Genomic DNA, 144,179 nt, shown 5'->3' with positions numbered 1-144,179 from the left:
CTTGAAGTTAACTAGCAAAGTACAGTCTGTAATTTCAATTCCACTGCAAAAATAAAGTTTATTTATAACACAGATAATATAGAGTATAATTGTTAAAGGGCCATGCAATGTTTGTATGTTCTTTATAAAATCATTTTTGTAAAAGCTTATAAAGACATCAGATGTAGTAGAGTGCTTAAAGTGCAGGTTCTGGTTCTTAAATGCTTTTGTTCATATATATATTTTTTATTGATGAAGATATCAATAAAGAATTTAAACAACAGCATCATAAAATCTAAGGGATAACAGTTAGTGTCTTTTTTTCTGATCTTCACGTCATACTTTAAGCTCCTTTTTATGACATTGTGAAACCTTTTTGATGTTGCTCTTTCTTGTTGAGGGCTAATACAGTATATTACAATAAACCCACAACCTTTGGAGATGGATTAAATACTCATTAGCATAATACTATTTGGCTTGTCTGCACTTTGTGATATTTAATCGTACTAAATGAATAGAGAGAGCATGACCGATGCAGTGATAGAACACAAGTTTAAACAGTGGCTTAGGGCTAGGTTTTGATACTCCTAACACAGAAGTCACTACATCAGGCAGAGTTAATTAAAACACAGGATATAAACTTCAAACGCAGAGTGCTATGAATGGTATGCGAAGAGAGAAAGACCTGGCCTTCTTATAGTTTGTTCTTATTTCAAGACAGCAGAAAGCTGGGAAAATGCACAACTGCCCAATCAAGGTTTTTCTGAAGGACTTTCTTAGGTCCACAGGATTTCTGGGTGCAGACATACACTGTACATTATTCCATAATGACTGGATATGTGCCTGCTTCATACAGTACACCCAATCTAATGCAATTATATTTTGTTTAATCTTTCATTTATTTAGTCACTGGCATTCACCACATGGAACTTTGAATACACTGTAGCAATAGAAAAGGAGATGGGACTATTAGAGTTTAGAATTAGAACTATTCTTCGGCATCTTTCCAACTGTACCAGACTTTACTCTTATACCTTTTAATGAACTGACAGCAAAGGTCATATAATTGCCCTGTTAAAAGTCTGTTCTGTTCTTGCCAATTCTCACACTGCTTAAAATAAATAAAGTAATATTTTATTTTAGCATGCTTAAATGAATATTGTGTATGAAATTCTCTTTAGTCATGAATGGATTTTTTTATTTATTGTTTCTAACAAAGTTTGTGCTGTATACTGTATGCCAATCTGAGGTTCACACACTCATTCTTTATGTGGGAATAAAATCTTTAGTCTTTTCTGTCTTGTGAAGACAGTTTAAGGTTTGTAAAATCATATCATCCAAATCATCCAAGTTGAAAGCCTTATTAGACCTTCAGACCTTGTTTGGGTAACTTTCGAATTCAAATTCAATACATTGTAGTTACAAATGTTATATCAAATTGACGCAAAACTGTAAGCAGTAAGCAATTGAACAGTGTACAGTAAATACCCATACAACACAAAATTATATTGCTATCAGCTGATCGAGTATAGGAAACAGCTTTTTCTTTTTTAAGCCCTGTTATACTGCAGGATTCAAATGCCATTTTTATGCTACCAGTGGTAATTTCACTAAACTTGCTGGGAACACTTTGTTTAGTTTCTCAATTCAACTCACTTTCTAGCAAAAGACAAAAAACTGGTCATTTACACCACAAAATTGAAGAAGTTATTAAAACTGGGCTGCATACACAATATAAGGGTTACAACCTTTCACAGAAATGTCCTCCTGCAGAGTGTCATAAGACTGGCCACATTATGTTTACTTTGCTTTCATTTCACCTCCTATGAAAGCTCTTTATGCCCCATTGGGCACAGAGACATGACGTAAGATAATTAGAGCAATGCTTCAATACACATTTAAACGTGTGCTTAGAGAACAACGGTTAGCAGAGAATAAAAACTGTTGCAAATACCTATGTTCTCTATACCTATGTGGAATTATTATATAATTTTAAATATTTCAGTTTATTTTAATTTAATGTTCACATTATAAATAAAAGGTAGGATGGTGGCCTTAGAACTTAACTTACAGTATGATAAGGACAAAAACAAAGACTAAGAGAACACAAATGTGAAAAGAAAACACAGGAAGAGGAACAGGAACATTTGAAGTAACCATTTTGTTTTTACATGAAAAGTTAGTATATTGATCAAAATGTTAATATCATCAATAAGCCGTATATTATTATTGAAAGTTGTGTTTAGTATTTGTGGGAAATACAGTAACACCCTCAACTTTACAGCATCATTACCCCTGTCAAATTAAAGTGAATACTTGCCGATATTTCTTAGATGAGAAAGCCTTTACATATAATGCAAACTGTATACAGTACAATATTTTATTATTCCACTTGACCTACGGTTATACAAACTTTCTATGGCAGATTAAGCTTTATACATCTTCAGTGCAAATCTTGCCAGCGTGACACCTTCCTCAGACAATGTAATGATTTGAAAGCAAGCCTGCACCCCCTGTGAGTAATTAAATACCTGATTTGCTTCATGCAAATACAAAGATCTAAATTTCATAAAGAAAAAGCTGACACACATTTTTCTCAGATCAAGCAAGTAGTGACATGTCTCTGTAGGAAAACCCTAACAGATGTTATAATCGCAGATATCATTCTTGGGAGGAAAAACGGAGATTCTGAACAAAAATAAATCATTGTTGGCTGCCAAAAATAAATCAGGCATTAATTCAGGGTGCAATTCCACCATGCTGAGGTTGGCAGACGTAGAGATAGCACATTTCAAGCAGCAGACTGGAACTAAATTCAAAGATGTAGACGGAGTGCCAGTGCATTTCATTATCAGGGCTGCCTTCACACGACTTTTCTATTAATTCTTTGTATGTCTACAAAGTATGGGTTTCATATTATATAAGGATTTTTGCATGGTAAGATTTCTGTTGTGTATGAAATGTTTATCCCAGAGATTTAAAAACTAGTTGGAAGTACTTTTCAAAAGCCACCCTGTAAACATGTGTGAATGGCATCGGTATCTTAAAGGAATATCATTTCAGCAAGTTACAGAAGCATTTTTTTACATTTTTTGTGTACATGCCAGTGATATTTTTCCTTGCCAAATCAGATTTCACAGCAATAAATACAGTATATACAAGTGGTCCTCAGAGAGAATATAATGTATTGCGCATAACAAAGCAGGTAAGGAAACAGGCAAGGCTGGAATACTCTTTTTCTGGATGTTTCTTTTTTTATGAAGGCATTTATGCATTCTAATATTAAAATAAAAACGTATAATCAGAAAGATATGCAAATTCCTCAGAAGGCATCATGAATAAGAAGGCAAATCTATTATGCTACTACACAAGCAGAGCAGTTAAGTGTTTAAACGCATTTGAAGTGGATGTTAACAATGATGCTGAATTGTTGCCTTATATTAACGTGGTTTGTAATTATATTCTTTGATAGCTGTCATACTGAGTGCATTGGTGTTGTATTTTCCTTATATAAGCCCATTCTTTTTCATAAGAAACACAGACAGAATTAAAAAACAAAATTAAAAGTATAGCCTCTTCATCACAGAAGTTTACCTTCTCTATATACTGTATCAAAGTTCTTCAAAATTAATTTCAAACTATATCAGTAGTCACCTTTTAAAACTGTTTTTTTTTTTAGATTTAGATGCATATATGTCTTAAAATATCCTATGCAAGCCAAATGTGTCAAATATTTCTCAATTTAGTTATCATTAGGCAGAATGTTCATTTTAAAATGACTTTTTAAAATAAAATGTCATACTTTTTATTTATCCCCTTTCATTTTAGGAATATTGAGTCAGAACACAGTAGCTGCAAAACATACAAGTGGTTGCATGCAAACAGGGATACAAAAGATGTTATTCCCCAATATGCTGTCAGTTTCCATCTGTCTCTTTCATGTTATGAGGAGATCTCAATTCAAAGAAGAATTATATGGCTGAGGTCAGTCCGCCTCTGGTGGCTGGATGCCACAAAGAAGTCTGTCCGATCTGAAATTCTCAGACAGCTAATTAAACTGGACCACTGACTGAAAACCATCCAGATTATTACACAGAGACTTAATTGTGCCTGGATTTTAAGGCTGCCAGGTTTAACCCTATAACTATGTGGAAGAACATGAAATGACATTGTGTTTAATTCAGAAAGTGATACAATTTTGAAATTCTTAGTATTTTAAAGGTATTCCATGGTACTATTTTCTATTAAAGTTATTACTCTTCTATTATTTTTTATTAAGATTTTTTTTCTAATAACAATGATTCTCGGTTATTTTGTTTCACCCTTTTTTTAAATGTAGCAAATATTACGTTAAGTTTATATATAAAATAGCAGATGAATTGTATGAATTGTAATTGTTTGGATTGGTCATAATATGTTTAGGGGTGCATACAGCCAAGTACTGTATAAATGAAAATCGTTTTTAGAAAACTACCCAACAACTGCCAAATAAAAAACACTACCTGATAGCAGCTTTTTGACAAACAGAAGTCTTGTTTTTTCTACCTATGGAAACCTACCATTGAGTCTTGGGCTTGTAATTTCCAGTTGACATTCTGATTTAATCCAGACCTCAGTCTTGTGAAATTATAGGTTGTAATAGCAGTATGGTAGCACTTAACACCATTTGGGAAGCTAAACATTTCCTTTAAAAGTAGATATATAATTCAATAATTTGAAAAAAATGATCAGTGCTATTAAAATTACTAACTGGCTTTCATCATCTTAAGAAACTGCATCATTAAAATATATAGTTAAATTAACAACTCTCTGTACAAATAACTCAAATACAATCATGAATACAAAACATTTTATACATAAAATTAAGTATAACAATAACATAAATGTTTAATAGATCAAAAAAGCTATGACAGATCAAAATACTTTTTTTTAAAAGGGAGTAGTTTTAGTCATTTTTTAAAAGCTGTCACATACATGTAGTATATTATGAAAGACAGATGTTTTGAGAAATGGTGCTTCACACCTAAAGCCAGAAAACGGCATTTTAACTGCAAAACACAAAATAATTTTGGCAAGACAATGCCAAATGCAATAAAATGTTTAAGTATTATTTTCTTTAAAATTATGTCACATTCCGCAAAACTTCAAAGAAAAAGTCTGGCATCTTAAAATACATATAACCTTTTTTATTAGTTTTAGCAGGGGTATGACATTTGATGCAGTATATACCTTTTAAAACTTCCATATTTAAAATCTTAGCACTAAAATGATACATCAAATATTAACAAATTAATCCTTTTTTATGCCTTGGTCTGGACTAATTAAGTATTAATTTAATTTAGTAATTGATGATTATTTAACAAACAAAAACAATAGGTATACTGTATATCAGGCCATTCCATTGTGAGTTTTGCAAGGTGATTATCTTTCTGAATGGATTCCTTGTGAGTTTATTGACCATCTTGAGTCCAAGACCCACAGACTTGAGGCCCACCTGCAATACAGGGTCAGCAGAGTTGCAGGAACTTGTTGAGCTTTCACAATAGGGAGACTGTGTGCATGCAAAGAGCAGGAGGGCATGAGGCCTTAGACCAGAGATGCTGAAATAATTGGGTGATTATAGGTCTCACAGGTGCAGAAGCAAAAAAAGGGCTGACACACTTCACAGGGATGGTATCCCCATAGATTTCTGTGTCCATTGACATCAAGGCTTCAGAGGAGATGAATCTGAGTATCACAGAGAAAACTATTAGGACTGACTAAGGAACCCAGGAACTCACATCCCCAGGTAGCGATAGTGTAGGACTCAATTATTAGAGGTATAGATTGTATGCTATGAAGAAAAGAGAGGGAGTGCATATGGAGTGTTTCCCATCTGGTGCCCTAGCATCAGACTTTCCTAAGTGAGTGGACAGGCTCCTGGCCAGTTGTCATGTTCACTGCAAGAGAAAATGATATTGGAAAGGGCTGTAAGACAAATTTAATGTTGTTTTGTTTGTTTTTAAAAAGATAAGAGCAGAGCATCTATGGTGATCTTATCAGGAATTCTATCAGTGACACAAGCAAACCCAGAGTATCAATCGAAATATGGAGACCTAACACACGGCTCAATCATTGGTGGTGAGAAGAGGGGAAAGATTGGGCACAAGGCAGGATATAGCCTAGATGGGATGCCGGTCACAAACAGACACAAACACGCACACACTCACACTGGGGCCAATTTTACAGAAGCCAATTAACCTAGTAGTGTATTTTGGGACTGTGAGAGGAAAATGGAGCATGCAGAGGAAACCCACCCAGACATGGGCAGAACATGCAAACTCCATATGAGTAACACCCCAGGAATTGAACCCAGAGCCCCAGTACTGTGAGGCAACAATGTCAAACCCTGTGCCGCTGAGCCCTCCAAAATGTGTTGAATGAGGAATATTTAAACTGGGAGGTATTGAGCTCACAACAGCCCAACTTTAGGTTGTTGTAAAGCCAGTGGTAAAAAGAAACTATTAAATATAAATAACACATCCAATGTTAAATGCTTGTACATTAATACTTTAAATATAAGGAATAAAATCCCTACTGGGGAGCTCCATCGGAATGTAATCTGTAAAGGGTTAAGCAGAGATTAATTATACAATTGAAAGTAAAAATAATAAGAAAATGGAATGGAATAGATGGAGATGTGGGACTATAGGTATTCTATATATAAAAAATAATCTGTAATTTAGTGAAGCAAGAGGGTACAGGTAGTTTAGGATCTACTTGGGTTAAAATATAAGACAGAAATTCTAAGAGGCTTTCATTAGATGTATTCTGTAGACCCCTTCACACAAACATGGGTGCAGCACGTAGCTCACTTTAAGATGAGAGCAGGAAGTTATGCATATAGAAGAGGTAAAAGGTTACTGGCTAGATTTCAACTTGCAGCACATAAATCTGGATATTGTAAAGGCAATTTGTAAAGGCAATAACTAAGGAAGGTATTCTTCTTGACCTAATATTTTCAAACATCAGAATATTATTCAAGAAACAGACTTGACAGAACCACTGGGAAAGTGTGACCATAATATGCTATATTTGACATTTGTTTTAAATAACTAAATATTGAGTCAAAAGAAGGGTTTGTCATTTTATAAAAGCAGACTATGAAGTAATGAGGCAGAGCTTTTGAGTGATGAACTGGGGACAGATGAATACAGAAGCAATAGAAAAAGGATGGTCATATTTCAAAACCAATGTTAAAGTCTCAACTTGAGTTAATTCCTAAAACAATTAATTCCAAATGTAAGAAAATATGGCAAAGATGGCTTAATGGAGAAACTGAGAAAAAAATTCTAAATAAGAAAGCACCCTACCGACTATGTAAAAGGGCCCATGATTCAAATGAAAAGAGCATAAACTGGACAACAGGTGCAGATGAAAAAGGGCATTAGTATTGCCAGAGCGAGTCAGAAAGTAATATTTCAAATAATAAAGATAATAAAAAAGCTCCATTTAACAACTATTAAAGAACTGCAAAGGACAGAGTAAACATAAAGGATTAAATGGGATTAATAATAAAACATGATAAATACATTTTAAACATGCTAAATAAATATTCCACTCACGTTTTTACAGTAGAAAAACTCATAATATTCCCCATTTAATAAAACAAGCTCCAGAAGTGCTGGATAAATTCAGCATAACTAAAATGGACAGGATGGTGAAAAAGAAAGAAATCATCAATGTCTGATGGTATTTTATCTGTCTCACTTAAGTATATTATTATACTACGAGATTGTAATGCTCACTTAAAATGGGACCTATATCTACAAATTAGAAAACTACAAATTTAACACCAATTCTCAAGAGACACAATTCAAAGTATAGTTAAGGGGAGTATACAGTAGTTACTTACTAATTCATTTGACACTAATTAATGGACTAATTAATTTTGTCCCTTTTAACAGGTGGGCATTTTACTGGAGTAATCGTGGTGAAGAGTTTTACCCGAGGTTATAACAGTATCGTACTGTACCTGAGATTTGAATTCAAAAGCTTCTAGACATGACTCTAAAACCCTAACAACTACTCCACAGAGCTCTAATCAGTCTTACTTCTGTTACTACTATAGTGATTTAAACCAATGTTAAAGCTAAAGTAGAGCAATGTTAACAAAACACTGGGTCTTCAAAGAAACTCCCAACATACTGTAGATTAAGAAAAGGAAGATCCTGTTAAATTTGCTTCTTACGAAACTCCTCCAACGTCAATAAGGACAGTACTGTGACTTAAGTGTATGACATGATAGATTTACATTTTAAGAAAAAATGTAATGTCTCTTTACATTAGGGTCCTTTAATCTAAAAATCTGATTCTCAAACCCAAAGCCATAGTAGTACAAGATAATGTAGGCACATAGATTGAGAACTGGTTAAAAAACAGTGCATTATTTTAAGGAGTATAAATTTCTATTGGGTTGATTTAAGTAGAGATCGTTCTGAAACCAATTGCTCTTCCAGATCTATATTATAGATTTAGAATTCTGATTGAGATTCTGTGCACTACAGTTTAATTTGTAGGTGATACAAAACAGTAGCAAGGGAATTACAAAACAAGATAGATAAAATAATGAATTGGTCAGACCCTTTCTTAACAATGTTAGGTACAAAGCAATCCACACAGGTAGTAGGAACATACTGTATACTATACATACTGTATGTGATTAAAATACAGTATATTAATGTCGGGGGTGATTGTGAGCTACTAGAAGCTACACACAAAGGAGTTCTTTGTTTATATAGATTCATCTATGTCCTCATCAAGACAATGCAGGGAAATAAACATAACATGCAGCATATATTAAATTAGGACAGTGTTAAATTTAAATAACAGAGAGAATCACAATGGGAAACTAATATGAAATTAATTTAGGATGAAGAACAGGAAATGACAAAAACTGGTCTGGTAAAGGTTTCCCAGCCAGATGGTGGAGCACCAGAGTTTGGGACTGTTTTAAGAAATGCCCAGATTTTAGTTTTGCTTTGCTACTTCACTGCCAAAAAAGCAAGCTGAACAAATGGCCTCCTCTTGTTTCTATCTTGTCTATGTTCTCCTTTTGTTCTTAGATATTTAGGTCGCAGTAACCTGCATACCTTATGTGTTTACATATTATTTTCTTTTGAGATACAACATGTATTTCTCAAACTGATCAAATGTATATACTGTACAGTATATACATCCTGAAGAACCTTTCTCAGTCAAAGCCTTCTTCAATGTATTGCTTTCAAATACTCAGCATGTGGACTCCAGAGGCTGGCGTGGAAGTTTCATTACTGTCTACAACTGGTTAAAATTGACAAGCTATGTTTCCCGATTATAGTGTAGGACAATTGGTGAATAACATATCCTAATGTTTTGTTTTACACTTCTCCCATGGAACACTAAGGATGACCAATCTTTACTCACCACCTAAGCTATATGGACTGCCAAACTGCTTTTTTCTTATGGACTCCCTTCTCATTCCTGGAGGAAGAGACAAGCAATGTGATGAAGAGTCATTGCACCCCCCGTCCTCCATCAAATGAGCTCATGTATTCATTATTTACTTTCCATTTTCATCTTTGTCATTCTAAGAAATGTAAAAAAAGACATTACATGTTTTATTTATATTTTACTTATTAAACAATTGTTGTAAATGCACTTATGTGTATTAGTTGTTGTTTGTATTTTTCTAATCTGATGTTGATCCAAAGAGTTCTCCTTGTCTCCTCTCTGTTCCACCATTATGTGTCGGGTTACAGACCCTGACTCACCTCTGGTTGTAAAGAAGGCTTATCTGCCCATCAAGAGGATCTGGAGGTAGGGCGTAGGGTATTTAACCTTTAACCCGGCACTCATGGTCTAGCAGTGAATCTTCTCTTAGTGTGTTCTTGTCTCTTATAGCAGGCCAGTTACATTACAAACTGTTAATGGAAAATTCCCTGGAGAAACTGCAGTTTATTATCTTTGTTGAGTGTTTTGGCTTTTCTCTTTTGTAAATATTTTTCTCTTGAACTTAAGCACTATGTAAACAGGCACATTATGCACTTTATTTTTGTGTCTGGACGAAATTTTCATGACTTCCGTGACCTCCCCTAGATTTATGGACACGTGGTTTAGTCATAATGAAAAACTAACAAAACGTTTTACCAAGAAAATGACTAGCATTAGTTGTTTGTCATTTCCTGAGATTAGCCACAGTTTGTGTTTAAATGTTAAATGCTGAAAAATAAGCTAACATGTTATAGTTAAGCATAGAAGTGCTAAAACAGGCTTTTAGATAAAGGATGTTGTTAGGAGGTGTGAAGAAGGTTCCGGGCTGTACCTTCAGGAAGGACAATAACAATTTAAACAATGTTGACTTACAAACACAACAGGAAGGTACATGGTTTTCACTACACTTTGACATTAATACCACTGAAATTTTATATTATGAGATTGATATAACAGCAAAAATATGTTCTTGGAGATTATGAAATTGAATGGACAGCTCCAGGTGCAATGGTAAATTTAAGGCACCAAACCTCAAGTGGGTACAGTCGTGAACATGAATGGGTACTGTATATATAACTGGAAATGTTTTCTGTGAAAATGACATCAAAAACATAACCTGCCCAAATGGCGGCAGTAGTAGATGGTAGAAAAGAAGAACACAAGTGCTAGCAATACTGTTGAAAATAAGCAGATTGAACAGTGATATCTGGTCTTGAGGTAGAGGCTGTTTTTAAAGTATCTGCCTCTGACTACCAAACAGCAGATCTAAGCACACTGGCAGATACAGGATCACACAATCATGTCAGGGGTCCAGTACCCCGCTGTTGAAAATCTACCCATTCAAGGGATACTAGGCACAGAATACACCAATCTGAAGCAGAATACGAAACAATTAGCAACTATCTTCTTCCTGAAAGCACCTACCATTTTTCAAAATGTGTCTTGAAAAGTCTGGTCTGGAAAAGGACAGGGCATTGTAATCACTAACAGACAGTTCTTCATCTTATTTGTTCTCATTTTCAATCCATCCATTTTCTAATTCTTTGTTCCTATTCAGAGTCACGGGAGATATGAAGCCTATCCTGGCAAAGAAAGCGTACAAGGCAGGATACACACTGAATTGGACACCAGTCCATTGCAGGGTACACACACATACAGTACATGCAAGCTCACGCCTAGGGCCAATTTCCCCAGAAACAAACTGACCTAAAGTACCAGCACGTTTTTTTTTGGTGAAAATGAGAAAACCTGGAGGAAACCCATCTGAGCATGGGCAGAACATACAAACTGCACACAGATAGCACCCAGAAGGTGTATTATCTTTGTGGTAGGTCTTGAATTGAACCCAGGGCCCCAGTGCTGCGAGGCTGCAATACTAAATACTGCTCCACCGTGCCATGCTCGTTCTTATTTTGTCAACTCATATTGTCACTGATAATTGTATGTTAAGGTGGAATTGCGACAAACCTAGAGAGAATGTTGGTTATTTCCATGGGTAATGACACTATTCAGCAGTATAGCACTACTAATAATGGACTGTTTTTAGACTACTTTGAGTCGAGTATGCACATACTGTACTGTAGGTACTGTAATTGAGGGTTTTTAGTTGCATAGGTTTTGTTTTGAAAATTCTAAGAAATAATTATGGTACATGTCATGCGCATTCTAATTTTTTTTTCTAAGAATTTGTTTGTTTACCTTGCTGTTGCATACAAAAGGCCCTTGAAAAACAGTAAGGAGCAATGTGGAATATATTGAAAAATATTTTACGGGATGGGTCAACAGCCCATAGAATTCTCTAATGTCATTCTACAGCCTTTAACAGCAATACGACTGAAGTGTAAGTGAAGCAGCATTACACATTCCTACCATGGAATAACTGACATATTTTGCTTTGAAGCATTTGGCAATAATGATTTGAATGTCAGAAGTCCACAGTGTTAGCTTGACTGAATCACACATATTCTGAAGCTCTGAAGTATTTTCATAAGTTACAGTATGCCAAGCTGGAAAATAGTGACAACATAGAGTACATTTTTTACAAATGTAGAAACTGCAATGAAGCATGACATAATTGTATATTTTCAGGGAAAAGTTTTTGAAAGACATTTGGAATTTTAAATGTCAATAATTATTGCCATGTTTCTGAATGACTTATTGGTACATCCAGTATTTATAATGATATTATGCATCACTTTAAGGCTCAACACTTCTACATTTGTTTTATTTTTGATGTAGGTGTGGTTGTCAGCTCTTGTCAAGGAATTAACAAATAGAGAGTACATCTCATATTATGCTTAAAAAATAGTCAAATGGAAACATGGCAATAGACTGCAAAAGAAAAACATTAATTAACCGTTCACTACTATTTTCAGCAGGTGAGTTAACTGGAAACAATTAAATTAATGAGGTTCCATTTATAACTGATAGAGCTTGTAAATAGAATATGAAAAAGAAAAGAGTTATATATGAAAAGAGTGTGAGACATAATTAGCCGTGATTGTGTAAATGTCGCATGGCTGAAATTAATTTCCATCAATAACTTTCTATTTTTTCATTAAATTTATGTATGGCATTTAACTGGGACTATCCAGATTAGAGCCAGAGCTATGAATTATGTTTTAAGAATATACATCTAAATTAAGAGGGAGGGTTTTAATTCAAGGGTGTTAAAAGTCCCAGTATAAAAGCAGGCATACCTTGACTGCAGGAGCTGAGAAGAGTGTTAAACTGTGAGGACAGTGAATTACTGGGTGTATGGCAACAAGCACTGTGGAGATGACCAAGATTAAAAACTGTCAGTGTACAGTAAGTACTGACACTGACTACTATTCCTCCTGCCTTTAATTAAAATTTCATTGACCGTTGACTTGAGAAGAAAATCTAATTAGCTGTAACAGGTGGGCAAAAGGAGAATTATTTCACTTTCACATGTGCTCTAAAGTGGAACTATATAAACATCTCCATCTAACAAATCCCTAACAACCCTGAAAAATGACTGGCTGTATGTCTGCTTTTCAGGTATGACATAAAACCAACAGCTAATATTCAAAAATGCATTCCTAATTCTTTTAACAAACGTACTGTAATATATTTTTAAAAGAAACATCCGTCAAATGTCAATCCAAAACCACCTAATAGTTTAAAGTCAGAATGTATACATCATATCACCAATGGAACTTCTGCAGACCAAGGTTATTGTTGAATATCTTTTTATGCTTGTGAGAGGGGCAAAATTAGTGTGCAAAAATAAGCCAAAAGCACTTATTTCTGTAAACCAAACAGGTTAATTTCCCTTAAGACATTACTTTCAACCGTGATAGAATCTCTCTCCAGACAGAAAACTACAAAGGATTTTTTATATGAAATATTTTGTTTCAGGAGGTTTTATTCAAAAGACCTAATAGAGATATTTAGAAAGCTATGTACAGTTTCACAGTGCAGTAAACTCGTTGTTGTGTGGGACATCTGTGGATGACATCCTCTTGATGTTAGAATAGAACGTTGACCCCAAGATGTTCCAGAGACGCAAGTTTGAAGATCAGTTCTCAATTCTTTTGTTTAAAGGACGTTTGGCCCATAACTCTAACTCATTCCACTTAAGGTGCGGTGTCATTACTGTTACTAAATGTCTGGCATCTAGAAATGAAGCAGCGCCAATTAACATTCTTCATATATGTTCCACAAAGCTGTCAGCTAATTGTTTTCTTGTTTCTCCAATGCACACTAGCTATGGAGGTTTGGTGTATGCAAACAGGAGGCAGGGATGCACAATCCCAGTCCTGCAGGGGCAGAAGTTTGTGGGGTTTTTCCAAGTGTTCATGATGACATCGCTTTTCGATCCTTTGATGTCGGCTCTTCCTATCATTGTGAAGTAGAATTGTACCAAGCGTCGAATTGTTCACCCACTTATAAGGAACGTGAGCTGGGTTTTACCCTACCGATGATGTGTTGTTGCAATAGTTACGCTGAACGCTTAATTACATAATTGAACTAACTACAGTATTTTGCTTAAATTGACAAAATAAAGCCTTTCCCGGTTCTTAAGAAGCTGGAGATTTAAAGAGATCTATAAAACTTGCTGGACAGCAGCCCTTGAGGACTGGAGTTGGGCACCCCTGATTTAGGGCCTCTGATCTCTCTGCTGGGAATGATGTATATGCAGGTAGTAAATCTTGATCCAAAGCATGGAAATGTGCCTTTTAAAGTCAAATAGCGATTAATCTCTCTGTGCAAAGCATATACATTTAAGTATATATCTTCTACATTAAAGTAGTGGTGGTATTTTAGAAATTGGTGCTAGATCGATGGACAGAAAGGCAGTCAGGAAGGTAGCTAAAAAAGAGCAAAGATTATATATATTCATTTATTTTTTAATTAAATTGTATTATACAGAAAACATTTAAACTACAGCGACTGATCCTTTAGAGAAATCACAAAATGAACATGAATCTTTGTGAAGTGTACATGTCAGTTTATGGTTGAAAGGTTTGTAAAGAGTTTTGTGATCCTTCTCAGCAACAGGTAATAATGGGCCTCCTTCTGTGACAGACTGCTGCAGTGGTTTCAGTTACTGCTATTCATTGTGTGACTAAGGATCCTTCTCTCCTTCAGTCTTGCAGAACCTAACATAAACACAGACAAAACAGTCCTCCAGAGGAGAGTCTTTATGCTGCATAGAGAAGCAGGAGATCGCCAGGTCAAAGGGAACATACTTTATCTGGTCAGCAAACTTCACAGTACAAGATTGTGAAAGGGATACCTAAAAAAATCTACAGTATATTACTGAATGTAATCAAAACATTACAACAAATAGATCGCACTGCACTTTATCTAACATCATTGTAAAGTGCTTTAGAATTAAAAAAACAAAGAAAGGAGACAGGTATGTCTAATTCAATACAGCAAATTAAATGCAATTAAAAGGTTGAGTATAAAATTGAGTTTTAAGACCATAATTGAAAGTGCTGATGTATTTGCAAATACTTCCATAGCCTTGGAGCAACAGAACAAAAGCACAGTCTTTCTGTTTTCAGAGGCCCACAGTGGGAACTGAAAAAAGGCTAGAGTAAGAATTATGCATAGGTGCATAGAGAGTTAACAGTCACTGATGTAGTCAGGAGCCAATCCACTAAAGCCCTTAAAGGTGATCAGCAGTTGTTGTTTTTTTAAATATTCTAAACTCCACAAGGAGCCAGTGAAGGGAAGCTGAAACAGCTGATAAAAGCTCATGCATTTTAGTTTTGGTTAAGTTGAGAGGACGTGAGTTCTGAAGAAGCTTAGAACTGTTAAAAACATGTTTGGATATACTAGCAAGCTTAGTATTGCAATAGCCAAGCCTTGAAAAACAGTTATAAACAAAGGGATATGACTGCAAAAACATAGGCAACTCATAGGACTATTAGTGTTAATTAGTAAGGGCTGTGGTATGCTGTTTTGTCTTCCCTTTGTCTTTTCTTAGTGTCTCTCTGCTCCAGATCCGGTCCTCACCCCAAGTGTATAATGTAAGCCTGTTTTCCCTTCATTTGGGCTGTTTGTTTTAATCTGGTTTGATTGTGTCTTAGTTCTCCATGATGCATGTTGCTATAGATGTTTGCACACCTGTAATTTTATTTTAATGTTATTGGAATTCTTTGGAAGCACTTTCTTATTGTTTGAAATTAACCATATGTGTTTGAACGTTTTGTGCCTTATCTGTCATTGGCACCTCAGTTGCGCAACCAATTTAAGAATCTTGTGCTTTGGGGAAACCACAGACCACAGATAGAATGGAGAGGTCCTAGTCACCTTTGATACTAGGTTATATACAGATGCAGCCATTCAAAATGCGCGGGCGATACCGCATTATTTTCCGGTACGCTGTACGCAGTCTACCGCAAGCTACCGGTAAATACCGCGAGTTACCAGTAAATACCGCTAGCAAAATAATAGTATCCGGAATTTCCGCAAGGTGGAGCTAATAAAGCTCAACCTCTCATGTTTGAGCTGTAGCCATCAAAGTCTTTAACGAAGATATTAATAATAGTATTAATAATAAATGACCTTGGACAAGCTGTAAACTCAAAGTATTGCCCTGGTCCACATTCTTTTTTTCATTGACCGTCTTTGTAAAAGTAACGCCACAGCATTTCGCAATCACGCATTTTTTTCCAATCATGCAAAGTACAGTGATTCACCATGCCTTTCACATGCTCATAAAAGAGATTGATTTAGGGACATAAACATATTACCGTATGCAAACTGTACTGTATACAGTATGTATATGTATATTTAATGTCTTAACTGTGCCCGTTTAAGTATTGAATATTCATATCTAATTTTACCACTGAAGGGAAATCTTAGTAGCTGAGCATAAAAACAATAGGAGCATACTGCAACGCGTGTGAAGGCCATAAACGATATTAATTTTGGAACATAAACATACAGTATATGGCTGGTCTCGGTACTTTAAAGAAAACATACACGAAACATGGTTTCATTATGACCAGAATCTTGAGATATTTTTAACTTGATTTACAGTATTTGAGAGGTATGTCTTAACACCGATACTACAGTGCTTAAGTACTACTCACGTATATGTTTCTAGGTTTATATTATGCATTTCATACGGTCAAATTACTTTTGAGCAACTAATAAGAAGCGCGAAACGGTATGCGTTTTACTTTCGTTTCGTGCTGGGACCCGTGGATTGATTAGAGATATCAAGTACATACAAGTCATTTTTTAAATGTTGTAGTTCGTCTTGAAAAAATGTTACGAGTACATCATCTATCAACAATTACACAGGTTCTGTTTCCATATTGCGGATTTTGGTTACGTAATATTATTTTCTAGATTTCACGTTGTGAATATATGATTTGGGCAAACAGAGCCGCAAAGAAGTACATTATGGGTTGTTGTTTTTTTTTGCAGTTTTATCTAGAACAAGCGATGCTTAAACCTTTGTCTGATTCTTGTGAAACTATCCACACGACAGTTACAGTACCTAGGAGTTGACTTCAGTGATGTCACTGATGGGATGTTTCTAAAAATCCATCCTCTGTAAAACGTCTTCTCTAGTTGTCCTGCATATGTATTCGCTAATGAAGCTGTGTGTTCTGAGCCTGGATCTCTACATTTCTGTATGAACCACCTTAGAGGGCTAAAGACAGCTTGTGTTTAAATTGAGTGTAAGGCAATTTATGCTTCTAAAGTCATGGTCAGCATTTTTGTACTGTGCTGTAAACTTGTTCTGTGCCTAGTCACATTATTTTATAGCGTTTTCATAGCGTTATCAAATCTGGTGGCGCTGTGTTAGTTTCCTGACTCCCATGTCACATGGTCTGTGATTGTAACCTGTAATACCGGTTTAATTCGTCACAGCCAGCACTCCGGTTGTAAAGTAGAAGCAGGCGAGATTTCCAGCGAAAAACACCTCCCCCTTCTTCAGGTGTGAGGGTCTTCTGCTCAGAATGAAACGCTAAAATGTAATGTAGGCTCTGAATGGGTTCTGACTTGCTTTAACAAAATATGTTTACAAATCCTTTCACCTGGCATTTTCGTAGTTAGAAATTATGGAACGCTCTGTTAAAAGCAAGGGAGTTTTTATGTCCGTTGCAGTTCTTTTGCAACATGAATATAATTATATCGTTATTAATTTCTTGAGATACGCGATTCCATATTATATTCCCTTTTAATCAAATTCTAAAAGTATGCTTGTTGACTCCGGTATCGCGTTAGTTAAAGACTTCGATGCTTAAAATGTTTAGGAGAAATGGAATACTGGTGTGTATGTTTTCTTTAAAGTACCGAGACCAGCCATATACTGTATGTTTAAGTTCCAAAATTAATATCGTTTATGGACTTCACACGCGTTGCAGTATGCTCCTATTCTTTTTATGCTCAGGCACTAAGTAAAAGGAGATGCTTCATATTGCTTGACTAATTTTAAAAACTAAGTTAGAAATGCAGACGCTCCCTCGGTGCGCTGCTCTGGTGCGCCGGCTCTTACACAGTGCCTGTCTGCCGTAAGCGTTACAATATACATACCCAACACTGCTTGTACCCATCTGTCATGCAAATAAAACACCTTGAATTGAATTGAATTGAGGGGAGAGGGGGGAATACTAAAGGCAATACTGGCTCAATACCCTCGATGGGCTTTGACGTGCTAATGCGTTGGTTTAACAGTCCGGGTGTGGCAGGCTTCCAATGTCAACTCGACTCGATTGGAAGACAATGAACGTATTTTGTGATATTTAGAAATATACATTTGTTTGGTGCGAGTGAGGTTTTATTTAATCTCTGACCAAGGGAAACGTTTCATTTTTTCAAAGAAATGTTTGTTAAAAAATAAAGTCATAGTTCTATGGGATTCAATCACAGACCATGTGACAAGGGAGTCAGGAAACTACTCTAACACACAGCGCCACCGGATTTAATAACGCAATAAAAACGCTATAAAATAATGTGACTAGGCACAGAAAAAGTTTACAGCACAGTACAATAATAAATGCTGACCATGACTTTAGAAGCATAAATTACCTTACACTCAATTTAAACACAAGCTGTCTTTCTGTATGAACCTCTAAGCTGGTTCATACAGAAAATGTAGAAATGCATTAGCCTGATTATGATTAAAAAACACATAATTAAACACGCGTTTGCGATTTAAATCAGAACACGATTTAAATCAATATAAATGTTTATATTGTAACGCATACTGTCCAGCCTCCATTTCTCTATAAAAATTTACTCTGTTGCACACACACACACAATAGAAGGAGGAACCGCTGTCAGAAGGGAAGATATGTTCAAAATATCGCAAATATCGTTCATGTTGCGATATTTTGAAATATAAAAGTCAATTTATTGTCCATAATATCGCTATTCTATTTTTTCGAAGAAATGTTTGTTAAAAGAAAAGTCCGGCACCAGCTGGATTCGATCACACAACCTCCCAGTTGCTAGTCACGCACCTAGACCAGTCGGCTAGAAGACAGCTCGCATGAACAGGCAGGCGAAAAAGCCCTACACAGCCCTGTCGCAGCACACGAATACCGTTATTAAATTCTTTAGATACGCGATTCCATATTATATTCCCTTTTAATCAAATTCTAAAAGTATGCTTGTTGACTCCGGTATCATGTTAGTTAAAGACTTCAAAGCTTAAAATGTTTAGGGAGAAATGGAATACTGGTGTGTATTTTTTTCTTTAAAGTACCAAGACCAGCTACAGTATATACTGTATGTTTATGTTCCAAAATTAATATCGTTTATGGCCTTCACACGCGTTACAGTATGCTCCTATTCTTTTTATGCTCAGCTACTAAGATTTCCCTTCAGTGGTAAAATTCAATATCTACAACGGGCACAGCAAAGACGTTTTTACTGTAAGTCTTTCTACGACAGACCAACGGACCACGAGTGCCCCTGTCGGTCAACCAATCACGTACTGCGGTGCCACGCGTCATCTTGCGTCATACTGAGCGACGTCACCTGCGGTACGTGTCTGTGACGCGCACTTTGAATGGCTGCATCTGTAGTAGGAATACATTTTCCCTTTATATTATGTATAAGCTATACCATAACCATTATGCTGTATATGCATTAGATAGGAACAAGTAATAGGTTTATTCCATGCTGAAAAAAAAGAAGAAAGAGAACCTCTCTCTCTCTTTCTTCTCTTTTTTTTTTCCTTCTTTTTCTTCTTCTTCTTTTTTTCAGCATGGAATAAACCTCTCTTCTTTTTTTTCAGCATGGAATAAACCTATTCCTGTTCCTTTGCAGCCTACAAATTCTGACGCAGCTACCCACCTGAACTACTACATGCATTAGATATTCTGCATTATATTGGGATAGATACAGTATGTATGGATACATGCAATGTTATGAAGATTAAAAAAATACACCTTCACAACATTGCAAACGAACTTTAGGTCAAAAATGACATGGTTCCTTGTACTGATTCTAGCACCACCAATGGTCAAACTGTGACACACTTGTGGAGCTAATAATAATAACTGACATAATTTCAGCCTTGTCAGTGTTCAGATGATAAACTTTTGCTGTATAAGTTTTTTAAAATATATTCTAAGCTAAGCACTGTAACATGGAAGATGTTTGCTTTATTAAAATCATTTTTTATGCCATTGACATAAAAAAGAAAGATGGTGCTATGCCTACAAATAGGTTGTCTATTGCAGGCCTTGCACGGAACCACATTTGTAGACGAAGAGCAATGTTTGATTTGAACAAGTCGTTTTCTGTTGATTACACATGATTTAATCCACAACAAAATAATTCAGGTAAAACCTCTCAAATCTATTCAGCAGAATGTTATGATCAAGGCAAAAATGAATAAAATTGCCAATCAATAACTAATACTAATAATTAGTCACCTACTAATTAAAACATTAGTAACCCTAACAAGAGTTATTTCTGTAATAGATATTTTACAGAAATGGGTTGAGATGATATGCACTGCGATCTAAAGCTAGCCTCAAAAAAGCTAATACATCTTCAATACATCAAGCTAATACAGCAGATAAGTGAGCTTGCAACTGAATAACAGCAACCCATTCAAGAATCTTTGCCAAAAATGCTAAGTAAGAAAATGAACAATAATTGCTGATCAGGCTGGAGTCTAAATTCTGCTTTTTCAACACAAGGATCATAACAGATAGTTTAAGGACCAGAGGAAATATTCCCCTGTTTAATGATTCATCATGGATAAGTGTGACAATGAGAAAGAGAATTGCAACATTTGAACACAGCTGGGCAGTGAGAATAATCACAGATCTAAGAAATATGTGGTGTTTTCATTTTAGTGATCATTGCAAATAAACACAGAGGAGAAACTACATAACTTCCGAAAAGTGACAGATGAAATAATCTTAAGAGTATGTAAATTATTCTCAGATGTTAATTCCAACTGATGTTGTCAGTTTGTGATAGAAAAATTAAACCTGAGAAAAATAATTGCATTGGATTGTATACTCTTCTAGAATATTGTTCTTACCTGGATTTAAGAATAAAGAAAATAACACAGAATAGTACAGTATGTGTCTTTTGTAATGAGTGGGCATATTCATATGCTGAGTAAATACAAAGCAAAACAACTTCCTAAAAAGAACAGTATTTGAGAGTTAATATGAGTAATGGCATTTTCTAAAATTACAGTTCTTACTTTTTTGAAATCCGGCACCAGGAATGACAAAAAAAACCCAAAGCTCTTAACACAGATTTTTTTCTTGGGTGGTTTGTATAAAAACAAATTGCAAGAGACGAATTAGAGGCAAGCCTTACTGCCAAGCATTCCAAACTTTTAAAAACTGATACAGGTAATGGTCTTGGAGCTTGTACAGATATAAATCAACGTATAGCTTCCAGCTCATCCCCTGGTAGAAATCTAATAGAATTGGTACTTGATATATTTTCAGACTGATTTAGAGGGGAGGAATGTCATACACAGATTGTCTTACTTTGCAATGCTACAGCCACATTTTGTCTGTTAACATAATTATAATATAGTGAAATTGTAAAACTCCATAACAAAGGAATAATTTATTCTTAAATCTATTCTCATAAAAGAGATAACTATTAATTCCCTTAACATACACAATTTTCATAAAAAATGAAATGAAAGTTTGACTTTCATGGAACAAAACTGGAACAGCAAGCATACTCTTAAACAAAATAAATAAATAAATGAGGCAAAAATAGTACATTCTGTCAATGGTACAGTCTGTAGAGCTTGTGTTCATTCATATAGCCAAAAGACCTTGGCATGGCTATTGTTAAGAGGTTAAGAAATATGGCAGCTGAAGTTTAAAAGTGAAATGGTTGGGGAATCCCTTGATTACAGGCAGATGTCAGGAGCTCTCTTAATCAAGTTCATCAATGGATAAATCCAAAACTGGCAGTGAAAGCCAGGAAGCTGGAATAGCACCAAGTGTCTGAAAGGGCTGTCTGCACCAAAGACTGAACATCCCACAGGTGTTCAACATTCCACATACTAAAGCAAGACAGAATCTCTACTGGATCTTTGCAAGTGTGCCAGCTATGTAAAGAAAATCAATTTCCAAAAATGTCAGTTTACAATGGAGTGTACAAGGTTCAACATCTCTTGTGAATTTTCAAGTATTACAAAAAGTAATGTTTTCATTCTCCTGAGCAGAGCTTTATTTTAATTGTTAGAATATTTTTCATTTCAAATGACAGGATTCCACTTGACCATCAGATCACAGACTTCACACGCTATACATTCCTATGGACATAGGTGTATTTACCTCCTAAAGTGTAAATATGCATCACAAACGTCTTCACTTGGTATTTTTAAATCTGAATTATTGTACTTACTTAGTAACTGTATGGTCAATCCCATGCATAATTAGTGGTATATGCAGATAGATTAAAGTCATATTTTAAAATACATTATATTTGCTCTTTCCCATAAAAGCAGAATAGAACTTTAAAAAGAGATGCATTACAGTTGGACACTTTAAAGTGCTTGACTGCCTAAATGAATGTATTTGGTCCAAAGTTCTATCACTATACCGTATACTGTAACTCATCATCACGCCATGATGCTATTTTATCTCACATAGTAAAACACCAGCACTGACGGCCTCCTCTGTAAGAATCATCTGGATTGATTTTTAGTGATAAAATGGTCACTTATATAAATTGAGCAATCTTATACTGAATTTGAGAAATTATTAATGGCTATAAAAGTGACAAAGCAACTTAAAAGGCTTAAAGATAAATACAGATGGAAAAATAATAAATCCCCAGATTTTACAAGGCATAATGTTACCCTGAGTATTCAAAATAATCTAAAAGGAGTTAAGACATTTGATTTTGGCTCGAATGCTAACAATTTTAGTATTTGTATTTTATAGATAATGTAAGGTTGATAAGATGTTTATTTTCTAAATGAATCTTGACTTCAGATAAATTTATTAAGTAACAGTTATCATATGGGAGACATCAATAAAGCCATTATATTAAAATGTTACACTTGGGTGACTTGATGGTTCTTAAGTGATATTTACTATATATTGCTAGTTTTACTGGCAGTGTTACTTCATAGTACATTATAGACTGCCATGCGATTTGTACATCTTAGAAATGGTTATAACATACTGTACATGTCATGGGCATTAAGGATTCACTCAAACTCTCCTTTAATGATTTATGCATAGAGTATAACAACTCTGACTGATATTAATACAGCTTAGTTTGAGAAACCCAACTTTTGCAACTTTTGCGATTTTTAATTCACATTCATTTGAATTTTGGGAAACATAGTTAAACCTCAAGGTAACCAATACCTGTACAGTATATGAGCAGCTAGTATGATGTGTTGTCAATGATTATGCATCACTTTTACCAATGCAATCAAAAAAAAGATTATTTCTTTTGGCACTACGAAATACACACCGTTATAAACTATTCACTTAAAATTGTTAAATTCAGTAAAATAATATCATTTATGTATGTTTGTGTACAAAAAAAGGAAAAAACAGAATGAAAAGAGCAGAAAAATACAGAATGTCTAAAACTTTTGCACAGCAGCATAGTTGTTTTTTTATATATATTTTTAAGTCTACCACATTGCATTATTGTAACACATTTCACTGTTTTCTTCACTTCTACTTTATCATTTGGCTTCTACAAGACTCCTGCAGCTAGAAGTACTGTGTTAGCCATTGTCATTATCATTTAGCATTGCATGACAAACTCCCAGTGAATGAAGAATAAAAAGGATGAAAAAACCCTGAACATACAGTATGAAGCTTTGCAATGTATGTCTTAATGTCAGTACAGCAAATAGGCTTAGTGTTACATTGTCAAGTTATACTTTTTGAATGCATAATGTTTTAATGGACTTTATATGTAATAACTGTCTTTCAAATGTGAGTACATTTTTTTTATATTGCAGTTGCAAAATTGTATTTCAGAAAACTATTATGTGTAGACATCATTGTGTGAGGGAGGACTCTTATAGCAGATATCACAGTAGCTAACATTATTAAAAATCTTAAACTTTAAATTTCAAGAGTGACATAGTGTCTATTTGTCAGATGTGATGGAAAAGTACACCTCCTTATGATGAAAGTGAAAGACTGATCAACTCACCTGGGAGGAATTTGGGCCCACTCTTCTTGACAATACTGCTTCTGAGATGTTGGAGGGCTTTCTTGTATGCTTACAGTAGTTCTTTTTAGTTCCTACCACAGCATTTCTATGGGGTTTAGGTCTGGACTTTGATTTGGCCATTCCAAAATATCCAAATTTCTTTGTTTTTAAGCCATTCTGTCATAGATTTGATTGTGTGTTTTGGATCATTGTCCTGCTGCATGATCCACTTTCAATGCAGGTTTAGCTGTCAGACAGATGGCGCTTAATGGTTGGTATAAGGTTCTTCTGGTCAAAGGCAGTGTTTGATTTCTGCCAAACATGATGTTTCGCATTATGCCCAAACAGCTTCACTTTTGACTCATCTGTTCAGAGCAGATTTATTCAAGTCTTGTTTTTCATTCTCATATGCTGCTTTGCAAGCAAAAGCCATGCAGCAATGTTCGTCTTGGAGAACAGGAGTTTCCTCCTGTTTATCCTTCCATGAAAGCCACTCTTATTCAATCTTTTCCTGATGGTGGACTCCTGCACTCTGACATATACTACAGAGGAAGAGGCCTGTAGATCCCTGGACATAACCTTGGGCTGCTTTGAGACTTCTAGCTGCTCCTAGCTAGATTGGCCCTGGTCTTGAATTTTCTCCATTTACAGTATATATGATCTTTCTTAATGTGGAATGATGGACGTCATAATATTTGGAAATGGTTTTGTAACCTTTCCCAGACTGATAAGCAACAATTCTGTCTCAGATTTCTTTTGATCTGGGCATAATCTGTTACCACAAACCTGAGTGCTTAAGACCAAACTTACCAAACGTACAAAGTTTCTGATTTTATATAGATGGAAACCACTTCCTGATGATCAACTAATCACTGGCACATGTTTAGGTTCCCCTGATTTTACTTATCCTCTTAACTGAGATGGTAAAACTAAGGGTGAACTTACTTTTTCCAAACAAAGATATTGAATACGGGCTAATTAAAAAAATATATAATAACAAAGTAACATTTGTGTGTATTATATGTCAAATTAGTTTAATTTTATCTACTTTTAGGACAAGGTGAGGACTAGCTGAAGGTCAAATATATCTAAATATGTCATCTAAGAAATCTAAAATGCCATCAAGGGTGGAACTCTAAAGGGCAGTGTAGAAGACTGATGGTCACTAGCAGGAGAATTAATCCAAGGTCGGGAAAACAAATCGGAATTAATAGATCTAATGCTGTAAACCAGTATAGTATTCTTATGTGAGTATATACCAGAACCTCAAAATCAAAATAAATGGCCAAATGATCCAAAATATCCAATACAAGGACATGTGGGTTACTAACAGCTAGACTAAAGATCATAACAAGGAAAAGTATGTATCAAAACCAATACATCTTAAGAAATGTACTTGGTAGTTCACCACACTATACCGTACATTGCATACCTGCACATCTTTTTTTATTTCAAACCATTGTTGAATCATCTGCAATCTATTTATTGCAAGTGGTTTTATACATCGGCGTTTTAAAAAATTATGTAAGCATGCTGTGGACCTGATACAGTGACATTTCATAATAAGGACCTTGAGTAATGGAGCAAAAAGTTTCTAGCAGAAGAGCAGATGGCCTCTTTTTTGTTTATCCCTTTCTTATGCTCCTATATTTCAATTCTAGGTGTGATTAGCACACGACTATTTTTTTTTTATTTTCTGTATTTAATCATTTTAGTCACAGCTGCATTATAATACATACAGTAGTCTGTGGATGGATTAGTAACCACGAGAGGGAGCCAACAGGTGCTTAATCTGCAGACCCGATCTCATTTTCCCATGTTGAAAAAGGGAACGTCCATAGCAGGAAAGCATTATTAGATTCACTTAATAAAAAAATGTGATGTCATGCTCATTTAGATAAACTGCTATAATACCCAAGCTAAAGAATTTAGAAAACATGGATTTATGATGTGCCGGTAGACCATTTTACAAGCCGCTGTTACTGTACATGCAATATAGACAACGCTTTTCGTATTTCATGAAATGTTTTATCCAGTAATTTAGATTCACAATTTACAGTAATCAAGCTTATTGCAAAACATTTGAGTCTTGAACATAACTGTAGAAAAGACACCGTACTCGAAAGGGTTACTGGAAAGGAATACACTTCTGAATAGCCTGTGAAGTCAACTATAGCTTCACATGTTAACGCCTCCCAGATAGCTCTGATACAGGTGATGCAGCTGTTGATTGGTTGAGTGGAGTAGTCCTACTTCGAAAGCCTGCAGGACGCGAGATTAGACAGTGCGGTAAACTCCAGAAGAGAAATACAAGTTTGCATGGGCCAGAAGTAAACGGCGCAATCAGATATTAATAATTAACAGTCCACACCAGAGGATTAATCAATGTTTACGTTCTATTATACGGTGTTAGAAGCATGTGCGGTAATAGAAATGATTGGGAAGTTAAAGGGTTAGGAAAATTATAAACCTAAGGAGAAAAAAATGAAGTAAGAAAATCCGATTCTGGGATATAAAAAAAACATTTCTGGAAACAACGAAAATTACCTGGAAAAGACTGTCAGGCTCTCTTGACTCACTCACAGAAAGGCGCTTCTGTTATAACCGAAACTAGAAACAGTAAAACTGTTTGCTCCAATGATGCCAGACTGGAAGTGACATTACATGCTTTGAAAGAGTACCGTACCTGAAACATTAACTCCTGATGTTTCCTTTTCCCCTGCCAAGCTTGCATTTGGGTATGTTTCCTTAGATTGCCGTGGCAAAACTACCGTGATTGCTTGAACAGAATTTGAATGAAACGGACTGCTCAAGAGAAATGGCTCTCTTGCAAATTCTGGCAAAGGCAACGAGTCTGAGAGCATCATTTCTTATAGTTCAGATTATTTTTATTTTAAAACTTCATACGGTAAGTTCTGCCTGGCTATACATTTTCAAATCCCGTTATATTGTATACGCAGCAAAAGCGCAACCACTCCGTTTAGATGAATATTTTACATGCTGGATTTTTTTCCCTAGAGCATACAACAGGGTGCTGATAGTAAATCGGAGTTATCTGCAAATGGAAATAATAAAGATACCCCAAGGATATCTGCTCTTCTAGAATCGTTGGAGCTGCTGCAGACCACAGGTGAGTAGTGATCATCGCGTCAGGGATGTTCCTGATGATGACGAGATGTATTACATTTACATTATTGTACAGTTACATCATTATTACCTTGAAGTTACCGATGTGCTTTTTAAAACTAACAGCCCGGTATCATATAGTTCTATCTAGTGAGAACTGGCACGCATTTAGCACTTGGCAAAAGTACAGACGAGCTTGTTAATTCCGGGCCGAAATAGATCAGGTTATCTCAAATTATTACATGGGGTTAAAAGCAATTACGAATAAGTACATGTTTAAGTGCGTAATAAATTTTACTACACTTATTTAAGTTCAGTTCCTTTCATAATTGTCTTTTTGCTTAAATAACGGCGATTTTTAATAAAACCTGCCGTAAGAGCTTTATATGGGTACTGCATTTGTAACGAAAAGTTTTCCCCTTTGAATCAACCATGTACTGTAAATTAGTCATGCGCTAGGGGGTGCCCTTTTACCGGATTAATGGACGAGTGGACAAACCATAAAATAATTAAATCCTGATAATTTTTAAATATTTTTTAATTTTTAAATATTTTTAAATATATATAAGCTAGAGTCTGTTTATTACAGTACATAAAAAATGGTTTTGCACAAGCATTATTTAAAGTATTTTATGCAATAAAAGGTGAAAAGGACAGAGAAGCTAATTTGATCATAATCTGACATTCATGTTTTTTCTTTCTTTCCTGCATGAACATCACATATCATATGCATTTGTTACATCGTCGTTTACTGCTTTTTTTCTCCTAATACTTCTCCTCTCTATCTGACATGTTCATATTGTAATGAAGAGTTATTGAATCTGTCAAATTGATTTGTATTAAACTAGAAAGCAACTAAGAGGCAATTCCAAATTATTTACAGTACTTTACAGTAATTTTTCTTCCTGCTGCAAGAACACCATCGTATGAGCTAATGGACTGTTAAGTACCATGCTGAGATATTCAAAGAGCCATTGCCATGTACAGGTGGCACTGTGGCACAGTGGTTAGCATTGCTGCTCTGGTTAGCACGGCTCTGGGTTCACTTCCGGACCTGGGGTACTATCTGTGTGGAGTTTGTATGTTCTCCCAAGTTCCCATGGAATTCCTTCAAGTGATCCTCTTTCCGCCTACAGTCCAAAGACCGGTGGGTTAAAACTGGCCCTACTGTAGGTGTGATTGTGTGTGGGTCTATGTTTGTGTCTGCCCTGCAATAGACTGGCATCCCATTCGATGTACCTGCCCTGCTTTGCACCTCTTGCTTCCTGGGATAGGCTCCAGCTCCCACATAACCTAAAAATGGAAGAATCTGTTAGAAAATCGATGTGTGGATAGCTACTGTTTGTAGTACAGTATGTGCAACCAAAATGGCAAAGGGGCATTTATGCGTAGGTGGGGTAGCTGTTTTCCCATTCAGTACATACATTTTCTTGTTATAATTGTGGTAACAAATGTAAATGGACAAGTAAAAATGTATAATGCTGGATCATGACGTTCTTTTAGAACCATTTCATACAGTATATTATAAATTTAACTTTTGCTGTTGTATTCCATAATCTTCTTGAATGGTTTATCTTTGAAAACAGGAAAATACAAAATTAATACCACCTGTTTCCAGGTGCCTTTGTATCACACTGTTCATAGCTTTCTAGGATTGAATGAGTGTGCTTATTGTAAACATATAAAGTGGAATATTAAGTTGCAATAACAATATCTGTTTAAGCTAAGAATACATATGCATTTTTATTTTTGTCAAAGAAACATTTGAAAGGTTCAACCTTTTGCTAATGTGACAGTGTTATCAATGCTCATCTTTTTATGATTCCTTAAGGACATGCCATCACTCTTAAGTCTTAGAACTAACCTCTTTTTCGGTAGAAACCCCATTCACATGAGGTGAATCCTTAAAATGATGAATCCCATGAGTTTGTAAGCCATTAGCTGGTTACCTGTTGAGAGTTATTAAAGGCAGCTTATGGAATGTATAGCTATTTAACAAGTTTGAAGTTTGAGACTAATTCCATAAGATTCTTCTATCTATGGTGCTTAAACAAACAATTGTATTTTTTTCCATTTTTCTTCCAAGCTAGATGTGGTATTCTTACTGATTACTTACTGGCTTACTGTGGTTAAATTGAAGGCATGGTGTGTGCAATCATATGGTCATACATAGTTATTGGTTGATAATTGTGACATTTAATACTCCTATAATACAGAGGATATATAACTTCAAAGTACAAATTCAGTGTGAATCAGAAAATGAAAACTACTCAACATTATTGCCAGGTATTTTAATGTTCTTATACCTGTAATTACACGTGTTTCTCTAATTGAATGAATTTAGTTTATTGATACGCTTACAGTATTAAGAGCTGGCTGTATTGTTCAATATTAGATGCATAACTGTGAATAGACAACAACATTTCTTGTTTTGTTCATTTGTTTTGTTGTAACTCAAAAGTGAGGTTGATGAGAGTCTGTTTTTGCTTGACAGTCTTTATTATTTTAAGTAACTGGTAGTGTTTTACATTTATATACAGAACAGATTCTAATTTTTAAAAATATAGTCATGAACATATTTTTTGACTATTCACTTAACATGTGCTGCTGCAAGACCAAATGAACCTTTGATGAAACCAGTACACCACATTAATTACTGTACTGTATGTATAAATGTGACAGAATCCAGACCGATTCCTAAATAGCTGTGTGTAATATTGGTTTGCAGTGCATGGGCTGAGTGTCTGTAGCTTTTCACAAATGTCTTCAGTAGAATGACTTCACTTGCCTGTCCATCTTATGAATTGAGTAGCATCCTGATCATAAAACCATTGATTTTTCTTATTCAGGTATTGTCTTCAATCACTTTCTGGACAGAAGGACAGCGTTTATAGTTAATAGTTTTTAAGCTTTTTTCCTGGATGATATGGAACTCCATCTTCCCCTATACATGAAAGATTTCCCCACATGTCTATCACATTTGTCTACCATATGTCATGTCCATCATGACATTTTACATGTTACATCTGGGCCTTGAGTAAGGTACTGTAGTCTTCTTTAGTTACTGAAGAGGAGGGACATCTAGGCATTAAGGATTCATCTGACACGATCCTTAGTCCAATATTTTGAATACTTATTCTTAATATTTTGGGATATTGTAGGTACTGCCACCTAAGTTCCTGTTACTTTTTGAAGACTGTTTCATTTTAGTAGCATTCATAAAAGGTTACTGACATGACATAATTTGAATATGCAGTGCATACCTATAGGGACCATGACACCGTGTCGTTTGACATTGCCAAGTAGCAGACTCCACTTTGTTCATTAGCTGAGCAATATGAAGTTGAATTTTCCCATTTTCAAGTTTCTCAAAGCATGTTTCATGTCTTTTTTTTATTTAACAATTGACTCATTTATTTTTTGTTATTATATAAAAAGCTAAGACAGTACTGAGTCATGCTCTCTCACATGCACAAAATGTGTGTGGATCTGCCACTCAGCTTTTAAAACTTAAATCAGGGGTTAAGCTACTAACTGTAAAAACACAAAGTGTATAATTTAGGGCTGACTAGTGAAAATATTAGTCGATTGTATTAGTCACAGAGAGGTTTTAATTAAGATTGCAATAGTGCTACTTATAAAATATTGGTCAACCTGTTAGAACCTTTCAAGATAATATGGAACCCAAAGTGCTTTACAACAAAGTGCCAGCTGAACAAACATGTTAAAGATAAGAGTGTAGGGCATTAAACAGACTTTAACCTGGATTATGAGTTTCTTTTCCACCTTTTGAGACTTGAATATGGGACGGAGGTTAACACCTTTACTTTTCTGTGCAGTGCTAAATAATCTTTAAGTCTCCCATACAGACAGTATATTTAGTGTCTCCCATCAAATATACTGTAGCTAAAAACCATAGTATTTAGTATTTGAGATCTCTTAAGGTCAGGTTTTAGGGCTGTTTAGTTGGTTGAGTTTCCTTTAGAAATTATTAAGTACATATATACAGTTGTATACATAATGTATACAGTATATACCCACACCTCCAACCTCATCTCATTGATTGGAACACCTGACTCCAATTAGCTTTTGGAGAATTCATTAGCCTACAGGTTCACATACTTTTTCCAACCTGGACTGTGAATGTTTAAATGATGTGTTCAATATTGACAAGAAGAAGTACAATTGTTTTTGTGTTAGTAGTTTAAGCAGATTGTGTTTGTCTATTATTGTGACTTAGTTGAAGATCAGACCACATTTTTATGAGTAATTAATGCAGAAATCCAGGTAATTCCAAAGGGTTCACAAACTTTTTCTTGCAACTGTATATACCTACAGTATATACAGTATTACTTCCCCTGTATGTCACGTATGAGTATTTTGTCATCATAATTAGGTTTTGTGAAGATAAACTTTTCGAACTATAGAGTTGCCTCAGTGGCATGGTGATTATACCATGTGACAACTGTGGTCAGGATGTTCACCTCCGTTAGATAAAGTGCTGTTGTGGTTGGTGAAGTCACTTGAGGGCTTCTCATCTTCTTCCACCCATCAACCTCTGTTGGTAACTCTGCATCTTGTGCTCCCTGCTTCCTCTTTAAAAAGAAAATGCACTGTTGTAAGAGGTGACATTTTATCTTTGTCACTCCTGTGAAGATGTTGGGGTTTTAAAAGCTGGTTTGGGTCACAATTGGCAGTTCCAGACTATTACAAATCAGTTGGTATACTGTATAAAGGGAAACAAAGTGCTTTAAATGGACATTTTAAATGTGAAAACTGTAAATGAAATTAGATTTGGAACTAAAGACATACCTCTTAAATATATGTGATAGAATTGGATTCTGAATTAGATACCCCTTCTTTAAAAAATGAGTTGTACAGAATCTTAGCAAATTGAGACTGGCATTTGTCCTCATTTATGAGAAATTGTGGCATGTCACAATTAGTGTATGCTAAAGGTGTGTAAATCAGTTGTTGTCACTGACCTAAAACACTACATGCCCAGTTGTGTTTTTAACACTGTTTAACACAAATTGTATATGTAATCTAATTGAATGTTCCTCACTATCCACAGAATATGAAATTGTATCTCCATATGAAGTAGATCACAATGGGAAGTATATTTCACATGAAGTTTCCCACCACCACAGAAGGAAGCGATCGGCTGGGAGCTGGGTGGAAGAAACTGTTCACTTCAGACTCCATGGCTTCGGGCAAGACTTTCATTTGGAACTCCAGTCTTCAGGTGGCCTGTTAGCACCTGGTTTTATAATACAAACCCTGGGGAAAAATGGCACTACAGTTCTGGAGACATATCAGCAAGGGGACCTTTGCTTTTATCAGGGGTCATTAAGATCAAATACCAACTCTTCAGTAGCACTTTCTACATGTAACGGCATGGTGAGTAAATCTGGTAAAAGCACCTTAAATATCATTGAGAATACACATTCACAATACTTTGGTAAGTTCAAACATTTAATTTTGAGGATCCCAAAAACTGTAGGCGTGCTGCGTGCTGACATTTTACCTACTGAGCAAAAGATACTAAAGTTTATCCATTTGTTAAAGAAATAGGGTTTGTAAACATTTCTAAGTGCTTGGTATCAATAAAAGCTTTGGTATTTTTTAGGTTCCTAGTTCTGATAATTAAAATGGTATAACTTGTTTATTTACTGTAGGCAAGGCTGTAGTTAAAAAATAGTATCATATAAAAAAGTAGTTTAATAAAAAATAATATGGCCGTACATTAATATCTACAAGAGCGATAAGATCTCCCTATGTTTTAGTACCCCAAAATTAAATATCTTTATAGCACATTTTTCACATGAAGCACGTACTCTAGTTGCCTGACCAAGACTTCAGCAGTATTAGTCATACTGTACATAACAACTGCAATAGTCATTGAAAAACAACATTATGAATGCATATCATTTGTTTCAATCTAATACTTTTTATTTGTGTTCAACTTAAAAAATGTTTCGTTGGTTTGTAGCCATCTGATCTGCTTAAAATGAAGCAAATAACTATTGATTTAACATAGAATTCCAATTAATGGGGAGTTGCTACACTTTTGGACAGATTGTTTTTGTACTTTCATATTTCTGTGGTGTGATATTTCGTTTTTCTTATGTTGTTGTATAAAATGAGAATTTAGACTCTTAAACATAGTATCTCTAGGGATGTTTTGTGGCCTGTCTAAAAAAAACAGTTGTCTCTCAGAGCAAGTCATTACCCATGGGGTTGGGGAGTTCACAGAGACAGGAAACTAAATTCACATGAGTATGTGTCTGCAATGGGCTGTTTGCTGTAGTTCTAAGCATTTTATTTCCAGACTAATAAATTCAATGCCTGTAAAAAGTGGTCACTTAAATTAGTTCAAGCCAAAGAACTAATAGTCTTGCAAGGACTTATTCCTGCATTAATTTAAAAAATGAAGGTGTCTTTTCTATTACAAATTGCAATACAGTATGTATATGTTTTCATATCCATTTTACTGTTTTATTATACTTTAAGCAACATATAACTGAAAACAAACTTGTTTTGTACATTAGCATATTAATGTTCCCTATAAATCAGGAATCCTCCATCATGGTCCTGCCATGTCGGTGTGTCTACAGGTTTTCATTCCACTTGGGGCTCATAAAGTCCTCAATCAGCTCATTATTAGCTTAATAGTACCAGCTTCACAGCTTCTTCCAGCTCTACAAATGCTGCTGCTATTAAGAGACTTAGAAAACCTGCAAATACACTGGCCCCCCAGGACCAGGGTTGGATACTCTTACTATAAATAGTTTCTTATAAAAGATCTATTGAGTTGATGGTTACTTCTTTCATTTTGGCTGTGACATAATTTTATCATTTGTAAAAATCTTTCCAACAAAGTTCAAAAGTCACATGTGGTATGTGTTTCATGGGGCTTTCAAGTCAAGTGCTATTACATCAGTCATTAGTACCCAATGTGTGCATGATGTGTGCTCATACTGTATACAACCATGCAAACACTATAGCTTAGACTTGCAAACATATTTTACATGGATCTCAGGGCTGTCCCTTCATTTAGGCCAGAAAGGGAGTGACAGATCAGAAAAATGATTTGGTAGTGGTTGATATTGACATGCAGTATGAGTTGATCCAACCACAGGCGCTCGATTGGGTTAAGATCTGACAATACAGCAGTCCTTTGTGTGATATTGAAGCTACAGTGTAACTCTTGTTCTGTGGGAGCAGCATTATCATGTGGAAGCTTTAAGGAATTACCAGTGAATGTTGGCATTGTTACCATGTATAGTTGGAAAACAGGACTGAAGATTTCGTGAGCATAACACTAAGTAGTGAGATTACCATTAACAACAAAAATCTGACTACTGAAGCTGGCATTTATGGCCTCGTAACAAACTTTATGCTGCTGCCAGATGGATAGACATACTGTGATAGACTTACAGTCTACATGATCAACCAGATCCATCATTTTCATGTACAATGTATTTGTCAATACCAGAGCATTTAGAATTTGTCCCATTTGTAATATGGCATCTGAATAAGTGTGTTTACATAAGTGTAGGAATAGTAATTGTGTTCTGTATCTGTATGATGTTTTTGGTTTTCATACTGGAATTATTAACGCGTTACTTACTGCACGTATGTAACATAACAGTTACACTTTATTATAACAGTAAAGACTACATGTTTAATTCATTTTGACTGGTGATGCTGGGTCATGATGCCAGCATTGTAGTGGTTCTTTTCTGTTAATAGTGCTGCAGTGGTGGATGAATAGAGCTTCACGTTACGCCTGCTATTCTGTTGCCAGAACTTCTCCCTTTTTCTAATCTGTGACATTGCTACAGTGTGATTAAAAACAACTAAGTCTGCAAGTGTAACCTGTGCATTACAAGCTCCAAAGCATTCATTTTGTACCACATTTGTCATTTCACACTGTACATCGGAGAAAACGAGGAATGTCAGCAGCAAACCTGAAATCTTGCATCTCACAAGAGTCATATTACCGCATTTCAGAATATCATACTAAAACAAGTTGAACTGAATTTGGTATAATTTGTGGTGAAAATCCATGCTGAATTTAAGAATGCATTATACATTGGTGGCAGAACAGTGGCAGGATGGATAGTTGCTGCCCCACAGCTCTTGGCTCCTGCATTCATGTTCCCATGTGATTTCTACAGGTGCTCCACTTTCCTCTCAACTTCAAAAGCCATGCTGACTAAATTAAGTGGTGTCTCTACATTTTGGGCCTATGAGTGTGTGCCCTTCAATATTTGCTGCAACCCTTCCCAGGAAATAAGTGGCTTTCTGCTAATGAATGGATTTAATGCATTTGAGTGATTAACCTAAACATTATCATCTTGCAAATATTTAAACATCTACTAAGTCTATTTAATATTTCCTTCATTTGCTGAATATTAAGCAGAAATAAATGTTATTGATGCATTACAGAATGTCAAACAGTATGTAAAGCATTCAAATATTTTTAGTGACCTCAGATATTCTCATATTGTGGGGGTGTATGCTGTTAAGACATTAGCCAAATAGCCTTTAGTTCCAACTGCTTCTCAATTGAAAACTATTATCATCCACTGCTGTATAGTGTCTTAGTCTTTGTTTTCCCTTCTCCACTGTAATTTTGTCATAATCTCTTATTTTTGCATAATTGTAATTTGCTGGATCACAAGTACTGCTTATGCCTCAGTGTACAGTATTAAATCAATTAAAGTTAATGAACCCAATGTCAATTAACAATGTACTGTAGTACTCACCCCAATTTGTCAGGTTAACCAGTTTTCCAACTGTTTAGATTACTGCAACTCTCCGTTTGAAATGAAATCTTAATTTTTTTACTGAAAACGTGAATATTACTCCTTGGATTTCCATTGCTGCTGTTACTCAAAGAAATGTGATCTAAAGATCTGAAGATTTAAAGATCTGTCTTATCTACACTATATTCATTCAAGGTATCAATACTAGGACTATATCATTCTTATACTGTCTATACATAATCTTCAAGTTTAACACTTAATGTTTCAAAGTAATAATAATAACTGACATTTAGTTTATAATATACCTGGGTATTCAATTTCAAATACAATTTCAAATTTGGCTTTACTCATTAGTAAAATACCCCAAAGTAAAGGAATTTTGGACACTAGATATATTTTTTTATTATATCACAGCAAGAATAAAGAGGCTGGCTAGTATCCTGAAATGTATATTTACCAGTGAGACAGAAACCTAGATCTATACTGTATTGAGACTTCTATGTCATTATGTCAATTTGAGTATTTGAAAACTGTCTTTAACAAAGTACAGGCATGAATCCTTAAACAAAACTTCCAAGGTCTGCCAACTGATGACTAAGGCCCACCCTTGTAACACTGAACTTTAAATGTTTAATGTTTACAGAATGACTTCTTCTGGTGTGGAATTTTCTTAAAAATTTAAGTAAATAATTTTCTGAAAGCTCAATGCAGGTGCACATATTTTTTTGAAAAGTAAAAAATCATCGTACTTACTCAGAACCACACTTTACTTATGGCAAGAAATAGCTCCTTCATTCAACAGAAACCAGACACATTAAGATCAAAGGTTTTTTTATTTGTATATTTTAACATGATTGTGTGCATATGATACAAGGTTGATGATTACTAAAGGCATTTATATGTTGTTTATCTCTGGGCATTTGTTACTTGTTAACTTGAGCAGGGAGTTTATTCAACCTTTTTAAAAAAATTTCAGGCACTTAAATAATTGGACAGCTGAATTTACATATATTTGCCTATATTCTTTCTAGTTCATGCATTGCTTAGAGCTCAACTTATATCTGTTCTTTATTTGTAAAAGACAAGACTAGAAGAGTCAGCGTGGCTGACCAGCTAAAGAAAATTGTAGGTACACTAATTCTATGCAGCAGTTTACTGTCAAATTCTGACTATGAATAATGACATGCTGTGCTAAAATGTTGTTATACCTTTATCATTTGCAAGCAAATTCATACATATTTTAATTCAATTGACATGTCATCCTTGTTTGACAATTTCCTGACACAACAAAGTCAGGTTAAGAAGTGTTGCAACCCTTACAGAAATGTTTAATCAAATCCTCATTGATCTAATTGGATTTTAAATATGAACTTGGAGTATGACACTCCATGGCCCGATGAGCCTCTGCTCAAGCAAAGTCATCAATAACAGCTCAGAGGTGGTTAAATCCCTTGATGTGTTTGAGGAAAGCCCATTAACCACACGAATCTTGGAACATGACACAGTTGTTCAGGAGGTTGTATGGATTTGTGGTTTGTGTGCATCTTGGATCAGAACTTCTGCTAATCCTGCAATGTATAGGAATGGTTTAAGAATATTTAAACAATGCTTTGAGGACTGTGGTTGAGAGAACTGATTGAAAACCGATTGAGGTGAAAGTACATATAATTAGTCTGTAATGTTAAAAAATTGTGCATGTTGCCTGACCATTTCTTCTAAGTTCCCACTTAGATGAGCTCATGAACTACCTTATTTGAAAGATGTTTTTAATTGCTTTTGAGCTTAAAAAACATCTCTCTGTGGGTTCTTATGATGCTTTAATTGTTTCCCATAAGTGATTAAATGTTTTGCTTTATCTGTATCCTAGTTATTCTTTTTATATTAATCCATAAACAATCTGTTAATCAGAGCCAATAGTACAGATGTGTAGCAACAGACATTTTAAGACTTATGTTGATCGGGGAAAAAGTATACTTCTCAATTTTTGTTAGAAGGCAAATGTTTTGACATGGAACTTTCATAGTGTGAAACGTATTGAATGTCCGATTCACTTATTTTAACAATTAAAAATGGATGATAATCAATATATTGTCAAATTTAGCACAGTCGTTGAATACATTATGGTCTATTAATGTTGTCTTTCTTGAAAACCTGAATTACCAGAGTAATATACTTTATGAAACAAATCATTTTTTAAACAGAAAGGAATACTGAAGTGATTTGTTAGCTAGTCATATCATTAATTCTCTTCATGTCAATTTTACCATTGAGATGAAACACAACATGGTACTCATTTTGAGTTTCACATCATCGCATGCTTTTTAAGTTCAAGCTACAATATGCTTGGCTTCTCACTAAGAGGGGTTTAACCATTCCAGCTGGCATTCCAAGTTATCACAGGTAGTATTTCACTCTGTGAACTAAGTTTTTATGACTGCTATTTGCACTTCATTGCATACAGTATGTAATTTGATGACATTAGGGATGTAAAAGATCAGTTGGATTATCTTTCCATTTAAATTTTGCTTAAGAAAACAAAATTATAAAGGCAAGTACTACAAGCTAGACATAAAACGTTTTTGGTGTTGTTTTCTGGGATGTGCAAGACCTTTATATTGAAATGAACCGTTTTAAATGCTCTTAGTGGATCCTCAACATGACAACATCCACAATCTTATTCCTAAGGTAATAAGATTCAATTCTCAGCCACACTGAGCATTTTATTTTAATCATTTATTTGTTATCTACATTTTATGGTCATATATTTCCTGTGTACTTGATATATTTTAGGTACACAGAACAATACTAAGATATTTTTTGATTAATGACATACAGTATTGTGCAAACTGTGCTTAATACAAAACTACTCATGTTCAGCAATTGAATATTGACAGCAGAGTTATTTTCTTGTAGATCTCAGAACTTAAATATTTCATATGACAAACAGGAAACCCAAAAATTAGAAGCCTTGTAAACCCACTTTGCTACTTCTGGAATGGAACTGCATAAATCCTCAGCTGGCTAAATTGGGCAGTTTTCTCTGAAATATTGTTGTTCCTCCATAACACCTGGTGTGAACACTAAAAGCTCAACAGCAAATGTAATTCCTTCATCTAAAACGAAAAACCTGGTTTTTGTTGGTGGCAAAATTTCTTCCAAGCTGTTGTCCTTTATTCTAATGACTACCAAGAGTCAGCATCAAAAGAAGAAGAAACAGATGTGAACATTATCAAAACCCCCTGTTAGCCCACTGTAATGCACCACACTAAAGCATACTGTATGCATATTGGAAGACAGTGTAACAGAGGAAATCGTGGCATATGTCAGTGGAGTGCATGTGCTTTTAATCACTAAAAAAAGTTCCAAACTCAGGTCACCCTGAAAGAGAAAGTCTAGGCCTGGCATTGTCACAGGATTTAGCTTCCAGGGATCTTTTCATGTGGTAATTGACTGTCTGTTTTCTGTGCCTATTGAAAATCCCAAGCCAAACACTGAAGTTTATAACATTGTTTGAGTGCTAAGCTGTGAGAGTGAAGATTTAAATTCAAAATTATTCTTACATGTTTATTATTAACATTAACAATTTTACATAGTCTTCGGATTAAATAAAGAATTGTTGTTCGGGTAATTCAAAAGTAATTCAAACCCCTGTTCAAGCAGAGTTTCTTTAGTTATGAGAATGTACAATTTACAAACAAGAGGAGGTCATTCAGTCCATCTGGCTCATATAATCACCCATCTATCTTGTTTGGTGTGTTACAAAGAATACGTTAATGTCTTTATTCTAGCATAATAAGAGCCAAGGGAATGTTTGCATCTCTCAGTCAGAAATCGACTTGATTTTAGGTTTAATTGGAAAGAATGTGCAGCCATTCAACATGTGTGAAAACTAGACTTCTATATCACTCATAGTCGAATAACCCGATTGTGTACAAAAGTGTAGCAATGCTGCTGACATGACAAAATCCAATTGTTGTGCATAAGGTTCTTATGTGACATTTTTAAACAGCAGATCAGAGTTTCCTTCAAGAAAAAAGCTTAGGCCATGTAGTAATCTCCAACCTATCCACCTATCTATCTGGATTACTATGCAAGCTTGTGAACTAACTAGCTATCTTATTATTATAACTAAACAGTATTATTCTGAATAACTCATTTTTGACAACAACAAACTAGTTGGATTATATAGGATTCATCAAAGATGTAGTCTACCAATGATGCTGCCCATGGAAGAGGTTTCTGCTTGAAACATGTTATTTGGTGCTTTCTGCATGCATCAAGCCATCATTGTGTTCTTTTTGTTATTGAGGTTTTGTTTATTATTTTGTGCTCACTGAGGCAATAATTGTTTTTCAAAGTAGAAAATTAAGAGACTTCCACATTATTCATTGGAAGTGATGTTTCTCACCAAATTTAACATGCGAACAAAGGGACACAGTTTGTGTCTGTGATCCAATGAGCTGGGATGAAACCTGTGTTTTTGTTTCTACGTCTTACTAACATACTGTAGCTCTCAAGGGTCCAAAACTCAAATGAGAAAACTGTGATTGTCGGATCCCACTGCCACGGTGGCGAAGGCAGCGGTTGTTTTCATAAGGTGAACCAAAGTGATGGGAGAGAAAATAAAAGCACAAGAGGAGCTCTGGCAGGCTCAGAGTGTGGAAAAGGCAAAACACAGTCCAACATAATGTTGCAGGGTATGTAGCCAGGTATCAGGTAAACAAGCAAATGTACAGGGAAACACAGTCTAGAGAATTAAACCCGAAATGTAGAAGGGTTCGAAACCAGGGAATTCAGTACAAAGCACTAAGGGTAATCCAAGAGATGATGTTGAGACAAAGCTGGGTCGAGGATCCACGGCACCCTAGGGAACTAGGGTCTGCGAGAACTTGGAACTTAAACAGAGCTTGACTCTATGCTGATGCAATGTCAGAGCAGTCCTTAAATCTCCTGCACTACCTGAAACGGTTGTGGATGAAAATTGCTTGCAGGTAAGGCAGATTTCCTGTCAAAACACATTTCCACAGTAACCAGCACCAAGTGACATGTGAGTGACCGACTACCATGAAAAATGCTAGCTTGCTCGCTCCGCAGCTGTGCCAAAGGGGCGACCCTGATAGCCATTGCGTGCTACAGTATTTGTATCGATAGTTTCTTTTAGTCGTGTACAAAAAATACATATAGTTTGTTAAGTAACTGAATCCTGAGTCTGTACAACAATTTTAGAATTTTACATTGATTACTTCATTTTTTTTAATCAACATAGACTTGATGCAAATACATAAGATCTTCAGACCAAGATGTGAGATTGTGAGATTTGGTCACCATGTGCGATATGTCGGAGCTATGCGATTTTGTATCATCTAGGCTGCCAGCTGGTAAATAATCTTGTGGTGTATTACTATGAAATTGTATTTCAAAATGAAATTTTGTTAGTGTTCACGTGTTTCTTTGGCAGGACGGTGCCAATTTTTGGTCAGGCAACCCGCCTGGCCTGTATACAGCTGTGGGAAACCACAGATAACGAGAACTTTCAGAGCTTAAACATGTTTGCACATAGAAATCTTTATTTAAGATGCACAAGTTATGCCCATATTTAATTAATATGATTAAACGCATAAGACTAATGTTAAAATTAAGTTAAAACTTTATTTAATTTTTAGCCAACTAAAAAAACTTTGCTGAAATAATGGTTAGCACATGATGCAGGAGAAAAGTGCAGTTTGGTTAATGTATAAGCTTCACACCTTGAAAAAAATCTATTAAAAATATTTTTCCTTAAAGGATGTGAAGAAGTAACCACTATGTGCCTCCAGGCCTATGGCACAGCAGATCAAAATGATCAAAAGCACCCCATTGTAGGTGGGAAGGATAACACTGGGGCAGATCCTATCATATACTACAACATATTATAGATTACATGTCTTAATATCCAAAGCTAATTATGGCAATCTGCAACTTTTTTTTTTTCCAGCCATGGAATGTGGATCAGAACTGATAATAGCTAGGTGCCATATTGCATGCTTAACCATCCATAAGATTGCAAAGACTATACAGGTCACTGTGGGGATTGTCATATTGAAGTGAAAGACTGCACTGGAGCAAGCAAAAATTTAAACCATAGAAGCATCTGATGGAACTGTGGGTTTAGTTTGGAGGTGGCTGTGTGACAGTCTGAGCATGTTTCTTGTGGCTTAACTACTGAAGTTATAATGTCATTAATAATCCACTTTACTTACTGTATAAACATGTACTCATGTAAATCCTGTCAAATGTGAAGAGTTGATAAAATAGTCGAAGATAGGTATTGCTTTTCACTGCTAAGGATGATTACTGCTAAGGATGTTTTTGCAGCTTAGGATTCCTCTTTGATTCCCTATTAATAGATCTCATAATAAGCCTTATGGGATTTTTGCAGCTGTTTTTAAACTGTTCTTATAAAACTAACCAGACAATATAAGGAAACAGCACATCAGAAATTGGAAATGAGATGTTCACATTTCATTCTAGTGATAACTTTTCATTTCCATAGGTTGATGTATTTACATTATTTATTAATGAGCTTTATTAGCAGGTTTCTATTTAACTTCCTTTCTGAATGCTAATTTTTGTGCCCGTGTAGTCACACCTATATGTAGTGCCTTGCAAAAGAATTCAGGCTCCCCCTATGGTGTCCCATTTTGTGGAATTACAAAACGATGTATACACAAGTTTTTCAACTTTAAATTTAATTTAAAAGCTGACTGACTGATCCATGTTAGGTTTGCATGAGATGTAACACTTTGTATTTAGACCAGCAATTTCCAATTTTGTATTGTCTGACCACAAAACCTTTGGCCACATGTTCACAGTATACTGTTGTGCTTTGTTGCTAACTCCATGCGGAATTTGAGATGTGTTTTCCACTTTGCTATACAGGCCAGCTTTGTGGAGTGACTAGGAGATTGTTGACTCATGCACATTTTCTCTCATCTCAGCAACTGAACTCTTTAACTCTTTCACATTTACAGTCATTGGGTTCACAGTTGCATCCCTAACTTTTCATGCCCGGAAGTTCAGTTTGGAGGGACAGCCTGGTCTAGGCAGTCCCTGGGTACCTTGCACTTCTTAATGAACAAATTCACCTTGCACAAAGGGATAATAAGGGAGATTTAAATCATTTTATATCCTTCTCGTGATCTGTGCCTTTTCACAACTTAATCAGAGTTGTTTTGAAATCTCCTTGGCCTTCATGGCTGAAGTTTTGCTTGAATTTCTCTACCTCACCAAATGACCTTACACACATAGTAGCATTTATTCTGAAATCATGTGAGCTACTATTATTGCACAAAGACAGAAGCCACTCAGCTAATTGTGCAGCCTGTTAAGGTAGTTTTGTGTTCCAAAGTTAATTTAGATTTGCCACAGAAAATGTTTGAATACTTATGCAGTTAGGACATTTCCATTTCTCTTTCATATTATCTATTTAAGTCTTTCATTTTGGTTTTTGCATTGAATGTGTGAAGCAGTTAGTGTAAGAACTTAATTTACATTTGTGTATATACCAAATATGAATTGCTATTTCAAAGTGTCAGTGTTAAGTGTTTTAAAACAACAGAATGTGAAAACTAAGAGTCTACTTTTGCAAAGTAGTGTATATAACTTTAAATTACAAGTCCACAAAGCAGCATGGAAAATAAGCAGGATTGATGCAATCCAAGTTTCAAGTCTAGAAACGTGTATAACTATTGATAGCCTAATACCCACTATGTGTTACATTTACGCAATATACTGTAGCTAAAAATATAGCAAAGAGAAGTTTTTGGCTTGTACTTGTTTAGAGATGTTGAGTTATGTTTGTGTGTACTTTACATTAACCCTATTTGTATGCAGGTTTAAAAAAAAACCTAATACAGTATATGTCTTATGTATTCATTATTAACTAACAATATTGAACTTTTATTTAAAAATTATACATGCACATATGCAAAATGCAACATAAAATGTACAATTTGCCAATTTAATAACTTAAAAATGCATTTCTGCATGATCTGTCTGAATCTCCAACAGCTGAAGGACTATAGATTTAGCTGTTTGTAATATAAGATAGATGCCAAGCATCTTTGCCAGAACTTACTGTTAAGGATTCGAACATATCCTAATTCAGTTCAAATCCAAGTCAGAAAGTATTTTGGAAAATTGATTTGACCAAAAGAATTTTATTATTTTTATGGTTGTGAAAATTAAATGAAATTTTGAAATCATATTTCTCAGAATTTAAGAAGCAGGTTTCTTGGTCTCTGAAATCCTATATTATTGTTTTACTTATGAGATAAAAATAATTACAAATGCATTCAAACTCATTTGCTGCTCACTTAATGATACACCTTCTTTTTGTTGACAGAATAAAAATAATCAGAAAAGGAGATCAGAAGTATTGTTTGTGTGTTCATAATCACACTTTATAAGGAAAAGTATCTGGTGATAGAAATGAAAAGAAATGTTAATACTTTTTGAAATTTAAAACTAAGATAAAAGACTTTTAAAATACAGTTAATTCACAGTAACATGTTGCTTAAACAAAAATGTAACTCACTACTTTTACTTTTAACAAGCTGAGCAATTCTATGTTCTATTCTGTACTATATCCAATAAAAATGTGTTTGTAGCATAGAAATGTGTAAAACAGTTAACTTTCAATGTTCACACACAAGTAAAACAAAACTGACATTGTATATAGATGTTTCAGCTGTTGCTGTGGAATAGCACTTTAGTTTAGTCCAAAATTTAAGACATTTATAATGGCACATATTCTTTTATGTAATGACACATTATTCAATTCTAATTCCACTACAGTTGTACTTTTTGTGAGTTTGTTTTGAGTAAAATATTTTATTATAATCTTGTATCTTTTATCTTGAAATATGCACTCTGCAAATAAATAGTAAGTATAATATATGGATGTTTTATCTTTCCTAAGGTACATCACAGTTGACATTAGTGCAAAAGAGTTTAGTAAGATACTACACATACAATACAACTGAAATCTGCTAAAGAAAAATGTCATATTTTGGATTCTAACCTCAAGAAATATTGATTAGATAATGGTAAATTGTACTTCTATGATATCAGCATTTTATTACATTTGGCAAATGGAATTAAAATACTTCACTCAAGGGTCAGTGTCAGCAACAGGGAGTTGAGCCCACAACCTGTCAATTAGAAGCTCCAAGACTTAGCCATTATACTACCCTGCCCCCTGGGGCTAATGGAGGGTTTTACTAATGCATTTCAAATTGTTCTTAAAAGGTGAAGTTGTATACAAGCTCAAAACTACAGAATACCTTCAGTGAAAACTGAAACAAATGTGTGTCTGTTAAAACCTGCCATTAACATTGATAACACTGTTGAAAAGAAACTACTTTCCTGCAGGCTTTTTTTCAGAAATTTTTGCTCTGGTAGCGACAGATTAAATTTAATGGAGATTATTTTCTTTTTGTCTTGTCCAGGTCACCCATGGTTGAAAATTATGTTGTAAGTCCTGATATTAATTAGACCCTTTTTGCAAGATGGTATTTTCACCCAACACATAATACATAGATTGTGTGCACCTCAGGTGACATTTTTGTAATGTACATGCATAGTTTGAATGCTGATTGATTTAAACTGATCATATCAATACATGGAAAAATAACTAATGTTATTACAGCACTTTATCTATCTAAAAAAGACAGGTAACTGTTACTAAAAAAAAGGCATTACTAAAACATGTAAACATGTAACACTAAGCTGATTGCTTAGTTACATGTAACATATAGTCCTCAACTGCAGGAACGACAATAAAATTATAAACTAAGTTATGAAATTAAGTTTTGAAGGCAGAGAAAAATATCACATTTACAGCAGAAGACTTTTTCATAAGAACACAAGAAACCTTACAAACAAGATGAGGCCTTTCTGTCCGTCTGTCTCATTGGGTAGCTAATTGATCTGAAGATTTTCTTCAGCCATTTCGTGTAGGAACCAATGGCTTCAGCTTCCATTCCAGTTTTGTAACCAGCAATTACAGTGACAACTAAAATAGGCACCAAATCATAACTTAAAAATCACTAAAAACACAAAAGAGGAATAGCCAAGTGCTGTAGATCAATTTCAAAGTTACAAATCCCAAGGGAAATGATATGATAGATTTGCAGATTGCGTTACTGTACATGGTCTACAGAAGAAGATGATGGTGGAAAAATAAAACTAATAAAAAGAATAGTTCCACTGCATTCTTTGTCAGTTGATATCCACAAGAGTAGTAACTTGTGGCTGAAATTATTCTTCAATACAATAATAACATTAAGCACACCCAGGCTGAATCTAAACTCTTTGCATCAAAAAGAACAACAGGTTTTTAAAACAGGCTTCATAAGTTGCCTATCATTCGTAGCTTTTAAAAAATGTGATAGAAATTGCCTGAAACTAACACGGATGCTATCTGAAAGATAATTGCTGTGAATGAACTAAACATAAACATATTATGATACTCGCTAAATTTCAGTGACAAAAGGCCAGGGGTATGTGCATCTGCATGTACTGAAGATTAGTTATTTTGATCAAAACCATTTGCATGAAGATGCTAAAAAAACATAGCTTCTGATACTCTTTCATTTCTGCATGATATTAATTTCATTTCCAATTGTTTCTGCAGTCTAAGTTCATGTACATGTTTTGTATTCAACAATGTATTCAACAATCATAATAAATTAGAATGTATTCGAATACAGACAATAGTCAATAAATATTACTTATATATAGATATTTTTTAACATATTTACTGACTGTTCAGTGCATCATTCCTTAGTCTCTTTATTAAATACTGGTTCAGGCTGACAGGTCTATGTATACCATCTCTAGTGTTGAAATGTGGAAAATAAATACAGTAACTCATTAACATCACATCAAAAGCTGCCACTTTGGCTTTCTGTCTGTGCTCTGTGACAAAGCAGCACACAAATTAAATTGGAACTTGATAGATGTTTTTTAATTAAGAACATATCACCATCAGAAGATTGTTACTTCAATGGCCTAGTTTTCCAACAGTCTTAAGTCTTACAAAACATGCCATGCCGCAAACATGGATGTTGATAGTTATCCACCATTGGGCGTACTTTTTGCCAATTATTCACCATTTTCAGCTTTGTACATTCATTTTTCACATGTTTTCGTTTTGCTTTATTTTTCGCCAAATTCCCCTCAGGATATAAGTATAGATATCTTTTACAGGTATCTCCTATAAGAACTATTAAAAATACAGGGACACTTGTAACAATTTAATTTTCAGAGCTTATCTTCTGTTACTTTGAATATAGTTTGGTTTTACAGCATAAAGTAATGTTGATTGGTACTGTAGTTATTGCTGCTGCCTCATAGTCCTTGAGTTCTGGGTTTAATTCCATACTTCCATGCCTTCTCTGCAGAGTTTGCCTGTTCTTCTAGTGTATACATGGGTTTTTGCCAGATACTCTGGTTTCTTCCCATCTCCCAAAGAAATGGTGGTTTAAAAGGTTAATTGGTGTCTCGAAATTGTCTCTGTGTCCTTGGAAGAACCAGTGGAAAGCTGTATTTAGCATAAACAAAATGTAAGAAAGCAAACAACATACATTCAAAAGAATGAATAACGTACATCTTATCGACTCCTACAGTTTCTTCATTCTGTTGTCGAATAATTTTACAATATCTGATGGCATTGTGACACAATGCTTTTGAAAGATTTAAAAATACATATATATATATTTCTTATTGTAATAGTAGGCCTGATTCTTTTTTAAGTAGATCAGGTATGTATCCATATTTAAGTAGAAAACTACTTCAAATTTTCATTTTGGGGGGGATTTAAAAGATAAAATCCCAAATATCTACTCAACCAAATACAAAATTGTGCTTAAACAAAACTTTAGTTCAAAAGATGACCTTACTTGATACTTGGCTTACTTTCTTTTAAGCTTTGAGAACTCCAGATTCCATGGGAGGAGGTTTTATTTGTTACCAATTGTTTCCAAAAAGGAAAATAATTGGCACTTTGTTTCTAAAGATGAATGTCATGCATGCAGAACATGGTATAAAGAGCCTCTCTGCAGGATTTCAGTCTCTCAAAATCCCTAGTATTTTTCACTGAAGGATTAAACTTTGTTCCTCTGTTCACATTGTTGGGATTGTAAAACAAATACACTGAAACTCATCAGAGATCATGCTTTCATATTGTTTTCTATCCTCCCTTCTTTCCATCCACGATCATTCCAAATTCTATGCTGTCTGTTTAAGCTAAGATTTCTTCAAGCAACTGAAAGTTTAAATCCACCATGTGTCTTGCATTTTATCTGGTTTGTGCTGAATACAGATTGTATAATTTCTTATAAGACATAACTTTTATACTCCTTTTCTTACATCAATTCAAAGGAGATAGCATTTTTAAATTGCACTCTTGGGAAATGGTGTTGTCTCCTAACACTTGTAATTTGCCTATGATTAATTATTTCAATTATTAAGTTATCATGCAACCAAAATAATACAATTATTGATGGACAATTACAAATAATTTGGCTTTCTCTGAATTAAAACCAGGCTGAGACACAACAGACACACAATAAACTATATGTGAAAGTTAGAAGCATACCTTTCATTGAAATTAAAGAAATTCAGTCAAGAAACTGACTTAAAGAAAACTATGTGGAAATTGTTATTTAGCACAGTCCTAGTTTTTTAGCAAGCTGGAAGAAATAATGTTATTGTTAATTGCTGTGTTTTATGGTCCACATTCTAGAACTAATAATTGAAAAATCTTTTAAGATAACAGCCAGCTCAGCATAACACTTTTTCAGCTCATTAAGTTACTTTCCAAAAAATTAAATGCTTAATAACTTTCCGAGTTCTTGATGTTACTTATGTAAAATCTTTTGTCTAACAGATTTTTATACATTTGACTGTGTTAACAGATATTATCTATTTCTGGAAATAAAGGCCTTCAGTTAAATATCTTTGTGGGATAAAACTGGAATTAAACTTTCCATGCATGAGCAGCAGATGCCAGCAGGAATTTCCCATGACTTTTTGTTTTGTTTAATTTGTGTTGTTTTTGTTTTGCCAATTACATGATAGCGATTCGTATTTGTATGCATATATCTCTGCTCACAGAACTATTAAAGAGAAGTCATTTTATAGTAATTTTTATAATTTAGTTTTAAAGTTGTAATCACTAGTGTCTAGTCTAAAAATGTTAAATGTGTGTGTTAAAGCCTCCAGTGGTGTATGCAGTATTTGTATTGTAATGCATGGACCTCCATCATATTTTCAGTCTGAATTTTCCATATACTGTTTACAGTAGGAGCATTCTGGGGTGAATTGCTTTTTTCAATCAGTAAATATTATCAGAAAAGAAAAGAGATAAAAACATCAACCAAAATTCTTATAGTCCCACAAATGCACTGATTTAGGATAAGAGACAAGTACTGCATTTAGGAGGAAAAATGGTACGTAAATGAACTCTTAGTACAATAATAATTCACCAGCATATGAGTCATCTTTCTGTAATATGCAAAATTGTGTCAATTACTACTGGTGAATTGCTTAAACTGGGTCAAATATTAAATTGTAGAATATAAAATGGACAGCATGGCGCTGCAGTAGTTAACATTGCTGCCTTGCAGCACTGGGCCCCCTCTGGTGCTAACTGCGTGGAGTTTGTACTGTATGTTCGCCCTTTGTTCTCATGGGTTTCCTCTGGGTGTTCTAGTTTCCTCTCACAGTCCAAAGACATACTGTTTGGTGAACTGGCTTCTGGGAAAATTAGACCTGGTGTGAGTGAGTGCATGCCTGTGTCTGTGTGTGTTCTACGATGGACTGGCGTCCTATCCAGGATGTATCCTACTTTGCAACTGTTGCTTGCTGGGATAGGCTGTGGCTTCCCCGCAACTCTGTGTTGGATAACTCAGTTAGATGATGGGTAGATGGGTGGAATAATAACATGAAAGTAAGTGAGATACTGTACTTAAGAACATAGAATTTGCAATAGTGTAGAGGGCATTTGGCCCTCAGGCTCATTTCATAAAACAATACTATCATTGCCAATACTGGAAAAAAGTACTCAAGAACAATTACTTTTGCCATATGGAGTTAATACACATTTTTTTTTCTAGTCAGGTTTGATCAGGACACAGAATACGGACTATTTCTTGAAGCCTCTACCTCAACATCTTGCCTTGAATGAAAACTACACTGCCTCTGCCAGCCATCAGCCTCATATCCTTTACAAGAGGTCTGTAGAGACCAACAAGCATTCAGCAGACAATGAAGTCATAATGGTTGATAGACCTCAAGGCCACAGCAGAGAACACCACCATCACCATCTTCATAATGACTACAAGCATGGGAGAAGGCAAAAACAGCATTACTGTGGAAGGCGCAAGAAATGTATGTAAGGGCCTTCTTCTTATTCCCAAGACGCCTCTTTATTTGCTCGCATTGCTTGTCAGTAGTGTTAATGAATGAACTTTGTTTTATGACACACAGATTCATGCAGATGACAGCGGCCAGGTTTGGTTTGAATTACACATTTTCTCTCATCTTTAATGTATAAAGAGCATCAAAATAAACCTATAACAGTAAAAAATTTGCAAACTGGTTCAAAAATCATCAGGAAAATTTGAATTGATTGAATGTGACAGGTAAATTCATCATGCTGATTAACATTTGTCACCAACAAGTCTAATCAACAGGTCTTCTAGTCTTAAAGTCACAGACAATTGTGTGATTGCTATTGGAAGCAATACAATGCATACGGTATATCTGTAACTCATGCTTAGCATCATGTTGCAGATGTTGTCTTGTGGAATTTTGTACCATCCTTTTCCTGAATCCTGGAAAAGCCCATGTCTCTTCATACACCACTTGGTGGTCTCTGGGCCCTAGATACCAAAACATCGCAGATAATCCATGTTCACAAGTGGATCATCAAAGGCAAAATAGTTACATTCCTATCTCACAAAATTCCAGGAATCCCATTAAGAAGTCGTGGGAAGTCTACCTGAAGTGTGGCTCTAACATACCAGTTGCACAAAGGCATTGGTTCTCTTGATAAGCAGCACATATTGATTAATTTCTATATCTGTATCTATAGGTTTGACATAACCTGTTTCAAGGTTTGACTCCTCTAAACTGGTTAGGATTTTACTTTAAAACATTTTCAAAAATGACAATAAACAATGAACTCTTGAAGTAGTGCGTTAAGTATACAAAATAATTTTGTGCGTAGGTGGACGTGATTTCCATTTCCATTCAGTTTTGTTTCTAAATGAGAAATGTAATTTCTTCCAACTGTTCTGTTTTTATTAAAGATGTATTATATATTTTCATTACATTTTAATTTGAAACAATAATACAAATCTAATAAGTCTGGAATATCATAATGTTTATACCATGCCAACCCCCACATGTATTGTTATTTGTTTTTTTATTTTATATTCTATAAACTGCTAAACTTTTTACATGCCTCCTCTTGTGTTTTGAGGGATTTGGTCAAGGCATTGTTTTGTCTGGGAAACTAAACTGATTGGGCTAAATTCCAGTTAAACTCTCTTCTTATCGTGAAAATCAATGAAGCAGGGTCACAAAAAAGAGAACTCTTTGAAGGGAGGAATTAAGCTAACAAAGGCTGATCCGGAGAGCTGTCTATACTGCAGTGCTGTAATCCATCTAAAGGAAAATAAGCAATGCTCATTTTTAATTTTATGTTTTAGTCAAATATATTCAACTACCTAAGTTTTATTATTCAAAAAGTATTCCCTCACTGGGTTTCCAAATTTTTTGCTACATATTTTATTTGTTTACTTGCCTAGAATTTCTTAGACAGATATTGGTATTTGTGATAGATACTGTATGAAATTGTGCTTTCTTATTTTCCCTGTGCTTCTTAACAGGTTGAATTATTTGTTTCTATTAAACAGACATGCCCAAGCCTCCAGAGCAGGACATATACATCTTGCCAGATGAATATAAATATATAACTAGGCACAAACGGGCTGTTATGTTCAAGTCTCAGGGATCTCAGAAGATGAATGTTGAGACCCTGGTGGTAGTGGACAAAAAGATGATGGAAAATCATGGAAGGGAAAATATCACTACTTATGTACTGACGATACTGAATATGGTAAGATAATTGTTTTTTTATTATTTCAAATTATGCCTTGGTTTCATACTGTATGTATCTCGCATGTTTAACGTACATTTCCATGGGCATCAAGTTTATGTGTGGACACTATTTGATACAGACTGTAGTTGTTATATTAACTAACATAAGCATATGTCAATCTCATCAATTTAGTTACTAAATGTGTAAAACTACTAGACTCCCTTTAAACATCATTCTGAATATTACACAGTTCAAATCAAAAGAAGCATATTCACAGCATTAACAATTGTGTGGGATTACAAGGTTAGACATGTAGTTGGAAAGTGGTCCTCTTAAAAAATTCTGAAATACCCTGAGGAATCTCTAAGGAAGTGCGCCATTTTAATATGTCAGAGTAACTTTGCTGAGTTACTGGTGCAAATAATAGTGAAGGATTATGAAGTACTATATGTACTCATTTCACACCACAGTATTTTACAGACATTTGGGCAAATGAGTGACAAGTTATTTTACTTTGATTCAAATCAGGTCATTAGGTGTACAAACAGAAATGAAAACCAGAAGACATGGTGGCCCTCCAGGACCAGCAGTGCTTATCTGTGCTCTAAACTATGGACGTCAGGGAGTTCCAAGAGGAATTAATATCTGGGGTATTTGAGTATAACCTAGTATAACAATATACTTATACTTATACTTATACCAATATACCATTCAACCCAAAACCTAAGTTAGGCAATGATTTATTTTCAATGAAGGCATACAAAATAATGGGGCTCAAAATACAAAAATAAAAATTAATTTAATCATGCAATCCTAATATATGTTTGCCCAGGTGGTGTTTTATCAAACTGAAAATGAAAGGTCTCAAATTGCACAAATTCACATGTATTTTTACACTTTGTGTTTTTTTATAATTCACAAAAAACATATTTGTATTGAACACTGCTTGTCAGAGCATAGTTTGAATCCATTTTGTTAAAAAAAAATGATGTGGCTGTTTCTGTGTAGCTGTGCCTTTCGGAGACCACTGTGGACTTTCTGCTCATAAAGACGTTGGGGTTAATGCTGGTTAAAAGTCCATCGTATGCTAATTTTGAAAGCATTCCATGCACTGATCTTGTTCCTCACTGTACAGTATATGCACATACGCATGTAGGGGTTCACTTCAAGTGAAACACATTAGTGAAGGGACATGCTCATTTGGTCTAATTCACAATGATAGACTTCTCTCTAACTTCTCTCTATTTGAGGTCTATTTTAATATTTTTCTATGTTAGGCAAAAACTTTTTTACTTTTTTACTTTCTTGTGTCTCCAAGGTGTCTGCCCTGTTCAAAGATGGCACAATAGGAGGAAACATTAACATTGTAATAGTAGGCCTAATTATTCTTGAAGAGGATCAGGTATGTACTGTATCTGTATTTTGACAGAAAAGTACTTCAAATTTTCATTTTATTACATTTATCTTTGTGCCCAAGGCAAACACATTCTAATAAATAGGCTTATATACCCCATCTGTCCAATTATTTGTCAGACTTATTTTAAATTCATGTATATTAAGATATGTACAGTATATATTGAAACATATATGTATATAATCAAATACCAAACTGATGTGGTAGGCTTCTATTCATGTAAAGGTATACCTTAAGAAGTCCCATGGTAAATAAAAACAAACATGACATCAAGAGCTGGTTTTGTAATTTTCAGTTATGCTTGTATGGACGTTTTTTAATCTGATCTCTGTTTAAAATAATAATGACTGTTTTTCAAATGCTTATATATTGTATTCTCTTATTTAATATTGTGTTTCAAAGTTGTCATACGAGGTATACATTTTGTGTTTGAAACACTTTGATACTGGTTTTTTAAAGGTTTTATTACAGTAATTACAAACAAGACTTTAATAGTTAATGTATCGCTACTGTGAGTCATACACATCTAAATTATTTGTGTTTGCTGCCAATTCATGCCAAATTTAATTAAACAGGATGTTGTAGTGTATAAGCACTTGATCTTTATATATTAAATCATTTAAAAATATGTTTGCCATTTTTTAATTATTTAATGAAGTTTGGTTATAAGGGATAGTTTCTTTTGAAACCATATGTGCTAGACTCTTAGTTCTGAGGTGCTAGCTGAATATCTCCATGTACTTCAAGTGACACTTCAAATCACTCAGTATGGAACCTTGTTTAATCACTGGTGTATAGTTGGCTGGAATCCATCCAGGCAATTTAGAGTTCAGGAATAATTGAATGGGAGTTGGTAGTGGGTGAGGAGAAAATTGTTTTTTGTACACCTGGCCTAATTTTAATTTAATTTTCTAAGAGAACCATTGAGTGTGGAATGTGAAAAATGTACTGCTTTATTTTTGTCCCAGTTGGTTGGTTCTTGGTTTTAATTATATTTAGTGCAAATGAATGCTTAATGTTCCATGCCCTCACTTATCTTTATGATTATGCTACGTACCACTTGATGTCCTTAGGCAAAACGTGCCGTGGATCACAACCTGCCGTATTTGTTTCTGCATCTCTTATAAGGTCAAATAAGGATAAGTCTTTGAAATGTCTCCAATCTCTTCCTTTTCTTGTTTCTGGTTTCCTGCTCCTGGCGGTCGGGGATATGTTAGACTGGACTGGTCATCAATCACCATGCCGACCACACTTTGAACAGCTTCTGTCAGTGGCAGTCTGGTCTCAGTGGGAAGGAAGGCAAACGCCACGATCATGCCATCTTACTGACTGGACTTGACATCTGCTCTTGGAAGAATGAGCCTTGTGACACTCTAGGTAAACCTACAGGATTTGAGAAGTCTCACTATGTATTTTACCGAAGTCTACACCACATTCAACCCAATTTTCTTATATTTTAGGAATATTTTAAGAGAGTCTGAAATTTGGCGCTTCTTTTTTGTTCAAAACATCTGTTAAGACTGAAAAAGAGGATAACTAAAAACCATTTGCTTCAGGATATTTGCATACAACAATTCTTCAGATGTGTAGAAAATGAACAAATTTGTTGTTCATAAACTCTTCCCATCTCTTTTCTAGTCTTCAATTTTGTACACTAAATTTACACCATCTCTAAAACCTGAAATTTAAATTACAGGGTTCCAGCCTTTACTGTACATGTGCATATTCAGAGACATCAGAATACATTTACAGTACAGTATGTATAGTGTCTTGCAAAAGTATTCATACTCTTCCTATCCCATTTTGTGCAATTACAAAATGATGCACCCACATTTAATGTTTAAAACACTCAAACTGAAGACTTTTAAGGGTAAGATAAGTAATATTAAATGTCAGCAAAGACTATAGAGAAAAAATGAATAAGTATTCAAACCGTCAAAGTCAATATTTGGTGGAAGCACCTTTGGCAGCAGTTACAGCCACAGGTCCTTTTGGTTAGATCTGTACCACTTTGTACATTGACTTGATGCAGTCTTTGCCCATTCTTATTTGCAGATTTGCTCAAGCTCACTCAGGTTGCCTGGGAATCACTCATGGACAGCAGTTTTCAAGTCTTTCCGCAAACTGTCAATGTGATTCAAGTCATGACTTTGACTGCTCACACAGAGACATTTACCTCTCAAGTCTCTCAAGTGCTGTTTTAGAGCATTATTCTATTGAATAGCAGTTTAGCAGAGTAAAACAGATTTTCCCCTAGCCTTTGCCTGCACATTCTTCAATCCAGTTTTCCTTCAAATTGGCACTCTTGTCCCTAGTGAGGAGTAACATCCCCTTAGCATGGTGCTGCTAACACTGTGTTTGAGTGCAGGGATGGTGTTGACTGAGAGATGTGCTGTGTTGGGCCAGTATCAAATGTAATGTACACATTTAATCTCAAGTGATCATAACACTGTTTCCCACAGTTTTGCAGGGTAACAAAGCTTGAAGGCTCCATGAGGGCTTTGAGATGACGTATTTTGTAGTGATGGGTAGCTTTGTGCACTCTGCCATACAGGCTAGTTTTGTTAAGTGTTCTGAATATTGTTGACTGATTCTATCTCCACTGATCCAAACAACTCTTTTAAAGTTGTTGTTGGCCTCACAGTGGTATCCCTCACCAGTTTCCTCCTTTCCTGACTGTTCAGTTTGGAGAGTTGGGTTTGATATGATTTACAGTATCTTCTATTTCTTGATAGTTAACTAGACTGTACTCACACAACATTCAAAGACATCAGTATTTTTGTACCCTTCTCCTGATCCACGCTTTATTTATCCCTTACTTGCTTTGAAAGATCTCCTCATTCTTCATAGTTAAGTCTGTGCTTGAAATAAGGACATGAAAAGGTACTTGCTTTATTCTTTATTGAAAATCAGTGATAGTTGCAAAGAAACTTATCAATTCTAGAAGAGAGCATCTCCTGGAATACTATGTGGAGTAATGTGAATTTTGCATGAAACCCTGGACCAGTTAATCTCATTGAACTTAATTCAGAGAACCTATTTTACCCCTCAGAAATAACTTTTAATTAATTTTACTGACTCCCTGAAGTAAAGGCTGTGTTCCCAGGACCTACAGGAGCATTTTTCCATATGGTCTAGGAATGCACAGATGTTCTGGTGGAAGAAGGACATGTGTGATATTTTGTATAGTATTGAAGTGGAGTATTCCTTTCTACCCTTTAGTACTGCTGCTGAATAATGACGCCTATATGGATTTTTCTTTTTCATAGAAAGATGTGTGGTTGGCTGGCATTACTGCCACCAAAAGAGTGATTGTATACCCTTGGCAGCCACCACACTTTTTTCCCTTGTGCCAGTGGGCCCTGACCTTGTCTAATGTTGCTCAAATGGAACCGTCTGCTGCTCAGGTCCTTGACACCACAGAAGGAATCCTATGGCTCTGGGGGACATCTATAGAACAATAAGAACATCGATGATCCTTCTGCAATCTTCTAATTACTGAGTTAGTTTTGACAAATCCCTGTAACTAGCCTTCTGTGACAAAGGTGGATCCCAAAAGAATTATCTTAAATTATCACAAAGCAACATACAGTAGTTGAGTTGCTTTTCACATGACTGTTGAAGCTGATCCCCTGGCTTCTTTCAAGAAACAGCTGGATAAGACTTTGGGTCAAGTAACTTCTCATGACCTAACAGGCTAGATGGTCCACATGGCCGCCTCTCATTTGTAATCTTTTTTACATTCTTCGTCATCTCTTTGTGATCACTTATGATCATTATTTGGGCTCCACCCTTGTCACAGAAGGCCAGTGACAAGGATTCTGGCTCATTAAGGTAATTTTGTGCAATTCACTGTACATTTACCATAGGTTTGAAACTTCTGCAATCATGGCTTTTCCATTTTTCATTCATATTAATTACCTACTTATTTCTTTTTCATTTTTTTTTGCTTTGAATGGGTAGAGTAAAGTTTGTATACAATGAATATTAATTTCTTCGTGGATGCAAGTGTTAAAGCAGAACAATGTGAAAATTGTGCAAGGGTCTGAATACTTATGCAAGGTACTGTATATGAAGCCATAGATGTAAACATTAGTACTTCACAAAAACATTTTAAATACCACTTAGTAGTCTGAATGAATGTTTAATAAATATGTACAAACATCACTTGGTTTACAAAGGTAATTCGTTCCTGACAAACTTACATATAAAAGCTTTCAACTCAAGCCCAAAGTCTAGAAAATATCCCAATATTTCTCATTATTTCTTTAATCATACTGAATTGTCAAAATCAGAACAGTATTGAATGTTTTTGATAATTATCTCATTTAGCAACGGTACATTAGTTGACACCATAATTTGTAAAAACTATAAACAGTAGAACAACTAAGTTCAAGGCAATGCAAATTTCTTTTGACTCCCTCCCTTTTTTGGTTCTTGCTATCACTTCAAGTTTAATAGCCAAGGGAAATAGTTTCTTTATTTTCTTTGCTTTTGTAATGACTGGAGCAGTGCAACATATTGTGCTGATACGGTGTTAAAAATAATGATCATATCCCATAATAAAAATTAATAAGCAACATCACAATGGAAGAACTAGTGAAAATGGCTTTGTACAGTGAAAAACAGGTAGTGAAATAAGCACTTTGTAATAGCAAAAATCTATCTAGTGTATAAGTGCCTTATTAAAAATCTTTGGAAAAGAACAAAGGATTGTCTCAATTGCACTTATACGAAGTCCTGAGCCAAATTTAGGATTTACAGTTTTAATGATTTGCCAGAACTTCATAAATAATACATATTCACAATTTACAGTTTAATGTTTCAGGCTCTGCTATGGTATAAAAACTAGGAAATATGTCACCTATTGAGACCCCAGTAAGGCATGTGTTGTGTAAGCTGCAGATGTGTTAAGGATGGGGAGTAATAGGGATTTCACCAGTGGAGGTCCTGTCCTTCAGATAAGATTAAAGACTAATGTTCATCTGCTCTGAGAATACTTAAGCTATCTGAGCACTTGTTAGAAAACAGAAGTGCTGTTCAGTTCTTTACCCAGGCCAAGTTCTCAGGCGGCTTTTCTGTCCCAGTCTGAGCATGTGTTCTTGAAAGGTTTTGCTGTTTTAAAGTCTTTAATCCATTAACATTGGGTTCTGCAGCTGACAAAAAGTACAGGTGTTCTGAATTGCTGCTGTTTTGTCCATCTAATGAAAACAAGCTGTGGGAGTTTCAGAAATGGGTATAGTCAGAAAAAAGCATCTTTTGGCACTATTATCCTTTATAGACAAATTTTATACAATACAAAGAAAAGCCTCATATGATGTACTGTATTCAAGAAACTGGAACAATACCAGTAAAATATATTAATTTTAAAGAAAGATTTCAAGGGTTAAATAAAAGCTAAAGATTTTTTACCAAGACCTTGTATTGAATCTTTAGTAAGTGCAAAAAGTGAAACAATGTTCTTTATTCTTGTCTAGAATCTAGTCTAACATCTACTCAGCATATGTACAGCATAGTATGTGGGAATTTTTGTGTATCCCATAGACTGAAGTCTGTAACAGGTTTACAGGGAAACATTTGTACTGTTCAGGTTAGTTTGTACAGGCATTTCAATGTTAATATTACATTTTTAAGCCCTTAAGATACTGTATGTATGACTACAAATAGCATAATACATTGTATAGATGTTGGAAGCATCTGGTGTCCCCAAATGATGTTCACATTATGTGATGTCTTGCACAGTTTAGCTAGAGTTTATTTATAGTTGTGTCCCTATCTGTCATATTATTATTTTATGAACAAATACATTTAAAACATAAAGGATAGAATCTAGAACTGATGCACAATATACTCTGGAATTAAAACAGACATCTTTTAGATATTTATGCTACATATAAATTTATCAAAACCCATCAAAGTGAATTCTTTTATCTCATGTTTTTCAGGATTTGCACCTATCAGTGGGATGTGTAGTAAATACCGCAGCTGTACCATCAATGAGGATACTGGACTTGGGCTGGCCTTCACTATTGCACATGAATCAGGACATAAGTAATTCAGATTTGAATTTCCCTAATAATATTTGCAGAAAAGGAAACACAAATCATTCAATACTTCATAGAAGCTTGAAGGAAAAACTGTATATTTTTTACAGTTACACTGTATGTTCACTTTTAAAGCGTCTCACAAAGGCTATTTGTTGGCAGAGACTCTGTGGTGATAAGGGTTTAGTATTTTGTGAACAAGTTGTTGAATCCCCTTGAAGAAAGATTCCATTTAGTGGATAGTAGTTTATACCATCTGGGATTTTCCTCTAATTTTATCTTTATAAAATTGATGAATTTTCTTTAGCACAGTTCACTGCACTGTTGTGACTTTGAAGCTAGTTAGTCCCCTTTTTAACTAGAATAAAGATAGCTAAAAATTAAGAAAATGATTGCTAGTAAGCATAGTTGTAGAACTTTAGACAGGATATACTGTATTACACATGTAGCTGTGTTCATTCTTAAATCATGTGAACCACTATTTTTGCACATAGACAGAGGCCACTCAGCTAATTGTGTGATGTAATGTTGTGCACTCAAACTAATTTAGTTTTGTGGTAGCAAAAGGGTGAATGCTTATGAAATCAACATACAGTACATGGGGTTTTGCTTTTTCTTTACAGTTATTGTTATGTTATTTGATTAAACAAATTCACTTAAAAATGTTTAGATATCATTTGCATTTCAACAAAATGTACCAACAAAATGGTACATCATTGGAAGGGAGCGAATAATTTCTCAAGGCACCGTGTGTATCTGTGCTGTGGTTGAATCTACAGTATGTACTTATATCATGATCTCTTTAGACCTCAATAGCTCCTTCCTACGGATGCCATTGCTCTTACAATCCCTCTGCCTTTCTCCTGCATTTTGCACGTTTAAATACAATATACAGTATACTGTATTGAAAACATTTGGATTTCCACTTGTGAAATGTGTAATTGTTCCACTGCAGTTCATTTTACACTCTGTTCAATATAGTCACCTCCAAGATCAAATTTTCCCTGTTTAGAAAGATACAGTCCTAAAAAACAGCAGATCAATCATGAACAAGCCTGTGTTATGTCACAGGATTTCCTTTTAAATCCCATTTTAGAGAGAAGCAATAATAGCCAATGTAATAGGATATGAGTAAGAAATTAAAAACAAGCAAAATCTATGCACCTCAGTATGTAACATCATAATACCTTGTATTTTACAGTTTTGGGATGATTCATGATGGTGAAGGAAATGTTTGCAAGAAATCTGAAGGTAACATCATGTCCCCAACATTGGCTGGGCACAATGGAATCTTCTCATGGTCTGCCTGCAGTCGACAATATCTCAATAGATTTCTAAGGTACTTCACTTATTTCTGTTTTTCCAACTCTGTACCAGTTTTGTGAATACCCATTGTTGACCATGTTTTAAAACATACAGTATTATTGGTCATTTATCCAAGAAACATTCTCTTGCACAAGTGTGTAAACAACTAAATTATTCAGGCAAAGTACCAAGTGTTGTTTAAAATTGGTGATTGCATTTTTTTGCATTCTCCCTTGCTGATGGAGTTTGTAATGACCACAATGCAGTAAAGTATTTTCTTTTGTTTCTTCCAAGTACTCAAAGGCTGTCATATGTATCATGCTTAACTCCTCCAATAGATAACAGTGGCACTCTGTATTGCTGACTTACAGGAAAACTATAGAAAAAAATCTTTAATTTAAGGAAACTGAGAGTGCCTTCTGTAGATAAATTATTTACAGCATGTAGACGTAGCAGAAGCCAAGCACAAATATTATTTGGTCATAAACCCGTCCCTTTGGTTAACTCAGTAAAGGTCCAGACATTAGACTCATCTTTAAAAGCAGATAATATGCAGTACAGTTTTATATAGGTGGCACTGGGGAACATTCAGCTGTCATGCTTTCTATACTTCTCCAGTTTGTCTTGTATTACAGCCAGTGTCTGAATGACTGTCTATGTAATAAGATAGGCTTCCTAAACCACTAAATTTACCAATGTGTTATATTAACTGTGAAGTATCCTATCGCTAGTTTGTGGCGACACATTAATTCCTCAAGTAAGTTATTAATGGGCCATGACTTCATAGTAATTACCCTTCCCAGATTCTTCTTATTTACTATTTTATGTTATGATACCATATTTGTGGTTTTAAGTAGGGTCCCGTTTACCAAGTTTTTTGCTTTATCTGTCTTATTGCCTATATTAATGTATATACTGTATTATTTATTAAATATACCTTTATATGATAATAAATATATGATCGTAGAGTAGAGGTTAGGATGAATATTGTAATGAGGCTGCACAAAAATAAAAATCATAATCATGTCAATGTTTTTTTACTTCTCCTGATTAAGGTGGAAAACATGGGTTAAGATGATTTATCCATAAACTACAGTACTTCAAAAGTATTTTGTTTCATACTTCTTGTTGTATATACTACTTTTTAAGTTATTTTAGATACGTACTGTATATGCTGTGTAACTACTTTTGAAAATCATTCACAAAGCTCAAAGACAGCAGTGTCATGTTTAATAATATTTAGTACAACATAAAACGATTGTTCAACACACTTGTAGCTGTTGTAATGTTACCCTGTTCACTGAGCTTTTTTCAGAATATAAAAGTTATTAAGGAAAACAAAAATTAAAGTTAAAACAACAGTGTATTACTCATAACTAATATAGTAGTAAAAGAAATAAGTAAAATAAATAACACTGAACTACATTCTCAAGTAATTATTTCTTGGAGTTAACTAATCTAAAGCAGTAAAAGTAATGGAGCAGTTGATTTTCAATTATTATCATTATTTTTCTACTTCTGTAATGTGAATTAGGCTATTATAATCGTTTGCAACAATAATGGAATCCTGTATTAATCAAAAGGACTTTTAAATTCCTCAAAAAAAAATCCTGTGGAAACTGTGTGTCTCCAGGCATGAATAATAAAAGTTCTATGGAGTGGGGTAGCTTGGAAATTAATAGAATACACAATAGATTAAAGCCCAATTGTATTCATTTAGCTTTTGCACTTTAAACAGAATGCAAACTCTAATATTGGATTTTTTTGCCTTAGGATAGCCAACAATGGTGTCTCAATTACAAATACTGTGTAGAATATGTTTATTTCCAATATTCATTTGGAAGTTGCAACATATGCACTTTCCAGATTGCAATGGGTTGTTATCCCTAATCATATTCAGTGCAGGTTAATTATTTTTTTCTGGTGGTTCTGTCAAACTAAATCAATTTTAAGTCAATTCCATCATTTAATGTGGCTTTTATGGAACGTGTTTATGATGTTAAATCACTTTGCCTTTAATTAAAATGTTGTGCACAGTATTTCAGCATAAAATGAAATTGCACAGCCCAGAATAAGCAATTAGTCTTTCTTTTCAAAAATCCAAATTATTTGCAGACAGCAGAGCAAACTTTATAATACTGCAAGCAGGATTCAAAATGTGGTTGTCTAATGACTAGGCAGACATGCTGTCTGTGTAACTAAGGCTCCATTAAAAGACATAATTTGCTTAATAGACCTTTTTATCCAGGACAAACACAGTGTTTTCAAACGTATTGGAATATCATGTGGGATATCATATTAGAATAAAATCATAACTTCAACCCATTGATTTCAAGTGACTGTAAGTATTTGGTCACGTTCACTTTCATTGTTAATTTCAATGAATAAAAATATCATAGAAGTATTTTCTTCTACGAATGCAGACAAAATGTTTCTGTAAACTTCATAATTCATTCTGCTGCCATCATTACTTATAAAATCTGTACAGACAAGAAAGTCAGTTCCACAGGTAGCTTCCACCATGTTATACAGATAAAGAAGTATTGTTTAGAGTACTGTATCTGTAGTTCCTTTTCTTCACTTTACATTAACCCTTTACTCACTTTGTTAAAGGTTTATCTCAGGTTTATCTGTCCATAAAACTTTTGTGTTATATTTGTACTTCCAAGCAAATCCTGAAGCATGTTAATGGTAATGTCATGTAGAAGAAAAATAGTTCCATATTTATTGGGCAGCACTTCACCGTGCAGCATGACAATGACCCAATGCATATGACCAATTCAAAACCAAGATGTTCATCAGGAGAAAAAGTGTAATCTTAGACTGGCCAAGTCAATTTTTAGATTTAAATCCTGAGCATGCATTTTACATACCGAAGAAGTTGGAACACCCCAAGAATAGGCAAGAACTCAAAGTGGCTGAAGCAAAGGCTTGGCAAAGTGTCTCGAATGATTACACAGAGAGTTTGATGAGCTCAGTGGGTTGTAGACTTCATGCAGTTATTACCTCAAATGGGATATGCAGCCAAATACTGACTTTTACACTCTGAAATGTCCTTAAAGTGAATGTGCCCCAATACATATGGTCACTTGAAATCACTGGGTTGAACTCTCAGATTGTTTTTCTTGTACTATGACTTACAAGAGTTTACAACATAAGCTTATGTATGGAATTAATCAAAAATAAAACAACATGTATTGTTATATTGTGTCTGTATTAATTTGTCATTTGTATTAATCTAATGCTTAGAAATTCAAATTGCTTGATTGTAAAGCAAAAATAACAATTTTATTTTGCTTTCCCAATAATTAGTGAACACAGTATTTGGTCTGTCACTTGTACTACATATTACTTAGCTGTTAGGGAATTCATTACAAAGTGCATTCAAGCAACAATAATTTAAATTCATTTGAAAAGATGTATACTTGTCTACCTGTTGAATCTCCCCAACCTGCATTTCATTATTGTTTATTTCCCTTTTATCTTTAAATATCTTTAAACTATACATTTCAATCCAGAATTCAGTTCAACCCTTAATGTTAAATTTGAGACTCAATTCCGAGACAAATGGCTTAGAAGCAGATTTGGCAATTTCTTCCATATTGTTTTATAAGAGATTTTTAACACTGATTAAAAGCAACACTGATTAAAAGTAAAACTTTTAGATTATTGTTTTATGCAAACATTTTCTACTCTGAATATTTCTAAAAGAGACCTCAATAAAGGACTACATAAGAACATGCTGTAGTCTGTAGTCTCAGACCTTGGATACTATTCCTCAGTAACTGATTTCTACAAGTGGTTACCAGATGCGCTTTCATATTGTGAACGTAGATGTATTTTCAGGATAATTGAAACCAGACTGGATGTATGAAACTATAAATCATTACAGTCTTCCTGTAGTATGTAGCAAAATTAATACTGCCAGGGCATCACATAAATAAACTTAACAAAAAAGAAGGCGATGCACAGAAAAATTATGGTACAATCAACTTTGTGATTGCTTAAATTGCTATTATACATGAATAAGGAAAAAGTCTAAATTAATCATTAATGGATTTTTTTAAATTAATTTGGATTCTACACTTTTTATGTACTTTTCTCCACTTAGAGTTAAAGTTGTTTACTGGTCAGTTAAGTAAATAAGAGTTTACACTGCCGTTACAAACCAGTAGTAGTGGAAGAACATCCAATAGCATCCAATATTCCTCCTTTCTAAATACACGAGGAGTCTGCATAGGAGCTGAATTGCATTTTAAATCCAAATGGCTCAATGGTTAGTAATGACATACAGTATAATATGTATGCAGAAACCATCACTTTATTTAAGATACTATGAAAAAATAATTTAAAGATCAGGAGTCACTGTGAGGAACATTTTTCCTGTTGTTTCAGCTCTGCCCAGGCCACCTGTCTAGCAGATGAGCCAAAATCGGTGAAGGAGTATAAGTATCCAGAGAAGCTGCCAGGAGAGCTGTATGATGCTGACACACAGTGCAAGTGGCAGTTTGGAGAGAAAGCCAAGCTCTGCAAATTGGAGTTCAAAAAGGCAAGTAGACAACCATGAGTCTAACAAATCTGTTAGAGGTGCTAGGAGGCCTTGTGATTTGAACAAATTATTGACGGTTCTAATTGAATGCCAGGGGAGCACAAGGAATAAGTTCAAATATGAAAGATGTCTTTCAATGCCAACTAAATGAAAATGATCATTCTCAGGGAATTATTTGTTGATTGGCTGTAATTTAGCCACAGTAATTTCTGAAATTGTATTGTATTAAGGTCTGATGAATCGACTTCTTTTTGGTTTCCTTTCTTGGCTGAATTTCCCACTTGCAACCTGTCTCCTCTCTTTTGTGTGAGGGCTTTTGTACCTACAGTAGTTTCTTAGGAGAGCAGAATTCAAATCAGAGTTCAGTTGGACCCCCAAAATGGTTTGATTTGACAGGTATAAAACCAAAAAGGTTGTCTCAGCTCAATTGAGAGGGAGCTGATGGTGCTGAACTCCCTCGGAGTCAAGCAGTTTGAAAGCAATTGCACTAGAGTTCTTGAGCAAAAAAAAACACCTGTCTACCTGTTGAATTTCTGCTTATGTCTTTTTCACCTTTAAATACTGTAGCTAGTATGCGCTGACAACAAAAATCAAAAGTTTTAATCTCTTAAATTTAACAAAAATACAAACAGATCTAAAAAGTACAAATAAATCATTAGGTTGAAGTGTACAATAAGGATAGAAATAGAAAATAAAAACAGATTTCAAGCCAAAAATTATGGATGAACATTTTGTACCCAAACAGCTAGTGGTTCTTGCATATGAATAATCCAGGATGTGTAATCAATCTTTCTTTTATGCACTTTTGCTGCAACTTTTTTTAGAGACAAAAGAGGCATTTTCTAGGCATATTTTTTTTTTACAAAATAGTCATCCTAAGAGATGGAAGAACTGCTATTAAAGGAGCTGCTAACAACTTCAACTTTAAAAAGGATAGTCCCACAAAAAAAGTAGTTTCAAAAACTAATATCATATTTTGTTCAGTTACATGTTTGTGCTTGTAGTATTTTATTTCTCCTGAGATGGCTGATAATGTAGAGAATGTTTGCTATTTATGCTATTCTATAAGTACTGTCATAAACACTGGAAAATTACTATAGAATTGCAGAAGGCCTTTGGGGTAACTATACCAAATAGAAATTGAATACTTGCCAATGGGAAACTCAGCTGGAACAGTTTCCATTGCCCAAATCTAAGTTGTTTTAAACACTGGAGAATTACTGTATCTTTATTACATAATAAAAAAGAAGAAGGCTCGTGTTTCTTAATTCTTGATTCTTAGTGTCTTAATTCTTGATTCTTAGTGCAACTGAGAAAAAAAATGATTTTGTACAATCACATTCAATAAATAATTAATTATAAATTAAAAATGTCTCTAGTTCTTTAGTTGCTTTATTGCTCTTTAAAATCAATTCATGTTGAGTGGATTTTTTCCCCTTTTCTTTCTTGTTGCACCCTGGGTTATCTCATCCCATCAGCTCACTCAAGAATGTTACATCTTTGCTCAAACTCTATAGGTATTTAGCAGGACTGTTAGTTAAAAGGAGAAAATTAGGAGCAGTGTATTATTTTTTTTCTCTTCATGACTTAGCATTTAGTAAGTTCCATTAAATTCTGAGCCAGTGTGGTTACATGCTTGAGTTGACAGGTAATAACCCTTATGTGTGTTCTGTGTGTTTCACTACTTCTGATTATATTATGATTGCTTAAGATTTTTTCTTTAAACAAATTACATTGGGAATTTTGTTTTGGAAGAGCTTAAGAAGCAACCCACAACACTTTGAAGCGTATTTGTGATTGCATGTGTAATGCTTATTTATGTCCCTAATTCAGTTCCTCGTTTAAGAAAATGTCATGTTGAAGAGTCAGTTTTGCAGGAATAATCAGTGAGCATGACAAAAACATAAAGTCATGATCAAGTAGGTTAAAAGAGATTAAAGAGAATTATATTAACTCATCTTTGTAAAGCTTAATGTGATTATTAAACCAGTCCTTCTCCTCAATTTTTTAGTAACAGATATGTGATACTAGGTTTTAGACAGACTCATAATCTTTAGTACAGTTGGGTCGTCTAGGTGTCTGACTGCTAATTTTAACCTTGATTTCCTCTCACACTCATAAGTTTAGACCTTTAAGTATAACTATGACTAAACTTAGAACTCTTCATAGACTTCAGTTTGTACTTGTCTTGTTCAGTTTACAGGATTATATCTTGTTACATTAGAACAAGTAGAGGTTGATTGTACAGTAAGTTGAAGAGCAGAAAAAAATTTAAAAAGCCTCTAGTACTTAAAAAAAGCTCCATAGCTGAAACATTGTTTTTTTCTTTCCATTTAGCAGTGTAGAATTGACCTGTACATATTCCTTTGAAGCCTACATGCTGAAACAGCTCTCAACTCAAAACTCACATTACATTGCCCAATGTATCTAGTTGTGCTCAAATGTTACTTGTACATAACCAAATCTACACATTCCTTTTTATCTGTCCTGAATAAACAGCATATTCCTTTCCTCCACCTTCAAGAAAAAAAGCATACATACTGTATGAAAGAGAAGACTGTAAGGAGCCACCGGTGTGTTACTCAACATGCTTAACTTAATTTTAGTGACAGTAAATGGTAATCGAGCCAAGACTGTCCAGTGACAAGATGGGCATGCTGTCAATGTAGCTATAAATACTGGAGCTCAATCAGCTGCCAATGCAGAAATGGCCTTCAGAACTAAAAATTAATTAAGGCAGCTCACAGTGAAGACAGTCACTGAACTGTAAAATTTGCAATGTATTAATTCCAGTTTGCGCTGAATAGTGTAAGAATTCTTATATTTCAGCACAATACACTATCTGTACATCTAACCACATTTTACCATATTGTAATTTAATAAAGACAAACATTTATATCAAACTAAGCTTAGTGCATTTTACTCACAATTTGTTAACTATGATTACAGAAAATCATTATGTGTAATCACATAGACACAATTCCACAAGATGTGTGAGGTCAATGTAGTTGTAAGTGTCTTGCCATTCAAGATTTACCAGAAGAAGTCAAGGACTCTGTTCAAAGCACATATACAGAATGAATCTAGCTGTGTATTTCATTGTAAAAGTCAGAGACAATCTTTTATAACAATTAAATTTAAGAAAAAAAATTGTTGTCACTACTATGGCCCAGAAACTGATTCAATTAGTTTATGTCTTTACAAGGTTGGCCTTAAAGAAAAGCAGTTTTTATTGCCACTTAGTTTTAGGCCTGCAGCGGTACTGTAAGTGCCTGATGGTCTGTATGACCAGCACATTTATAAGCTTCAGCACAAATACTTTTTGGTGCCATTTCAGACATTTGCTCACAGTAAGACAAAAGTATAACTGGTAGTTAAATTGCTGTTTAAACCATCCATTCGTGCAACCAGTACTGAAATCAAAGAGCCATGTGAGCACAGGGGAAACAGGCAAACACACAAACAGGTACACCAAAAGGCAGAATCAACACCAGGACACTGAAGCTGCAAGGCAACAGCACTAAAGACCATGTTCTGCCACGCTGTTTAATAATTCTATAATGACGTGTTTTAATATACATCAACAGAAGAAAAGTAACAATGTTTGTTTGTTTGTTTGTTTGTTTGTTTGTTTGTTTGTTTGTTTGTTTTAATTGTGCAGGATATTTGTAAAGCTTTGTGGTGCCATCGGATTGGCAGGAAATGCGAGACCAAGTTCATGCCTGCAGCTGAAGGCACAGCCTGTGGGCCTGAGCTGGTGAGAGGAAATCTTTGGACATCCTGAAGATAAACTTAATTTCAAGCTCTTGTTTGTTCTTATAGTCATTTATTTTGCTTTTGGTTAAAGGAATGATTAAAAGCTATAATTATACTGATTGTACTATAGTGTACTTCTCAGTACAATGGAGAGGATCATGTACTGTACATCATAAAGATCACTGAGGTCTATATTTCTGTATTATTATTACTGCTATAATATATATTACTATTACTGCCTTTTCATTACACTAGACAGAATGTTTTATATACAATAGATAGCAAAATCTGTTTGTAATATACTGCATTCTATGTGTTCTGTCTGTGGTGTTTTGCTGTTTGCATTTTTATTACCATAACTAGAACTAGTAGGAAAACAGCTACTAGTAGGAAAACAGCTACTGAAAATGCTTCTTAATTTTAAATGAGAGGAAAGAACAAAGTATAGTAAAGTATACCATTGTTACACCTGGTTAAGTTTTCAGAAATCAGCTTTCTTTCCACGTTTGGGTCTCAAAATGCAAAATGACTGTTTGACGCAATGTTTGATATCTGACTCCTAGCTTAATCCTTCCTGACCCCTGTTCAACCCAAAGTGCTTAAGTAATGACATACCCTTGCAGAAATTACCAACAACCTGTTTTCAGGCAAAGTAAATTAAGTACAGTAGTACAACATGCACTTAATTATATTATAACATGTTCTGCTATAACATGATATTTGCTTTTTAAGGAAATTTCACAATACAGAAATGTTTTTATAAAAAACTGTTTAGAGTGCTAATAACATTCATTAAGTGAATAAACAACGAAAAATAAAAACAATGCCTTAACATGATGTAACCATATGTGTTTGTCTTGTTAAGAAAGAGAACATATACTGTATGGCAGTTGAGGATTAAGAAGTGGAAAATAAAATTCTGTTTATTATGTGTAAAGGTCACAACAAAAGTATTTTAACCATCTCATTATCTGATTGTTTACATCTGTATAACAGTATGTTAAAGAAAATTCTTTGCCAAAAATTGATCATTTTTTATCAATTACTGTACATACTAGAAAAATAGAATTTTATAGAACGTGAAAGGGTGGAGAGGATAATCAGAAAGACACTTAAACCCACTTTCAGCATTTCCAGAAATATTATAAATAATAATAAAATACAATAGTTTTGCCTCAAATGAAAAAGACTTTAAAGTATTAATTATATTCTGTTTACTTCCTTGTAGTTTTCCTTGTGTAGTCAGCCCAGTTAGTAGAACATTAATGTATACTGTGCTGAATTTTTCAGTGTTATGATGCTTTATTTATAAGAGTACAGTTTAAATCAGTTTGTATGTAACATAGTATTTTATTTTTAGTGGTGTCGCCGTGGCCAGTGTGTGAAGTATGGAGATGAAGGCCCCCAGCCTGTGCATGGTCTTTGGTCAGACTGGTCACCTTGGTCTGGGTGCTCTAGAAGCTGTGGAATAGGAGTCACCTATCGGGAGAGACAGTGCACGAATCCAAGGTAACACCTTTCTTCCAAGATCAAAATCAAATATTAAGTGATAAGCTGTAATTTCATGAAAAACAATGCATTAAAGTATTTACTTTTTGAATAATGAAGGCTCTTCTCATGACATCCATGTTACAGTTAGTGCTTCATCCAGGAGCAGGAGCCTATCCCAGCAAGCAATGGGCACAGGCAAGGCGCACACTGGACAGGAGGCCAGGGCACACATGACACAAACATGCACACACCCACACCAGGGCCACTTTTCCAAGAAACTAATACTGGTATGGCTCTAGACTGTGGGAGGAAGCCCATGAAACCCATATAAACTCCATGTACATACTGTAGCAGCCCAGGTCTGGAATTAAACCCAGGGTCCCAGTGCTTCAAGGCACCAATGCTAACCACTGCACCGCCACTCCATCCTGTCTTATGGCGTTACATGCAAGTTTACTTTTATAATGGCAAACCTTTTTAATGTTGTTCATATGCTATTTAAAGTACAAAACATTAAACTAAATGTGATGGCTAAATGTGACTGACTGACATTGTTGTTTTTTTTACCATGGACTTCGAGGCAGCTAAGATGCTTTCTTATGCATAAAATTCAAAACAGAATTGTTACCATTTTACAATATTTTGGTTTTGCTGTTGTTCATTGTATTCCTGGCCTATGATGCCAAGATCTTGTCAAACATCACATTAAATGAGTTACAAATGGAACCCAGCAGGAGGTTAATTTGTGTCTTATTAGAGGGATTGAAATTGGCCTTGCAAGGGATTTAGAGCTCAAGTGCCTCAGGATACACACCTGCAGAAGTTTCTTCCTACCCAACAATTAACTGTGAGAGCACAATAGCCATTTGGATGTCAAAAACCTGGGAAACAAGCATTTCCTTTATGTCAGGTGTACCATAGATGGTCACTAAATGCCTAGTGATAATAAATAAAGATTGAGCAATGAGTTAAGATATTGATATTTTTTTCTGAATGCTAAATTAAGCCTAATTCCTGCAAGCAAAAACATTTACTTCAGGTTATCCATACCCTTTGCATAAATTATATTTGTTAACTGTTGACTGTAATTTCTGTGGTACTTCCTTTCCTTCACTTTTACGGTAGTCCTTACAGAACCTCCAACAGGAAATCTCAAATCCAAGACAAAATGGTTGTTTTACATTGGATAGGCAGTGAACACAAGAGGCCCCTGGCAAATAGGAAGCAAATAATAAAATAATTGACACAACTAGAATCTGTGACCGATGAATAGAAGCCTTAATTTTCATCTCTGCCTTGTCGTCGGAAGAATCACTATTTCAGACAATTATGAGAGGGCAAGTGTACTTTTTGGATTACAGAGTAAGCATTGTGATGTTTAATGGGTGACCTGACTCACAACTGATCTTGCAGCATGAGGATCAATATCCTTAAATGGTGAGGACCAACCTGGAACACCACTTCGACATGATTTCGAAAAAACCTTCAGAGCAGTGTTTTTGATTGTTGTTACTCTTTCAACCAGGCCAATGTATGGAGGAAAGTTCTGTGAAGGTTCTTCTCGTGCATACAAGCTTTGCAATACTCACCCCTGCCCTCCAGGTAGTGTTGACTTCCGAGCCCAACAGTGTGCCGAGTACAACAGCCAGCAGTTCAGAGGCTGGTACTACAAGTGGAAACCATATGCTCGTGTTGAAGGTAGGTCTTCTTTCCTAATGGTGAAATGAAACAAAAGCAAACTGTCACCATAATTAAAAAAACAACTTTAATGTAAGAGCTTTATTTATGTACAAATCACTTTATTTTATATGTACTGTATCTTGTTATGTTTTTCAAATGGATTAAGGGTTTTTGCTTGAAATGTTTTATTCTAGGAGCATCATCACAGCATAAGGCAATACATTGTTTCAAGCAATGTTTTGTTAACATTTTATTCTTCTAGGAACCTTTGTTACTTTGTATGATATACTAAACAGCATGCTTATTGTTTATTTCTTTTGTTAACCACAGAACATGATATATGCAAACTGTACTGCTATGCAGAGGGCTTTGACTTCTTCTTTGCCCTCTCCAGTAAAGTTAAAGATGGAACTTTGTGCTCACAGGACAGTTCCAATGTGTGCATTGATGGAATTTGTGAGGTAACCATGTATATTAAGATATCATATTGTATATAATTGTCAGTCTTGGTTGTTCAATGAGAGAAATTCAATATTATCCACACTCCATTTGTATTTCATTAGCATCTGTGGAAACTCCCATGTTGTAAAAGATAAGATTTGGGTGTTGGGATGTAATTTTGTTTAGCAATAATTTTTAAGATGTTTTGGGGTGGAATATATAGTTTATACCTAAACTATGTAATAAATTAATGCTGTGAATGGTAATGAAAAGTAAGAATCTATAAGTACTTGTAAAGAACCACATGGTATAGTGCTCTAAAAAGCTCATATACAGTAATCTATAACTACAGAACTTTACATTTCAGACACAAAATATATAAAAAGGTGTCAGTAAACACTGTATTGAAGTATACACTCTGTTTTATGACTAGGGGAAATATTAGCAAACAATGGTAAATACATTTCTTCATCTGCTTCTTAACTGTTTTAATTGACTCCAGTTATTTCTCTAAATTTCTAACTTCACTGTAATTTTTTTGGACTAAGCCATATAATAAGGCAGTTTATGTTAACTTTATTTGTAAGTGACAATTTCTGCTGAAATGAAGTGTAGACTCATTCCATAGCATGACCGCAGGAGGGAATATATCTGTTTCTGATCTCCAAAAGATGTTCTTTTAAAGAAAAGTGATTTTTTGTCATAATATGCTGAATACTGTATATGGCTAATTTTATTTTCCTTTTAGCGAGTTGGATGTGACCAGGTATTGGGTTCTACTGCAGTTGCAGATGCTTGTGGGATTTGTAAAGGGAATAACTCAACTTGCAAAATCTACAAAGGCCAATACAACAAACAGCACTATACGAATCGTATGTATCCAGGGTTAGATTGTGTCTCTTTCTTTGTATTATTCTGCCAATAAGATGTGAATTTGAACTTGGAATTTCAGAACTTTATATAATAAATCTATTTTATGTTTTTGTTACCTTACCTTTATTATTAAAAAGATTTTTTTTAATTTTAGCAACTTAGTCAGATTTTCAATATCTACATGGAGAATGTTCTCTGTATCATGTCAGTCAAGAAAAGCAACCTGCAATATTACTCAGTGGTTTTAATATGTATCTTGCTAAGTTCTAGGTTTAAAATGAAAGGAGTACTTTACTAATTGAACTGTGCTGTTCAGTCTTTAAATACCACACATCTTCGGAATGATAAATTAATGAAGGACTGATTTCTTGACAATTACTTTGCAATATCTAATATTATTATGTTATGACAAATAGAACATTAGATAAACTGATGAATTTGCTAACATTTTATAATGTTCTGTACTTGCTTCAACAGAGTATTACAGTGTTGTAGTAATTCCAGCTGGTGCCCGGAGCATTCGTGTGCATGAGTTAAACAGCTCCAATTCCTACCTATCAGTTAGAAACTCTAATCGGAAATACTACCTCAATGGACACTGGACTGTTGACTGGCCTGGCAGACACACATTTGCCGGTACGATGTTTGATTACAAAAGGCCCTATAATCGCCCGGAGAGCCTCACTGCTACAGGACCCACAAATGAGACATTAGTAATTGAGGTAACTTTTATTTAAATCTAAAAATTTACTGACAATCAAGACAAAACAGAAATATGCCTTTAATTTTTTTTTTAACAAGGACTTTAAATGAGAACATAATGTTTGGTTGTATTAGATATCTCAGAAATGTAACTACAAATTGATTCTCCTTTTCAAAAATAATCAATAACAAACTCCATGCAATCATAGTTTTCCAAAGTAGAAATCATTGAAAAGCTGGAAAATGTCAAGTGACCGTTTCCTTTTATGCTTCATCATTTTGAATTTTCTTCAGTTTCTAATGTAATACATTTCACTCTTTTAATGGTAACCATTTGTAGAAGCAAGATCTGCTTAGTATCGAGGTAATCTTTTATGCAGCTTGTGTAATATTAAAATATTACTCAGTCCTTATCACATAACTTGGCTACCTCCAAAAATAATAATAATGGAAACATTTGTAAAAGACACGAGACTCTGCAGAGCTAGCTCAGTAATCAGGAATTTATCAAAAACAGCCCTCTGCTTAACACACACAAAGTTTGCCCTATGTGAAATTTGAATTGCATGAGCTTTGTTCATTTCTCTGAGAAGTCTCTTGATATTAATTAAGGTGATTGAAACTCAAACTTTCATCATCTCCAAATTTAAAGCTACAACCTAATAAAATTTAGGAAGATTGTTGCTTTTTTACATTTTTTCCCCCAAAGCATGTTTAATATCTGTGTTACACCAACATTTACATGTTGTCTGTAATTTCCTTAAAATGTAGCAAAAAAGATCATGGACATTTAGTAGAGAATATCCTTTTTCTCATTTATTCCTTTAGGTTAATACATTTTCTGTTTTTTTCTTTGTTTGATTTTTTTAAATTTGCATAATACTAAATTCTTCTTGCGTTGCAAACTGCTGTTGATTGTACACAGCTTATGGTGTGTGATCAGCATTTTAACTTGCACTGTCATCACAGTAGAAACCAATATATTCTTAACTGAGGATTTTAGGACAACAGTATCCAACCAAAGAAATATTTAACTAAAGTTATTCTATTTCCATTGTCTGTTTTATTGTAATTTACATTCTATCCTCTGTAGTGCAATCATATTATCTGATACAGATGTTAACAGTAAGTAACTTTATGTATATGAAACTGTCAGTTTTTCAGGATACTTTTGATTGCACTTTAGTGATGAAAAAGGTTCCCCCAAAAAAACAAGATGAGATTTTTTAATCTCTATGATGTTTTGTTTCACATATCCTGTTTTTTAGTAATCTATTAAAGTAAGTAATGAGAGATACTCTAGAGACTACAGTATTTTAAATATTGTGAGTTAAAATAATCAACTTTCAAGTACTTGGTTAACTCGGCTAATATTTCTTGCTATAACATTTGAACCTATTATCTGTTTCGTCGCTCACCAATGTCTACATGAGGAGGAATGCTTGTTTTTGTGAGCTTACACTTCAGAATTACGAAATACAGTATCTGATTTATAGCCTTGAAACATGCTTGAAGACATGTGTTGTGTTTCATTCTTTTCCTGACTAGAAAAATGTCGCCAACACCATTGTGATCACTGATGATATTTAGCAGATCAAGATTCAGGAGGTCTGTACGCAATACATAATAGTGATTAAAAGCTAAGTATGTTTTGGAATTTTGCCAAAATCATTAAATGATGTAATTGATGTATTCATACAAACTAATAACATACTGTAAAAGAACTTAAAACAAAGTCTTACATTGCCAAGCTGAAGGAACTGAACCATTTTAATCCTGCATAGAGAAGACAAGAAGTTGACCTGAAACAAGTTTTCAAAATTCCCAAAGGCATTGACACAGCCAACGCAGTGGACATCTTCAGAATCAACAGTGAAACACAAAGCACACTGTATTTAGGACACAAGTGGAAACTACATTAACACGCATTTAAAAATTAAAACAGGAGTATGGAAAGCAAAAGGTTGAGGGTGTGTACAACAAGCTACCCAAACATGTTGTTGAAATACTGCCTTCAAGTTCTTTAAGTTTCACAAAAATGAAACATATTTATGTGACACCTGCAAAAAAGCAAATGTGTTGGTGGTAAATTCTGATGTTAGAGTGATATCATTTTGTTTACAAAGCTGCTGGCAGTTTGAAAATGTCACTTTACTTTTTCAGTGTAACAGAGGTTTATCTAGTATCAGTATCATATCCCCAAGGGTTGATTTAATTAATAATTCAGCTTTTGTATCATGTAAAGAAATACTGTAATTGATGCTGAAAGTACATTTTAAAGAACCTCTTTAATTGAAAAACTGAATCTGAAAAAGTGCCTTTTTTTCCAGATCCTCCTTCAAGGTAGAAACCCTGGTGTACACTGGGAATACACACTTAGAAAACCAGATCTTGACAAGAAGATGGCTGCGAAACACAACTACACCTGGGCCATCATCCGTTCCCAGTGCACAGTATCCTGTGGAGGAGGTAGCCTATTTGACTTAAACATGAAAATACATTTGCAGTTGCTGTTGTAGTTCTGCTGATCAAAGATTACAGTGATAAAAAATAGTTTTTCTCTGAAAATTGACTATAGTGGGTTTAATCTACCTGCACATCTCATCTGAAAGAAACTCTGCAGATCATCTTCAGAAATAAGACTAAAGCTGAAATGTCATTACAACTTAACAGGCTGAAATTATAGCTTAAATTCAAGATTTATGGAATGTGTGCTCTCTTTTGAACCCTTTGTCATACCTAAAGAGGCAGGGAGTTGCAAAAAATTGTAAATGGAAATGATCTGTAATTAGTGTAGTATTCTGTTGTTCATAAGTGTAAAGTGCAAAAGTTCCCATCGTTACCTGTTAAAATAGACTTTGACCTCCTTTTCTTTCTACACAGAAGGCTATAATTAGGGTTCCTTAGGAATATTTTAAGTTGCCTGAGGTAAAACAGCACATGTTGAACAAAGCTGATTTTGTCGAATGCTTTTGGCCTGCAGGTCATAGACTTCCAGACAACCCAGCTTGTAGACTACACTTTGTAGACCAAACTTTTGCTTAGATAAAGTATTTATTGTTTTTAAAATAATGAAGAAAAGTGTGCTGTTTCCATCATGAGCTTAGGCACCTTAGGCACATCCAGAATATTTGACCTACTGTATAAATATGGAGTGTATAATATACTGTATAAATGGAGTGTTTTAGAGAGACAGCACAAAAATATGGCATAAAACATCAGTCTATAATATTCTGAACCCATTTTTTCTTCTCAACCCGCAGAGGAATCCTTATCCTTATGAATCTGATAGTAGAAGACTTATTCTAACATTCAGAGAAACTTATAACATTATATTATTGTACCTTACAAGGTACAGTATATTTGATCAAACTAGGAATGATAGATTAAGGGACTGGAAGTAAATACTGTACTTACAATCTGGTTTTGGTCACAGGTCTGATGGCCTAATATGTTATATATATATTAACTAATAGCTGGTTAGCAAGCTGATAATGTCATGAAGGAAAATTTCCTGCTTCATCTGATCGATGTGTTAGAAAATAGACTCTATTTTGTTAATTTATTCTACCATTTTACATGTTTCTTTTGGGGAACTTTCCTGTAGTCGAATTGTAAACATAAATTTTGTAGCTCAGATGAACTGCTCGAAATTCATTTGAAGGTAAAACTATAATCTAGTATGACATATATTTATTAACTACTCTTCCATGTGGAGCCTGCATTGATGTTTTTTCTTCATGTTGTCTTTTGTTGTTCTTTGCAGGTCAAATGACCACAAAATCAGCATGTTACAGGGATCTACATATCCAAGTGAACAGCTCCTTCTGCAATTCCAGGTCTCGACCCTTCACAGGACTCGTTTCCTGTAATATTCAAGCCTGTCCCCCCAGGTAAGGAGGTAGTATGTTAAACCATGTCTGCCTATTGAAAAGTGGAACTCTTTGTATTGGACCCTTGGAAGCAGATATAAATTTCTTTCATGTATTTTAATTGGGGTCCAAGGCATAGCAACATTTCTTGGTTATGGTTTGTACTGTATGCATTAAATATTTTATGTTTACCTCTAAAAATAGCAAAATAAATACAAAATAATAGTTGAACCCTCCTCTAAATCCTAAGCCATGCAATACAATTATTATTTTATTATATTGCTGTTTGTTTTAGTCAAAATTTGAGTCATTGAATAATCTCAGTTAACATCTGTGCTCTGTCTCTTTAATTTCTCTTGAGCATGGACTTGGAAAAATCAGACAGCATGCATTTCTGAATATGGAATGTATGATGGAGTGGGTAGTCTGTTACTGAAGACAGATAAAATACTACTTTTGTAGTATTTCAAAACCACATTAAAGAGCTAATGAATGCCTCCACAAAGTTATAAAAGAAATAAGAAAATGAATGTCATAAAAAATCTAATTTCTGTTTGTAATTTTAAAAACCTAAATACCATAAGTCTGTAGCATTTTTTTTCTGAACTGAGATTTTAAAGCTACTTGGACTCAGCAGACATAAGCACTCTAGAGTCTCTCCCATTACCTGTCTGTTTTGAATAGATCTCAATTTTCCTGGCACAAATAATAATTGTATTCATATTATGGGTATTTACACATTGCTAGGTAGACTGGAAACAATGAAAAAGATACAAGTTAACCATGGAAATTAGACTTGTGACTTTTAATGCAATCAAGGATATTGAATAAGAAAAAGCAAGAAGATTAATAAACCTATAGGTTTCTGACTGGCTGAAGACCTCATAAATGTTCACAATAGGTTTTGTTTTAGGCCAATTTCCACGTGGTGGTTAAAAAGATGGTTTTGGCATTCAGTGCTGTGTTCTTGGTTCCGCTGTGACATGAGCTAGGGCAGTCCATCAACAGTTCAAGTGTATGAGATAACATTTCTGTAAATTTATAGAACACTGTAGGTGTTGAATTACTGTTTGAAATTAAGGTCATCAGACTAACCAAATCCCTCCAGGCACCAAATCTCAGCAGGGCATCAGAATGGACTGGAGTTTTGGTGTCTCCCAAAGCCAGTTATTAAAAAATAATCTCTCTCTATCCCAGTCACCCTGTTTTATAGATTTCCCTCTGTGCAGTAATAAAAGGTGACATGGGGAGATACTAAAGCAAAGTCAGAGCCTTGATTTCTACAGATAAGCACCTCCAACACCATCTCCTACATGTTAGTGCCTATATCACCTGCCCAGCCCTAGTATCCTTGTGTCCCACGCATCCTGGATTGGGCACACAATTAATACAGTACATGTTTTGGTAACAAAGGCTTTATCAGGGGTTCTGCCAGGGTTGCTTTTATTGTCTTCACATCCTGCAACACTTCTTCCAGACTGGATCAGTGATGTGATAGTTACGTGACCAACATACAGTACATTAGTTTTAGCTCTCTGAAGAAGGATGCAAGAGCCATCTCCCCCTTGATTGCCCTGACAGAGCTGGGTGACTTCTTTTGATCAGACAGTGGAAGACAGAGTCAGAATCTGACAGAGAAGTCAGATTGTCTTTTTCTAACCACCTTCTGTTTGCAAGCTTTTGTTCTTGGCAGATAGGGAGTTCTGCATTGCCAAAGTGAAACGAGGTGGTGCTACACAAGACCTTGAATAACGCTGTTTCATTGTTTATATCCAGCAGCATGTGCAGTGCCAGGCCTCACATTGACTCTGCCAGCCAGATACCTTTCTTCCTGTTACTCCACTATCACTCCAGCCATTCATTCCCACCACCATCTGGACCAGATACACTCCCCACAGTGGAGTTCCATTCCATTTGGTGGTGAGCTGGATCTCTGCTGTTGGGTTCTGGTGGCACAGGGTGGGATACTGAGGGAAGCGGACTGCATCCGTGTTGCAGAGGCTAGGAATGTGTTGCTAGGAAGTCGAGAGGCCACTCTTCTTTGGTCTTAACTTTACCACAAAGGTATTTGCCTCACTGCTTAAGGGCAGGGTCTCATACTGCTGAATTGGTTATATGTACCTAATGCCACAACTGGGAACAGTACAGTAACATCTCACTAGGGCATTCAGGTCTCATAAATCTACCATAGACCAGATTCCAGCAGTACTACCCGTATTACCCAGTACTACACATTCTATCCAGTACTACCTGACGAATTACTTGTGCACAACCGACGCTATGGAGCTAAATTCAAAATGGTATCATGAAGAACCCATAAACACAATAGCACTTGTCAAGGGTTGCTTTAGTTGTTATAGTTGGCTGCATACTTGTGCATCTACACTATGTGAATCCCTGCAAATATTTATAAAGGATGATCAATTTCTTATAAATGCATTTGTTGATGACAAAGCAAGGTAAACTATAAAAGGTTTAATGAGATCTGTATAAGGAAACATTATTGTTTTGGGTAGCAGCAACATAGTCAGCTTTTGTATGATCGCTAATACAGTATGATAACATTTGTATAACAATGGGGTCTTGGAAACATTCCAGATATCAGCACAACAGTATTTATCTCTGATTAAAACAATTATTGTTTGTATAGAAAGAAAAATGCTTATCTTTTCGAGGTAATTTTTTAAATACACTTTTGGCAGTTTATCAAACATGCAACATGAATTAAAAAATGATATTACTTAGTTTTAAGGCAAGGCTTAACTACAATTAAATGAAAGTTTAATTGATTTAGTAAAGCTTAATTTTTGTATAGCCTAGTATCTGAGACAGCATAGGAATGGGACCCTGAAGGACACAGCAGGAGGCCTGATACTATTTCAGTTAATAGGTTCCCTGGGCAATACAGGCTGGCTTCTCAGTCACATGATATAAAAAATAAAATATGTTATGACTAATATCACTTCAACAACAAAAATATTAAGTATTACACTGTTTGTATTTTTAAAGCAATACTTTATCAGATTTTTTAATATTTATTTTTATTGTTATTAAATCAGCATTCTCTCATTTCTTATCTTTCTTTATCGAAACTTTTGAGACTGATTCTGGATAGCTTTAAGGATAATCCCCATGTCCAGAGATTCAGGAATGTAACAAGAATGTACTAATCACAGTTGTGTCCACAAGTGCTTTATTTGGTAATTTGATGTCTGTTAGGAACAACTATAAACAAACTTCATAATGTTTGTACCCTCTGGGTGAAGTGAAACAGAGGTTAAATCTCATCTCTCATGGACTCTGGCGGTGGTAAGATGCTTTTATTCGTGACTGTATTTGCAAATTCTTTAATGTATTTTTAAGCAATAAGACAAAACAGTGCGACAACAGGTTATCATACTGGTGACAAATCTAAATGCATCTTACCTCTAGACCAACTTAGGTTTATCTTATTTTTCTTGTCTAACTTTCAGAAACTGCCTTTTGAAACTATAAACCTAGCTTTTGAAACTATAAACTTTCCACCATCACAGTGCATAGTGCAAAACATGGGCAGAAGGATTTTGGGGTTTTGGTGCATTTAGTTGAATTAATCTAATGGAAATATAACCTGTACAATCATGACTAAATACAGCATGTTCTTTAGTTCTAGCAAAGATACTGTTGCGGGGGTGCAGAAGGGTCATGCTGAGTGTGAGAACATTCCACAAACTCAATCACATGAGTCCAAAAGGCCAAAGTACAATATCTTTAACAGTGATGTTGTATATTGAACAAGATGTAAAGTATCTTGAAGATTTATTTGTAGCTGCTGCTTTTACATAAAACACAGAAATACATAATTATTCGCCATGTTCAGCACAAATGAATTACAAGTTAGTGTTTTATGTTATTTGAATAAAAAACATGAATTTAACACTGGCAAATAAAAGCACACAGAACGTATATTTTGCAAAGCTGTTTGAAAAATCATCTTGACTCACCCGCATAGGGATCCTTTAAGAAATGCATAGATCCAGTGGTTAGATATGGGACACAACTAATTTCTGATAGTGTAGGCTGAAAGGCCAATGCATTTCCTTACTTCTGTTTTGTTTCCAAGCTGTAGCAGAACTGGCACAACAAAACTGTGGTCAATACGACTCAAAATGTTATTTTCTTCAGCATTTACTTTTATGGAGCTCAAAGGTTTGCACATGTTTAGAGGTTTATGTTTCATTTCTTTGTGTAGTGTAATGTGTCTATTTTTTCTAAGTTGAATGTTTTAAGAGCAGTATTAAATTAACATACAGGTGGTGGAATGTAATTGCAATTATGACATTATTAACTTAGAAACTTTCCTTACATATCATTTCTCATGCAAATGTTATATTTAACAAAAGATAAATGTATATTCATTTTGGTGCAGTATCTACAGGCATCAAGCATTGAAAAATCATTACATCATGGAAATAGGTACTACCTCATACTGTATATAGATCCTTAAATCATTCATTTGCCAGTTTGTATGATCAGAGAAAGACATTAAAGTACTACCCTAACCATCCAGACGGCAACTGGGCCATAAGCTGTATTTGATACGCTTGGTGGCGTTCCAGCATACTCTGTGATGTTTGGCAGCTCCTAAACATTAAATCAGTTAAAGGGTATAAGGTGTCCTTCCTTCCTTTCACATTTATATAGGTTCTATATTTACTGTAATGAGTAACTTACATATTTTGTTTTATTATCATGTCCAGACCAAATAGGCTAATTATTTTTTTTCATATTAAAGGTTTGCTGTAGTGTTTGTTTCCTTGTAGCACGTTGTTTCCTGCTGCACACTTGACAAAGTTATTATTATGGTCACTACAATAATGCCATTGGTATTGGTCTAGGTGACTTTGCGTTACGTCAGCAGTTGTCTTGACTCTATTTGATTAAATTCAATTTAGGTTTACCCTTTTTTATGTATTCTAGATCTGTGTGAATGACCATACCTTTCTTTCATTAACAAATGCTGTTTTGAGTTTGTATTGTCATTTATATTGTTTGTATGTACAATTTTAAATGAGTGAGTTTCTTGTGTTTTAATACAATTAGATCTAAAACTGTAAATAACACGTGATACAGCCAGATTTCCAGCAGTCTGGTCAGCTCATACTTTCTACTGTATGGTACAAAAAGGACTTGGTAATTAAGTAGTTAAAGCATTTTGGCTAAATGAGTAAATAATTTAAAGTCATAGACACAATTTTTGCATGTGCTACAATCCTACACTGATTAAACACATATGGAAAGTACTATAACATTTGGGAAAGTTTGTGGAACAAATAAATAATGGGCCAGCAGCAGCAAAAAGATTGATTTTCCTATTAAATATACTTTTTCTAGCATCTATGTCCATATTTCATATCCAGAGCTTTTTCATTTATTGCAGTAAATCTTAGATAGATTTAGAGAGCCTAAATATTTTTCTCTGGGTTCCCTGGGAAATTGGTTCATTTTCTGACCGTCTTCTATCTCAAAGAGGCAATGATAAAGTGATTGTTCATCGTTAAGTAGACTGGAAAAGATCTGCTTATGATTTAGAGGCTTGTTCATTATTTAACTATGATTACTAACCCATAAAGCTAACCTTCAATGCTAAAACTGGCATTCAAAATATTTTATAGCTCACTATCTACATTATCTCAATATTAATACAGACACCAGTAATAATAATGGGTGAACAAATATGTTGTCTTTGAAGAAAATCCTGTTCTTCATTTAGGGTAATCATTGGAATTAAATATTTTTAATGGCTGTACTATAAATTATTACATAGTGATACCCATAACATCTAGAATTTGTCATTGATAAATACTGGTTAGTTAAACTGTACTTAATAAGAACATAGGAATTATTACAAATGACAAATAAGAAGAGCCCATTTGTCCCATTTAGCTTACTAGCCCATTTAGGTAGTGGCTAATTGATTCAAGAATTTCATCCAGCAGTTTCTTGGAAGAGGCATTAGACATTAGCTTTAACAGCTTGGCTGGGTTGCTGGTTATGCTTTTTTGTGAACCTTTTTTTTTGCTAATTTTAAATATTTCAAAAACAGAACACAATATATCCACATCTCTCTAAACCCCTCACTTACTCCTCACTGCATTCATCCCTGTCTATGAATTCCTACCAAAGGGATCCTAAACTGAAGTTAGACATAGAAGTAAGGAACAAAAAGGATTGGAGATCCTTATACTGTTCATAAGCTCTAGATAGGACAGAATCCTGTGAAACAAAGGGAGGTAATAAAGAGTCTCCTAGCACAGTGCCAATGTTTATTTTGCTATGGGGAGCCAACCAGCCAGCCAACCAGATATATTTCTCCTGCTGCAAGAGATCAAGACTGGACTTACCATTTAACAAAGGATACTAGGTGAGAGTACTGAATAAAAATAAAAATAGTGGGCTAATAAGAGGAAACCTGTTTTTAAAACATAACTACTCTACCAAAATATTCAAGAAGGTGCATATATTGCCCCATGAACAGAGCATACACAGATTAGGGACAAGTATCATATGAAGGTCATATGAGTGATCAAGTACACGGTGAAGAAAATATAAGACATTTGATTATTTGGATTTTTGAAAGCTTAATGTATTTGATCCCAAACACTGTTTCAATTTGTAACATTCAAATACATTTTACAATAATGAATTCCTTGAATTTATATGCTGTACCACTTCCCATTCATCACCAAAGGGCAGCTCTGAGCTGGGTGATATGCGGCAGCCATTACATACCAGAATCTGTGCCATAGGACCCATAATGAGTGAGTAGTCAGGTCCTTTGTTTAACCTGTCATCTGAAGGACAGCATCTTCATACTGGTCTCCATACTCGGTTGTTGGTTTGGGACTTCCAATCCATATGGGAAGAAGTAGTAAGTAAGTCGAACCCTCCTGCCCTTAGCTACAGAAAATGTTGATATGATATTATCCATGTCCAAAGATTGGTAGACTTGGTTCTCAGTGGAAGTCTGCACCAGTCCTGTCAATGCCTCTGTGACATTATTGATCTAAGAAGAATTTTTATGGGCTTTAAGTGGGAAAAACTCTTTCAACTGAGGCAATAAAGATGTGGAGGAGGAGTCACAGGGCAATAGTCAAGTTGGCATAAAGGTTCAGCACATTCCCTCTATTTTATTTTAGTGGTATATACACAATGATTTTGGATTTTTTTCCCCAAATAAGCTCACTCATGACCAGATCATACTTGGTCATAACTTGGTCATAAGTTTGACATGCTCAAGGAAGTTTTCACTATGCAATTCTTTGAGTTTTTCTGAATGCCCAGAGAAGAGAGGAGACTTGATTGCATTCAACCAATTAGCAACAAAACAGACTTCCGGTATCTTTGTTCATGTGACAACATTTCCTAGCCTTATATTATCAATTGCTGTGCCTGTAGTTAGGTAATCAATCTAACCTGTAGCTGGCGTCAGCTATCCATGTTTGTTATGTGCACTCTGTAACCTTTGTGGTCATTTAAGAAATGATAAAGGTGTTTCCACGTACAAAAGTCTTCCCTGGACAAACTGTTCTCTTTTTCCCCAAATCTCTACAGCAAAAACAAAATACTTAATCAGTAGACTAAGAATAAACTAGCCATGTCCAAGCGATTTTCTCGCCCTTTTTCATTGTCATTTTATAATGGTCTCTGGTGAATCTCAGTAGACACTCAAAGTAGTAGTAGGATCATTATTTTGAGGGAAATCCATGTCTGTTATCTGGACTGGCCCTCGTCTTACAATGTCACGATCTGCGTTGCCTATGTCTTGAAGCCAAAGTGCCAGGTTGCCTGAGAATACTCGAACTCAATGTGATTGAGTAGATCCAGATATGCTCATTGTTGCACCAGTGCCACCCACATCGGGAGGTACAAGGCCATCTAAAAAGCTTGTTTGCGTCACAGGCAGTTGCTTTCTCTGTAGCAATAGTTTTGTTGCTGGTAGGTTCAGACAATGCTTCTGCTGCAGGATCATACTCAATAGGAACAGTGAAGCAGTATGGCGATGTTTTTTTATTCTCCCTCTATGGCTGCAATAGGCCTAACGTTACTGCTGCTCCTTCCAGTGGTTTCAACCACTTGCTGTACACCTGCCAGCGCTGCTGCTTCATTCTTGTAATAACAGTAATCATAATAATAATAACTCTTAAAACCTCTGAATATGGTATTGTATGAGCAAATACTGAAGGAGAATGTCAGAACATTCATTTGTCAGCTTAAGCTGAGCCGCAGGTAGGCCATGAGGCAAACAGTTCTACAATAGCTGAAGAAAATTAATTTTCACATTTTGGATTGGCCAAGTCAAAGTCCGGATCTAAACCCTATTGAAATGGTGTGGCAGGACCTGAAATGAGTTGTTTATACACTGAAATGTCACCGATAATCAGTTGCAGGAATTCAAACATATTTCATGTGTTATGAGGTTATTAAATTTTCCTTTATTAATCATGTTATCTCCATCTTTTACGAAGACTTTCCTGATGATCTAATTACATTTTAGGTCTAAAATATGCAAGAATGTGAACCAAGCTTTTTCTTGGCACATACTTGTGTCTAGCACAGCGGTCTCGGCAGGAGAAAGACAATGTAACTGAAGGTATTGGAAAAACCTCACACAGTCTTCTCTATTAGTTTAGATATCTGAACTGTACAATGTAGAATAAAAAGGGAAATTTGGAGTTTATCTGCACAGAATACGACATTAAATCCTGTGCTGTTTTAATAGAAAGAACATCGGCAAGATGTTTAGCAACGTTGTTAAAGAGGCTCGGAGCACGAAGGAGGTTATGTGAGCTGCCATTAAGCTATAAATTCTGACGTAAAGAATTAGCATTAGAAAAACGGTCTTGTTGAGCTTGTACTGAAAAAGTCAACATGATTTCTGATTCAGTCATTTTCTTAAGATTAGGCTCATTTATTTGTTACACAATAAGACTATGAGGCAAATACTGTGAACTCTTGACTGAATCCCTTGGAAATGTGAGGTTCATTGTCTAACTCATGGTTAAACTCAGAAACCTCTCCAATTTAGCCTGAAAGTTTTTTTCACAACATTTAAGTTTGTGATTCTGTTGTATTAAAACATCAGAAGGTGGCAGGAAGATACAGTATGTCAGTATGTCAGTACATACTGTATCTGCAGACACTGAAAGCCACATAGTATTGTCTTCAATAAAAGAGGACAAGGAGACAAAATATACAAAATTGCATTATGGTTTATACTGTAGGTAGGTGGGTCCCTTTTCAGGCCATAAATGCCCATGGGAAATGGGGGGCAAGAGCCACCATTTTTCTTAACCATCTGACACTGGAAGTGGAAGTGATGTGGTCAGCATCATGCTCCAGCCAGCCTATTACCCCCAGAAGGATTAATCCCCAGTACTCATTTGGAAAGCAGGCTGAGTGGACCTGGGAGCCATCTGGAAGGAATTAGAGCAAACTACATCGTTTGCCCCTACCTGGGATTGAACCCAAGACCTTTGGGTCAGGAGCTAGACACCCTTGCCTTCTGTGCTACCACAGCTCCATTTATTATGGTTTATGCCTACCCAAAAAATGTTAGTTGGTCAGGTAAGTAAAAACGTGCTATTGAACTATCATACCACATAAAGTATACAGTTTCCCACTGGACAGAGATTGGTCTTTCCTCTCCTTTGATTTCAATTTGTCAAGTTTATATTATGAGAGTCTTCATGTCCTCACCCAGAAACACATCAGGGTGATCTCACTGAGTTTCACCGCCAATTTGGTTAAGAAATTAAATAAATATTTGTTTTTAAATATGATAGTCTCCCAAGTTTGTTACCTACCTTACCTGAGTATAGAAATTTGGAACTCCGTTTTGAATACAATTAAAGCCTCTTTTGTTTTGTTCTTTGCAGAAGGAAAGGCTACTGCAAACTGTAGTAATACTTACGAGCAAATCAACAAATATATGTTGTTAAGGTTGAGACTCTGGTATCATGGCAACATCTATTTTTTTCTTAGGAAATCTAAACAGCTAGCACACTAGGTATGTGAATTCTGCAAGCATGCATTCCAGGACAAAATAGAAATATTAGTCATGGATATCAGAAACCAAACTGAGTGTCAAAAGGGAATAAATAATGTCTTGAGTGAATAAAGAACACATAGCAGCTGCTAAATGAAAATGGAGTGACACTATAACAGATTCAGAAATGACATCCTTAACCTTGGACTTTCACATGCATGGTGGTTAGTAGAAGGTATTGGGGTACCACACAACCACTTTCAAAACTCAAAAATGTACTCAGCTAAATACTATTGTTAAGTAGGTTTCCAAACAGTGCAGGATTTAGCTAAGAATGTAAACATGCATAAATGTTTTTTGTTGTGTCAGTAATATAACTATTCTGCTCCTCCAGCTATTGCTGCTACTGCAACAACAAGTTGAATAATATAATGAAGTACCATCTATAGTGCCTCTGTGCCTCTTGAACATGTGAAACTCTTTAACAATCTGGCAACTGAATGATAAACCACTTGTCCGTGTTGTCAGTGGAGCACCTGTACTGACACCCTAGCCAAGTAAACAATTAGCATTGAACTGCTATTTGCCTTAGTCAATAGCCATCAGAAAAAACAAAACAATCAAAAGCATGGCATGTTAAAACTGCATTTCTAAACAATTTAAGAAGAAATACAAGAGAGTCAAGTGTCACTTTGTTAGAAACAACAAATTTTGAAGAGTATTAAAATAGATAAGATCTTACTTCACGATGATAACTACCATACTACAAAACCTCTGAGCTGACACCATTCTGAAAGTTATTCATAATAGGGAAATGCTGCAAAAAAGAAAAAAAAGAGGAAAAAATACAGGACGTGTGGTCTTGCTTATAAACACAGTTATAACAAGGAAATGCGGTGGAGAACATTAATGTTTTTAATCAATATAATGAACTTCCCGTTTTTCTTCACTGAGGTAAACAGCAAACACTACTCCCCAGGAAGGACCAAGAACCATGGGGTTCAACAAAAATGCCAGCCTCTCTCCATAATTTCCTTGTTCATAAAAATACATGTCTCATTCAGGAAATCACTGGGATGTAATCTGGGTAAAACTGCAGCACATGACCCTCACTCTTTCTTTCTAAAGTAGTTGTTTGTCAGTGTGTCAGAGAAAAGTGAAAATAAACACTTCAGGTTTGTCAGCAATTCCAGAGAAGTCCTCATCATAGACACTGTGTGAATTCCCCAATGACCAGTACTGTTGCAGCAAAGCTGAAGACCACACAAGCATTGTTTTTCACAAGGATCCCACTCCACCATCTTCCTCAGGTCTCTCTAGTAGACAGTAGTGAGTGTTGTGTTGATGGGTGTGGTCTTGCAGCTTAGTAAACTTGCATTCCAAACTGTATGGACTGTGTGAGTATTCAGTGTCTTTTTCTGGTCTCAAAAACAAAGTCCATTTTCAGGATCAACTGCTGAACAGTTGATGTGTGAGAGTTTTCACAAGGAGAGCTCTCAAGTGTGTGAGCAAAATGGCCTTTTTAGCTAATTCATGAGTCAAATTAGAATTCTTTCAAATTAATGATGCCTTACTAGTGCATTGTACAATTTTATACATGCATTGAAATTGTTAACATAAAGACCTTAGTCTTTTTCACAGGTCATTGTGTTCCATCTTTGTATAATGGACATACACCATTATTGAACTGTTATTAAACCTGGCAAGTAATAATTAGAATTTCTAGCAAATTAACTTATTCAAAATACCTATTTCTGTGACTCTTGTCTATATTGTACAAAATTCCCTTGCCAACAATTATAAACTGTTGTGCTATGATGAGTAGCAGCCAGATTACAACAGTGATGCTTAATGTATGTCCTATTCTGCTAAATAAAAAATGAATACCTTGCAAAAAGAAATTAGAGGAGGATGAGACTAGATGTAATACCACCAACTCTGCATTTAGACCAATGAAGAGCCTTGAGAACAGACAGAATATATTTTTTCTAGTTTTAGCGTTCCAGACGATTGATGCCCTACTGTAAATAACTGTGAAGTTTATGTTCTGTAAAAGTGCTGATAGGCATGCTTTGGTTGTCAGAGTGGGAGAAGAAACAGGGGAAGGTTGGATTTACAGTATGAGGATCCTTTATTTTAACTATTTTCAGTAGTACAAGCCAGCTAGCTGTCATCAACGTGCTCAAGCTCTGATCTCCAGCGCTAGACCTAGAGTCAGCCTCCATGCCTGTTGATTGCCAACAGTATCAGGAACCTGGGGCCAGAAGTCTGTACTAAAAGCATTCATCAGACAGCAAAGAAACGTGATCATTAGGTCAGCATCCCTTTAGTTAGTCTGTTTACAAGTTTTCTAATAATACATCATGCATTTCCTATCCTGGAATACAGTGACATGATTAAATAATGGTTAGGTAACAGATATGCTTACTTACTATTTATTAGTGCCAGTGTACTATTATAGTACTGATTTAGGTAAATGTGGCTCTGGAAAGACACATGCAGTGCCTCATGTTTATTTTGGTCTACTACTGTACATACATGTCTTTACTTTCATCCTGTTACTTTCATGTTAAAGAATAGGAATATATCGGTTGAGTTTATCTAGATACACAAAAAGGTGTTCAATTAAGCACTGTAATGTTTCAAACATAATGCACACACTGGGTGAAATGATTCAGCCACAAACAGGTACAGGCATTTCTCTTGGATTATTTTCATCCAATGCACATCCATCCCCTGAATTCGGCATTTTACAGTTCTAATAAATGTAACTGAATATGGATTTCTAAACTAAATCCGTAATTCCATTTTATAACTGCTTCTTCAGTTAATTCAGGGTTACAAGGCAAGGCAGGGTAAACCCTGGATGGGACACCAGTCCATATCAGGGCAGACACACACACTCACAACTATAGCCAATTTTCCCAGTACCCAATTAACCTACTGTACCAGTACGTTTTTGGACCGTGGGAGGTAACCCACATAAACAGAATGAGAACATACAAACTCCACACAGACAGCACCCCACATCCAGGATTGAACCCAGGGCCCCAGCAGTGCTAATCACTGTGCCAATGTGCTCCCCTTCTAAACTAAATTCCATATTAAGTAGAGTTGTACAGAAATTATGTTGATATTCAAGTAGTATTTGTACAGTAGCAGCTGTTTGAAATGTATTTCAGCATCTTATTGTAACACACAGGAGTATTGCTGAATTTATAGTGTCAGGTGGGAAAGCATGTTGTCTTGCACAAAAAGTGCAGTTGTGTGTTAGAGTACAAAGAAATTAATTTGTTAACCCAATACATATTTTCACAGGTTACAAAACAAAATGAGATGATCATACATTGTCGTAGTTCTATTTTATAGTGTTGTATTCTATATGTTCAAGAACAAAAGGCACGAATAACTCACATTTTTAGTCAGAGACATTGAAATCTTGGATACATTGCAAAGCTTGGATAACTTCATATTTTTAGAATGAAATACTAAAGACCTAGCAGTTGAAAAAATATTCAGTAAGTATATCAACATTTACTGAAGAAGTTTTTTTTTAATCAAACAGATAAGTAGAACTTAATTAAATTTCATACCAATGCTATTTCTAAGGTTTGCTTTAGGCTTTTCTCATGGTTTATATTATTCTGGTGATTTTTTTTAACTTAGTTTAACTTGGTTGTTTTAGGTAGATAACATAGGGAAATATCTTTGCTGGACTAAAACTGACCACCATCCCAGTTTCTGTTTTGTTAACCCTCTTTTTATCAGTCAGACATTTGGTAAATGATTTAAATAAATAAAATTAGAATTATTTAAGAAAATAATTTATCTGATTCGTCTTCTAAATAGAAATTCAGCAGTACACTTCATCTGTAACTACACATATCTTTGTTTTGCAATCTCTATTTCCAGTATTTCTTTTGCCTTTCAAAAGCAAATATTTGAAACGAAATCTAGCCAACATTTCAGGGTCCCAGGAGCTGTTAGAAATGTGTAGAAAAGGTTCTTTATCCTATACTCCATACAAGTACTGAACACAAGTTGTTAATGATATTTTGTTTGTACCCTGTATTTGCATTATGATCCTTTTGAATGTCTGCTTTTGTGTCTGATGTGTTGTTTGTCTTTAAAGTTTGTTGTTGAATTGAATGTTGTGTATTTCAATTAATTGTATTGTTAATAATGGGGCAAACCTAAGACAAACTTCCACTTTTAGTGGACAATAAAGTTAATCTAATCTAATGTGTTTTATGAGATGATTCATTTAAAGATGATGAACTGGAGAGTCTCCACTTATACAATAGGGAACAATTAAAGACAAATTCCTTGATCAAGAGTTATAACAGTACATTGACAGATCCACCTGGGATTTAAACCTACAACTCATCAGTCAGGAGTCAAGAGTCCCAACCACTACTCCACACTCCCATTTAATGCTAATACATTTTTATAGCACTGGAGCTTGCAGCATGTCAAATGCCTAATGACTATGGCTGGCTGGTGTATTGAAGGTGCATGTCTGCAAGCTATGTTTCTCCTATTTCATAGAACTTGTACTGTAGCTGCTAATGAAAATCACAAATTTGATGTTACAACAATGAAAAGAATTGTCCATTTTAAATTTGAAAAATATTGCTCATGTCAGATTGCTATGCTCTCTCTGAGTAAAATAGGAATAATTCCTTAGTAAATCTTCTTTGCAAGATATACTGTTTATTGTCATTACTAGTTTATTTTTTATGTGACCACTTTAAAATCTATGAAATATGCATCAATAGTTCCTTCATGAAAAAATCCAACAGATTTGGTCTGTTTATTGGAAAACGTGTTTTCTTTTCGTATAAGTAATGCTTAAATGAGTTTCTTTTACCTCTTCCCACAGCTGGAGTATTGGAGAATGGGGTGCTTGCAATCGCAGCTGTGGAATTGGTGAGCAAATTCGTCAGGTGCGCTGCCTACAGAGGATTACTAGCAAGCAAATGGAGGCTGTAGCGGATTCCAAGTGTCCCCTTCCAGTTCCAGTACGCAGACAAACCTGTAATATCCACACTTGTCCTCCTGCCTGGAGCACAGGTCCATGGTCTGAGGTAAACATGTCATTTTATGTTTTGGTTTCATTTCTCATCACAGGCTGAAAATGACAGTTAATGAAGGGTGAGGGATGTACAGTAGGTGGGCTTAGCAGGCTCCACAGGAAAGGGCTATGTGAAATGTTTGTTTTTTTCTTTGGTATAAAACAATTATTGTTGGAATACAAATACTAACTCAAAGAATACAAGGCAAACTGAGGGAAAGACAAAATGATTTGAAAAAAAGGGTCAAATACGACATGCTTGTGTCCATTTTTTTCTATAAAGGAATTGGTTTAGTTTGGCTGTATCACAGAACTGGAGAAGACTATACAAAGTCTTGGAAAATGCATACTGTAACATTGCTTTGTAATTACACAGAATTAAGTAAAATCCTTCACACAGATTTAAAGGCTTTCTTCAAAAGTAAACTGTGAACCCAGTATACAGTATACAGTATAAGTGGTATTTCTAAACAAAAACTGTACCTGTTTTGGAAATGCAGCAAATGTAAAATTGATTACCAAAATTAGGTCAATATAAATATAGAGATATTAACAGAATTTTAGATTTTTTTTCTTAAAAATATGCATTAAAAAATACCTAATTTCTTTATTTCAGTTTTGGAAACATTTTCTATAAACAGTTCCATTTATTGAACAGATTTTCATTCTTTGCAATGAAGTTCAAGAAAATAATCTCTAAAAATATTAGCTTTAAGTTTTAAATGTCAAACTGCTTTTAGCTCAATGTACATTTGTCATCTGGATTTAACATTGTGAAGTATAATGTTGGGAATTTTCTACCAAAGGTGTCTGCAAAAAACTAGAGCAAGGTTATTTACATGATTTCTTTTATTTTTAGACATACATGGAATTGGAGGGGAATGTATAAGAAACTAAAAATGTTCAACTCTATTACCTTTAGTTGTACATAAATGAATATGAAGTGGTATGATGTAACCATTAACCTCATGCAGAGCTATAACATTTTCCAGCTTTCCCTAAAAGGTCCCTGTGGCCAGTGTACAATAGCACTTTCACACACAATAAAGTGAAGTAGTCTTGCTGTGGTTCTTTTAACTTGAACGAAGGTGTTATGATGAATAATAGGTTCACTAGTATTTCCACTGTTTGGACAGAAGACTTAATTATCCCTAAGGGACACTTTAAGGAGGTTCACTCTAAAAAATCAGAATCTGAGGTCAAAAAGTGGTAGTTTATTACAGATGTTAATTTAATCTAGTGCTGAAAATGTGTTAGCTACATTATGGCTACACTAGTCTAAAAATAGACATTTATTTCAACAGTGAAATTCCATTAAAAAAACTAAGGGGATACCAGAAAACTGTTAATATTAATGTTTTAGTCAGGTTACATTTTCACGTTTAGTATTTTCCATTTTAGAGTATAATACCATTAGTCTACAGTTCAGTTTTCAAAGTCAGCTTTATTTTTTTATTTATAATTTACATTATTAAGACTATGCACATGTCCCATTTAATTTTCTAGCAAAAGCAGACAATCTAAAATGTGTTATTAAATCAGTAGTAAGGTGATATTTGCCATTTTTCAGTGTTCACGCAAATGTGGAAAAGGAACAAAGAAGAGGACAGTGGTGTGTAAGAGCACTAACCCAACCACAAGGTCTCAGATCCTTCCAGACGGCTCTTGCATGGCTGTTCCCAAACCCAAGACTCAAGAAACCTGTTTTCTTAAACGCTGCCAGAAACACCGTAATTCTCAATGGTTTGTCTCCACATGGCAGGAGGTATGTAAAATAGAAATAAAAATTATGCAACATGTACAGTACATTACTGATATTTAATGCTAATAATGAAGAGATGTTAAAATTCTATATAGCAAGAAGAGTTAAAGATTGATTTTCAAAAAGACAAGTAATGGGGACCAACAAAGTGGTTTGCTGTAACTACACATTCAAATAAGGTGGTCTTCTTTCACACTGGGAATGATGGCACCCAGGGGTGATGCAAGCATAAGAGTAGGCTGTGGACTTGCATCAGCCCCATAAACATTGTAGAGTTTGACGCAGCACTCGACTACAGAGAGTCTGGGACGTGTGACCCTGTTGATGACCCACAAGTAATGGTAGCATCAGGTATGTCCACAGGTGTTATGTCCTTAGATGAAGATGTTCCTGGCAGAAAATGATCGATACTGTATGTTGTCGTGTCAAGGTGTGGTCTTTTGCAGTCTTAACGGTATACAAAACGGGTCTTGTCTGTGCAGTTACTATAGTTGGAACTCACTCAACTCATTCAACGCTTTGAGCACTCTTCAGCTGTCTTGACCTTGTTGTTTTTGTTGTACTATTTGTCATGGTTTGCTTGGTTTTAATAGCTTAAAACATGTAAGCAGTTGATGCAGCAACATTAAAAAATGTGAAGCCATTGTAATAATAGTATGAGATATAATGTTCAAAGAATGGATGAATGCTGGTAAGTGGCTCTTAAAATCTGTTTCATTGTCATTGTCAAGTTTCAAACCTTTTCTATTAACCAATTAGCAGAAGGGTGGTAACGTGTTGATGCAACAAACTGTAAGCTGTTCAACTGCAGGAAAGTCCTGAAAGGTGAATTCACAAATAAAAGATGAATTGTGGCCCATTATCATCCAATCATTAATTAATCATCTACACATACCATGAACATGTTCCTACCAAATGGTCTTGTAAAATACACATAAATGCACTGCATTGGATTTTCAGAACAATCCAAAGGATATAAAGGTGTCAGCTGGGAACATTTCTCATGCTTTGAAAGTTTCTGTGATCCTTTGAATATCAACATCTAATTCAAGAATCGGAATTAGCTCTGTGCAATTTCCTTCATACGCACCATCGGATGTTACCCACATCGTCAAGAAGATGTATGATTTGTCAACATGGAAAAATAAGAATTAAATTTTTAGATGTAGCCTGCTCTATCTCAGTGTTTCCCATTCATACTTCATTTTTGCTACCTACATGTAATATTGTGCACTAGTCTACATTAAACATCATCTACCAAGTGTTTGCCCGGGCTGTAATTTTATGTAAATCTTTCTGAATTTAATTTGCTGTTTCTACAGTGCTTAACATTCCTGATAACATAGTATGAGCTAAAGACTTACCTAGTTTATTAACATACCAAAATCTAGATCACTGTCAATTAACGGTAGCAGTGGTCCTAGTACAGATCCCTACTACATTTCTCCTTTTCTTGTTTTGTGTAACGTCCAAATTTTTAACAACTGTTGAGGTGCTTAATTTTGCCCGACTGCAAATGACTGTGAAACAGTAATGTTGTTTTAATGTAATTATGAGAAAAAAATAATAGCTTAGGAATTACTGTGCCACACAGTCTTTATTCATTAGCTAGGCTTTTAGCTTGTTGAAAAGTGGGAAATTCATTTTTAATTCTCTTAATTGTCAAATAATGCATTGAAGGTGGCATGGGCTGCATAGTCATTTGTTTTCCTGATGGATTATCTTTTTCATTTAAATGATTTCTTGTCTTTGCGTGGGGGATTCCTTAAGGCATTTTATTAATTTACATAACTTGATTATGCATTGGTTATTTCCTCAGCAGCTTTAACATTTCTTAATAGATTGCTCTCTATATTTCATGTGTCTTATGCATGGAAGAAATTTAATTAACTGCTAGGTTAGGCATAAAAAGATCCCATAATCCATTTGCATTCTTTAAAACCCTCTTACATTATTCATTAGTAATGCTCTGTGAATCTCTTTTATTTCCTCGCCTGATTTGTTTTAAGTTCATGTACTTATCTATATGCACATTATTCTTTGAATAACAGCTAACATATACATCATAGATTCCTTTAAGCATTTTACTATTTTGATACCAGTATCTGTTTGATGATGCATATGGGACATCTTTCATTTTCAATGGAAATGAACAGTGAAAAGTGTGGCGTTTTTTTCAACAAATTAATTCTACATACATTATGCTATTTAAAAGATTTCACATGTACTGTATCTTTAAGAAGAATACAGATTGAAAAATCCATCTCAGATAAACACTTGATTTAAAAAAAACTGTTACACAGAATTTTTAAATTATTTTTTATACAGGTAAAAGAAAGTTTATGATATTTTCATTACAAATGTTAACTTTAGTATGTGAACATACGTTCAAAAAAGGTTTTATGAATTTCTAACCAAATCTGAAACAGAATTAAGATCATTTATAGTAACACACCCTTCTACAGTAATAGTGCTACTGTATTGTATACAGTAGCTATTACAATATTTTGTAAATAAAAAATATTTACACTATGTTTTACATTTAAAGAAATACATCATGTAGTGTCCAAAACTACATGTGGCTTTAACTAAAAGTCCCATCAACCATATCTGCATTTGATTGTAGTGTACATAAAAAGTGTTTCTTCTGCATTTAACTGCAGAGTATATTTTTGTCCATTCATCTCCAGTGTTCAGTAACTTGTGGCGGAGGGATTCAGAGGCGATTTATAAAGTGTGCAGAGAAGGATACTGCAGGAAAATACAAAGAGCTGGTGGCAAAGAAGTGTCACCACCTGCCCAAGCCTGCAGTTGAGTTGCAGAGGGAGTGCACTCTGGCTGCCTGCCCCAGTACTGTCACTCGCACTCAGTCTACTGCTGGCAGGGCTGTCTGGTACTCCTCTCCCTGGTCTCAGGTACACGCTTCAATTCTTGTGAGATTGGACCCACTTGTGTTTTTAAACTTGGCTCTTTCAAAGCTCATTCAAGTATTAGTGCAATGATTATGTGTGTATAGTTATAGTGAGAATGAAGCAGTTATTTATGTTATATAGTTATTTATAATTACATGAAATTATAACTAATCATTTCTGTGTTGCAGTGCAGATAGCTTTAAACAAAATTAAACCCTTTGTATGCCTTTCTCAGAAAGCAAAGGTGTGTTACTTTTGAGAATACACATCAAGAAAAAATTTTCAATGCAATGCAGCTACAGCTAGTTCTAGATCATTTGATGCTTTGAGTATGTCTATGTCATTTTAGACGGATGTCAGTTTCAGCATCTGCTATTAAAATGTGACTCTCAATGTAATACATTTGGTAAAGTTATGTCTTCATTTGCAGTGCACTGTGACGTGTGGAGGAGGGGTTCAGGGACGCTTAGTGCAATGCTTAGCACAAGGAAAGCCTTCCTCTGGGTGTTCCCTTCATTTAAAACCAGTCATGACTCAGGCCTGTAACACTAATTTTTGCCCTGAACCTAAAAAGAAAGGTAAGTGTTTGTGTTTTTCCCTTCATTTTGTGAAAACCTTTTTTTTATTATTGTTCTCCTAGTTCATGTTCAAATGGAGAATATAAATTTATTTTCTTTTGAGATTCTTTTTTAATATAACTTACTTTTCATCTCCAGCAAATATGTTTCATTGCACAATTACAATTATTTCTTTATTTTACTTAATAAACAAGCATATCCTTCTCTTGTTTTTTCTCAGATGTGTCATGCAAGGATTACTACAGTTGGTGTTACATGGTGCCCCAGCATGGAGTGTGTAACAGCAAGTTCTATGGCAAACAATGCTGCAAATCTTGCTCTCATTCAAATTTATGAATTTGTGGAAGAAATGCACAATTATGAAACCGGAATGACAGATTAACCAAAAAGGCATCTGTACATGTAGGTGTAGGTTATACCAAACAAAGGAATGAATCAAATGATATTTTCTAGAGCATGAGCATGGACTGAAACAAAAAAGACATTTTGATATGCCTGGAAAAAGTGTGCCTTATTAAACTTCTAAAAGTACTGCCAACAAAGGAGGTCTGAAAATAGGCATGGAGGATAATAGAAGTCTTAATAAAATGGCACTGCCCAAGGCTCATGAAAACTTTTTTCACTATGGGAAAATGGCATGACATCAATAACATCATTGCTTACAGCACTCTGAAAGAATAACTTTTAAGTTCTCCAAGAAGATGTAGTAGCTTTTACTGACCTAACCAACACTGGATAATGGATTTTACCCACCACTGAAATTGAAACCTGAATTCCACTCTTATGGGAATCTTGTTCCCATGTGTTCTGAAGCAGCCATAGAAAAAAAGTTTTTTTTCCCTTAAGAACACAAATCAAGTATTCACACTGTGTTTATTTTAAGTGTTACGTTTGATATGGACTTTTCTGTGGGAGAAAGAGCCAAGAGGTCACTGACCAGTAAGTACACAGCTGTGTGAAAGGAACCATGAAGCGGCTTTCAAAGACAATGGAAATGACAAATCTCTGTCTACAAAGAGACACAAAAAATCCAATTTAAGCATTTCTTTCTCTTCTATCATACAGCATTCACCGCTGAAAAGAACAAGCATTACTTAGCAGAGACTATTTTTTCACAGGGGGTTTCTGAACATGACCTGGATAATACTTTTTTAAGGTGCTATTATCTTAACTACAAATAGTTAAATGAGTGAAAATTACAGCCTTTCGCACAAATTTCAAAGAACCACTGAAAAGCATGTTATTGCTCTAAATCAAAGGTACTTTTATTTATTAACATTACTTCAGTAGCTTAAAAGTTTGGAAACAAGTTTGTGTCTACTCAATGCTACTGCTTCATGTATAGTACAGTACACCAAGTTTCATTGTGACATGCAGAGCAGTCATAATATAACAATAGAGAAGCTTTTTGATATTTTTACTTGTTGCTCACCTATTCATACACACAAGCTCCTACCATATATGATAACATTCTTAGAAGTATTCTTCGTAACAAATATCTTCTTGTGGTCAAAGCACTGACACACTAGAAGTAGTAAAACAAACTGAACACATTAAAACATTTTTTTCAAGCTTCATGGATGGTGCTTTAGTCTTTTAAGGGACATTGTGGTATTAAACATTTCTCAAATATTTATGTTTTCTCAAATTTTATAATAAATTTTTATTGAAATTGCAAAATTAGTTGTAATATGTGCATTTTGTTAAAACACTGCATACCGCAAAATGGAAATGAAATGAAAATGTATATTTTACCTCAACTTGGTAATGTAAAAAGTAGTATTCACTCATGTGTACTCTAATTTTGCTGAGAGACCCCTTGGACATTTTCATTCTTTGGATACCCTGTGACACTATGAAAATTGTATTTAAACTAATGTACAAAACATTTCTTTCAGCCACCACCATCTCAGTTTAATTTCCTAGGCTTTATTGGAATTGAAAATAGCAGCCACGTCATCATACCAATGTCCTGTGAATGCTGACTCACAAGTTTTACTCATAAGCTCCTTAGACACTATTGTTTCCAGATGGTGTCTGACTACTGGATAAAGTTCAACATGGATATACTGTATCTATATATATTTATGATTTTCTTTGATTATAGTTTAATATCCCACATGTTCTTTTTCGGTTTAATAAAACACATACAATTTACAAACAAATTCTATTTGTTGGGTTGTATGTAGATGTGAGGAAAAAAAAAACAATTTTAAATGAAAAAATATTATGAGGTTTTCATATATATGTTTAATTACATTGTGTGTATTAAGTGTAACACACCAAATTTCACCACATTTGCAATTGGTCACATAGGGTGAAAGTCTGATAAGTGTTTGCACTAAAATGTCATGATATATCTGTTGCATTTTCTTTTGAGACATATTTTTCATGCCATATTTTTCAATCAATACTTTTGCTGATTTTCCAAATATGCAGTAAATGTGCAGTAAATTTTCCTGATGTCCCCATAATTGACTGTATAGAATTCAACTGGCACATTATTTTAAATACTTTTGTCTTGCTGTCATACAGAGCAGTGAAAACATAGAAAAACAGAATGTTATTACTATTATTCTTGGCAAGATTTTCCCTTATATAAATGTTTTAACAGCATCTAAAAACCTTCATTAGATCATTGGGGTTTATGAAGTGCTACTTTGCTCCCTCGAGGTCACTTTCAATTAGTGATGCTCTTTAAGACAATTAACACTTCTGACCTGCCAGTGTTTTCCAGACTGTCACTCAAAAAGGGGAAAAGTTCTTGTGCAAAAAAACAGACTTTAAAATAAACATTGACTTTGGTGCTGAACACTAGGCTCAGAGAGTCCTGACAGTTAAGGTAAAGACAGACTTCTGACCAAAGAGACTGTTAAATTGATTTATGGCTGGTCAGTAGAGGCTTTGCAGGTCAAAACTGCTTGTATAATTATTTGTTCCCACGTCAATGACTCACTTACCCCAGATGAGTCGGAGCTGAACTTGTGCTGATATCAGCAGTTCCAGACATGATGTATGCTCTTATGATTTCTACCCCACATTCAGCTCTCAAGATGATACTGCCATCAGTGATTTTCAGGCAATTGAGTGACATTCTCACTCCTTATAATAATATACCATATATATAACTTTTTTGTCTTTTTAAAGTGACACTTGTGAACTAGATTTCCACTGATTTAGAGGTAAAATTGGATGTACTCTGAAGTACAAAAGGCAAATCTGCTATTAACAGGACACATGATAACCTTACCAGAATGGTAAAGCATGTACTTTTTAAATAGTCGCATTTACTTTTGAACAATACAATACACAGTACACGCACACTGAAAAGACTGCACTGATCATGTATTGAAGAGCTTCCAGAACTTGAAAAGTTGAATCTATCAGTAGTTCCAGCTACACCCTGTCCCCTGCAATTTCCCTCACGGGATCAATAAAGTATCTATCTATCTAAAGATTTAAATTTTACAGTAGGTACAATTTAGTCAGTTTTACTGGACACTATGGAGTAACACTATTATTAATAATAATAATAATATAGATACCTTTCCTACAGGTTGTCCTTTGGCTATATATAACCTGGAGTCTCCACCTGTACAGCAGGGACTATGTTCATTCTAATTGGAGAGAAGAAACGTTTCCAACTAAAGAAATTACTGAAACATGAATAATCGAGACCCTTGTACCAAACCACTGCTGCTCCCTAGGGAGTGGTGAGGGAAATGAAAATAGGCTTCCAATAAAAAAGGCCTCCTGTTTTGGAAGATATTTATATTTTCATAGGAAGGTTCAAGAGTTGCCTGGGAAGACTTTCTCTCGACCTTGTAAAACTCACTATTAATTTTTAAACTATATTTTGGTGAACAATTGGTTATTATTCCCAGAAAAAGTTCCCATGATTATTGTTTTTGTTGATTTAAAGTTTTTTTTTTTGACTGGGACATTCCAGAAGTGTTTAAAAAAACACTGTAGAAAATCCTTTATTAAGGGTCAGCATACATATTATAAATTCGCAAATCAAATTCCAGCAGTGGTATCAGCCAACTCTAGTCATAGGTTTCTTAGAAGTTGAAAAGACAGAAGTACTTAAGAATATACTGTTAAAAAGATTAGAAACAGGAAGACGTCACTTGGTCCTTTTGGCCTGTTTGATAGTTAGTATGTAATGGATTCAAGGACCTCATCCAGCTATTTCTTAAAAGAAATCAACAACATGACTGAGTAGTTTGCTCCATACTCCCACAATCCTAATGCAGGTGTTCCGTAAATCTAATACAGTACATAAAGGTGTTATGAGGTTACCTAATCCTCTCCAGTGGACGGCTCTACAGCCATTTAGTACTGGGTAACCTAAGCTGTGTTTGATCTCTTATAGGCATACAGTGGCTCTGGTGCTCCATTTCAGGAAGCAATGTAACAGGAGGTCACCTATGGTACCTTATAACACCTTTAAGTAAAAGAAACATGCATTTAAGTATTTTTGTTTTAACAGTTTTAACAATTATTAATGTATATAACTGTTATTTGCATATACCTGTAATAGAAGCAATTTCACCATGACTGTAAATCCTTTGCTTTTAAACTATGAAACTACCTGCCATTTAAAACAATATAGTAAGTGCTTAAATTGCTTCGAATGACCATCACACGAGTTTGACAACTTTAGGAATAGGACCTTAGGATCCAGAAATCTAGGAACCAGCTGACCAAAATTAATCTGTGTTTATCTCCAACTCAAAAATATTACTGCCGCTCATCCAAGACAGTTTTCAGCAACACATATAACATGTGAAATTATACTTGGTTTATACAGTAATACCATGTATATTATAAACCAATAATGGTATAAGGTATATACAGTTTAGTGAAATGCTGTGATGTGAGCAGAAGCAGGCCGTTCAAGCAAGACATCCCAAAAATATACATGAACTCAAAGAGTTTTGTATAGAGGAATTGGCCGAAATACCTCCTAACCACAGCACAGGTCTGATCAGCAGCTACAGAAAGCGTTCGGTTGAGCTTATTGCCAATAAAGGAGGTTCCACTAGTTACTAAATATAAGGGTTCACATACCTTTTCCATCAATGACCTTGATTGTTTAAACCATTTGTTCAATAAAGACATGACAATGTAAAATGTTGTGTGTTGTTTGTTAAAGAAGACTATTTATTATTATGAGTTAGATGAGGATCGTATCACATTTCAGGAGCCATTCATGCAGAAATCCGGATAATTCCAAAGCGTTCACAAACTTTTTCTTACAACAGTACCTTATACCATGCAAAGATCTCTGCAAATAGGACAATGTTTTACAGCAGTGAAGACTACTTTAGAGACAAAAAAACATTTATACACCTGTCAACCCATATGAAATTTGATGACCTATTCTGCCTGCCAGAATTTTAATTTCGATGGTGACCAAGGATATATATATATATAAAATAATCAGCAAATTGAAAATATCAAAGTTATAAAGGATGCTTACTTCCCGTCTCTAGGAAGAAGAAACAGCTGGAAGACTGGGCTTGATCCTTGCACTGTGTGCGTATGTAGAATGTAGGTTTGACGAAGCCGTTCAGTAAGTTGCTACCGCTTCTCTACAATTAAACAAACACTTAAGTATTTAAAAGCAAGTTTGCCAATGCCCTGGTGATTTCACCTTAGCTTTTTCCAACTTCCTAGTCATAAAATATTCCAAGGCTTCTTATTTGTTTGGGGCCATTTACACAGGCACAATCCACTGTAGCTCAGCAGGTGTGAGCCTGGTCAGTACCTGGATGGGAGACCTCCTGGGAAAAACTAAGGTTGCTGCTGGAAGAGGTGTTAGTGGGGCCAGCAGGGGGTGCTCACCCTGCGGTCCATGTGGGTCCTAATGCCCCAGTATAGTGACGGGGACACTATACTGTAAACAAGCGCCATCCTTCGGATGAGACGTAAAACCGAGGTCCAGACCCTTACCAATCATGGCCTCCTAATAATCCCCATCTATGAATTGGCTTCATTACTCTGCTCTCCTCTCCACTGATAGCTGATGTGTGGCGAGCGTTCTGGCGCACTATGGCTGCCGTCGCATCATCCAGGTGGAGGCTGCACATTGGTGGTGGTGGAGGGGAGTCCCCATTACCTGTAAAGCGCTTTGAGTGGAGTGTCCAGAAAAGCACTATATAAGTGTAAGCTATTATTAGCTATTATTATTACATGTTGCTGAACTATCTGAATCTCCGATGCTTCTATTTTTTGCATTCAAAATTTGCATGCATAAAACATTCATTGTAAACTTGGACAACATTTCACAAACATACCACTACCACCGAATCTGTAAGTTAGAATGTATATACACACACATCAAAAAGCATAACCAGTTCATTTAGTCCTACTTGCCTAAAGACCTCCTCATGTTTGCCTCCTCTGCCTTTTTAAAAGATTTGCACAAGACAACAGCAATTGTCATGACAACCACGGGAGTTTTAATAAACAAAACTACACTATTCATTTCACATACTTCTTAGCAGTGTTCAACTGTCAGGATTCATTTATTAAGTATTTGAATCATGAAGATGTGATAGGAAAAAATTACCCACATAGTAGATGGTGAAAATGAAAAGAAAATCTGATTACCCCAGTACTACTCCTGTTACTAATGACATACCGAATTAACTTTACAAAAATATTAAATACATGTTTGTGGTGCACAAAACATCACTATTTTCCAAGGGCAGAGCATAAAACTGAAATATATTATCCATCTGCACAATTTGTACTTGACCGAGTCCCTACAACCTTCTGTAAAACAGCAAACAAAAATTCCTGTTGATCTCAAACCATTGGCTTGGCTTTTTGAAACATCTGTCATGGGTTATTGAAATTGAAAATTGTAGAGTTAAGCTAATGCTGAAATAAACCCTAGAAATGAGTTAACATGTGACAGATAACTGCTTTGGAACAAGGATATTCTGGGTACATCAGATCACAATGTCTATAACCACTCAACACTTGATTGCCAATTTTAATTAAGAATTTAAATAATTATGGTTTCAAAAATTCAGTTATGTCCTCAATATAGATATAAATGATAAAGAGACAAAAATAATCTATTCATAAAAAGGAACTGCAAAAATGAGTAAGTATGAGGATCTTCAAAGGACTGTTCTTATACAACTTATACAACAGTGTACACTATCCAAGGACTAAATCAGCAATGCTGCAGTGCAACACATCTTACCTTTCCAGGCACATCTGTAATAATAATTTACAGATTTATTAATTTTGTAATAATAATTTGGATGTCATTTATTAGTATTAGTTCTGTGCACACATGGTTAAAGTGGGTTGTGTCCTGGGACACAAACAGGGCTTGTGGGCCCCCCAGTCACAGATTCTACAGATTCCCAAATTAAACCTTAGGTGAAAACGATTTTGGTAATTAAAACTGTCTGTGCCCAACATAAAAGAAATTAAGAGTAAAGATACCAAAGGTCTTAAAGTAAAATACTTGGAACAGTACTTTCTCAAGTTTAACAGCCACTATTATTGCAGCACTGCCCATAAACACGTCTCGATTTCTCACGTCACTCGCTTTATGTCACTTCAGAGTGCGGGCACGAGAATGGAAAGTCTTCTAGTTGACTCTGTGCTAATTGCTAGCGAGCTTTTAAACCTTGAATGTGCCAAGGAAAAAAGTGTCTGGAGCCCAATGCCGTAAACTTAAAAAAGGAAAAAACGTAGGGCCAGAGAAAACTGACTGAATTGTTAACACATTCCTCTATAAAAATATCTCTGATGGAAGTGACAGCACCTGCAGCAGCAAGCAGGAGGTTTTCAGCGAGGCCAAGGGAGATGCAATCATAATATGGTGGATTTGGCTTGTGAGCGAAGCCCAGGGACAACTGCCACCAGTGAAGCGAGGGAGGTCGTGCACAGCAGGAGGTCAACCTCAAGTGAGGAAAGCAAGGAGGTAGTTTAAGGACAAAATAATTAGTCTTACACTGTCTCTGTGAGCAGTACTAAAAAATGACATTGACAGATCCATCAAACGGACCTTCCCCGGTTGCATTACTAAAACGTTTAATCTCCCGATGACAGAGCTGGGTGTTGTAAAATGTCCTGATGGATCATTTCCCAGAAAAGGGAAATCGACATTTTTCCAAAGCGTACGATTTCAGAGGGCTATGGGAAATAAATCAAATGTAAAATGTTTGTGTATCCTTATAGAAAATGAATAAAATATTATACTGATAATGTACACTATGTTGTTTGGGTGAGTGACTGTACATGGCAGCAATTTAGTTAAGAGATACAAAAGCTGGCTTTTTTTTTCAGCTGTGCCTCAACGACACAAACCTGGGACCAATCTCAAGCCTTACCTTGCCTGGAAAGAAAGTAAACTATAAAATGATATCACAGCAGCAAGAGATAGGATTAGAGTGGTTCTAACTACAGGACTTGATTTCTTTTTGTTCCTTGTGGAGAGGAATTTAGCATTTAGAGGTATACAGATTTGGGGAAAAATTAAAGGCCTATTAAACCCCTATCTTAAGTCAGTAAGATAATGTGATTGCTGAACATCTCCAAAAAATAGGGTGACAGGTTATGACATCATATTTGAGTTTTTATAAACAAAATTAATTTCTCAAGTCCATCTTTTAAGGATTGTGTAATTCACAAAGATTGCGAACTGGCCAAATCGCCAACAACTATGTGTTGGAAAGAGACCACTCCCAGCTTTTCAAAGGGGAGCAGGCATCAATTAGATATTACATAAACACTGATAACAACAAAGAGACAGATGTTGAGGAACACATTTTTGCAGACAAATTTCCACAGCAATGGACAATAAAGTATCTATCTACTTACACGTGTTAGTAATACAATAGGAAAATGACAAGCAGCAGCACTGAGAAAGACTCTGTACAGACGAGAGTTCAATTTGGCAAATTATGACAATGCCCAAGTTAAGACAGTGGCTAAAGAATGCAAGGAGTTATACTGTACATCCACTCTTCTTAGTAGTTGTTACCATACGAATGCTCAGACATAATAACAAACCCAACCATTAGGATATTGTGAAAAAAATATTGAGTGTTTGCTATAGAGAGCTTATTTGGATCTGGAATTTAGCAGAAGCTACCCTTTATGTCAGATTAAAATACAGCTGATATGTATACTGTGTGTATATATTTGTCTACGCGTGCACAAAAGTGAGGCAGCAAGAGAGGGGGAGGCTTATTACAGTGCAGAATACAATTCCTCTTCTGTTAATAAGTTAAGAGCGCCCTCTGCTGTTGAATATAGAGTAGTGTTTTACAATTTCAAAACTAAATGAAGTAGTTACCCTTATGAAGTAGAGATAGATGTATTGAGTGAAGCTTAATAGTGCCCAAGTTTTGTTTTTTTAATGGAACCCATGTTCATTGGCTGTATTGTGCCAAGTCTTCCAATGAGTGAACCACCCATCCAAAGGACTCAGCTGCTTCTTTCATGTTCTGCTGCCAGATTATTGTAAACCATACCAAGCAGTTACTGCAGGACATGGACTAATACCATACCTGACCGAAACCCAACACAAGCTCAGTCTGTATTCTATGAAGTTTTCTTAGATTTTGATTTTCACACATGATCATGTGTTATCAGCTACAATGTCCTAGCCCTTATTCAAACTAAAATGTACAGTAAGATTCAGGTTAGGTAATTTACAAGTGTCACCTTCTTTTCTTAAAATACTACCTTATAACATTTAAGCCTTCTTAGGATTTCTACACCAAAACTGTATGGGTGGTGTGATACTAGAACAGTTGTTTATAGTACTGGAGATCCAAAATCTGAATACATAAATATGACAGTATGTGAAAAAGCTAGCCCTAATTTATCAATTCTTTGTTTAATATGCTGGATTGTATTAAGCATCAGTTCAACAGCTGGTTTAAATTCTGTGCTTGGGTGGGGAAAGTACCTTGGGCAATACGTACTCTACTGTGATTGCAAGCGGTTACACTACTACTTCCAAGTGAAAAAAAGAACATTATACACTTGGAAGCGACAATGTATCTCAAACGTATGCTCTTTATAAGGAAAGTAATATTACTCGTCTAATCCAGCCCCTCTTTTTACTGAGTGTGCAATTCCTTTAACGTCTTGTGAGATTCCTGGGGCAGCACATGGATAATTTCTTGCTATTTCAATGCTTTGGCTCCATTACAGACAGAGGTCTATGTGACTACACATAACTGGAAACATCTGGACCCAACACTGTACACATGCATATAATTATTTTGAAAGATGTATTTTCCCGTTATTTTGGCGATTCCAAACCTGTACATTTAACTCTTTTCACTTCAAAATGCAGCTGCGAAGGAAAGCGTCCCCACTTGTCAATGTAATAGTTAACCAGATACAGTATCTCCATATTTTAAAAATGTTTGCACGTACCATGGAAATAAAACAGACGTTCACACCGTACCGAAGCAGCACAGAAATAACTTCTAGGCCTTAATTAAGAATATTTCATTCGGACGCAGTTTTAATTTACTAATCATATATTAGCTGTTTCACTAACCACTCTCAGGTGAAACATATCTTGAGGAAAGAATCCTTTAAGAGAATTGCTTTTCGGTAGTTACCTATCTCATACGCATACTTCCACTCTACTGCGTGGCTGTTACCATCAGAATGCTTTAACCTATATAAATGCGGATCAAATCGACTGAGTTCAAGGATGCGGACACGAAATAAAAACTACGCACCTACCAAAGCGGTAACTCCCACAATTCTACAGCTGCCACTCCTCTATGCAGCACGTGCTTTATCACAAACCTTGCCTCTCTCTTAGGGCCTCGTAATATTGCCTGTTATTTTACTTTTAGATCGCATGCAATATGTGCATGAAAAAATAGTTTTATGCGTCCTTTTCTTTTTTTAATTAAGTTTTTAGAAGTCTGAATATTCAGAACGTATGAAATGAAATATTCTTCATTTTGGGAAGCGATTTTGAATCTGGCATTTTTTGTGGGCGGCCGGTGTGTGGGGTCCTGAGTCAATGTGGTGTGCTTCAGCTTCTTACGTTTGTGTGATGGAAGGGCTGCAGTTTGTTTTGATCGTGTTTCATTTCAAATCTTAGTTTTCTGTTACGGTTTTTGTGTCCTCTTTGCGTTTGTTACCATGATGCCCGGGGAGAATCACTCTCAAGCAGCAGGAATTGCTTCAGATGCAACAGCAGGAACATGTCAGAACTGTAACGCTTTGCAGCAGGTAGGTAAATGGTATTTTTAGAATAGTAAATCTACGGTGGTGCTATTTAAGCTTCTAATTGTATGTTTTATCAAAACATTACTCTTGTTATTATAACCATATCAGCACAGATAACAAATCTATCTTATTTATATAGCTAAATTATATTGGACCTCAAGTATTTTTAATTAATGTCCATCTTGAACTATCAAGTGTTATCAAATTTCGAATGAACACTTGATACTAGTAGCGTTTTTCACGTAAATTCCAAGTTTTCTTGGAATGTTATGTTTTTCCTTGCATGTTACTAATGTCAAGAGTGAATACTGAGATCATTTTTGCATTTACGGTTGCAGATATACTAAGCATTTTAAAAGATCTTGTCTTTGAAATGTGATGATGCTAAGACATATGTGGTCGTCCCTCCTTATTGATAAAGAACTGGATGCACATTAAAAAGTGCTAAATACGAACTTCCACAAATATGTAAACGTCTTTTGCTATATTTTTACAAAAGACCTACCACACTGAAGAAGGAGAATTTGTTGATCAGATGTGGGTAGCAGGAGTGTTGTTCAAATTGTTATCTAAAATATACGTTTTAGGTAAAAAAAATTATTTAAAAGTTATGGGTGACCAATTTTCTTACAGCTGATTCGTTATATTTGTTGTTATACTAAATGAAACGATTTGTCGCTGTGTGTGTGATCTAAGGATGACTGATCAGTGCTGCCTCTAATTCGGGTGTGTCAAACACGATTCGCGGCCAGGTCCCTGGGGCAGTTGCTGTCTGACAAGCCTGCGTAGCGCACACACAAAGAAGGGACCCTTAGTGATGATGCTGCAACTGTCTCGCACACACATCGCTCTCTGCAGGGTCCCCGCGTCTGGCCTATCAACGCGTCCTTGTTTGAAGACAAGGGCATGTCTTTGCATTAAATTGGTGGAACAACTTGATACGGCGAGACCTGTACACACATCCTGCAGATGTTGGGGCATCCTCAGTCACTAAACCACCATGGGCCTCTCGGGAACTCTACGGGAGGGTTTTTATGATCTCAAAACGATATTTTGTGGTCGTATAGTGGTCTTGTAATCAGTGCAATAATGGTCTTGTCATCATGTTTTCATAAAAGAAAAGAAAAATGTTAATTCGATTCCAGAGAAGTGAAGCTATTTATTTCTTCATAGAAGTGAATGGAAAACTGACAGATTCAATTTGTAGAGTAGGGAGCTTTTGTCAAAGACCGGTAGCAATAATAATCATGTATTTATTGCTCTTTTTGCATCATTGATATTTAGCAAATAGTATTTCACATTTTCTGTGTTCCTTTTGTCATTCATCATTCCTTTAACTTTGCCTTTTGCTGTTTTTTTTCTTAGTTGTAAATGCTAAACTGCAAACTACTAAATAAGGCAAACAGCTTTTTATTTAATACAGGGGCAGAGGGTCTTTACCAATGACAGATACTGTATACTGTATATATACTCATCCTTTGAACTGTAATGCAAAATTTGTTTAGAACAGTGAAATTCCCATTACTTTACATGTAACTTTCAGCTTGTTTCCAAAGTCTATAATATGGCAATATTACTGTTACCTTAAGCAAACTGAATTGTCAAAAATAAGAACATGGTTGTGTGTTAAGATAATCAGCCTATTTATTTCAGTAGAGTAGTTAAGAGTGAATGTGAAAAATTACAACTGTTGAACATTAGCACAGTGATATTAAGTTCAAGGCAGTGCTAATGATTTTTAACTGCTCACTTTTTTTAATCATTTCTAATACTTCAAGGTTTAAAGCAAGAGTTCTATGTTTACAGTTGTGCATTTGCTGCTGCTGGTTGCCGAACAAAATATCCCCATGATATTCCTTACCAAAGAACAGATTTGTGCAGTGTGCTGTGATCGCAACTATGATATTTCAAGTAACTGCAGCTAATAATGCTAAAAAAAGATTTTGTATTAGGAGGATGCATGTTTAATTACTTACTTGTAAGTAACTTGGAGAATAAGGTTACATTAGCATTTTTGAAATGGTGGCGATATATCCTTGTAAAATGAACACCAAAAATGAGAATCAGTACCAACATGTAGTACAGTGTCATGGCTTTTGGTAACTTATGGAATTGGTTGCTTGAAGAACATTTAAATCAAATATTGATTGCCATAAGAAATGAGTTTGACACCCTGGAGTGCTAGAAACTACATTTTATAACCAAGGAAAAGTTTGGTTGCATTATAACCCTTATTTATGGGTGATGTATTTGAACTTGCATAGGTTCTTCAACATGTACTACTAATACCCAGTCAAGTGGGTCACCATTGAGGGAAAACAAGCATGCAAGGTCTAAAGAAGGAACTTTTTCACATTGGCACAACTGGGCATGTTAAGAATAACCCAGAAAGGACACCATCCCTGCACCTACAGTTGCCGGCAATTTTGTAGCAATGTGGATAATATTTAGGCAGTTAATTCACAAACAGGGCCTACTTATACCACATTAAACTGGACATTTTAAAATGCATGTTGCTGTGTAATGGGGAACTATTTACAGGGTCTTCTTGTCTTTGTCATCAATGCTCCATATTCATTATACTAATTTAAAATATAATTAAGCTGGAAAATATATATAATTATCATTATATAATATGTTTATCATTATATAATACAAAGCACTCTATTATAATGTCCCATGTCCCCTTTACACTGAAAAAGGGCATTATGATTGTTGCTAGGTAGTCCCAGAAGAGCCAGTGCAGACTGGTAAAGTTCATTTAACAGAGTAATTTATATAGATTGGCTGCCTTGTAACTGTAAATTCTTCATGGTTTATACATATGAAATAAACTAAGTAAAATGGGAGAGAATTTTGTGTTCAGTGTAGGTTTTAACAGAATTTTTAAACTATCCAAAATGGCAAAACCACTTCCCTTTTTAAATACAGGACTGCAGTCTTAGACATACCTGTAAATCAGTTGCTTGTATGGGTCAGGAAGAAGCATTAAATGTAACTTCAATGTCTGCAAGTTTGAATATTATACTTACAACAATTTAATATTTTGTTTGATCTCTTGTTCCAGAATCTGAATGAATATGTGGCAACACTGCTGGCTTTGAAGCAAAAGATAATTGACACTGAGTAAGCAACTTAATTCTTGATTCTTAATATCAGTTTGATTTTATATTTGTGTCTTTACTGTAATACAATATGATGAAAAAAGTAAACCTTTAATGAACAAGGACATAAAAACTGTATCAAAGATGCTTTTGTACAGATCCCATTATAACTGCTTGTAGTATAAAATATGCTTGTCACAATTCAAATATGCTTGTCATTATTCTTCATTGATGGTGTACTGAAAAGTGCTGCAACAGTGGACTGCTCGATTTGGCTTCAGATGTCAGACAGTTGTTTGGGCTATGCAACATTCAGTGCCTGAAGATGTGCCTGTGCTGTTGACCCAAATGTGGGTTCTCTCAGTGTGCTGCAACGTAGAGTGTACATTCTTTTCAGAGAGATTCAGCATGCCTTAGTTCCAATTACACCCTCTTCTCTGAACAGCAGGAAAATCTTGTTTTTTATTATTCCATTGAAAGAAGAATCACATTGCACAACAGTGTAACCTGTTTCTAATGCCAAAACTGATGTACTGATGAAGAATAATACATTACTTCATTCTGAATACATTTTTTTGCTCAAGATAGTATTGTGTTGTGATCACTGTGTTTCTATAAGAATTATTCCTCACTTCTTTTTTCATCTGTCTTTTCTTCTTTATATCCTGTGTGTTTCCAATAAACATAACACACTGTTACAGAGTCTTCTGAAAGGTATTGCAAGGCTTTCTGCCCTCCCAATACAAGAGTCTCTGTCTCACAAAACGTTTAATGATTCTAAGTGCTTTATAATAGGAGTCTTTATTTCCAACAATTTAGAACAAATCTCTTGTCTGATAATTTCTGAATTCTAGTTCTGTTGGAAACTTTGGTGACATTGAGGATGTAAATGTAGAAATACCATCATATAACATTTTAAATTTGTTCCTGGGTGTTAATTGTTTCTCAATTTTCTTTTCCAGTCATCTGCTTATGGAATATCAAGAAAAATGTGATGATATCCTTTTCTGAATTTCAGTTGATCTTGAATGACTGTTGTTTTAACATGTTGTGTTTAAAATAAAAAAAAATTCAAATGTAAGTTCAGCAGAGAAGTCTTTTTCTAAAAACAGAGACTACAATTCTACTGAGAGACTACTCACATTTGACTCATAATGTTTCTGTTTGAATTGCAAAATAATAAGGTAAGGTATTGTGCTACTGTGCTGTAAGAGATGAGACATTTTCTCATCTCTTTTGAAGATGATAGAATTAATTTTGAAAATGTTTCCATCTTTGTCATATTTTCTTTAATAACTTATTACAGCTCCAGAAAGCTCAAAGGTAAGTTCAGAAGCTGTTAAAATTGTTTGCCCTTGTTTAATATCTGTATTATATCTGTTGATATTTTAATATTTTGCATACATTTTTATAAGTAGTCTGTATTTCAAATAGTTCTGCACTAATTTATGAAGTTGTGTAAATATGAAGTATTTTTGTCAGTGGTACTACTTCTTCAGAGTTTACTAAAAGTGTAATGTGTAAAGATAGCTGAGATGTTCTAGAAAAGTAACTTTAGAAATATGTTGTCAATGTTTACACACACTGTGTTTTTTGACCTAACATTTTGATTTTTTTGTTTTTTCTTTAGGGAGACTAGCTCTCTCCATCATCAACTAGATGAATTGTTCTTGAAATTGACACCACTGGAAAAGCAGAATGAGGAATTTGAGGCAATGAAGTCTGAATTAGAAGAGAAGAGGGTATGTATCACACACAAATGGTTTTATAGGATTTTATTGGAAATGTCATCGATGACCTGAATTATTAAATCATGATCTTAAGTCAAAAGAAAATTTTACTCTGTAGTGGATCATTATCAAATTAATACTGAAGTTTAAACATTTCTATAGTTGCATGAATTTCCATCATTGTATCTCACATTACAATCTCTTGTTAGAGCTAAAATTTTATGTATGGAACTAAATTGTTTTCCTACAGTATATAATCTGTCTTGTCATTACAGAGCTCCCTAAAACTCTGTCAGCAAACGCTCCTGGAATCTGAAAGCCTGAAAGAAGAGATCCGTAAAACAGAATCTGTGTAAGAATTCATTCTAACTTCAAATTGAAGCACTTTTTTCCACTTTTGCTTTACAAATAATTTCTTTCTCTTCTAATTTTAGAAAGAAGCAACTTGAAGATAAAGTGAAGAAACTTGAAGGTAAATAACCAGCTGTTCCTTACGTAAGCCATTGATTTTATCATGTGTTCAAGCATTTGTTACACCTTGGCAGGCTCAGTCATTCTGGAACAAACACTGAATGCATAATTTCATAAGCAGTCTCAGGTTTATTAGATTTTTATTAAAACAATCAAATATGATACTGTTTTGAGAGGTACGGTGCTTTTAAGAGGTAGGTGGTCAAAATAAGTTATCATCTTAATGGTTTTCTTATTCATCTGTTTCGGAGTCTGATTAATGCTTATATTGTTCCAAAATTATTAAAAAAACATCAACAGTAATACCTGTCTAATGTTTTTGGAGCAACACGTTTTTACAAGATTTTAGCCCAGTTGCAATCACTCCAATTTTGGCTTAGTTCATGGAAAGCATGGTTAGCAACCACCTTGCATCAATAAGGGACCAGCTTGATCCCTTACAGTTTGCGTATAGGGCACTGAGAATGCTGCTCTCACTCTAGTTGATGGAAATAACAAGGTGCCTTCAAAAGCCAAACGCCTTTGTTTGCACTCTTTTTATTGATTTCGGCTCGGCTTTGAACACAAATTTACATTCTCTTACGCTTAATGTGAATGCCAGGCTTATTCTTTGGATTAAAGATTTTCTTATGGATCATCCTCAGAGGGTCTTGTTAAATGGAAACTGTTCAGATGAATTGGTTTTAAGTACAGGGGCACCTCATGGCAGTGTCTTGTTATTGTTGCTTTTTTTTAGTCTATAAAAATGAGGGGACTGTTTATAGTGCAAATGTTAAACTGATTAAAATTGGATTAAAATTAAAATTGGCCTTCTGGTGAAAGATAATCCCTTATATAAGAATGTATATTTCAATCAGTGCAGAAACAAGTTTTCTTGAATAGTAACTATCGCAGGGAAGGTGAAAAGCCACAAAAACAGCTGGGGGACATTTTTTATAGTGAGGTGAATAGAATGCTAAAAAGTTAAAGATGCCTCCCATCCCCTCAATTCTCATTTAGAGATGCTTCCATCTGGCCAACATTTCAGGTTCTCTAGAGCTGTTAGAAATGTGTATAAAAGGTCCTTTAACCCATACTGCAAACAAGTACTGAATCATTAAGTTGTTAAGGATATTTTATTTGTTTGTGCCGGGTATTTACATTGTGATCAGTTTGATTTTACTTTTGATTTGCTTTTTCATGTGTAATGTGTTGTTTTGTTGTTGTTTATTTTAATTAATTGTATTATTTGTAATGGGGGAAACCTAAGAAATTTCCACGTTTAGTGGACAATAAAGTTAATCTAAATTAAGAATCCGTTTCGTACTGAAAAACAAACAAGCAAACAGTGTTTTGTTTCCAGAGCTCGCTAGCACTGGTATTAACTTTTTCTTCCTCTCAAAGATGCAGGAGAGAAACAGGGACAAGAGTTAAAGCAGCTAAAGATGGAAAAGAACATGCTGGAGAAAGAGTTGGACAAGACTCAGGTTAGAGTTAGAATTGTATTTGTTTATTTTTTCTGAATTTATCCAGTATATACATGTTTAATTGTGGAATATAATATTTTGTTACAGAGCTCTCTAAAGCTCTTTCAGCAGATGCGTCTGGACTATGAAAACCAGAAAGAAGAGATCAGTAAAACGGAGTCTGTGTAAGAATTCATTTGTATTTCAAATTGAAGTACCTTTTTCCCCCTTCCACTTTACAAGTAATTACTTTCTCTTCTCATTTCAGAAAGAAGGAACTTGAAGATAAAGTGAAGAAACTTGAAGGTCAGTACCAATTTTTTTCCTTATGTCGTGCATTGATATCATGCTTTTGAGCATTTGTTGAAAATGTTCCAACCCGGGGATGCTAGGTTATTCTGGAATGCAAATTGTGTCGTAATTACATTAATTAAGTTAGTATAGAGTTAAAAGAATTAAAAGGACAAAATAGAGGGTGGCATAGTGGTGCAGTGTTTAGCAGTGCTGCCTTGCAGCACTGGGGCCTAGGTCCTAGGCTGGCATCTTAGGAACTCTTCAAATTTCCACATATCCGTCTGGGTTTTCTCCCACAGTTTGAAGACATACCGGTACTGTAGGTTAATGGCTTTTGGGAATTTAGGCTTTGTCTGCGTGTGCCCAACAATGGACTGGCATCCTGTCCAGGGTGTATCCTGCTTTGCGCATGTTTTTTGCCAGGATAGTCTCTGGCTCCCCTGCGATACTGTATTCGATAAAGCGGTTAGAAAATGGATGAATGGAATAAAACAGAGCCTAAGAATCCTTTTCTTACTTACAGAAGAACAATCAAAACATGATTTGTTTGCAAAGTCCGCTAACACTGGTATTTTCTTCCCCTTCAAAGATACAAGAGCGAGTCAGAGCCAAGAGATAAAGCAGCTGAAAATGGAAAGGAACATGTTGGAGAAAGAGTTGCAGAAGACTCAGGTCAGGGTCTAACTAACATTCTACTTATGTAATTACTTTTTGAATGTATGCAGTAAATAAATATTTAATTGCAAGAAATAGATTTAAGTATTATTTACTCTTTTACATCATTTAGATGATATTCTTAGTTCAGAGGCTATATAGAAGAGTCTTGGGAAGTAAGTTTTCTTTCTTGCTGCAGTGATCAGATGAGGATAAAACAGCAGTGACAGCTCTCAGCATATGGCAGTATGAGATGATGCAATGTGTCCTGTAATATTAAAAATACATTTCATAGTCACTTTGATTTAAAAATGTTGAGACTTCATTTACCATTGAAGTCAAGACACTCTTGTAATGGCTGCAAAGTTTTAATAAAAAAATAAAATGTGTTCAAAGGTTCCTGTCTTCCACGGGAAGTTGAAAGTAGCATCAGACCTGTCTCGGCTTTACTTTGGTTATCCATATAAAGTGTTTTGGACATCACTGACAGGAAGCTTGTGTGTGTTTTAGAAAAACATTTTTTATTGCTGTTAAAATGTTTTACTGTACATTTTTGTTCAAATTCAGTGGCAAAAAATGGTAAATTACTATAATACAAAATATGTGGTTAGATATGCATACTAACTGTCTCTGTATTTTAGCATCATAAGTCATAAAGGGGGAAGCTGTGTATTGTAGTTCTATGGGCAGTACCAGGTATACCACTGCTAGGGATAGTAAAGTGGATCCCAGCGGACTTCATTGGATAATTCATTAGGTATGGGGACAGTTTAGACTTACCAGTCAAAACTGGGGCATCTGGCAAAAGCCCAAACACAGGAAGAAGATGCAAACAAACATACAGGCAAATCCTGTCCCAAATCCTGGAACTGAACAGTGAAGAAACAGTACTAACCACCATGCCTCCATATTTTTCAGTAATTGCATGATTTATTTAATGAATGCCATTTTTTTTTGCTTTACAGTTTAATCTTGAAAAACTGGAGGAAGAAAATAGGCAAAAAGGTAGTTTAAAATTTTTTTATGCTTTAATGAACTGCAAAATTCTGTTTACTGTAAGTTTAATCTTCTTTCTTTCCACAGATGTAAGGAGTGCATCAGTTCAAACAAATGCACCAGAGGAAACAGGAGTAAAAATTGACCAAAGTAAGCAATGCTTTTTGGAATAGAGGTCTATGAAAACAGTTGGCAGAGATCTTTAAAGTGCTAAGAAGTTCTTGAATTTCACCTAATGAAATTGTGTAGGGTTCTTTAAAGCCCTGGGAAATAGATTGTTCCTAACAAAGTAATTGCTAACACCTTTCAGAATCATGTTAATTATAAGCTTGCCATCATAATTATATTAATTAATTAATAATTGCTTACACTTATATAATGCTTTTCTGGACACTCCACTCAAAGCCCTTTACAGGTAATGGGGATCCCCTCCACCACCAATAAACATCATAAACAAACTTAGCAAAAGTATTCAAATCTTTGCGCTGTTTATATATTTTGGTGCTTCAATGTTTTCAGTCATAACACTTTGAAGTAACAATTAATATTTGCTATGCAGCCTACTCCACGTAGTCAAAGCAAAAAAGGGAAGGTGTAAATAATTAATGTGAAGGGAAAAAATGGAAATGTCATGATCGCATAGTTTTCAGACCCTTTGCTGTTGTAAACTTAATTTACAACCCTTCAGTCACTTATTTATTTCAGTATCTCCTGTTATTATTCTGAAATCATGAGAGCAGTGATATCTTTCATGACCTCTCTCTGAATTTTTCTCATGATCATGTCTACACCATCTATATTGTCAAGCAGTGATAACATTATGCTATGGGGCTGGTCCTCATCATCAGGGACTGAAAACCTTGGTAGTAGTGAGGTAAAAATGGATGGAGCATAGTAGAGGCAAATACTAGAGGAAAACCTGTATCAGTCTGCTGAAAAAGGAAAACTGAGGTGAAAATTCACCTTTCAGCAGGGTATTTTGTCCAGAGTACAAGGCCAAAGCTTGTTGTTTGCACATCTCATTCCTGGATAGACTCGCACAGAAGGCTTGACTGATTATGTGGGTTCAGCTTGCATGGTTCATGGCAAAGAAGCAGCTTCTTTTCCATTTCATAGCATCAACAGAAAATTTTAACTTGGATAACCTTCTCCAAATATCAAATATCAATGGCTAGAACAAATGTTAACCACATTCTGTGAAGGTTACACAGGTGGTGTAGTGGTTAGAGATAAAGGGCTTGTGAATATAGGGCTGTGCACTTTATACAATATGCAGTACACCTTCTTAGTTTAGCACCACCAGTTTGGACATAGGAAGCATATTACTTTCTGCAGGTCTTCTGCTAATGTCTGCAGACTAGATACAACAAGAGTGCAGGAACAAGGAAAGAAAGACCATGTGAGCAAGAAATTGTGGTTTTGCAATCAATGAATATGACAGGATGTCTGGAGAAAGTTATTACCTTTAGCTGTTGCTGTTGTCTGAGTTTGACCATAAGATGTGTAAGACACAAAAATTAAACTTGATTTTTTTTTCTGGAAATCTATGAAAGAAGCTGGTTTTGATGTGTAACCAAGACAAATAACAGGAAGTCAATTCAACAGTTAAGAGAAATGTCTAAAATAAGCTAAGCTAGGATACAGTGTGCAAGATAAGAAAATAAATCAAAGCAAACTGTTTGAGGAAGGCTGCAAAGCAGATTGAAAATGCGTGATGAACAACTACAAAAATTAAAATGGACGTTTTTCAGAAAACCTCTAAAGGAAACTAGCAAAATAGACGACAAAACAACTTGGACAGTTTCAGAAAATGTTTCTGTGAAAAAGTAAAGCATAAAAATACCCCATCCTTTAATCCTATGCTATGTATGAAACAAATGATGAAAGAACATAGTTAACCGTTAGAAAATACTAAATGTTATGGAGTGTTGTTTCACAGCTTTTAGCTTTAGGAAGCAAGCTTTAATTAAAATTAATGTCCTTGAAAACTACATTTTGGTCCATGGAAAAAATCCTGTTTATTACAATAACACTAGAAATTTACTCCAGTAAATTAAATATTGCCTCAGTGAATCATGAGTCATTTGGCAGTGTATCATAAAATCTTGATGCTGCAAAACACCTCTAAACATTTCCTTGGGTTCTTTAGAGTCCAGACATGGGTGTTGAGTGCTTTTAATGCGACAGCTGTGATTCACACATCCTCATTCCATTAATGACCCCTGTAACAGTTATAAGACCTAGGTCTTAAATTGAGCTTGGCATTTTTTTTCAAACCCATCTTTCCCATTCACACTAATGATTTAAAACAGCACCATTGCTGGTACTAATGCTTTCATTTTCATGATTAAATGGGGCTTATGTGTAAATGATTTATTTTCCCTTTTAAACTTCTCCTTATTATTTCTGAATCTCCACTTCAAATCATTTAATGCTGTCAAGTATCACTTAAAATGAACACCAACATATTAAGATCTGTTAAGTACCAGATGAAATATTTTTTTAATTAATTTTCTTCAGTTTAGGCTTCATAACTGTCACCAACAGCAAACCGTTTTATCATAGTTTGAAATGATTAATACAAAATAGTGCCCATTTTACAAGTTTTTATCTGTGTCATGCTAGGTTTTACTACAGGCACTGTGTTGCATTAGTAAATAATAACATGTCAAAGTGTCAAAGGATTTTGTAAGCACATACAGCTACTCTGATGTACTGTATATTTCATATATATATGCAATTGTGGATTAGATTAACTTCTACACATGTGAAGACAAATGAAGCTTATTTTCTATATGAACCAAACTATATATGAAATAATTTTTATTTCTTTGCATATAATTATGGAGTGCCATAAACAAAAATAAACCTTTCTTCATGTAAATATTACAAATCAGTAAACATGACTTACATTACTTTACAATTAAAAGTGAAAAATGTTATGTTTAATCCATAATGTAATCCTTTTTATGTGTTTCAGCCAAAGTCAGGATGCTTTTACAAGAACTCTGGATGTGTTTAGAACCTTCTTCTCAGATATCACAGTCTACAGACAGACAACATTTTCCATTTAAAGGTAATTTATTTTGAATTGTGTATTTTGAATGTATAAACGGCAAATGTTGACATGCCGCTTGATTGGGTTACCAGTGCCTTGACTTTTAGATTTAACGTACTTTTCAGAATTACTTTTTTGCAATAGAATGAAACAAATGAATCCTTGGCCCCTTAGCTACTATATATTACTAATTTTGGAAAGTAGTTATGTGGTGTGAAAATTACTAAGTCGTTTTCTTGGTTTGTTGCAGAGACAGGCTTACACAGGAAAACCAGCAATCCACATCCTTGTGTCCATCCAACCTTGTCTAAAAGTCCTTTGAAGCATCAAATTCAGAACAACCAGCCACTCTTTCACAGAAGCCCATCAGAAGACCTTCAGTGTTATGAGCTTGTTAGATTTCAAAGTAATAGTTCAAAGTCTCCTGTGTTCCCTGTGCCTGAATCTGCAGGCACAATGCACAAAAAAGGAAAGCGTAAAAGAAAAAGGTACAGTGGGAAGTCAGAAGAGGATGTTCACATAGAGGCTGATTTAAGTGAGGGATCTAAGGAACTAACTGTAAATGACAATGTCAGTGAACAGCTTGAGTTTCTCTCAAATGAGGAAAAAGAATGTAGTCCACTAATCCGAGGTGATATTGAAGAAGTACTGGAGTGTTTCAAGCCTCTACCCCCAGTGCTATCTCCATTGAACCTCTCATTGCCTAATAGTCAGGTAAGAATATATTGGAAGCTATATTTCTTTATTTGAACTGCAAATGCTAATTTAGTCAAAAAAACATCATGCTCAGACTGCCTAAGGAGTTATGATGTTCATCTGGTGAAAGAAAGGGAATGTTCACAATTTCATGTTTTGGACGTAAAACAGTATGTTCTTTCTCATAGATCCTACGCTAGTATGATGGTCAGAAAAATAATTGATTGCAAAATGAAATGTTTCTGGTGTATATGAATATATATGAATTTGTATGTATTTTGTAGATGTCTGACTTTTTTATACTTTCTTGCAGGATTCCCTATTTGGATATATGTCCGATTCAAGCGATGAAGAGAAGGGAGTTCGATTTTGTGATGGAACTGAAGAGAAAGATAAAACACTTTCTGAGAAATCTGATCCCAGTGGTATGAAAGAATATTATGAGGGTGAGATACCTTCCAGTTTACCCAAATCTGGGCATGAGCACCTTACCCAGAATGCAGGCTTGACTTCAGGAAATAACCTGACCGTCTCTCCTTCTGTTCCTCAAATTTCTGATGAAACTGTACCTTGTGGTTCGTTGGACATATGTAATGAATATCACACATCAGGACATAAGGACAATGGCAGCAACCTTCTTTCCCCCGAGTGTCAGCAAATTAATACAGAAAACCTAACTTTCTCAGTCCCAGCTGAAGAGACAAGATATCCAGAGGTTCCTTCACATAAAGCGGCATCTCAGTGCAGTGTCTTAGAATCTGAGGAGCCAAAACAGAACAATGGAAAATTAAACTCCTTGCAGTTTGAGAAAGAAATTGTGGACGAATGCTCTGTGTCTCTTCCTGATTCTCTTGTTAATGACTCTTTATCTAAAGAACACCTTAGCCCAAGTGACACCGAAAACTCAAATACAGAATACATGGAGATAGAGCAAAGCAAACTGGAAGTAAGTGAAATGGATACAGAATGCTCTCTTGCTGAAGAGACAGAAATACATAAGAAACAACCTTCTAGTCCATTGTGTACAGCTGAAAGAAAACTACAAGAGACGGATAAAACAGACATTGTTTGCTCAATTGGAAATGATAGGGAGGTATGCAGTGCACAAGATATGCTTTTCCAGACTGCTCCTGCAAATGCTGACTGCAAAGAAAAAGAAAGCACGGGCTCCTGTTTAAGGGTTTCTGAAAGATTGCAAGAACATAGTGAAACAGAGGAACAGTTTACAAAATGCAACACGACTGAACAGGAGCCTGAAAGTGAAATTGAACAAACAGTGTTAAAGGATTCAGCTGATGGGTCTTTACCAAAACATGAGAACTTAAGAGAGCTGAATAGCTGTGAGGAAAGTTGTAAAGAAGTGAATTCAGAACATCCTGAGGAGGAAAGCTTTGTAGACTATCTTAAAGTTCAAACTAGTGCATCAGATTCAACTAAAAACATATCCCCACAAAATAACTCAAGTTTATCTGAAGATGAAATGGAACAAACCAAAAGAAAAATCACGGTGATGGAGAACTGTCATGTCTTGCAAAAGCTTCAAACGACAGAACCTTCTGTGAAACAAAATATTGACACATTAATAGAAAGTGTGCCATCATCTGACATTACGCAATGTGTGAAAGGTGAAATGATGTCTACAGACAAGGGAACTGTAGAAGGACCATTATGTGGCTTACCAGTAGATTCGGATAAAGGGCTTTGTGAATTTCAAGAAACTGAGTCAGAGAAAATTAATGAATTGGACAGTAGTAACCCTGAGTCACTTCAGCATGATGCTGAGTGCTCAGGAGGAACAGACAGAGGAGTACCTTTGGGAAGTGATTTGTCCATTTTGGATGAACTTAGTTCAGGACAAAATCTTCTTAAAGATGCTGACAATGCAGATAAAGAGGCAATAAATCAAACTTGCAGTAATGGAAACCCTAATGTGAGTAAAAATGACATGTCTTCCGTGGAACAGAAAGTTAAAGATGAAAAAATAATGAAAGAAAGTAGATCAAATGATTCTTTGGAAGAGACAGATTCATCAGATGATCAAGAAGGTTGCATACTTCAAAGGAAAGTTAAGACAAGCCAGCGTGCTGAAAGCCATGATTCTAATGAAAAGGCAAACACTGTGCTTCATTCACATCAAGATTTCACAAAATTAGAGGATCCTCTTCCAGAAAATGTGAGAGTAACTTCCAATGAGTCTGAATCTCAGAGCATCTCTGTCATGTCCAAAAATACATTTCCCTCCTTGGGTGATAATTCTGATTTGCAACAGTGTGTGTCAACTGATGGAATAAACTCGGATGTTCCCAAAGGAAACAAACAAGTAGATGAGAGTGAGCCAGAGTCCACTTCAAAAATATCTGGTACATGCTTATTTGATAATGATATTAAAACATCAAATGATTGTGAGGTGACAGGGGATGAAAAGGACTTGAATGAAAGCAAAGCTTGTGGTCTTGCTAACATTTTACTTGAATCAAGGAATATTACGGAAGCAAATAATCTGAGTTCTGGAATTCCCAAACTTCCCTCACAATCAGTATTAGAAAGTGAATCAGATACCCATCACAGATACGAGAAATGTAATGAAAGTGCTTTGCGTAAAGTGACTGAAGCAGTGTCTGTTAATGCACCTGAGTGTATGAACAGAAATGGAGAAATTGCAACACCTGAAGTATGTCCTCTGAGTGCTGTTAAGACTGTGACTTCTAATGATTCAACAGTTCCTGATTGTACACGACCACAGCCTTTTTCAGCAGAAGATGGAGTAAAAAGAAAAATAATCCATGCAGATCCACCAGTACAGGCTACTGCAGATACCCCTCTCTCACCAAAGCCTTCCCCGGAATCTATAAAGAAAGTTCGCTCCAAAATGGGCCCGCCTCTCCCTCCACTTCTGCAGCCACTACCTGCAACGCCTCCAGCATCCCGGAAACGTCTTTCCCCTTCAAAGTCCTCATCTAGCAGGTTGTTTTGTCCTTCACCAGTGGATGAACAGGTTTCAACCTTGAAAGAAACACCAGCAACTTCCATCACGTCGCCACTTTCAAATGAGCCAAATAAATCCCCATTCTGGGCTACGCCATCCCCCTCAGACGTTTGTAAAAGCAGGGTGGTTTCCTCTCCTTTGCAATTCTGTGCAACTACCCCAAAACATGCTCTTCCAGTGCCTGGCAGACTTCCTCCTTCAGCATTAGCATCTTCCACCTCTTCTAACTTGCCTCAGGAGAACTCTGTGAGAATCCTGGATTCTATGTATCCAGAACTCTCGGCCCGTGCAATAACTCTTAATATTCTGAGAGGGAATGTTTGTCTTAACAGAGGTATGCCTGGAACTGGAAATACTGCACCCAGATCTGCCAATCAGATCTCTGGTTTTAAAGCCATTAATTCATCAACAACTGCTTTTACCAAAACAGGAAAAGCTTGTGAATCAAAAGGCAGCAGTTTCCAGCACCCATCAGATAACTCCGAAATCTGTGATTCAGGTTTATTAGGTAAGCCTAAACAAACAGGAAAAAGAGTTAACGTACTTTTGCCAAGAAGTGCCAAAAGACTTCGGTTAGATAATGATTCACCAGTTCCTGAAAAGACCATTTTGCCTTTTCCATCTTGTGAGAATTCTGCAGAGCTTCTTGATAGAGAGTCTAGATTACGTAACCAAGGTCATAATTTACAGTCTGTTGAAAAGGAAGCAGATGTCAAAAAACCCCCATCACATAATCCACCCGAGGCAATATTAAATGCATTGAAGAAAATCGAAAACTCCTGTTTTGATTTGCTACCTGTAATTAGAAGTCATATACACGTTGGAAAAATTCCTCAGGTACCAGTGCTGAGAGATGAAGAGCGTGAGGTCATTCATGGATTTTGTGTAGTGAACAAGGTCAGTATTTGTTTTATTATTTTTTTTAAATAGAACCCTGGAGCTTTGATTAATATGACTCCACATCCTATGGCACATAGGAGTTTTGGTATACTCTGCAATATCATGAAATATACTACTGTGTTAGCCATAGCCAGGGGTAAAAGCTATAAAAAGAAATACAGTGGTTCATTGCATAGAGTGTACGTCCTGTAAAAAAGGAAGATAATGGATTCTTGTAATACAGGCACCAGTGTCCTATTTCATTGAGACCTCTTAAGCTTGATTATCTTCATGCTTTTAAATAAGACTAAATTTAAATGCTTTTGGAAGTACATGTGTGTTTGGAAATACAGCACCTGCAGTGCTGGGGAATGTAACAGTAATAAACTGTTACAAAGATTATATTTTAGAATGAAAACAAAATTGTCTGTTTACTGATAACAGGACAAAATAAAATTGTACATTACAAATTTAATTAGTGAATGAGAGTAGAATTAAATGAAAGTAAAAGAAAAATATTTGCATGATTTTAATTTAACATACAGAACCTTTATTGATCTTACAAAATGGAAAATTCAGTTTGTGTCTGTTTAATAATCTTTTATTTTGCCGCTCTAAACAGTTTCTTATACTTGGGTATACTATATAAATGGCAGACCTTTGCATTCATAGTAAGACAACACTTTAAATTTACCAACAAATGTTTTAATCTGATTTTTCTCTTTTTCAAAGCTTTCAGGATTCAAAAATTGAACATTTTGATTATATAGAAATATATTAGTTCTGAGCGATAAATATGTATTTTTATGTGTAATGTCCCCAAGAAAAAAAGTTTTTTGAATAGAAATCCTGAACTCAGCTTGAGAGGTTATCTTCAAGATTTAAATCCCAAAAAGATTAAAATATTTCATGTAAATATTTATATTATTCTTTTCTAGTTTGTCTAGATTGTGTTAAAATTTAGATGTTTAGAAAAATAACTTTTCAAAATTTTAATTGAAGCACTTGGCAGAAGATTTGCTGTCCAGCATTCTTACGAAGATGAAATCTGAGAAGAACACTTTGGAGAGTAACCACCTTCAGGCCCTTTGTAGAGTTTATGTTGGAATTTGTCGGCAGCAGGGAGACTTGGAAAGAGCCCGTGTGTTTGCATACAGCATATTGAAAGAAGGTGAAATTTTGCATCACTGTGTTTTAATTCTAATGTGCTTTATAGACAAAATAACTGCAGAAATTATTGGTAATGTAATTTCTGTATTTCATCCAAAGGTACATAAATAGCTTGATGCTAAAATTGTACTCTCATGATATAAAACTTAACTGTAAGATATTAAGACTAAGAGTTTATTATGAAGCTTTTATCGTGTTAATCCTTCACGTACTACAAAGTCTTGCACATCAAAAATGAGTTCCTTCAGGAATAGTTTAGCTTCCTGAAATAATTCTGTGCAATGTCCCAGTGATCTCTGCATCAAGTGAAATGCCGTACTATAGCTATAGCATGTTATTGTCATGTTACCACATGTTCTGGTAAGGAAGTGGATTAAATCTGTTTACATATGAGATTTAAGGAAAAACATACACATCCTCTTACCTTTTAAAGCAATACCTGTTGTTTGCTTACTCACTTTGCTTACCATCTTTACTTATTTACCTTATTGTATATACTTGCTTACTTACCTTATTTCACTTACTTTGCTTACTGACTTTACTTGCGTTGCTTGCTTTACTTTCTTAACTTACTGACTTAATTAACTTAGCTTACTTCCCTTACTGTACTTGCTTACATTTCTTACTTTTTTTTACTTGACTCACTGGCTTACTTTACTTCACTTGCTTGCTTACTTATTTTGCTTGCTTTCTTTACTTAACTTACGTACTTTACCAGCTTTACTTTGCTTGCTTACTTGTTTACTTACTAACTTACTGAATGCCTGACTGACCTACTATACTGAATTTACTTTACTTGCTTTCTTTACTTTGATTACTTATTTTATTCACTTAACTTATTCTTACATGCTTACTTTACCTACTGTACTTAATTTACTTATTCTTTACCTGCTTAATTTCTTCACTTGCTTACTTGCTTTCTTTACTTAACTAAACTTGCTATATGACTGACTTACTATACTTAATTTGCTTTACTTATCTTATTTACTTTGCTTGCTTGTTTAACTTTTACTTACTTTCTTCACTTGCTTAGCTTGCTTAACTTTACTTACCTCTACTTACTAATTTATGTACTGAATGACTAACTTACTATACTAAATTGACTTTCCTTACTTAGCTTACTTGCTTACTTTACTAACCTCACTTTAACTTACTGACTTACTGACTGACTTTACTTACTTGCTTAGCTTACTATTAAGAGCTGATTGGGAAATACAATGACGTTTGAAGATTTTTTTTATGTGTTCAAACAGTACATTTTCTTTTAATTAACTTTGGATAGTAGTATGAAAGGGTTTGTTGACGGAGTTTATATATTCAGTCCTTTCAAGCAGAGACATCACATCTGCTGTTCCCCAATCCAGGCAGCTGTGGGGGCATGAAGGGCATCTTGAAAGACAAGTACAAATCTGATATTCTCCATCAGTACATGTGGCATTTTTAAATCTCACTCCTTATCTTTCCCTTTATTTACTTGAAGATGTGAAAATGTGTTCTTAACATTGCTGCTTTTTTGTTCAGTAATCAACAGGCTTTAATGTCATAGTATTACATTATGAGTAAAGTAGTATGTTATGAGGGTGAGCATATTTTTGTATTATTTGGCATTACTTTACATTTTGATGTCAAACTGTTTTTACATGTAGATTTTCCAGATTCAGCCAAAATGATCTTGTTCATCACTGCAACCTGGAGCAATATCTTCTCCTTCCCGGGATTAATTAATAAATCAATACAGGCCCTGGCGAAGCAAAGAGCAGAAGGAGAAGTCCTACAGTGTTTAACAGCTTACCTGGGTTGGGAGAAGGTATGAAATTACTTCAGTATATCCATTAGCTAATTTTTCCAAATTTCTTAATCAAGAATATTTATTCTAGTCATATTTATGTGTCAGGTACCTCTAGTGAGAACTGAACAGTAGAGGGCGATATCGCCAAAGAAATATATTTTACATTGCTGCAGGGCATGGTCAACTGAGAACAGTATATGCAGTCCTTATTAGCATGAGTTTTGACTGTAGAGAATTTTATTTTTTGAATGCAAAGAAATGTAAAGAAATGTTTAGCCTTATTAATCTGATTTCTATTGTCAATTTGACATACGCCATCATTTTTTTAAATTTGTTTCTTTGGTAATTCTTTTGAACTGCATTAACCAATTTTTAATCTGAATGTCACATTAATGTTATTTGTATATACTTTTATCACATTTCTTAGAGTCCTCCGTGTGATATAATAAAGTTACTCTCAAGTACACTTATTGTTCTTCAAATGGGAGTCAATATGAAATTCCAGGATAACGAGCGACATGGGGAAGACTTGAGTCCTTGTGTTTGGGAGTATGTATTTGCACTTGAGTTGTTGTGCTCCCACCAAAACTGGACCTGGATACATGATATTTTTTTAAGGTAAATATGCATTTCAAGCTGTTCTCCATTTTATTTCATCATTGTTATTTGTGTGTATATAAAATGTATAAAAATAGGGTCGAGTTTTACACTGTTTAGGTTTCAGAGTGAGGTGATCTTACTTCTACACTAAGCCCTGTGTACCTGTGGAGGTACACAGTCATCACTTCAGCTCCCATCTTGCCTAGATACAACTGCAGTCCCTGTTCTGTGATGGTCTTTTTACTGTAGTAATGCCACAGGATGGGTATTCTTATTTGAAAGGTTAATGTGTTCAGTGGTCTCTTCCATTACTGGAATACTGGCAGATGTGCTTTATCTATTACACATTCAAATGGATCATTAATAAATTGCATTGCTCCATGGGGCACAGTTTTCATGATGCAGTTTGAATAAACCAGCTGAGCTCCCTGTATGTTTATATGAATACACACAACTACCTCCCGTCAGTGCATACAGAGGAGGCCTATTCTCTTAATGATTTACAGTGAATTCATTTTTTATCATCATTATAAATTTGTTATAAACCTATTTTAAATATAATGTTTTAGTTCTGTGTCCTGTGCTTGGTGTGCTTTCTTGCTTTTTTTTCTGGATGTTCAGTCCCGTATATTTTTAAAGCAACCATGTGTTAACTTCAATTTGGAAAATAACTAAAAGTAGTTATCAAAGGAAAGAAAGCACACTGGGCCAATATTCTCAGGAGCCATGATGTGTGTGTATATCTAAATATGTTGTGGTTTGCTTTTTATTTATTTCATATACTTTTGTTCAGCAGGGAACTTTGGCCAATAATGGACAAATGGGTGAAACAAGGACCAGTAGTAAAACACATCCATGATATTACAGTAGCTGCTGTTCTGAGACTTATAGGTGAGTTTCCTACTTATACAGTACCTTCCTGTAGTTCCTGAAGTAAACATTTAGGTTTTTTTAGGTTTAGGAATTTAGGTAGAATTTTCGTTATTTCAGGGCATTTGGCCACTCGACTGAATTTGACTCCGTTCCCAGATATAGTTGGGAGATGAAGCCTTAAAGGGAAGACATATAAAGTATGAGTTAATTATTTGATGGTGCATACAAGTAAATAAAATAAAATTTAATACTTTGCGTTTTCTATATAATCGAGGAAAACGTAATTAAAGAATAGTTCTGAGTTATGATTATGACTTCATCTTGTTGTATACTTTTAACTTTGAACAGGGTGATCCCTACCATACTGGATTAGTCCACACATCAAGAAATAATGTTTCTTTGGCTCAGATGCTGCTTTTTTCATAGGGACGATGAAATAATTTCACACTTTTCAAAATAACCCTAAAATGTGACATCAGATGTGAAGTCCTGAAATAAGTAACAAGATTTCTTTTTCAGGCCGAGTGGGACAAATGGGCTTGAGACAGAGAGCTGTGGTTTCTGTAAAGAATGTTGCAAAAGTGATTAACACATTTTGCAGACATGCTAATGCAGAAGGTGAGAGTTTTATCCTTGTGATGGTTACTTGGAAAATTTATAGACGAATAAAATCATGACGCAGATCAGGTGCCATAACTGTCCTCCCTAGAGGATTTTTGTGCTTGTTTCTTCTGAAGATATTTGACAGTAGTGAGAGGAAGTGAGTGCTTATCAAGTCAGCAAGATAAATGTTTAAATGTCCACTTCAGGTTGCTACATGAAAAATGTTTTTATAGTACTAACATACATACAGAAAGTAGAAGATTCTTTGTGGTTTGCTGCTGAAAATGTGTATTTTATCATTTAACTTTGAGGGCAACACTTTGAACTTCAGATCATGAAATTGGCTATTGTAATTGGAGTCAAGTGAACACAAAACCTGGTAGGAGAGCTAAATCAGCCTTAAATCGGCTCTAAGCTTGTGAGAGAAAATTGTTAGGTGTTGAATTTCCTCATGGTGCCAAAGTCACTCATGCTGAGCAGGACCTGGTGAAGACAGATGGAGACGATTTAGGATGAACTGCATCCTCTTCGGTTCAGTAACTCATCACCCTTTTTTAAGTCTCAAGTTAAAACGTGAAACGTAAAACTAGAACTGAAGATGTGTTGCTCTTCAGCTGTGCGTGCTGAATGGCGTTCCCCTAAGAACCTGACTTGGATTGTTAAAGATTTTGACACCTTGGATCCCATGTTTTACACCAGTACAGTTGATCAGACAATTTTGCTGTCACCATGCATAAATCAGTATGCTGTGGTGGCTGTGCTGCAGTAATAAGAGATTAATATCTCTGGGTGTGTATTGATTGTGCTTGAACACAGGTGTTCCCTGGGGAGTGCAGTTGGCAGCAGTGTATGCTATTTATGACTTGGCTCCAAGCAATCCCAAGGAAGCCTTGGAAGCACTCGCCACATGGAGAGAGGCAACCACTCGACCTGTCCCTCCTGCAGTTACCAGCTGTATTATGCAAATTGGCTTTATGTTGCGGCAGATGAAATAAAAGATGCTGTTTAATCACACTTGTGTAATGGACTTAGGCATCAGGCTTTGAATTTCTACAGTCATGCCGCAGATATGGGTTGATTTTTGGAAAGTAACAAAGCAAAGACAAGTTTTAAAGTTTAAATCTGTCGCATCTTTAAATATGCCTTTAGTCTTTGTGCTTGGAACTGAGCCAGTATTATATGCTATACCAGTTTTACTGATTTTAGTGGAATTTATTTTTTTGTATGCCAGTCTTTTGTTTTCAGAAACGTTTTTATTTCATTTAAAAGTTTTATAAGTACTGTTAATGTTGATATTCACTAAAGCCATATTGTACATAAGTCAGTCATTGCTTCTTGTATATTAGACTAATTCATTTATATAGAAAGGAATTTCTTTATGTAAACAATTCCTTTTATAATCCTCTAAAATGAAACGTCAGTAAATATTGTAAATGTTTGATAATGATATTCTAAAAAGACTTTGTACTTTTTTTTGTATTAAAATGAAAAACGATGAATGTTTTTTTTCTTAATTTTGATTGACGTACTTATGGCATTTGTGACATGTATTCAGAAATATTCTTTTTATGATCAACCATTGAAAAGCATTTACTGGTTAAAATTATCTAAAGAAAATAGCATAATTAATGTAATGAAAAACTAAATGGTAAGGGATGTGCAGAAATTACTATGAATGCACAACTTTCTTAAAATGGATAGATGTATGTAGTTCAGGTGGGTAGCTGCGTCAGCATGCGTAGGCTGCAAAGGAACAAGTAATAGGTGTATTCCATGCTGAAAAAAAGAAGAAAGAGAACACAACGTTTCGGCCGTGGAGCCTTCTTCAGGTGTGAGGTACATACATTTTCATGATGTATGTAGTTTACATGTAGTATCCAGTTTGTTGTATACCTTGTGTGTTTGTTACTATCTGTCCAGCTTTTACCAGTAGAGGGCAAAAATGTAACAATCATGAAGAAACAAGGAAGGAGGTTGATCTTCATTAGTTTATTCGGTTTAGAGGTATTGGAAATTGTTTTGAATTATTTGTTGCAGATACTTAATGAAAACTCAGAATTACAAAAACATATAGAAAATGTATAAAAGTTACTTCTGTGTTGTAAAACATTTATCGTAAAACATTATACTGAGAAGCATTAGTCACCAGTGAATGCGGAAGTCAACAGCATTTGTTGCTTTTTTATAAATGCCTCTCAGTATAATATACAGCCTAATGATAATGGGTGGTTGTTTTTATAGTCCCTTTATCTCCTTGCATTCCTTTATTTTTAATGTATAGAATTATGCTGACACTCTCTTTTTAGTAAAAGGTATTTTCATCTTTGCAGAAGGTCTTAGACAAGATAAGACCCTCCATTTCCGTATCTTCCTCAGGCAAGTAAGCCAGACTGTTATTATTGTTGCAGTTCTGCAATCTAGTATCAGAAATTTGGACATCTTAAAAAAGCAAATGGTACCACAAATGGTAAAAATTGAGCTCTATGATTGATCATTTCACTAGCCGTTTGTAACCAGAATTCCTTAAAGAGAGCCTTTAAGTAGAAGTACTTAAATATCTGAGTGCTGCCGAGGGTGGGGTGAGTTTAATTGTCCAGAGCTTTATTAGTCTTGGTGACAAATACACCTAAGACCTAATGAGCATTTGCAGGCATGCGTTAATATTGCTGATGGATGTGGCCAGAATGGAGGTCAAACTCCAGAATGACACGTGGCTGCCTGTGACGTTCAAAGAAAAATGGCTTAAATTTCCCCATGTGCGGTTGCAGGGTTTGGAGCTGCAAGCTAAGAATGAAAAAATACACTGTTGATAATTCCAAATTAGGTGGATGTAGCAAAAATAAATGGTGATTTATATTACATATTGAACTGTTTTAAAAAAGCATAACTTCCTGAAGTCTAAATTTTCAGAGGTACTGATTACATCACAGAGCACAAAAGTAAGACTAGACCTCAAAGCAGACAGGTTAGAACAGGAATAGACAAAATATTCTTCTAGATAGTTTTAGCTGGTGGAAATGTTCGTTTTTCAGATACTGTCATGGATAATTCAAATTTTCAAGGAATATGCAGCTACAATATAATTTACTTGATTTTTCCTGTTCTGTCTTAAGACTTGTAAGTATCATTGGGAATAGAGTTACTGAGACATCTACTACACATCATACACTGAGCATCTCAAGATTTTTAATACTAAGGGACTTCATCAAATTCACAAAGGTCTCTAGTTTTTTTTTTATAACGGGTACACTGACATTTTATTTAATAGGCATAGGTTAAATTAATTAAGCTGAGGACATGTTTTCAACAGGAGCTCTACTCTTAGAATCACATGCTAGTAGCATGCGTGGCCACTTCTGGAAGCAATGCAAGCAGCCTATACAATACAATAGAGCCTTTAAAAGCATATGCCTGTTCACCGCACGTCATCCCGGCTCATCCCACAAACATTCAACGTGCCTTGTGCTTGGCGAGTAGGGTATCCATGACATGTCATGTATTCTCATTGCGAGATGAATCTGTTCTTTCACAGGCAGTACTGGATGTGTATTGACCTGGTGTCGCACTAGAATAAAACCACAGCACAGCAGCTCCACTGCAGGCAGTCTTCCTGAGAAGCTACAACATATCGATGGTTCAAAGGGGGTGTTCTGTTGATAAGTGGGACATATTGGTTCCTTCTTGTAAGTTCTTTCCTGATTTTTTCCAGTCTTGGCATTCAACGGGTTAAACTTTTTCATCGCTTGTGCCCAACTAATGAAGTGCTTTAGTGCTTATGCAGCAGTCACTCAAGTGTATCACACAGTACACCTGTTGATTCATCCACCTTGTTGGTGGTAAAATGGTATTAGCATAATGAATTTACCTGTCATGTCTGATCAATAAAATGTCAGTGTGCCTGCTACACAAAAAAGCAATTTTCCTGATAGCTTTGTGAATTTTGTTGCAGTTATAACAAATGTTTTTTCTAATGTTCAGTGTATTTCCGATTAGCTATGAAACGTTTGTGCAATTGACGAAGGCAGAGTTTTAACCCGTCACAGCTATTTCTATTCACTTAACTGTAACACCATTGAAGATTGGCTCCTGATTTATTTTGCATCGAAACCACTGAATCAATGCTGCTATTGACATGTGTTGCTACATGCTTCTCGATTTGACAGAATAGACTGTAAGCTGGCAAAAGTGGTAGTAAGGAAAAAAGTATTATATTTCATAAGCATGGCATATACACAAGTCAACCTTTGCAAGAAAAAAAAATATAATAGGAATCACCTCTTTGAGATGGGTGTACAGCCTTTGAGCTGGCTGTGCTGGCAGGGTATAATCAATTATTCAGAAGGCAGAGAATACATTGTTTTGGCCTCTTCAGCAATTACAACCCTCCTGAGAGTTGTGGGCTAAGGGAAAAAAGCATGTAGCACACTCAGCATAATCATTTCTGGAATGACAGCGTGGCACAGCAATTACTGGGAAAATCCTTGTAAATACTAAAACACATGATATAACCATTACCTTTGCCTCTAATGCAGAATTCATGCAGTATTTAACACGATATATACTGTACATGCAGACATATTACCCTTCTAAAAATCAGTGAATGTCCCTAAAGAAATATTTGACTTATGGTAATTCTGAGTTTTCATCTTTTTATACATATTGTAGCTTCAAGATATCAATTAAATGGAGAGGACCCTACTGAAGAATTTGATTAATTTCCTGGTTACTTGCTCCTGATTAATTTCTTGCCTTCTAATTTATTGCAATTTGAGTTATTTTTAGTAGCAGTCACTGAATGAGAAAAGCACCTTGTGGTAACCAGAAGCTGCTATCCATGTTTGATAACTGCACTGATTTTTACAGGTATATTAACTAAGTTTTTCACAAGTGAACTTAAGCACGACATATTGACAACGAGCAAGTAAATTACCCATTCAAAATGCGCTATTGATTCATACAATTCAATCTTAATGTGCTTTTCCCCACAGTCCTTTTTAGGTAATCAAAGAGCAAATTGAAAAATAAAGAGCAAGAACCTTAATAAATTATCATTATTAATAGTTACTGTGTTACTTTAATTGTAAATAAACTTTAATTTAATTGTAAATTAAAGTAAATTAAAATTAATTACAGGAGGTAAAATCAGAAACGTTCCCTTAAATTAGCTGCCCCTTTCTGTACAACTGAACAAATATCAGTGAAGCACAAAGAATCAGCATAAAATATTTAAGATTTAAATACTGTCAAGTTGTTGTGGGATACACTTGAGTTTGCCTCGCCACACAGCTCAATTGTCATTTAATAAAATTCATCACTTCTGTGAGCGGTCAGTTTGTTTTTCAACACATGCATTTACAGTAAATGACTCATAAGATTCTTTATACCATCCTGCAGAAGATTTGTGGATTGCTGTATAAAGCACCTATTCATGACCTGTTGTGATCACTGACAAATCTTTGACAGCGGAGACCGCCTTTCAGAAGTCCAAAGTAGTAAAAAAGCAAGGTAGAATCTGGGAGGTATGATGGATTTGGTACAGTTTCAAAGAACAGTATGTTGGAGGTGTTGATGAACTCCCAGGGAGCAGTACTTGCCATTTTCATGCAGTGTGAAGCTATAATCAACAGAGTAACATACTGCACAATGTGCTATAAAGCTATCTTAAGCAAGTTCTCCAACAAAATGGCACAGAAGCCTGACACAAGGTGTTCTATCACACTATGATCATATAAAATAGTACTTGGGTAAGCACTGACCATTACATCAAATCACGATTACTTTTTTGTTACCAAGAGTGGAACATTCTAACATTAGAAGGCCAAATCGGTCAAGAGTGTCACATTTAACTTTCACATCATAATACAGTAGTTCCTATTTCTTAGAGCAGCACGAATATACATTTGTGAGTACAGTGTTTAATACTCAGGAAAAAAGATGGTGTCCCAGTAATATATCTTTGACATTGTTCACTGTTCTGATAAGTGCTGTCAATAAGAGAATCAGTTGGCTAGGGATACTAACCTGGTGGTTTGTATTGCTCAGAGATTTCTGGTTCTTGTTATTAGTTAGCAGAATTATCGCCTTCTATTCTTGTTCTTGTAATATCTCAGAAGATAAACTTCTGAGCGCAGGGCCTAGAACAGCAAAGTGAAACTTACTTTTGTCTTACAGTCAAGCAATTTGTATTTGTGATCATAAGATTAATAAGATTTAATGTATGTATGAAATTACCCAAAAATAAAAGGTATATTATAGTGTACATAGAATTCATATTCAAGCAAAAACATATTTGGCGTTCAACCTAGTGTTTTTAATTAATCAGGTAAATTGCAGAGTGTAAATGTCATTTGGTTGTACATCCAATAATTACATAACTGAATGAAGTCTGTGGCCACGTACAGTAAGCTTACCAAAATTTCTGTGTGTTCATTTGAGATGCTTTGCCAAGTCTTTGGTGCAGCCAGTTTGAGTCCTTGCTTATTTGGGTATTCTGACTTTTTTCTTTACCATGTAAAATAAAAGCACAATTGAGTTTAAATCTGGAGATTACCTTGGCCAGGCACTGGCAGTGGTAGCAATCTATTCTAAAGGATAGAATTCATGAATAGAACTCAATTCTAAATTTTTTATTAAAACCAATTACAGACAGCATTCAGTAACCTTTAATTCATTTTTGCATGAAGAAATGGAACATAAAAACACACAAATGCTTTTGTCAAACTAAAGTGCTATCAGTATATCACACATCATTGTTTAACTTGTTAATTTTTCAAGCAGAACTAATTTTATTACATTTTCTTAAAGTGATCAGTGTGTGTCTTTCTTTGATAAAATTCTAGGAGATTCTCAGCTTAAAAAAGAGGTGAACTTCCAGATACATTATTGCATTAAAGCATCCTTTGCGTACTTGCATTTCTCAGGCCCAATTAACTAAAATGTATGTAATAACATTAAGAGCTTAATTAACAATAAAATACTGTTTTCATAAGCTACACAAAAGTGTTTAAATCAAAATGTCCTTTATGTTGATATTTAAAAGTTCTGGTGGCTATACACCTTTCATTTGTGCTAGTTAATATATCTGTATATAAACATTTTAGTTATATTTGACCTTCAGTGTATAGAGACATCAGTGGTTTTTATGACTGATTTTTAGTCATTAGATGATGTGCAGCAGTGGCAGACTTTAGGATAATATCATGATCCGAGGACAAAGATATGGATTATAATTGAAAGCGTATGGGTGAGGTGCATTTTATTAAAATCTATAATCTTCCAGAGAGCTGCAGAGTGGTAATTTTTATAAAGATGTCACCATGACTACCTTGTCATGAATATAAATTATAATTTATTTTTAAAAAGTCAATAATAATTGTCACTCAATTCACTTATTGTACACTGCATTTTACTAAGCAAAATACTTCAGCGTAGGATGTAGTGGTTTCCATAGTAAAATGCATTGTCAAATGTGGAAAAACACTATACACTAAAGTATTTTTTTTAATTCTCCAGATATTATTGGTGTTAATTAACAGACGTTTGGGTGAAGGTCAAATTATAATACATCACTTCTGCTTCTCTCCATTCTGGTTAAGTGACCAACCCATAGCACTTACAACCCTAGCAAATCTGTTGTTTTGTCTCTTCCCTTTCTCCATTCTTCTTTTCGCTGTCCCCACAGGAGGCTCCAGTTTCTCACTCCCACTTCATCCTGCAGTAGCCCTTGAGCTGAGGTTGCTACAGCAATGAGTCCCCACCTCCTCATTTACCCCCTGCACAGTTGGTGTCCAATTGGTACAGTGTCAGCCCTTGACTCTTCCCCCTCCCAAAGCTTCAAGTAGCAGAAATAGTTTATATTTTTTCTTTTAAAGGTTCAGCTTGGAATACATTCTCATCCATTCTGTCTAGAAAACTTCAGCAAGTTTTAACTCTCTTCTATGTTGCCACAGTGTCTCCTTCTTTCTGCCACCGAGTACTAATCTCAAATTATTCCTGCCAGGTCCTGCTAGTGCTGCTAGCTGTTAGTGCAGCCACCTGTTCACTGACTTGTGTCCTGTCACCCACATCATGTACTTCTCATGCACTACATATCCACATCTACTCTACTGAAACAAGCCTTTTTCATGCATGTTTTTCATTCATTCCATGTTACGGATACATTTTTTTCAGTTCTGGCAAAACTGCAGTCAAACCAACTTAGTTTTATTTCAGTGATCAGAATCTGTATTGGGTGCTTTGAGGATTCTTCTGGGGAAATCTGAAAATGTTGATCTCCAACCAGTACTATTTCTTAACCAAGCAAGTTAAGGCCAAAGTGCAAAAGTATTAAGCGGTTTATCCCTTCATATTTGTCTGTTTGTTTCATCAGTATTAAAATGTAACTGAGTTAAAAGTGATGTCAAGACATTTCATTCCACTACAGGCGTACTTTTTTATACAGGAACAGTGTAACGAACTAGGTTTGTTTTGGATATTTTGTGATATTTTGTAACTAAAATAGTAGGTACAGTGGAAAGGAGATGTTTAGAAAGTATCCAGAACTACTGTACCTAATTTTCCTAGATTTTTATTGTAGTAAATTAATACAATTAAGAGTGAGAACTAACAAACGCTATAACAGCTTTTATGAAGCCAACTACTAAGATATGGAAATGAAGACAAAAGGGAAATAAAGACACCATAAATATTTCATTTAGTACTAATTCAATCAAACAAATAAGCAACCAAGTATAGAAAAATTATATAGTGGAAGACATTAGTAGCCATTTATTAAATGTAATTACAGTATAATGATTCTGTATTAAAAATGAAAATATGCATTTGTCTGTTAATTTGAATTCTCAAAGCCAAACACAAAGGAAGTGCTTTATTATATCGGTTATATCACTGTGCTGTAAAAAGTGCCTTCTTTCAGATTAGACATAGAAATGAAATCTGAATAAATGAGGTAGTTAAAGGACTACAAAGCACTATTAAAAAAACCCTAAATATTAACACTAATACAACTCCTTTTCTATATTAACATTTATATCCTGTGCTTCCCATTTTCTTCAATATGGTGTGGAGCTCATTTACATACAGTAATGTTTGCCGTCTTCATACACGTCTACATGTATTTTTAAGCACTCAATCTTATAACAAGTCTGCTGACATTTGTTTCTGACCTATGGACTCAGATGTAGAAAATGTTTATTATATTCTCAGAGGGGATTTTTACCAGTAGTCCAATATATCATCCTCGTTCTTTTTCAATCCGCTGCTGAATAACTCTTCTCTTAGAGGTCTTCTTCCTCTAGACTATTTTTCTCTTGGGATCCACTCCAGTATTTCTTTGTGTGAAAAGAAATCACTTCTTGTTGTAATTTGCATTGCCCATTGCCATTTTAACCACTCTCGCAATGATATCAAATCTCTAATGTGATGTAATAATAATTTATACTGATCAGGGCGCAGAGCGTTTAAGCAATTGCAATAGCATTCCAGCAAATAACTTTAGTGATGTATCACTGACTATTTTTCTGATCAATATCCTCAATGTCAGATGTATACTGATTATGGTTGCCCTGTAGTTTTTTTGTAAATTTCTGTCAAGCTTTTACCTTATGATTTTGATACGAGTAATATTGAGTCCAGTCCATTTCACAACCCGGTGTTTTTTTTTTTCCATGTTAGAAATGTGTGACTTGTTTGACTATTGATTAAGGGTCGTCATCCTCATAAATTACAGGCCATTCACCCACAAGTTGCCATCATGAGAGTATTACACTGACTGTATTCCATTATTATGGATTCTAGTAGCATGGAAAAATGCCATGACATATGATTTTCTTAAGCTGCTTAAATTGTCTGAAATGTATTCAATTGAAAGTAGTTGAGCAACAAGCTGGGGCAAGGCAGGAAGTAATAATATTGACTAAATAATGGGTATCATCGTTTGCTATGCAAAATGGCTCATCAGTTTCCTGAAGTAGAAATCAAAATAATAGATGTTTAATGTCACTAAATAACTCTTACCTTATTAAAAAAACATGCAATTACAAATCAAGAATACATTTTCATATTATAACATTTGCAAAAGGCTTTGAGATACTTCAGAAAACTAAAATTATTAATGTGCAGGCATTTAAAAAGTTCTCGATGTGTTGTCGATTACAGGTCAGCAATGCAAATAATTTCTACTTTTTTAGTTTATTAACAGCTGCTTAACTGTTATTCATATATTTTATTTTAATTCTCTGTGTAGAATAAAAAGCTGATAGTCCATCTGTCAAGACTTCTTTAGATAAGCCCCAGCTATAAATGGGCCATACTGGACCAGAATAACACCAGTAAATCTGATTTATTTGGGGGAATAACCCTTCAAAGCACTAACTTGTAACATATTACAACTGTGTACAAAGTAAGATTGTGCGTGATCTCTGAAAAGGCATCGGACACTCAAATGTACAATATTCTAACAATCCTTTATACTGTAGGTAGTAAAAATTTAGGCTGCAAAAAGAGAAAAGAATATACAGACTGTTGTCTGAGACTATCCTGGTGGTTGCCTTGGCAACACTGGTGAAGTTGTTTTGTTACTGCAGCATCTTCAGAAACCAACGCCTACATGGATAAGTGAAAGCCTTTTACATTTAAGTTACTTACTTGTGCTGAATGTAATAAAATAAAATGTATATATTCATTCCGAAAGCAATATTACATTTGTCTACACATCTACATTTACATGTACGTCTACGTCTGTCTAAATTTGTCTGCTCATCATTTGACTTAGGTTCAAATAATAATGACACTGTGTATTATTGCTACGCAATAGCTATTTGTAAGGAGTATGTGATTGCACCCATAAGTATAGACCTATGTAAAATTTCTCTTGGCATCATATTTGATTTCTGTACCACATATTTAAAAAAGATAATGTCTCTGTGATTATTCAGAGACAACTGTTACATTTTTTATATCTTGCGATGTATTTATTGACAAAAAAACTACTCTTTTACTTCAACAGAGACCTTCATGTAAGTTTCTTTGTGCAAATTTTCAGTTTCTCTTTTTCCTCCACTGTAGTTACATTCCTTTCTAACCACTTCAAGAAGAAATGTAGTCTAAAACATTCTGAAATAAGTTATGTTTATTGTCAATCACTTACTGTAAGAATTGTGCATAAAGTAAAAGTCCTTTAGTTTTTATCTATGTAATCTAATTAAATGAAGCTGAAAATGATTAAATCTTGACTTACTGCATCTTTAAGTCAAGGCTCTATAATTGCAACTCCCAATACACAGGTAATATTGTACGTTAGAGATAAAAATCGATTGTAATGGACTGATTGGACTGAAAACCATTCACCTGACAAGCCTCTTGAGATCCATTTTGCAAGCTAACAAACTCTCACAGAAATGTGAGAGAGCAATAAGGCAAATCTAGCCATTCCCCAATCCATCTTACAGCTTCTGACAACAGATCAATACCGTTTTTTCATTAAAGAAAATGGGATGCATACACATCTTGTTGATTCTCTTCTTTTTTTACAACTATAGAGACATACAATAGATGTACAGAATTATTCTCATTTTACTAAAAACTTTATTTCATAGATGTATTATTATTATTATTATTATTGTTGTTGTTGTTATTGTTATTATTATTATTACATGCTTCAGAATCTAAGCAAGGCTGGGCCTAATCAATATTAGGATAGGAGACCTCATGGGTTGCTGCTGTAGGGTGTGTTGGTTAACACCCATTCTGAAACAGAATTACCAAATCAATTCCCTAGTACTTTTACCTAGGACAGTGTGTTGTAGGAGACTGCCACCCTTTGGATGAAATATTTGACCAAAACCCCTGACTAGTGATGGATCTACAGTAAATCTAAACCCAAAGTTCCTTTTCAATTCAGCTGGTGAAGTAGTTTTTCACGTCTCCATCTGATTTTCAGTGTAATGGGGCTGTAGGCACATAATGGCTACCGCAAATCACCAAGTTAGGCATTGTAATTCACTGATGCTGTAATAGTGGTGAATGAAGTGTCTGAGGTCTTTCACAATCTTTATTCCATTACCTGTTTTATTCTGGAACATGGGAAAAGAAAGGACATTTTATTATGCAATATTAACTTCCGTCATTGTTATAATTAATAATAATGGATAATGTATTTGATGTGTTAGTTATCTGTATTTGTGTCTTACCTGTTGTGAATCCACAGTGTTGTACTTGCTCGTATTTACAATTATTACATTGGCAGGCACTTTTATCAAAACAATTGCAGGTAGTACATACAAGAGTAGAACAGAACAACAATACAACTACAAAAAGCAGTAAGTGCAGTGTTAATTAAATGCTATGATGTTGTACAGCGCTAAGAAGTTTCAGTGCTGCTCGACAGATTGGAAGTAGTAACACAAAGGCATGGTCAGTAAGCAGGGGTTAGTCATGGTTCTTCTGGGGTTAAGTTTATTCTGAAGGAATGAGTTTTCAGTTTCTTCCAGAGAATAGCACATACTTCAATGGTTCTGATTGTGTTTGGTATGTCATACCACTGTTTGGAGACCAAATAGTGAACAGTTAGGCCTGGGACTTCAGTTAGGTGACCCTTCTGTGATGACAATGTAATAGGGCCAGGCAATGATTTGAAGCTACTGTATGCTCGTAAAGTCCCCTTGGAAACCCTGTAGGCTAGCACCACGGTTATGATTCTGATGCAGGCTATGACCAGAAACCAAAGGAGAGTGTTTTGTGAGGTTAAAGACTAAGAAGGCTGCAGTATTCTGTAGGAGCTGGAGTGTTTCCTGGCTGTTCTACCATTTTGCGACAAGTGGCAGCCCCTAACTATAAATGGAGTCTTAACTGTCCATCAGCTTTAGCTGGAGGTGGAGATAAGGGAATTAATCTTATGGTGGAGCAATCAGTCTTCTCTTAGTCAGTCTTAATCAGGTTAGTGTAAACTAGT

The 144,179-nt window shown here is 35.1% G+C and overlaps 2 protein-coding genes across 3 annotated transcripts; both read left to right on the top strand.

Moving 5' to 3' along the window:
- Positions 1 to 26,929: 26,929 nt before the first annotated feature.
- On the top strand, positions 26,930 to 98,977 carry adamts16 (ADAM metallopeptidase with thrombospondin type 1 motif, 16). The gene is made up of 23 exons (XM_088928593.1): positions 26,930 to 27,019; positions 27,130 to 27,241; positions 32,243 to 32,637; positions 50,171 to 50,444; positions 51,977 to 52,179; positions 53,480 to 53,563; positions 54,793 to 54,952; positions 59,521 to 59,626; positions 60,821 to 60,958; positions 65,320 to 65,473; positions 69,135 to 69,230; positions 70,590 to 70,738; positions 72,246 to 72,418; positions 72,731 to 72,861; positions 73,590 to 73,713; positions 74,192 to 74,436; positions 76,747 to 76,885; positions 78,183 to 78,309; positions 93,198 to 93,402; positions 94,960 to 95,154; positions 97,842 to 98,066; positions 98,494 to 98,641; positions 98,862 to 98,977. Exons 1-23 carry the CDS (start codon positions 26,930 to 26,932, stop codon positions 98,975 to 98,977), a joined length of 3,789 nt encoding a protein of 1,262 aa, XP_088784719.1.
- A 10,724-nt stretch (positions 98,978 to 109,701) lies between these two features.
- On the top strand, positions 109,702 to 132,729 carry ice1 (KIAA0947-like (H. sapiens)). 2 transcript variants are annotated; one of them, XM_088929617.1, is made up of 22 exons: positions 109,702 to 109,885; positions 112,950 to 113,008; positions 113,949 to 113,984; positions 114,292 to 114,309; positions 114,617 to 114,728; positions 114,992 to 115,068; positions 115,151 to 115,188; positions 116,571 to 116,653; positions 116,741 to 116,817; positions 116,901 to 116,938; positions 117,516 to 117,598; positions 118,546 to 118,585; positions 118,664 to 118,726; positions 121,557 to 121,652; positions 121,885 to 122,348; positions 122,644 to 126,213; positions 127,198 to 127,366; positions 129,012 to 129,172; positions 129,582 to 129,772; positions 130,551 to 130,645; positions 131,147 to 131,245; positions 132,047 to 132,729. In XM_088929617.1, exons 1-22 carry the CDS (start codon positions 109,796 to 109,798, stop codon positions 132,223 to 132,225), a joined length of 5,838 nt encoding a protein of 1,945 aa, XP_088785743.1. In that variant the 5' UTR covers positions 109,702 to 109,795; the 3' UTR covers positions 132,226 to 132,729. The 2 variants fall into 2 exon arrangements, with proteins under 2 accessions (XP_088785743.1, XP_088785742.1); XM_088929616.1 differs by having other exon boundaries at positions 130,548 to 130,645.
- The last annotated feature ends 11,450 nt before the right edge of the window (positions 132,730 to 144,179 follow it).

This window comes from Atractosteus spatula, chromosome 12, assembly GCF_055471065.1.
Source record: "Atractosteus spatula isolate fAtrSpa1 chromosome 12, fAtrSpa1.hap1, whole genome shotgun sequence".
NCBI classification, from domain to species: Eukaryota; Metazoa; Chordata; class Actinopteri; order Semionotiformes; family Lepisosteidae; genus Atractosteus; species Atractosteus spatula.
Note: the sequence above shows the minus strand (reverse complement) of the source record. Positions and strands in the feature narration are given on the sequence as shown.

Coding starts and splice junctions, on each gene's coding strand:
- adamts16 (XM_088928593.1), top strand. CDS start 26,930: ATGGCTCTCTTGCAAATTCTGGCAAAGGCAACGAGTCTGAGAGCATCA. Junction 60,959..65,319: donor TATCTCAATAGATTTCTAAG/GTACTTCACTTA, acceptor CTGTTGTTTCAG/CTCTGCCCAGGCCACCTGTC. Junction 65,474..69,134: donor GCAAATTGGAGTTCAAAAAG/GCAAGTAGACAA, acceptor TTAATTGTGCAG/GATATTTGTAAAGCTTTGTG.
- ice1 (XM_088929616.1), top strand. CDS start 109,796: ATGATGCCCGGGGAGAATCACTCTCAAGCAGCAGGAATTGCTTCAGAT. Junction 118,727..121,556: donor AGGAGTAAAAATTGACCAAA/GTAAGCAATGCT, acceptor TATGTGTTTCAG/CCAAAGTCAGGATGCTTTTA. Junction 129,173..129,581: donor CTTACCTGGGTTGGGAGAAG/GTATGAAATTAC, acceptor CACATTTCTTAG/AGTCCTCCGTGTGATATAAT.